General features: G+C 40.6%; 2 protein-coding genes across 8 annotated transcripts in view; both read left to right on the top strand.

Annotated features, from left to right (window-relative positions):
• LOC137274043 (beta-porphyranase A-like) overlaps positions 1 to 2,651 on the top strand; it is a 2,890-nt gene extending 239 nt beyond the window's left edge. The window contains exons 1-3 of the mRNA XM_067807012.1: positions 1 to 67; positions 657 to 789; positions 1,142 to 2,651. The exon at positions 1 to 67 is cut by the window's left edge and continues 239 nt beyond it. Of these exons, the coding sequence (XP_067663113.1) occupies positions 1 to 67; positions 657 to 789; positions 1,142 to 2,604 (1,663 nt within the window). The 3' untranslated portion in view covers positions 2,605 to 2,651. The remainder of the gene's footprint in view (positions 68 to 656; positions 790 to 1,141) is intronic.
• Positions 2,652 to 38,380: 35,729 nt separating this feature from the next.
• Positions 38,381 to 93,062, top strand: LOC137274113 (vitamin D3 receptor A-like). 7 transcript variants are annotated; one of them, XM_067807117.1, is made up of 9 exons: positions 38,381 to 38,428; positions 52,615 to 52,681; positions 71,331 to 71,483; positions 76,081 to 76,226; positions 80,226 to 80,367; positions 85,707 to 85,966; positions 89,613 to 89,841; positions 90,850 to 91,074; positions 91,199 to 93,062. In XM_067807117.1, the coding sequence occupies exons 3-9, from the start codon at positions 71,354 to 71,356 to the stop codon at positions 91,435 to 91,437; spliced, it is 1,371 nt and encodes a 456-aa protein (XP_067663218.1). In that variant the 5' UTR covers positions 38,381 to 38,428; positions 52,615 to 52,681; positions 71,331 to 71,353; the 3' UTR covers positions 91,438 to 93,062. The 7 variants fall into 7 exon arrangements, with proteins under 7 accessions (XP_067663218.1, XP_067663243.1, XP_067663251.1 ...); XM_067807150.1 differs by having other exon boundaries at positions 38,388 to 38,428; positions 71,331 to 71,502; XM_067807125.1 differs by lacking the exon at positions 38,381 to 38,428 and adding an exon at positions 45,540 to 45,593.
• Positions 93,063 to 144,179: the final 51,117 nt, after the last annotated feature.

Consider the following 144,179-nt stretch of genomic DNA (forward strand, 5'->3'; position numbering starts at 1 on the left):
TAAGGAGGTTGGAACGACGGCATCCCGATGGCTGAACAGAGATATGGCAGGGGGACTATTTGAGAAGGTGGGAGAATGTTGTATTATATCAGCACGTGGTAGCCGTATTATAATTCTTGTTTATGCTAATTTAGCTCATCAACATGTTGTTTTTGTGGGCTCTAAGCGAAAGCTCCAGTTTCGTGGGGATTGTTTGAGACAGATGTCTCATCATTTCCATTCGTATATTTCTCAAAATTTAATTTTCCCCTCTTATCAAACAAATCGGGATACTCAATAAAAGTCAGTTCCGGCCACTGACATTTTATATCATTAATGAGATAGATGGTCCCGTTACACTGTTAAACTAAAACATAAATTGCATCCATCTGCGAACGTCAAATGACCATAGGATGTGTTCCATGATTGGCCAAAGCAGCATTTTGTCGCCCTCGGTTCCTCGTCATTAATGTTGTTCATGATTTCTGAACAGCGACGTCATCATTGCACATTGAACTTTGAACAAATAGTATGCCACTTTCATCATTGACACTGATGACTTCCCCTCTACCTATTTAACACTGAACATTCAACAGAAACATTGTTACCAGTCACAATGTTTTTACATGTGGAGAGGTAAATATGAATAAGTAATACTATATTCCATTTAATCGCAGGCATCTGAACACCCGACCAAGAAGGGCTACCCTGACCCAAAGTACTTTCAGACCCATCAGAAGGAAATCTGCACCAAATACTTGGACAATATGAATGGTTATAACAATCCTGAAGTTGTCATGGAGATGAAGGGTAATTCAGTTTTTGATCGTGTTGTTAATACATTATCCAACAGGTAGATTGTATAGTTGAGAGGAATGGCTATAGAGGATTTACATAAATTCCAAAAAAGACACATAGAATATTTTGTTATCTGATGCTCACGATTAAAATGAGGAAATTACACAGAGACTGACCCTACGCACATGGGTTGGTTGCAGTGATAACACACAGACAGACAGACAGACAGACAGACAGACACACAATCACACTGGTCTCTATACCTCTCTCTCAATTCATATAAACAACTGTCAGAGAGAGGAGGGCAACAAACACTTGCATTGTGTCATTTTTTGTTGTTCTAACCCACCTGGTTTGTATGCAGGTATCACCTGGCCTCACTGGATGGACACCTCTGCACACCACGGATTCTTCCCCAACAACATCGATGCTGCAGCTGAGTTCGTCTTCCTTCTGGTCGATGCAGTCAACAAAGGAACCAAAGGACAATCACCTAAGTTCTTTGAAGTCACCAATGAACCCGACAGTCAATGGAAGAACACGAACTGGACAACCTTTATCATATTTCACCAGGCGGTTTCACAGAAAATTAAGGCAAAATACCCCTATATGAGGGTTGGTGGTCCAACGTTAACCGGAGCTTCCATTCTGTTTGACCGTTATGACTTTAGGAATTGGAAACGGTATGCCGACTTTTTGGACATGGGTCTCGACCATTTAGATTTTTTCTCGTTTCATTCCTATGCAAGTTTGGATGTAAATGGAGACTCACACCATTTCCATGGGAGTTCTGAAGCTAAGCTTTTCGGACTGTTGGATCTAGTTGAGAGCTACTCGCATAAGAAGAAAAATAAATTGTTGGACATCATTGTGAGTGAATTTGGCCTCGGTCCAGTATCAGGCCTTGATGTACAGAAACCATCCACCTTCCTTGACTGGGCATATATTTATCAACACAATGCCCAAATATTCACCTTCCTACAACGTCGGGATGTTATGAGAAAAGTGGTAGCTTTCTTGCTTTCATACACTGATCTCAAAGGGCAAGCAAGTATTAATTATAGCATTCTGGACAAGACCCAGAAGGAGAGGGACATTGCCCAAGCTTTCAAGTTCTGGAAGAATTTCTATGACACAATGACGTATTTGCGAGTAGACAGTCAATTCCATAATGCTGAGAGAAAGATTGTACCTCACGTTTTAGTTGATCAACGCAACGGCAGTCTCACCATTCTCCTACATAATTATGACCAAAGGCCAAGTCATGTGAAGCTTTCTTTCGACAAGGGTTGGTTTCACCCGACAAGTGGAAAGTCCACTTGTGAATATCTGAATGCACAGAAGAAGGCAACGTTAGCTACAAACCAGCCAATTCACGTCACTAATTCCATGGTGACCGTTCCTGCTGAGGCGAGTTGTTACTTCCTGTTCCACAAAAGCCACAGCTTCGCCCATGCTCCCACTGTGACCCAGAAAACATACTACTCCACCGACATGGTTGTCCCCATTCACAACACCGTCGTCGAAGTTAAAGTAAATATTCCGAGTATTGGCAACCTTGACTTTGTTCGTCTGAGAGTTGGTGTCAGTTTCAGCATAAAGTCTCCCCATCAGAAAGTCAAGGCAGTGGCTGTGAACTCTCACACCTTGACGTCCTTTTACACTCTGCAGACTCATAGCGGCCCTGGTGAAGACACTGTGTGGGAGGTGTTTGAGTACAACGTCCCCAGCAACCTTCTGCACCAACACAACAACGACGTCAAACTTAGCTTCTCTGAGACCGGGGGTTATGTATCAACGGTGGCAGTGATCGTTGGAAGTCACTAATTGATGTTAATGTACAAAACCCAATCGCAATGAATGTGACAGATGCATTTACGGAATGGTTTTCTTTTTCGATAACCTCAATAATTATACTCAAATGTGTCAAACGTGAAGTACAAAAATTCATTCGAACAACATCTGCTATTTTTTTAATCATAATACACGACCATATCTTACAAATCAGATCTAACATTTCTAAAACTCTTTCTACTAATAAGACCTTGTTGACTGCCATTTCTCGATAACTGTTTGTTTTGTTTGTTGTTTAACGCCACACTCTGGTCTTCTGGACCAGACAATCTAGTGAGCATCGATCAACATGGGCATCGATCTACTCAACTGGGATACGAAGACCATGTCAGCGAGCATGACCACCCGATCCCGTTAGCCTCCTCAAACCATAAGCATGGGTTACTAAAGATTAGTTCTAACCCGGCTCTTTACGGTCTTTTTCAAGTCCTTGTTGACTGACATTTCTTGATATTTTGTTTTGGGTTTGGTTTTTGTTTAACTACTCAGCAATATTTCATTTATACGGCGGCTGATTTTACCCAGATCTTCAGCTTGACGAGCGAATCTTTTACCACTGGGCTACTGCCCACAAGCACAATTGTTTGGGAAGCCTGTCCATAACGTTGTGGTAAGACAGGCAAAAGCAGCCAATCAGACACACAATCAGTCACTACAAGTGCATGTCTGTTATCTGAAACAATCAATTCATTGTTCACATATATTCTTCTCACATTGTGGCGACTGAACGCGGGACCCGTCTGTTGTAACGGCCCCAGGACCATTATCGGAGTAATTTATAGACTGACCCCCAAACCATCTCACTCCACTGCTGCCTGACCCAACCATAACCACGACCACCTCGATAGATAAGACTCTAGACATTTACCGCGACCTTGCAACATCACTTTTAAAATCGGCGACAATAAAAGACAACAGGGAAGTACTTATGTGACGGGATGACATGTCTGTGCTCCCAGTCTGTCTCACTCACTCAAGCTATATCTAAGGAGAACAACTCACTCTATCCTGAAAATAGCATCACTCACTTCTCGTTGTCCTCAGGTTGAGATGCTCCGATCTCCAGAGATGCACACTGCATAAAAATGTTAATACACATTAAATATTTATGACTTATATTTTATAAATATTATACACATTGTTCTTTGTGATTATGGTGTGTCTGTCTTGTAAAACGCGATACGAATGCATGACTCTTGATGTTCAAAGAAAGAAACACTAATTTGTATCTTCACACATAAATATCAATGTCAAACATGGAGCCTCAGCTGGAAACACTATAAACGTTATCTAAACTGCTGACATGTTCTCACGGGCCTTCAGGCCACATACGTATTAATTTTAGGAAGTGACAGAGGAAACCTTTATCTGAGTGTCCGCTCGAGGCGAAATGTATTACAAGTGTTGTCATTCATGTGTACAAGTTAAAGTAACGTTCTATGGCAATATACTTTTTAAAGAAAGAGATGTAATTGAATAACTTGTGTTTGTTAAGATTCGGCTGAGGTTATATTGAGTTGTTCCTGTCTACTGTGAAGAATAAATCAGCAACCAATGGAATTTTCCAGAAAGTTTAAGACTCAATGACAGGTCAAACACACATATCATAATATGACATTACATCATTTTCACCTTAAAGGCCTATTTTGGAAATTCACTGTTCTTGTGAACGTTATGTCATTGCTGACTTTCTTGCCATACAACTATAGCTGTTTTCTTTAAGCCTCCATTTTAATAATCATGCTGTGTATTTTGTTTTGCAACAGTATTGAAGATACTGTTATTTTGCATTCATATGTAAACCTGGTTAGGCTTAGTATATACTTGTATATGTTTGTTATTTGTTTTTGCTCTGAATTCCTCTGTATGCATTTCGTGTTAACTTAATTTGGAAGACGACAATCGGTATAGACCATATGATATATTTTGGTATTATCTCTTTGGTGGTTGACTAGAACTAATTAGAAAACGAGACGGGTAAGATGTACTCCTGACTCCCGTTGATAAAAATACTATAAAGGATAATCATACTAAAATCTCTGTTCTGCTTGTACTGTAAGTCCCTATAGTCCCTAGTACGGTGATCTACCATTGGTTGCTGGCGATCCATACCCCGTTTTACTAATGTATTGTTCTCATTAATAATATCGTTCTATGGTAACATGCTAGCTTCACTTTAATATATGTAATACAATAGTAACTTTACTGTTAATGGTTTTTAGGTTCTAATTTTACTGATCCTGTATAAATAATCATTTATTTAGCCATGATGTGGCTGAAATATTGCCGATAAGACGAAAAGTATCAACTCACTCCCTCACTCAGAATATTCATGTGCTAACATCTGTCATCCTCGAGTGAAACGTACGTTGCATTAATAGATGTTTCTCGGGCAAATGTTTCTCAGACCTGAGGACTGGGGTAGGACTTTGAATTAGGGGGTAAAATATTGTGATTTTACAAAACTGATTTTACAGCATAGGGGTGCCATGAGCACACACAAGACAAATGGGTGAACCAGTTAGATCTCGAACCACTTGGATCATATATTCATCTACATATAACGGCGACATTTCGTCATTACTCGGTGACAGTAGGAAGGATGAATGAAAAGTGTTGCTTATTGCAAATATATATCTATGTAGGATAGTTAAAGCACAGTAAACAAAACGGTTTGTAACAAGGTTGCACACAAAAAGGTTGTCGATCTTACGTTGAGATGCTAGTGAAGGTGTGTTTTTAGGTGCGTTTGGTAGATATGCTGTTTCATCAGAAAACACACTGATGGTGGTAATAACTGTCAATTTGGATCGACATTTTAATGTCATAACAAAAATATCCTTGTAAGAACAAAATTTTGCATTTAGTTTTGAAAGGCGACGTTTCTTTTACGGTTCAGTATATAGTGTTCTTGTGTGTGCAAAACGATAGCCCTCTATTTCTCTTGGAGCACAGCCAAATGCCAGAGACTAGAAAAATCGTCATTCGGAAGTCAATTCACCTCTAGCAAGACTGCCCCCTAGTATGGTGATCTACCCTCTGTTGTTGGGAATCTATGGCCTGTTTTCATATTGTACTGTCCAAATAGTGATGTTATTATTTTTTAGGTTTCCACGCTAGTTTTAATACTAACTGTGAACGTCTAGTGGTTTTACTGTCCTTCGTCGACAGCTTCTTCATAATATGCACATATATTTCTTTTTTATGTCACGCATGTTCTCGTCACAATATGGCTGCAAATGCAGATTACTGTATGTGTCGTATTTTGGTTGCCCCTGTTGTCTTTAGATATGGGTTTTCGGTAATCTTACATTAAACCATAACCATTTCTAAAGGAACTCGTCTCATTAAAAAAGGCACTCTTTCATTCAAGATTTATGGTGAGATATCATCACGAATGAAACCTATTTCGGGAATAACCTCTACATTTTCTCTTCTCATTTGCTATTGATACAATCCGTGACACGTCTTCATGGTCCCCCGCAGAGGGTACGTAAGTAAATTAAAACTCTTCACTTTTTTTAATCATAGAATATGGACGATTTTTATACATGGCTAATTTGTCTTAATTGCTAATGGCTGAATAGATTCTGTAAAACCAACTTATTTGAGAAAGGAATCTCCTACTGTATAAACCCGAAAATACACACAATGATACAACTCTTTCACTGTAATAAATGAACATTTAGGAAATTAACAATAATTGCAACGCGAATTTTGACCCAAAATGACGTATTTGTGTAACATTTTCGCTTAGCATGTTAAATACATGTAGGCGCATAGCTTGTTAAATACATGTAGACGCATAGCTTGTTAAATGCATGTAGGCGCATAGCTTGTTAAATGCATGTAGGCGCATAGCTTCTTCTTGCCATATATATTTCTATTTTATGTATCATTCATGTATGTGTGTGACTGAGTAATGTTTTACGCCACACTCAGCAGTATTCCAGCTATATGGTGGCGGTCTGTAAATAATCGAGTCTGGACCAGACAATCCAGTGATCAACAACATGAACATCGATCTGCGCAACTGGGAACCGATGACATGTGTCAACCAGGTCAGCGAGCCTGTCCACCCGATTCCATTAGTCGCTTCTTACGACAAGCTTAGTCGTCTTTTAGGGCAAGCATGGGTTGCTGAAGGCCTGTTCTACCCCGAACCTTCACGGGTCCATTCATGTATATGATAAATATATGCTGTATATATTAATGATGTAAAGATGTACCTTTTGTGCAGCAGAACGCGGCCGTTGTGTACATACAGTTTAGTTTAGGTCTGTTCTCTGAACATACCATGTGAATGTTGGACCTCCGTGCCTTTGTAGGCAGTCAATACGAATTTGCAAAAGGCACGATTAAATGGTCGATCCAGAAACTCAGATCGCCAAAGCAAATACAATGGTCTAACGACTCTTTTTCGAACTTTCGAGAGGGATTTGAATTCACATAGTACCTTACTAGTGTCATGGGTCACGTGATGAAACATACCGGATGACCGAAGCTGAGAAAGCAGAAACTGTTTTCGAGATTAAAATAAAAATGTTAAAACTTTGGCATTAGAACTTTTTTAACCCAGCCAGTTATTGCAGGTTTTCTAGGTTTTCCACTAACAGGGACCCTGTGCCTAGAGAATACACCTGATTTTCTCCGTGTAAAATATATTTGATAAACTATTTCCCATAGATAAAAACTCTTAAAGCAAATGTTTCAACAATATCTATTCGATCTTCAACTTGATTATGGATATTGGGATTTTTTCTACCACACATGATATAGATCCCTTTTAGTTTTGTTAGCTTACGAACTAATTGTCATCACTAGTATTGTCCACTCCAGACATTGACTAAACCTAGGCGTACAGTGTATTCCTTCGGGTAGCTGAAACACCCACAAACACATGAACAGAATAATGTCTGGATTCCGAATCAGAAAGGGGTTATAACATGTTTATGCATATTTACACTGTTACATCAATTTTGAATCCGGGAATCGTTAATACGTTGTAATTATTCTTGAATGAATTATTCCTGTGTAATGAATTTGTTTAGTTAGACAGCTCATACAACTGTGTCATAAATTTAGGGCCCTAACGGTTCATTTCTTAGTCTGTACAAATGTGTGTTTTTTATTGTAAAATGCCGTGTTTGTGTTGTATGGCAGAGAAACAGTGTACAGAAGGTCGGTTATTGAATACTGTCTCTCTTTCTCTCTCTCTCACACACACACACTTACACGTACACACCGCACACCCAAACACACAGCCACGCTTGCGCACGCACATACGCTCATGCATTGGCGCACAGGCACGCTCTCTAACATACATATCACTATGGTTCGATCTTTGATGCAAGCAGGTACAACTGGCATCATGAAGGAATCAACGTGACAGATCTGTACCTGTTGTAATGATGCCGAACAATAGTCATGAGAAAAGTTAAAACTGTATTAGGCCTGTTTAAACAAAACACAGTATCGCCCACACTCTCGGATTCAGTAACATAAACCTATTAAACCTATTAAACGCGAACCTATTAAAAACATTCAAAATATCTTACAATTACATATTACTGGTTATTGTCATACTGTCTAAGTTTTTTTGGGGGGTCGAACAGGCAAAAAGAAAAAGAATTCCCAATGATCATTCATATACCCAGTTTTGTGAACTTTTCAAGTAGACGTGTATGTCAAGAAAGGAAAATACATGATTATTGCAGCCCTTTATATTGTAGGTGTTCAGTCAAGGGTATCATTTCGTCACCTGTTTCTTATCATGTCGTAGAAACGTTGTAGCGTGGTCGGACAGGCTTATGAACTGAGACAGTATATTTTGCCGAATTATTGAAATACATGTTAAATTACATGTCTATGTTGTAAATTTACCCATTCTGAATTCTTGACGCATGTGTAACCTAACAACCTAAAAAACCTAACCTTGGCCATACAAGATTTCAATGGCATTGAGTCCATCTTGTGAAAGATTTCCTGTGGCAGCATAACATTCTCTTGCTAGTTATTCTTTCGAAACTGCTCCCTGGGACTGGGACAAGCTCAGAATCGGTCATTGACATCAGCTATATTGGGACAGGCGTTGGTTCAGACAATGAACAACATTCTCCAAGCTTTCTTCAATCGCTTAACTGTCGTGAATCGTCATTGCCAAACCTATGTCAAAGTCAAAGGTGGACACATACGACGAATTTGTAAACTAGCTTTGACACCACACCTTGTCAAGTGTGTCGGATTGTGATATTATCCTGTCAACAGTTAAACAGTATTTACGTCGTTATCTATTTGCATGAACATGTCATTACATCAGATAATGCACCGTTACTTTATTCTCGTAGTATACATGCTGTCACTTATAATACATGTACAGCACGCACACTACCACAGTACGTGGAGTACTGACTGTTCCCTTTATCACTTAATGCCCCAAAGTCCCCAGCATTGGGATCTACCTTCAGATGTTGGTGATTTATAGCCCGTATTTTTATATTGTATTTTTCAGTGATAAATGTTACGCCTTAATGTATGTTCTTTTACTGTCCTCTGGAACAGATAAGTTTTGATATGCACAACTCATACGATATGACTGAAATAAAGCCGATGTGACTTTACATTTTAACTCACTCACTCTTCCTTAATGATTTTGAGGAATTTCTAGCTGAATATGGTGGAATTGATATTGATTATACATCTCTGAGTGTGTACAATGAGTTGTGTTCATTTCTGTTTGCTGATGACTCCGTTCTTTTCGCTTCTATCTGTGGCTTCTATCTTGAATATGCTATGACAGACAAAACATTTCTATTTTTATTACGCAAGAAGACATTCAAGATTTAATTGAGTGAATATGGTTTTACGCTGGTATTCCAATATTCCAGCACGGCAAGAGACAACTGACAAGAAACAAGAGACATAAGAAATGGACTACACACATGGTACTCATATTGGGAATCGAACCTGGATCTTCGACGTGAGGAGCGAACGCTTAAACCACAAGGATACTCCACCGGCGCTAACAGAAAAGAAATGATCAATTTCAGTAAATACTTCCCAGAGACCAAAGTACATACAGACTTCTATTCACCTCCGCGTCTTGTAACCTTGAGTGAAATTAAGTTCAGTTTAGTTCGGTTGAGGTAAGTACACAACGTCCTAACGAGTTTTTTTTATCTGGTTATACATGTATTTACATTCCACAGTGTTGTTGATGGATGGTTTTGTTATACACGACCTTGCATGACAAGCCCTTTCAATGATTAGACGTTTAATCTTGCTATGTTGGTCTGTCCGTAAGTGAACGCGCTAGTGAGTAAGTGAGTTTAATTGTACGCCGCTTTTTAGCAATATTCAAGCAATATCACGGCGGGGAACACCAGAAAATCATTATGTGAAGTTGCCCGGCAGATGGGTAAATAAAAAAATGTAATTTCACGCCTGTGGGATAAGTACCGTCAAACGGGTGGGGTTGCAACGAGACCTGGGCGTGGTAGACCAAAATCAACGACACCACGACAGGGTTGTCTCATTACGTTAATAGCTCTACGCGATAGGTTTAAATCGGCCCCTGCCATCAATAGAGAATTCCGCACACTCACTGGAAGACGCATTTCAACCTCAACCGTTAAAAACCGACTCTATCAAGTTCGTCTGAAAGCAAGGCGGCCTTTTAAGGGTGTCACCCTTTCAGCTCACCATAAGCGCCAAAGACTGGCATGGGCTAGGCAGCATCAGGGACGGGCTATGCGCCACTGGCGTTACACCATGTTCTCTGATTCTTGACCATGATCGATATGGAGGTGCTAGTGTCATGGTGTGGGGTGGGATTACACATGACAGACCAATCAGATTTGGTCATCATTAACGGAGCCATGACTGGTCAGCGATACGTTGACCAAATATTGCGTCCTGTTGTGGCTCCATTGGCTAGAGGTATCGGCCGAAATTTTGTATTCTAAGATGATAATGCCAAACCACATCGGGCCCGAATTGTCTCCTCTTATCTCCGACAAGATGGTATCCAGACATTGGACTGGCCCTCTAAGTCCCCAGACCTGTCCCCAATTGAACATCTCTGGGACGTTCTTGGTCGAAGGGTGTACGCCAGGGACCCAGGACCCGCCAACCTGGCCAAGCTTGGTGCAGCTCTCCAAGAGGAATGGCGGGCAATACCACGGGCAACCATCCGGAAATTGATTAACAGCATGCCATCAAGGTGCCGTGAATGTGTTGCCCAACATGGTGGACACACCAGCTATTGAACTTGACGCCTAAAATTGATTTAGTGGATATTTAAAGCAGTTTCAAATTCGCTATTATTTCATTAGTTCCCTTATTTCTTGTCGGTAGTATATGTTTATATGTTATAAATAGAAAAATTAAAACGGTATTACACTATTTGTATTATTTACGTTAAACTTATTTTATGAAAAGTGTGAATAACGGTACCTTGGTAATAGTCTTTATATCAATTTATGAATAATATCGAGCTCCTTTTATTATGAGTAAGTGAGTTGCTTTAAGCAATATTCTAGCAATATCGCGGCGGGGGACACCAGAAATGGGCATCAGATATTTTACCCATGAGCCCGGATCTTCGGTGTGACAAGCGAACACTTCAACCACCGGCCTAACCCACCGTTCCTTTCTCATGAGGCACGTATCCTGTCATCGTATGCCAACATGTCATGGTATTTTAACAGCGTACATGCTGATGCTATTGATCACTGAATTGCCTGTACGATTATTTACGGACCGTCACCATACAGTTGAACTATTTTTGAGAGAAGGCTAAACTCACTTATGAAACAATATTATCAAATAATATAACATAAATAATTTGTATAGCGCACTGATTTAGGAACTGAGAGCCGCTAGGGACTATTTTTACAGAAAGCGTCACTAATGCTACGGAGTGTAGGTTGATTCAAAGAGATAGGATTAACGCCCTACTTCAAAATATCGAGTTTCTCACGGTAGACGGTAGTTCGTTCTGCAGTGTTGCTGCAATTTTTTGAAGCACCTGTCACCATATATTACAGTTCCATACATTATTAATAAACGTAAGTGAACAAGATAAAGAGGACCCTTTGTGTGAGTGTGCAATGGTAGGCGTATATTATCGTACATATTTCTTAAACAATATGAACCTACATTATTGTAGGCGCCTAAACTCAAAGTACGTTTGTCTTAAACTTTATGCATCTACATTATTCTAGGCGACTAAACTCAAATTCCATAGGCACCCGTGGCGAGCCACCTCCTCGTGGTGGGTGCTGGGTAGTATTAAAAGCTGGCCAAACCCCCGTTGTGGACCCGGGGGATATTTGGTCCACCAATGCTGTGGGTTTGCTGTGGGTTGCGACCCTATGTCGGCGGAGGAAAGGATTCTGGCGGTTGAAGGCAGTATGAACTTGCATCTGTGTTCCTGTTGCTCAACACATCGCTTTGGCCCTGACTTCACCTTGACATCGCGTCAGAAATGAAAGAGCACGGAGCGGCATTTGTCAACAGATTCACAACACGAATCAGCCCTGAAACAAAACCAACGAATATGTATCTCTTCCTTCATTCCAAAATCAGTTAGAGCAGGACATGCAGTCTCAGTGTTGATACTTATATTCCCAACCCACTGATATATTTCAAATGCCAAAAGTACGGACACGTAGTCACTTCCTGTACTAACTCGGTAACACGCGCTCATTGCAGTGAGGAAACTCATGTCACTGAGGATTGCAATTATAACATTAAAAATGCGCCAACTGCTCTGGAACACATCCATCTTTCTCTAAACAATGTCTCATCTGGACCCACCAAATGGATGATAATGAAATTAAATTCAAGCGGAATATTAGTTTTTTCTGATGCCCAGAAACTTGTTTTTCCCCCAACACAATAGACTACTTCTTATTCCACAGGTACGAGAATACCCTCTGCCGTCAGGTACGAGAATACCCTCTGCCGTCAGGTACGAGAATACCCTCTGCCGTCAGGTACGAGAATACCCTCTGCCGTCAGTCACAAAGCAAAGCAACTGTATGTGCCAAACTGACCTGACATGGGTGGATACAGAAAGGCTGAAATATGCACACCCAGCCAGTCCATCCAGACTGCTGAATTACCTGTCTAGGTTCAGTCACGGTCATCTTCTCAAGAACAATCATCGTCCTCATCATCACAGCCCATGCTAATCATCAGTCACATAATAATGAGGATAATGCTGAAACAAAATCAAATCCAGAAATGACTTACAAAAATGTCAACTAGCAGAACCTGCACAGGTTCAAATGACATTATCCAACGTTTTAATAAGTTCGGATCCTCATGGATGTGTAGGGCACATACCTTGTCGCCTTCAAGGAAATCAAGGGGTGGATCCCCATAACATCCTCCGAAGAAACAGATTCTTCATATTTCATTCAGTGGAATTGCTCGAGCCTAGCGACTAATCTTTATGAGCTTCATTCTCGAAATTTAAATTCTCGAACGCCCATGGAACATGGTCCAGAACGTTAAAGGTAAAGGTACTAAATCTAGCATCCATCACCTCAAACGTGGAAATCAGTTACTAACTGATAAATCAGATATTGCGAATGAATTGGTTGAAACTCTTGCTAAACATTCCTCCTAGGCGCCTAAACTCAAGGTACATATGTCTTAAATTTTAAGCATCTACATTATTGTAGGCGCCTAAACTCAAGGTACATGTCTTAAATTTTAAGCATCTACATTATTGTAGGCGCCTAAACTCAAGGTACATATGTCTTAAATTTTAAGCATCTACATTATTGTAGGCGCCTAAACTCAAGGTACATATGTCTTAAATTTTAAGTATCTTCATTATTGCAGACGCCTTACGCATGGCAGATATGTCTTCAACGTCATGAATCAAGGTCGTAGAAGATTACTGTAGAAACACATGTGGACAACGCCGCAGTCTGTTTCCAATTCGTCATCCAGGTTCATATGTACATCTCAAGGTCGGGGAGTAACGCCTCCTGTCTTAACTCGGATGTTCCTTTGTTGTATATTCATAATATGAATCTCTTTGAAATGCCAACGGAACAGTTTCCCTGACGTGCACCACGGGCGGTCTGCTCATACAGACATCTCAGGTTTTTAAAATCTTTATTTAATTTTAATTATTTGATCGGTGATGTAGAAGCTGTGAGTAAAAAATGAAACATACAAGTTGATGGATCACTTGTCATTTGATACCTGTGTAAGAATCTATATACATCGAAACGTCGCTCTGTATAACAGACAATGAGTTGTCATCCTAAAAGTTATATGGTTTATATTTCCTTAGCATTATGTTAAATATAAGATGTTTTATTGCATTCAGCCTAATTACAAAGAGTTACATAATGTAAATGTTATATTGTCAAGCACTGATGAGCGAACGTGTTTCGAAGTAAATCTGCCTCGTATGTTATATTTGGGATTACACTTTCTTAGTAAAGTACACCTGTGAAAGTCCGGGTTAGAACAGGTCTTCGGCAACCCATGCTTGCTATAGAAGGCGACTATTCTTGTCGTAAGAGGCGATTAATGGGACCCGGTGGTCAGACCCTTTGACTTAGTTGACTCATGTCAGTTGCGCAGATCGATGCTCATCTTGTTGATGACTGGAATATTTACAGCCTGTCGCCATATAGCCGGAATATTGTTGACTGTGGCGTGAATCTAAACTCACTCATTCACTCACTTTTTGGTTGAATCCCATCCGGGTTTCGAACCCGCACCCTCAGAGTTAGGCACCTAATCGCTTGCACACAAAGACAACCGCATAGCCAGCTCAGCCCCATATACCCCTTTGGTCATCCTTTTGCTCTCGCGTCGAATAGCGGACGACGTCCAAATTTCACCCATATCAAACCCACATCGAATAACAATTCTTGTTCGTTTTATTATAGCCACCATCAAACCCGTGTCGATAACTGGAGCGAATGGAGCAACACACCACTCTAGGCCAAACCAAATAATGGTAGCCAAATCAATTTTCTTGTCTCCTGTGCTTGATTTTAGCCTCAGTCAACCATATGTACATGCTACATTTACTCAAGTTCAGTAATCCTCCAACCCATTTTACTATTAGCAGTCGAATTATGCTTGTTTTAAATATACAAACGCACATAAAATCATGTGTCGTTTCCGATACTGAAGGAACTGAAATTAACCCCATGTCTGAGTGTAAGCATCACATTACTGATACATTTGATATAAGTAACGATAGATGACGCAGAGTGCTTGCTTGTATGTACAAAAAGCTTCCTCTCGGTGTATTTAAATAATCTCCACCACCGAAGCTTTCATTCGTCACGCTCATGCCCCACATGAACACACAATGGCTGAAGCCCATTTCTGGTTTCTCCCTCCGTGATATTACTGGAATATTGCTAAAAGCGTAAAACCAAACTAACTAACCCTCCGCAACTTTTGTACCCCTCTGTAAATGTATTCAGCGAATGCAGAATAGCGTATTCATAACTATCGCCACTGGTCAATCCAGAAGGACAAGTAACCCATTTGTAGAATAAAACACTCGTGACAGAGAAGCAGGGACCCTTTTGACAGCTGATGTTTTATTTTAGATGAGGATACTTGGCTGATATTGCTGTGACCATTCTTCGTTGTTGCTTTTCGAAAATAACACGGAAACATAACATGTCAGTCTGTCACATATTTTGTGGCGACCTTATGTGTGTTTTTTTTCGTTTCCACACTGTTCCCGTTCGCTCGTCAAGCAAGAGGACCAAGGTCCCCTTTATGGCACAACGCTGGTGTTCCACGCTGATACTGCGACAGGCGACGTAAAGCCATGCTTATCTCAAAACGTACGTAAAAGTGATGCTTACCCATTCCTTCATGCCAAAACACCTATATAGCTATTATCTTTTTATCAACACATGCAATACATTTCTCAGTTAGAGTCAGTCTAGATTCGTATATATCTCATATTGGAGTTAAAGTTATGTCGATACCTGAGCGAATGGAACAACGACTGGAAAGGAAATTTCGTTTACATATCGTCCCACACATGTACTAACAGCAAAAGAAACACAAATGTTTTGTGAAGTTTGTAAACAGAAGGCTTAAACACGAACGCTTACTTTCATGAGATTTCATTTGTTCAATATTATAACCAAATCAATTTTCTTATCGTCTGTGTTGACTATGGTTGACTTGGCAAATGGGATACGGGACCCCATTGGTCGCCTCTTACGACAAGTATGGGTTACTGGAGACCAATTCTAACCCGGCTCTTCACGGGTACCACGCGTTTGGGTTACAATGACAAGTGCCAACCAAGTCAGCGAGCCCGGCCACCCAATCACGTTGGTCGCCTCGCGCTCACTTTTCCGCTTGCTGTAGCTGTAACAATGTGACCTTGAACAACACATTTTCACACCTGAATACTTTACGTTCTTGAAATTCTAAGACTTCAACATCCTCATACACAAGCTAACCGTCATGGCAGCGGTCACCTTCAACCTGTGATAGGAAGGTGGGATAAAGAAGGGAAAGAAATGAGAAGTTGAGAGACATAAATAATTACCGCTATGGGGTATAGACTGAATTATGAAAGTCAGGGGATATGGTCTTCCAAAAAGAAAGCAAAACTGACATTCAAAGCATAAAAAGCGGAAGACATGATCCACGCTACATGTGAATCATGACATTCAGTATATTCCGCGTGGCTCAACAGCTGACTGATGAATCGCAATCTAACTCGAAAACTAATAGGCGTGAAATACTCAATGAAACGCTGATCATAATCAAAATATAATACCAATCCTGTCAGGTTTTTGCAGAATTTTTGTCTGAAAAATAGAAAAAAAAGTTGTTTAACAAACTGTCATAAAATATTGACACAGTACACTATTTGTTACGAGGGAGGATTGCTGAGAAAGGGACAGCCAGGTGTTCGGGAAGCACGTGCACAAGTGCCAGCAAAGCCTTTTATTCATTAACCTTTGCTTGTGTCGTCTCAAACCTTTCTCGCATACCTGGCTGTCCCTTTCTTTAAACTCCTCCCTCGTAACAAATAATGAACTGTGACAATATTTTGATGATAGTTTGTTTAAATAACTGTTTATTTTAGGGGCAAAAATCCTGCAAAGATACTCAGAGTTGGTGTGATGTTTTGAGTATGATCAGTGATTCACTGAGTATTTTGTGGATAGTAGTTTTCGAGTTAGACCGCAATTCATCGGTCCGCTTTTGAACCAGACTGATCATAGGGGATACAAACAGATTGTCCCGTGTGTATTACTTATACTCCACCTGTAACATGCACACAGACATGTCTGTGATCCAGGGGCTTAAATGTCAGTGTCAGTTATGACCACATCCAGCCAGGATGACAGTTTGACAGCGGGACCTTCAGCGTGATACACATTTATATGTGTACTGCTATACGACGTTGAATTATAACATTGCAGTTTTTTGGTGGTTCTTCTGTGCATCAACCAACCCTTGACATGAAGACATCTTCTACTTCAATGCTTCTATTGGTATGTGTTGTAAAGCGAATGATTTCAGAGTGAAAACAACTCAAACATACCACAGAGATGTGCTATAAAGTGAAAACAACCCAAACATACCACAGAGATGTGCTATAAAGTTAGTCTAGCAAAATTGTGTCCAGACAGTCATTACACTATTGGTACAACACGACGTCATCTTGCATGGATGCAATGTCTGACCACAGAGACTTGTGCTTGTCCACATCTTTAGAAAGTTAAATCGTGTACTGGATTAGTTTGGATTTTTTTCAAGATGGCTTCAGATAATACTTGACATTACTGGGGACTGTCGGTATTGGTGAGGCACTCAATTTCGTGAGACATACTTGAATGGACATAAACATACTCCCATTAATCGTTAGTGGACTTTAGTGGACATGCACTTCATACGTCAGTGGACATGTTGGTCATACATTAGTGGGCATGCACTTCATTCTAAGTGGACACGCACTTCACTCTAAGTGGACATGCCCTTGATACGTCAGTGGACATGTTGGTCATACATTAGTGGGCATGCACTTCATTCTAAGTGGACACGCACTTCATACGTCAGTGGACATGTTGGTCATACATTAGTGGGCATGCACTTCATTCTAAGTGGACACGCACTTCATACGTCAGTGGACATGTTGGTCATACATTAGTGGGCATGCACTTCATTCTAAGTGGACACGCACTTCATACGTCAGTGGACATGTTGGTCATACATTACTGAACATGCACTTTATACATCAGTGGACACGTACTTTACTGGGTACTGGACTTTCACTTCATACGTAAGTTTACATGAAAGCCAAGTGAGAAGAAAACAGTTGCAATATCATCTTCGTTGTTGCTGTCATCACCATCACCATCACCAAAAAAATAATAAAACTACACACTTCAGTTACAGCTGAAATATTACCGTCAATGCGTAAAGTGAGCTACAGCTGTACTGAAATACTATCCTCTCTGAATTTTACCGTGCCTCTTGAATACAGAAGAGTGACAGCCATGCATCTGTGTTGCTCCTTTGAAACGCCTCGGTTAATCAGGACACGCATTTGTTGCCTGGAGACATAAAGGGTCCCACCTTTATGTGTAGTTACATCTAACAAGATGTAGTTTTTACAGTTCCAGGGCAACGTACGAAAAAAATGCCGCCTGGAAACTGATAAGGACAAGAACACTTGGAAAAGTTGAATGTCTGATTTCTTGGAGCTAGGCCCCTTCATTTCGAGAAATATATCTATACAATTCAACATGTTTACATATCTGTTCATTGCACTGTTGCTTTGAACTTGCACACAAAGAGCGATTATGCGCTTGTGAGTTTGTGTGTGAAGGGAGTGTCCATTTGCTTTTATATTTGTTTGTACTCTATAGTGTGTGCGTTTGTGCGATTTTGTCGTCTATGCGTGTGTGTGTGTGTGTGTGTGTTTTTTTTTGTAGTGTATACGTTTGTGTGTGGAGGGAGTGTGTGTGTTTGTGTTTTAAGAGAGTGTGTGTGTTTGTGTGTGAGGGAGTGTGTGTATTTGTACGTCTGCCTCTCTGTGCTTGTGTGTGGAGGGAGTGTGTGTTTGTGTGTGAAAAGAGTATGTGTTTGCACGTGGGTCTGTGTCTGCCTGTGTGTAAACGGAGTGTGAGTGTTGTGGGGAGGTGGGAGCGTGTGTGTTTGTGTGTGGAGGGAGAGAGAGTGTTTGGGCAGTTTGTGCGTGTGTGGAAGGAGTGTGTTTGCGTGTGAAAAGTGTGTGTTTGTGTGTAGACCAAGTGTGTTTGTGCGTGTGTCTGTGTGTGGAGCGAGTGTGTGTGTATTTGTGTGTGGACCGAGTGTGTTTGTGCGTGTGTCTGTGTGTGAGTGCATGAAGTGTGTTTCTTCTTGTGTCTGTGTGTTCAGGGAGAGTGTATTTGTGTGTTTGTATGTGAAGAGAGAGCGTCTTTGTGTGTGAAGAAGTGTGTGTTTGTTTGTGAAGAGAGCGTGTGTTTGAGCAGTTTGTGCCTGTGTGAAGGCAGTATTTGTTTGTGCGTGCGTGTTGGTTCACTTTTCAAGGGTTGTAGTTGCTATTGTCCCATTATATGGTTTACTTTGCATAAAAAATACAAAGTCATTTCTGTGTGAGGTAGTATACATGTGACATTCAGTAAAACTCGTATGATGTTATTCCTAATGCAACTCTACTGTTGCTGGTTTGGCTTAGCGCTGAGGAAAAAGAGCATGGTGTTATATGAAATAGTACCTAATTGTCATTGGCACTGGTTAATATATGCTTCATCCAGTCAGGCATGATGCTATAAATAACACAACTTAACTGTTGACACCAGCTATGCCGGCCATCCAGCCCAGTATGTTATCACATACAATGTTTATCGGCGGTCCCACCAGCAGTTGGTGTACTTTGTGGTGCTTTATTTTCGCAAACGGGGCATTGCACGACACGCCACCATGCATCTGCCAGAAATTGTGCAAACTGTTTGACATTACAGTCACCTCTGCTGTGAAATACTTCATAACACTTACACACATATGGAACATTTTAGAAATAGCTGTCAGTTTTAGACAAGGCTTCCGAGTTCACACGTGGTCAATAGGCAAGGCCATTCGACGAGTTCGCCAGTATAATGCTCGGTGCAGCAAAACTCTCTGTTATAGCAGGGATGTTTTAAGACAAAGTTAGTCCGTTTGGAACGAGTCCTGGTGAGACTACACCTTTACCATACTTAGGGACATAGTTTTGTTTAATCTGGGATGAAATCCCCAAATGTAGATCCTTGAACAGCAAAGGGATGCAACTCAGTGATTAGTACTGAGACCCCATCAGCATACAAAGACACCCAATCAACCAAATCACTTAGTCCAAGAACCTTATCCATTTAGATATAACACTGGACCAAAGAATGAAGATTTTTACAGATATCAACTTCTTTATTATGAGAACACAACGTTTCGGAGTTAATGCTTACTCCTTTCACCCGATGAAGGAGTGAGCATTAACTCCCAAACGTTGTGTTCTCATAATAACGAAGTTGATATCCTTAAAAATCTTCATTCTTATGTACTTCGCTTCTAAATGCCCTTCAAAGACTTGATAGTTTGGTTTGTTTGCGAGAAACGGGATTCGGGTGGTTAAAAGTGGTTTTCGAGTGGTTTTCAACAACCCGTGCTTGTTATAAGAGGAGACGAACAGGAACGGGTGGTTAGGCTCGCTTACTTGGTTGACGTGTGTCAAAAGACCCGCGTTTGATCTTTCCCCCTTCCCCTTCCCCCTCCCCAACTATGGCTACAATGTATTCACCCCAGCGGTATTGCTGGAATATTGCTAATAGAGGCACTAACTGAGCGGCATTTCACCCCGGCTTTTCAAACTGAAGTAATCGACTATCAGAAATCACCATTGGAAGCATGTGCTTGAGTATTGTTTTGCTCAATATTCCAGTACATATCGGCGGGGGGCGCCAAAACTGGGCATCAAAACTGTGCCCATGTGGGGAATCGAACCTGGGTCTTCGACATGACGAGCGAACACTTTAACCACTGGGCTACACAGATCTGTTGTGTACAGAGGTAGTCGCCATTATAAGCAAACCTCAACCCCGGTAACCCAGGGACCCAAGATAAGACTCGATCTCACCAGTCAATGTTTGAATTGAGCCAGCATCTCCCCAGAAAGTAAACAGGCTCCAGTCTAAACAGTCTCGCAAGTTCACATTTTTACGAACCTGCCTTTCATCTCCGATTTCTTTTTTAGTCTTATAAATAGATTTCTTAGGGCCAAGGTTTGCAATGTACCTGTAAACGATGTGTTGAAAATGAAGTACAACATAGTAATTGCACCCTCCATTTCCTGCACCACAAACGAAAGGTTTTGGACATAGACGGTTCCCTTTCACAACAGTATATCCATGGAACGAACTTCGCCTTGTACGCCGTATTGTTGCAGCCTATTGCCCTTCCCGCCTTTGGAACGTCACTGAAAACCTTTAGGGGCGGTGGAAACCTATTGGTCAAATCTTTGGCTCGTCACGCCGAAGAACCGGAACCGATTCCCCACATGGGCACGATGTGTGGAGCCCACTTCTGGTGTTCCCCGATGTGATAATGCTGGAATATTGCTAAAAGTGGCTTAAAACAATACTCACTCACTCAAGAAAAGACTTTTGGCTTCCATCAGTGTATGGGTTGACCTCTTCGCTCCTGGCTGTGTTTTCAGTATTTCATATCATTAACTAAAGTAGGGGATACCCGCTCGGATTTAGTCGTGGCTATCATGTACAAACATGAATTTTCGTCCCAGCTCTGTTGTAGTGACCTAACACCATTCATAATCATAAACTACTTCCACATTACCAGTTTTGCACTGTCTCGAGCCCGCCCGTCCGCATCAAGCCAGGTTGTTCACATTGAGTGATCATCAAGTGTTAGACATGTGAGTGGGCTAGCACAATGGCTAAAGACTACACAAAGCCAAATATTTTACACTGGCTTCTATAGCAACGTTATTTTTTTTAATTACCAAAAGCCAACGTTAGTCGCCTTTTACGACAAGCATGAATTACGGAAGATACATTGTAACCCCTCTTGAAAACACGTGTGGTCAGCTGTGAAGGACATACAGATGGACCACAGAGCGTTATGCTGAAAAGTTAGCACTAAATATTAAAAAAAAATATGGTCAGTCGTAATTACTGGATCACAGCCCCGATCGAATTTTTTAGTAGTACTTGAATGTGAAAGTATGAAATGAGTATCACTTAGGAACAGTATTATAGATACAGCATTTCTACGAACCAACCCAAACAACTGGTGTGTGTTTTCCTTCGTAAGTCAGTACAGAAATATAACATAAAATATCAAGACAAATTGTTTTTTATCGGCTGTGAAAGCAGATAGCCCAAACATCGCAGATATTGACTGCCTGTACAGGTTCCACAGAGAGAAAAGACAATATAGCGATGAAATATATACAGATGCATCATTGAAAATCAATGACGCAGTAGGCGTTCTCGAAAAGGGCATGCATGTCTTGCTCGACAGGTAGTGAACCAAGTGTAAGTGTGAGTGTAAGTGCTTGTTTGTGACCTCATGCCTCATTGAGTGATACACTAGTCACATGACAGTGACCGGTGCACAATTAAGATCGGTTGTTTATTTTGTTACGTTCTTGTGCAATATGACAAACTTTATGCGGAACGAAATCGTATCTTTCTAGAACGCAAGGTTTCAATTACGATTCTTATACAGGTACCGTTGTCAAGCAGGGATGTTGCATTGTTGAGCCTGTACAGCTTTGTACAATTCTCTATGAATCTCGTTGATGACGTCATCTTGGCGAACAAGCAATCTTTAGGGTTGGTGGGGTGGCCCAGTGGTGAAAACACTGGCTCGTAGCACCGAACACTCGCATTCGATCTCCCACATGGGTACAATGTGTGAAGACCATTTTTGGTGTCCCCGGCGCTGGTATTGATTGCATATTGCTAAAATCAACTTAACACCCAACCCACTCACCGATACATCTGATTTTCTTTTAAATTCTTAGTTTTGCTTTCACGTAAAGTGGAGCCTATCGTAGTAGATCTCAGAGACTGCCTAATATCTCATTATTCAATGTGTGCAGCCCAATTCTGGTGTCTACCGCTCTGGTATTCCTGTAATATTGCGTAAGAACCAGCTCAGTCACTTCCTTTTGGCGAACACCTGGTGTCATAGCATAACACCTCTGGGCCTACATTTACGTAGTTCTGTTACCGCTAAGATTGTCGTAAGTGCCATACATTAACACAGACTCACGACTATCTTCGAAAATCTAGGCCCTGTTATCCGCTTTCAACCCAACAGAAGCTGCGCATATTCTGGTCTTGACAGTCCATGCTCTACAAGAACTAGGATCTTTGAACATGGCTAAAATTATCTATGTTGGCAAGGCAGCAGTAATCAATATGCCATCGCCATCAAGATCACCACCTTCCTACTAAATGATCACTTACACTACGTGGTTGATGTGGACTTTAACGATTGACTACCTTCACAAGCATTGACATTAGACAAGTATTGTCTGTGACACTTCATCTCTGTACATTGGCATCGACACATCGCTTGAACTGGTTCCGGCTGTTAGCCCAACAAGAGACGTGTTGATCGTGTTTGCAAAGTGGGAGTGTGGATCCATATGCATCATCTAACGCGTCTGAGTATGACTCGCTGGGATCAGGCATCGCATCACCTGGCTCTATCGTATGCGAACAGACAAACAGCCTTAACACATCTACAAATATATCTTGGGATGGTTTTAGCACAGATAATAAAATGATTTATTTTGAGACCGATGAATTGCCTAACACCAAATCGACAGACCGACTCCTGCCTCATAATTATGGACACCCGAATACAACGGTGATCATTACTTTGGTGTTACGTTTCGCCTTTCTTCGAGGGGAGACCGCTTGCTGATAGTAGCAGCCGGTAGTGAAAGTTATCTACGCTACAAATACAATGTACAGAATCTTGTACACAAAATGTGCATACAATCATATCTGGATATAAAAGACCTTCTTTCCAAAGATCAGACTTCAGGTAGTTAGCTTCTGTACTATGGCTACAAGCTACAGCTTACAGCTCTCTCTCTCTCTCTCTCTCTCTCTCTCTCTCTCTCTCTCACACACACACACACACCACACACACAGACAGACACACACACATATGTTGCATGTTTACAAGAGAGTATAGTTTTATGCCGCTTTTCCTCATGAATGTTTCTCGTGTGTATCTTCATTAGTTGGGGGATTTGCTGGCTGGTCCGCCGGTTGGCTAGTTTTTTTATTGGATGCCCAGTGTTTTGATTGGTTGTTTTGTTGGTCGCTCTTCTTTCAGTCTCTCGGTTGTTTAGCTGGTCGGCTGTTTGTTTGTAAAGAAAGTAAGGGCCCCTACTTGGTTCCGTATAAAGTATCTCGTCTAAAACATATTTTATTTGCAAATAGAAACGGAATACTGGTGCAAGTGGCGTTTACCTCAAACTGCTCGTGGGCCTTCGAAACTGTTGTACAATCAAGCCTTCACAACTGTTGTACAATCAATCCTTCACAACTGTTGTACAGTCAAGCCTTCACAACTGTTGTACAGTCAAGCCTTCACAACTGTTGCACAATCAAGCCTTCACAACTGTTGTTCCATCTCTTAAATACTTGAAGTTCGATGTGTTTCAGATCTTCAAAGAAAATGATGCTCTGATTCACAGATGACTTGGATCAATGAATAACTATAGCATGTTTTACCTGGAGTTCCAGACATGACCAGACATGAGCGAAAACTAAGCACCTCCTGAATCCAAGGGCGATATTTCAAATTTTGATCTGAACAGGCGATCATCCCCTTGCATATCGTAATACACATGTAAAGCTTCTGTTCCTTGCAAAATATCAAAAGCTATAGGTCCCCATTCAGGTGCCGAAAGACTGATTTAAAAGACAAGAGTAAAAATGAACGTTTCTCCACCTGGCAAGAGGAAGACGAACCCAGTTGGCTTGATGCAGAATGTCTGTCACAACATCACTGCTAACCAGGACATAAACAGTTATTAGCGAATTTGTGAGGCTAGCGGTGAAATAAAGGCTCGTCTCAGAGTTGTGTGTTGCTGTAGGAAACAACTTTAGCCGTAAGGCTACCTTATAGTCTGTGATTACACGATGCCATTTAGAAAGTGGTCAAATGCAACATATGTCATATTTGGGATTTCACTTTCTTGGTCGCGGTGGAAGTCGCGGTGGCTGAGCGGGCTAGGCGGCTGACTTTGTGTGCTGGCGATTAGGTGCCTGACTCTGAGGGTGCGGGTTCGAATCCCGGATGGGACTCAACCGGAAAAAGTACTAGAATTTGTACTTTACTAAGACTTTACTAAGAAAGTGAAATCCCAAATATGACATATGTTACCTTATAGTCTCATTGTCACACCGTAAATGTCACACCGTGTCTCTGAAAATCAGTCATCTGTGTCATCAGTAATACCAACTATCAGTCCTCGGGGAAGCTACCATTTAATTTATCCACGGATTTAAATTAAGATTAAATTAAAAAGTTCGAATGAATTAATATAGCGTTGCATTAAATCAACTCTCCCTCGCTCTACTGGCCGAACATTATTTTAAGCGAACGCTATGGAGTTACGTCCCTTGGAGAAGTCTTTACGTACATCCTACGTACAATTGGTGATTGAAACCAGGGCCCACTTGCACAAAGTAATCTTAGTGCTACTACTGTCTTAAGCCTATGTTCTAGAATGGGGGTTACAATCATTGTAGCGCCAAGATCGCTTTGTGAAAGTGAGCCCTTTTTGGCAAACATCGGTTTTTGATGAACGAAGATATCGTTTACATTCCAGCCCAGCCAAACGCGAGAAGCCCCAACTGATTTAACCAATCAGACAACGGCTACTGTTTAGGTTAAAAAAAAAAAAATCAAAAAAAAAAAATCGCTAGTCACTGACACTGATCCCTCAGTAAACGAAAATCCGCATAACACACACTGTCAGGTATTTCACCTGCAGTATATGCTTAGGTCTTTCTGATGACATGGTTACCATTAGCTAATATTTCCGCAAGCTGACAACCTTGATTATGGACAAAAACGCTCTTTTCTGCGACTGTCAATCGCTGTTGACAGTATTGTAGTGTGCTCAATGTGCATCACCCCATAGCGATCGTATGGAAAGTAGCATTCGGAATCGTTCGGTTACAAAACCTTTCAGGTGTAAAAGTTCAAAATGTATGTGCAGATGTCTACTGTCGCGATTTGGTAAGTTGTGTTCTCATTTTGTCAGTCTCAAAGGTTACCTGACGTGACTTCCTGCTAGGTTTTGTTAGACCAGAGACCATATTATGTGGTCTCTGGTTAGACTCAGCAGTGGAGTGTAACGAAAAGTATTCAGCCGAAATTAACGTATGGGTCACTTCAATGATAAGATGGTATAGCGGCACTCATGGAAGGGCTCTGACTTGATACTTCAAGTTACAACAGCACGACGTGATTCCATGAAATATGCCCACCATGATAATCATTGAGAATTATGTGGCGATCAGATCATCGACGTAGTCATGGTAACCATTCTTTCCGGTATTGTTTATATTCACGTTAAACAGGGTGAACGATGTCACAGTGATCTTTTTAATGCGTGAAATTTGTTTATTAAAGCGTATACAGCTTCATTGTTTTCTTCGGTATTAATTATTTGAAAGTAGTACTACATGATTGATTAATGACTTATGCTCGTTTGTATTTTACTCAAAAACAGATATGTAGCTGAACACAAACTAGTAATCTAAGATATTTAATAAAACAGTAAAAAATTACGTTGGAATTCCCTTACAGGTTTAATACGAGAATGTGTTTAGTTTTAGCAATAATCTAGCAACATCATCTTTGAGGAAACCGGCACGTGAAAATCCGGGGTAGAATAGGCCTTCAGCAACCCATGTATGCCACAACAGGCGACTATACTTGTCGGAAGAGGCGACTAACGGGAACGGGTGGTCAGGCTCACTGACTTGGTTGACACATGTCATCGGTTCCCAGTTGCGCAGATCGATGCTCATGTTGTTTATCACTAGATTGTCTGGTCCAGACACGATTATTTACAGACCGCCGCCATATAGCTGGAATATTGCTGAGTGCGGCGTAAAACTAAACTCACTCACTAACAGGACCCGCATTAATTGACGGGATTATAGGCCACCTCAGTTGGAATATTGCTGAGTGCGGCGAACGCATTAAATGCTATGATCTACACCACTGCCCCGTACGGGTATATGTACATCACCTAATGTTGAATTCCTCGAATGCTTCTCGCATTAATCACTGCTTAATCCTCATGTCGCTGCTATTATATTTCCAAGTGTAGCGAAATATGTGACCCATAGAACATTGGAGGGGAACCGTCTGCCCAAACTGAATATTAATGGCTTAAACACCTAACAAGGAAGGTATTCATACGGCATGTTTGCTCCCTTCGCGTAAAGCAATTTTGCATGTATGCATGATGAAGCGTTTAGTGTTTGGTTATGTAAGTAACCAGCTCTTTGATGAACTTATTGAAACTGTTCACACAGGATAAATAATAACAATATGCATTATATAACATAGAAGAAAAACACGGGCCTGGCACAACGCAGACATACAAACGCATTAAAGTCTGATTGTATGAAAGAATCAAGCATCTGTGAAGCCATTTATCAGTTTTTACTCCATTGTGGCAGTTTGCTCTGCATATTGTGAGACATTTATAAATTTGTATGACTATAAAGTTGCGTAAATACATAATTAATAAACCCTTGGACACATAAATGCTTATTCCAGCTGCACCTCCAAGGAGCCGTGTGACCTTGAAGAAGATACATCTACTCACAATGTCTCTTGTTTTCATTCAGTGTTACGTTATGTGATCGCAGCTGGGTTGTTGAACTGACTCAATTTACGTGTCATCTTAGAGAGAGAGGATGAAGGAGAGAGCAAGAGAAGATGAAAGAGAGCAAGCGAGGTGATGCATGGAAAATATGAGAGAGAAATACGCTCGCAAAATCAGTCACTAGCAGACACGCATGCGTGCGCAAGCGGATGTCTGCATGTGCTCCCTTATGTTTTTCTCATCTCGCCTGTTGTGTGTCCTCAGCGAAAGGCGTTGTAAACAATTTCCAGTTGATGACAATACCACATTCAAACAAAACAGATGTTTGAGACTGGGTGTGTGATGGGTAAACATTTGAGGGGCCTGTAGAGCCTTTACATTTAGCAAATCGGGCCACGTTTACCGAGACAGGAGGGCATTTTGGGACTAGACCTTAAAACTTTGAAAGGCTGGGAACGATAGCTTTACCTGGACTGCCTAACTTTGAATAGGTACAAGCTGGTATACAGTTATGATTTGGCGGTAAGAACATACAAAATGCACAGAAGTATATTTATATGCCCAAATATCCTGGAGGTACCAGATTTACACGTAACGACTTTCAGCTGATTTGAAAGTCTGACTGAAACGTAAGACCCGGTAGCAGGTCTTGCCTCTTAAATTAAGGCCTGCTATCGGGTCTTACTTTCGAAAGCAAGACCTACTACCGGAGATACTATCGTATCTGATTCAGACACCTGGCTAACATGTAGTTATTCACAAAGCGACCCTAGTGCTGGGGTGCCCTTACTTAATCACTGCTTCAATTCAAATACATAGACAGAACCAAGTCCGGATATCCCAACTCGAGGATCGATTTGTGAATATGGGCCCAACTAGTTTTCTTGTGAAATCTCACATGAATAAAAAAACTTCAACAATTCTTTATTCAGTTGAAGTTGATGGTCACAATATATCGTTTTTTGTTTCACTTTTCCGAGTTACCAGAAAAGTTTCCTTCCGCTTCAAGAGTTTGAACAGTTGGTTCGGAATCATCCTTTCTTTTTCTGTAGAAGACAGCGCATAATTGATCGGAAACTGATGCCCTTTGCTCATCTTAGACCCATTGTACACACGAATGTACACGTTTTATTGCGATGAACTAAGTTAAAGGAGTAAATTGATAACGTATAAACTGAGAAACAATTCTATTATCGGAAAGAGTTTATTATGTCACATTTCAATATTGTAAGAAAAATACATAATATTATACATACTATAAGGGTAACACTATTTTTCAGGGCATTATCATTTGCAGAAGCCTGAGGTCTTTCATTAACTGCCCAACGAAGGAGGGCAGTTGAAAAGACCGAGGGCTTCTGCAAATGATAATGCCCTGAAAAATAGCGTTACCGTTATTATAGCTAAAATGAATAGAATTTTTTATAAAAGAATAATAAAAACAGCGGCATCGGTTTAGAAGCATTTACTGCCAACAACAAAACGACGGAGGTCACTGACACACATTTTACAAATATAGCCACGTCAGAGAACAACAGAGATGACGTCACTATTGAAAGTGACGACATTCGACCTTGACCTTTGCTCATACTACCAGCCGCCATTGTTTTCAGTGATCAACAACGTTAGACTTCAAGTCGATATTTTCATTGCTGTATGTTGTCATTTCTGGCACAATCGTTATGGATGGCACAAGCAGGAAAGTGCATAATGGCACAGGCACATGTGACGAATGTGAGCCAGATATATGGTCAATAATGAACCCATTCGAGCCGTAGGTGATTGAACTTCAACAGCTGAGCTACTTATGACGTCACCTAACAACGGGCTTGATAATGGCCCGTCGTCAAGCATTTTGCGGGCGTTATCAAGTTACAGTGGACCGCTCATTTCTGATAACGTGCGGTCGTTTTCATGATAATTCTATCCATTTTAGCTATAATGGTTATTAATCTTACTGCATAAACATCTCTTAAATTGTACAGTTTAGTATTTAGTGCTATTGCATCATTCAGTCATTCTAATACATCACTTTTAAAGTTTAGTTGTTATTTTCAGTCTGCCATAACATCTTAAAAATGATATAAAATATAAGAAAGTTACTTGTTTGTTCGCAAATATGCTGTTCGGAAACACCTAAACAGCAGAGGTGAGCTGCCCACATGACTGACTGTACTTTCCGTTCCTGAATACAAGCCGCAATGTATGCAGTGCTGCCTGGAAATAATAATGAAAAAACACATGCATGGTTAGATGTAAGGCGAGACATTAGCGAGTTAGTTGCTTAAGTTGGTACCTCAAATGAATGTTCCAACATGCCACGTGACGAGATAATACGAAACGAAATTCACGTGCAGCACGTGCGGTCGTGCGCTCACTGTTGTATAATTAGAGCATGCTCTTCTATGTATCCCCCAGCGCAAAATTACGAACGTCTGTACGTTTGCGTCGCGGTCTGTCTTACTTTTACATTTCCCAGAGGTCCTTACTTTTCGAATCATGACCTCGTACTTTACCCTACACATGTTTGTTTCAGGACAAAATGTTACGTTGTCAACATACAAATACATGTGTGTAGTCATAAACACCCCAAGTTATCCTTTTTGGCATGAGGCGGGAGAAAGCGATCACGACATGAAGATTCGGGTTTATTTCCTAACAAGTTTGCACTTTGCCTTTCTCGCTGTAGATGTTGCTTACAATCTGCGTACAACCTCACTCATCTACCAACTTACTAACAACACCATAACTGAATTTAACGGAACAATCCATTTTACGACATGTCGAGAACATTTTACGGCTAAGATGACTACAACCGGCTAATTATCGGTCAAATTTCTAAAAAATGAATCGTAGTCATTAAAGTTGCATTTCTAAAAAAATCTAAAATAATATGTTTTCTGTCTTCTCATGAAAATTAATGATTCATAAGGTCAGTGACCAGAGCATATGCAGATCTCTGAAACCCACTCTAGAAAACGTGAAAGGGAGAAAGTGTCAAAAAGTCACTGAATCTGATGACAGTAACTGCTTATAAATGTGCGCAGATATAAATCAAATTCAAACAATGCAAGTAGGTGTCTGTTCTGAAGACGCGGAAAAAAGAAGCCGCATGCTGGATATGATGCTATATCGCTAAACATGAAGGTGAAATTCACCGTAGACAAATATCAAAATAAGCCCTCTTGTTATAATATTCGGTCAAGTGAGTGAGTGAGTGAGTGGGGAGCACCAGAAGAAATGTACCCATGTCTTCGGCGCGACGGTCAGACGCTTTTACCATCCGGCTACCCTACAGCCCACGCTCCCAAGATATATCTACAAAATGTTCTACACTTTTAAGGATTGTTCTGTTACCTACCAGAGAACTAAACTAGCGGCCAAAAGAAACGCCACCAAAAGAAAAACGTCTCAAAATAATTGTCAGTCTGTTTGAAAATAGCTATAAAAACATATCTCGAACACAGCATCTCTGTTCCCAGTGAACATTTGCACTTGCATGGCGTATTTTGTGAAAATAATTTATACGAATGAAACAGAGTTACTCGTATCAAATTAGGACATCAAAGCTAACAGGTTTATTTCTTTACATCATTTTAATCGATTGACAACCAGGAACATGCCTCGTTTAACTTCAGAGCAGAGGGAGAGAGCAATCAGTATGTTACAGATGGAACAGACACAAGAGCATGTGGCTAGGACCATGAGACGCTGTTCATCCACCACCGGAAGACTCGTAAAACGTTTACGACTGGCAGTACTGGAGACAGGCCACAGAATGATAGACTGAAGACTGTACCCAACATGAAGACCGGTAATTACGGGTGTTGCGCTTGACGTCACTGTGACGTCATCAAGCGCCAACAGTATTGCACATCCAGTCAGCAGACAGTGTGACCAGACCGATCGACCATTCAAGGGCATGACGTTGACGTGCCAACACCGACGTGCCAGACTGACTGTGTCACACTGGCAGCAGCGAACCTGGCGAAGAGTGAAGTTTGGTAACGAATCAAGTTTCTGCTCTTCAAGATCTGTAACCAACTGAGCACCTTTTAACAATAATCGGGACGTCGTATTCGGAAACGCCAAGTCAGCCACTGACGAGTACTGGCAGCTGCTCTGCTAAAGGAATGGCGTGGATCCCTAAACAAGACGTCAGAAGACTCAGCTACTCAGTTCGACGCCGGGTTCGGACCTGTATTGGTGCTAGAGGTGACCACTCCCGGCCTTGAACAATATGTGCTGCCCAGAAAGTTGTTAAAGCTCCCAGTTGATACATCATTGGTGATCGAATCCTGGATAATGCACCCCAGTTTCAGTCATGTGATCTTAGATCTTAGATACTGTTGCTGAATGATTGATTATTTTGCAGTAAAACATTTCATGTTACCATATTTAGCTTAAGCTTTGTTTTAGACTAGAAAACTATTTGTTGGCTTTTCTTTTGAACGCTGGTTTAATTTGTGGAATGTCAACACGTAACATATTTACTGTTACAGGATGGTCTCGAACTGAACCAGATAAAAGCCACGTGTGCACGAGTCTTATATATCTAAATGGGAAAGTGAACGCAAACGAACGCATACCAGGCCAATCAATATCCAGCCGTGGTATGGGTTCATTGGTATGGTATGATATACCGTGGTATGGGTTCATTCGCATGAAGACGTGTATAAAAGCCTTCATGCGAATGGTAGGTCTTATGTACCTATGTCTCACCTGGACAGCTGAGTAACATCACCTCATTTTAACGAATTACAGCTTTCTTTACCTAACCCTTAGTAACTCGCCTCTTTTGACGTCATAGAAAATGAAAATCAATTTCTCCCACACATAAGCAAGTCATCATCGTATCGAACGTGTACCTATTTCTTTGCCCACGCCAATACTTACCGTATTTCTTCTAGGGCGGTGGGGTGCTGTTAACAATTGTGAGTTTACTCCAGACAAGTCAGTGATCAACATCGTGAACATCGATCTATGCAATTGGGATACGATGACTTGTGTCATGTTTGTCAGTGAGGCTGACCACCCGATTCTGTGACGACAAGCATGGACTTCTGAAGGCCAGTTCAAATCCGGATCTTCAAGACCAATTCTAACCCGGATCTTATTTACTACTACTAATAATAACTAATAGCATGTTGTTCACTGTCTTGAGCAATAAAGATAAGTCATAATATATACAGACAGTGTTGTTATGAAACAGGGGTAGATTTCAACATATTTGCAAATACGCATTGGAAACATTCGGAAACACGTTTCGTATAATGTCATTATATCATGTTCGGGAACAGGCATACATGTCCATTTCTACTTGAAGTATTTATATCGTATATCATATGATATACATGTAAAAGCGGATTAATAGGTGCGAAATGTGGAAAAATAGTCATTCCAAGAATATGCTGTTTATTATACATTTATTTATAAAAAGAAAAGAAGTATTTAATGTACGTTTCCGTCCTTCTATTGTATACTTGGCGAACGCTCACATATACGTCTTACTGTCAAGCGTACCATATTCACAAGTAATTTGATAATGATCTCTAGCGTTCTCATGATGTGTTACCCATTTCAAAGAGTGAGTGTGGTTTTGCGCCTTTTTTACGCAGCATTCCACAATGTCACTGCGGGAGAAAACAGAATTGGACATTGTCACATATTGTACCCATGTCGGGAGTCGAACCCGGGTGTTCAGGGTCACGAGCGAACGTTTAAACCACTTGGCTACCCCACCACCCTCATTTCTGGCAATAATCGATATAATAGCCTATTTCCCAACTTTCGGATATAAAGACTTTATATGAAACGTTTACAAATTTCAAATAGGTATTTGCAAATATGCTGAAATCTATCGTTTCTTTCTTGAAAACATCACAGCTCAACGCCACATAATAGCATACTAGTGGTGATTATCTGAAAAATGGTGTATACTTTATGACTCGTAGCGCCTTACAAGATTTGACAACAATAGCATATTGCCGATAACAACGGGCCTATATAATCATGATATGAATACGTTTTCAGGTGTTTACTGACAGAAACCTACTTTTCACATAATCAGCTTTCCCGAAATAGCAAAACCTGCGTCATATTAATAACAAATGTAAATTAATCTTCAAAAGATATACAAACGGTGTGCAGGGTGTCTTATTTTGCAAACCCGTTGCATAATTATCAAATTTACAAATATAATCAGAGTAAAGAGACAATGGTCACGTGAGAAATGTCTGAAGTTTGTCTATTTTTAACACGGTCTGCAGTTGCGTAATGAAATTTACCCAACACCTGTTTTAAAAAGTTTCACTGCTGCTGTAAACATTGACAGATTTCTTGACACTGTGTAATGAACTTTTGTCTCAACTGCTACAGATTTCTGACAGATCTTCCGTATATCATGAATTATCTTCCACATACACCATTCATCATTAATAAACGCCCGAGGCACATTCCCATATATAGAATGGAAGACATGTTTCAAATATAATTAATTTTATTTTCATTACCAATGTTTTCATCAACATGAAGGACGATAGATTAGCCAGTCTCGGCGATCTTCAAAGATTGGTTCCACTTCACGTGAAAGCAAAACTAATAATGAAAATCAAATGAATCGATGAGTAAGTTTAGTATTGAGCAGCTCTTAGCAATATTAGTATTCAAGCAATATCACAGCGGGGGACACCAGAAACTTCACACATTGTACCCGTGTGGGGAATCGGACCAGCATCTTCGGCGTGACGCGCGAACGCTTTAACCACTAGGCTGCCCCACTGAGCCGTTCAGTGCAAAAGGATACCATGTCCTCGTTGTTGTCCAAGGCTAACAAACCGGGACCGATTCGTATGAATGGATCTTTAAGATAATATTCAGTTGCATTTTGGGAACATAAAATTGAGATATTAAGAATGTGATTGTGATCTGTCTGCTTTGTAAACGCTGTTCAAAGAAATTGTAGACAATAAAACTTTTCATATCCATTCTGGTTCAAGTAACATCTGTGACGGTGATACACCGGTACAACCTTAATGCTATTTTTTGTTCTAAATAACACACTAATGGCCAAATGTTGGTGATTTGTGCTGAATATAGATACACACGTGCTGTTTAAAATAATTTGCCGTCATTGCATGGTGTTAGACCTCCTCTGTGGAGTAGCGGTCAGAGCGTCCGCCAGGAGAACGGATGGTCGCGGGTTCGATCCACAGGCGTGTCATACCAAAGGGTATGGTACTTATTGGTCCCTGCCTGGCGCTCGGCATTACTGGGTACAACAAGGACTGGTCGGCTCGGAGTCAGTAGAATGTGTCTGAGCAGTGTATTCATGCTTAACTGTGGCATGATGTCTCAGCATTCTAAAGCCAGCTTAAGGGTTAGTACAAACAGCCATACTTACAAATGAGCGAAACAGTACGACGTTAAACCCCATCCCACCTCACCCCATCCCACCTCACGCCACCTCACTTCACCTCACCTCACCTCACAAATTATTATGCATCCAGCATGTAATGAACTTTATAAACCGTTTCGAAGAAAAAATCTTTTATTTACACACATATCTCATTCTTTCGCTAGAAGGGCTGTGTGATCGCCTCTTTGGTGAAGCGTTCTCTCGTCTCGCCTAAGACCCGGGTTCGATTCATCACATGGGTACAATGTGTGAAGGTCGTTTCTTTTGTTCTCTTCCGTGATATTGCCAGAATATTGCTAAACGCGGTGTAAAATCATATTCACTCTGTGGACCTAACATTCTGACAAGAAGGATTATTTTGTATTGTCTCCCACCGTGAATACTACCTTCATGCAATAGGTAGCACCATCCCCAGCTGGGAACTTAATTTATTCCAATTGGAATATATATTTCAGAACAAATAGCTACGTAAACGGCGTGAAAAGCAAAAAAAACAACAAAAAACAAAAACAAAACAAAACCCAAACCAACACAAAAACAAACAAAACAAACAAACAAACAAACAAACAAACCATTATCGCTCACTGATTCACCAGAAGGAATATGACAGCTTATGTCACATTGTCTTACTTCCTAAAGATTAAAATAATATAATATTTTACCCGAATTAATATCATACCATGTACATTTAGTTTAATGTATGTTAATACATTACAGAGTATAGTTATAGGTATTTAACTCACTTAAGAGTAGATAACGGCTATAATCTTAGCTGACCTGTGCATTGCTGTCGTGTGCTGAGAGATAAAGGTGAAAAAGGTAATCCTGACCAATCAGCACATATAGACATTTTGGGCATGGAGCTGGGGGCACAGAGGTACAGATACTGATTATGTACAAGACATGACATGGGCACAAGTGATACACAACGTCGTTGCTAACTGTGTGATCAGCATTTTAGAAGTTGACGCAAAACCAGGTTATGTGGATTGTCAACTTCTATGTTGCAATGAGTGCAACGTTTCGGTGCACATTTGTAGGCACTAAGACCGTTATGAAGCAAGTGCTTCTCAAAGAAAAAAAACAAAGAAGAAATTCTAGAAATTGGCGAGTCCAAAATAAAGCATACGGCATTTTATATTACACCGCCTTGTCTATTGATTAGGGCGACATATACGTGTAGAGTCTTACACCGTTTACAAGCTAAAACTGAGGTGTTGCGAAGTATAAATGAAAATGTCGTGACCAACAAACAGATTAACACACAACAGCATGTAATTGAATAACAAGTGATTATATAACTGAATTAGGTCAGATGGGGAAGTAAGAACAACACACAGCCGGGTCCATGAAGCCCAAACGTTGGAGGGATGTGTTTGTGTATGTGTGTGTGTGTTTGTCTCTCTCTCTCTGTCTCTCTGTCTCTCTCTCTCTCTCTCTCTCTCTCTGTGTGTGTGTAAGTGTGTCTGTGTGTCTGTGTGAAGCAAGTAATCGACTTCCAACACACTTTGAAATTAGAAGGTGTGGAAAGTTAAAAGTGACACCACCGCATGTCATGTAAGAGGTCAATTACAGCTCCATTACATCCCTTCACAACCCACTACTACTACTATTACTACTATTACTACTACTACTACTACTACTACTACTACTACTACTACTACTACTACTACAGTATCTCAATATAGAACCGAGGATTCAGACAATGCTTCTAAAACGGGTTGCTCGGTGTCGTTTATGGTCACATATCAAAACTATTTGCAAAAGGGATCAATCGCCGCGGGCGAGCTTTATGAATAGACATCATAAAAAGACACTTGGGTTTGTTTGTTTTTTCTGATCCGACCCTGGTATTTAGAAGGGTCCCCGACCCTTCATGTTTGTTCGTGGCTAAAATGTAAGAGTGAATGAGTGAGTGAGTTTAGTTTTACGCCGTATGTAGCAATATTCCGGCAATGTCACGGCAGGTGACACCAGAAATGGACTTCACACATTGTACCCAAGTGGGGAATCGAGCCCCAGTCTTCAGCGTGACGAGCGAACGCTTTAACCACTTGGCTATCCCACATTTTCGAAAATGTAAGGAAGAAGTTTGGTCTGTTTCAAGAATCTTTTTCCAGCTATATGATGGCGGTCTGTAAATAATCGAGTCTGGACCAGACAATTCAGTGATCAACAGCATAAGAATCGTTCTGCGCAGCTAGGAATCGATGACACGTGTCAACCAGGTCAGTGAACTTGATCACTCGATCCCGTTAGTCGTTTATTAGGACATGCATAAGATACTGAATGGATATGGTACTTAGATTTTCAAGTTTCTAAAGGCCGGTGTGTACAACAGTCAAGGTACATCATAGTTCGTCTCTTCGATGTTGGTGTGGGTGAAGTTAGTCTGACGACGGTTTTAACAATATTCCTGCAATATCGCGGCGGAGGACACCCGAAGTTGACTTAATACATTGTGCCCATGTCGGCAGTCGAACTCGGGCCTTCGGCGCGACGAGCAAACGCTTTAGTTTCACCGTCCCTCTTCGAAGAAAGCTGTGCATGTCGCGAGTGTTTCACTCCGGTAGTAAAGCCAATGAGCTGGTACTGACAAATCAAGAAACATTTCGCTCCTCTCTCTCACACTCATCACCTTTAAATAAGAACACGACCTTCGGCTTCAACTCGTGATACTCTCTCTCTCCCTCTCTCTCTTTCTATCCCCCATCTCTCTCTGTCCTTCCCTCCCCTTCTCTCTCCGCCCCCTCTCTGTGTTAGCTGTTAACACAGTTATATGGCGACGGTTGTGCCAGACGATCCAGTGATCAGCATCGTGAGCGTGACAGTGCATTTATTTATGAATTCAATATTTCATACAATTTCATTACATTTTGATACCAATATCAAAAATATTTAAATATTATTGAGATTGTGTATACATATTGATGCTTTGATATTACATGTTATGAGTGAGTGTTGGTAAAACAAATTGATGTCCTCATTTTAACTAATAATAGAATATTCCTAAAAGTCCAACCAGTAACTTTTCAGCAATTCACAGCGAGAAATATCTTCAGTCTTACTTGATGTAAACATGCATGATGAAAATGCTTTATAAAATCAAGGACAGAAACGTACTGAAATATCCAAAACTCTCCTGAAATTGTCTGAAAAATAATATCTATTGATTAGTAATGCATCTAGAAATAATCACATTTGAAAGCAGTGCGCGTTTTATTGGGGAAACTGGAACAGCAGTCACAATTAACAATTAACGTGACAATCGAATATACAAGCACCATAGAAATTACTAGCATCGCCCCCGTATCATTAGGGATAGCATCGCCTGGACAACGTATTGAATCGGGTCGACAAAACTCTATAGGACGTATCATGCAGGTGCTATTTTTAGTGAGCTTAGGTAAACAGCTAGTAGGGTTAGCACAACCTGATAACACGGACTCAGTTCTAGGGAGCAGGACTCTAATCAGGTCAGTTGACGAGCTTATTTTCGTTTATTTCTTACACATTGAATGGGATTGTTGAACATAAACCTCTACTACCACGGACACTCTACTTCCCTACAACCCACCAGGCGAGCGAATAGTACGTAACTGTATGGATGGGTGATCAAGTGGGTTGTCCTTATGTTTAAATCATGTGACTATGTCCGTCTCTCGACATGAGTTTGTGGGTCACGAAGACGCCCGCAAGGAGAGCTCCCACTTGCTTAGCTGTTCTGTTTATGGCCGTGACAAGCATTCTCTTTTGATGCGTGGTGTATAATTAGTTTGGCTGTTATTCATATCCTCCCGTGTTTCGCACTCTATGGCGTCTGAACCCAACTAAGGCGTATCAAGGCTGTATGTCAAGGCTGTGTGACAGTTATCAAGCTTGTTGTACCTCGCTCGGACACAAGGCTGTCATACCTTCCCATACTTATCACATTTAAGCAGATTTATCAACTGTACATCGTGTGATGTTTAACGTAATTATGCCTTTATTGATATTGGAAATAATTATAATCACTCGGTGCTAAAGACAGTGAATCCAGGTTCGTTCATGATAATCCCATGTCTGATTTTTAGGTTCATTTCTTGTCAAGATACAGGACGGCTTTTAACGTTCCAAAGTCCAGTTTGGTTGGAGTGATTACTTATTCTCACTACATTCTTAATGAAACAGGAAGTCCATATATGGCTCAGTGTTGCACAGGAGGAAATGCGTGTCTGTGACAGTGATTCATAAACACATCCATATGGCTTAGCTTCAATGTTACAATGGGCTCTGCTTGTAGCAGAAAATCCTTATGATTATGAAAAGAGGCCCCTCTCGTTTGTTTCTCGATAGAGTTTGTTAGTACATAATCCAGATTTGCTGTTTTGTGATCTAATATGGTATTCAGGGTCAATTATAACTCGATCACTATATATGTTTCTAATGACCGATCGCGAATGTGTTGCCAAGCACTTATTGTCATTTCTTATCCTCAGTTAAATGTCTTGCTACCCACTTGACTCTGTCTGTCCACCAGAGCAAAACCGCAAGCGAAAATATCAACCTTATTCAATACAACATAGTAAACATTCAAATCAACATCGACTTCATCCTCAAACACATTCCCTTCCCATCCACCATAGCATCACATTCACTTCCCAGCTAGCATACCAACCCTTCTCCATCACATTCCCTTCCCATCTACCATAGCAACCCTTCTCCATTCCATTCCCTTCCCATCTACCATTACAGCCCTCCTCCTTTACATTCCCTTCCCATCTACCATAGTGACCCTTCTCTGTCACATTCCCTTCCTATCCACCATAGCAACCCTTCTCCATCACATTCACTTCCCATCTACCATAGCAACCCTTCTCCATCACATTCCCTTCCCATCCACCATAGCAACCCTTCTCCATCACATTCACTTCCCATCTACCATAACAACCCTTCTCTTTCACATTCACTTCCCATCCACCATAACACAACTTCTCCATCACATTCCCCACTCATCACCATGGCAACCCTTCTCTATCACATTCCTTATCCATCACCATCGCAACCTTTCTCCATCACATTCCCTTCCTATCACCATAGCAACCCTTCTTCATCACATCCACTTCACATCAACCATCCAGTATATTCTGTTAACACCATCTACGTGAAACTATCCATTTTCAGACACACACTATTTCTCTTCCTGCCACCATAATAACGTACCTATTCTGCACAGTGACTTTAGTTATCGACTATAGTAACATGAGCCATTTACCATCACCGGGCGTGTATACAGGTTGTAATAGTGAAAACATGCACTGACAGAATGCAAAAGAAACGAAATAGGATTTAACAAGCTTAGCTATACATGCATATTCAGATGCGACATTTGTTTTTTGCACAAACGTGTAATGTGAAATACACGTAGCAGTTTTACCCACATAACGAGCATAAATTACATTTTTCCCAGCTGTCAGCGTCTATTTCATAAATGAGTCAGTTGCGGAGGGAAAAGATCCACTCCTTGATTTATACAAGGAAATAGAATATTCAAATCGCTTACGACCACAAAGACCTTTAATTTCAGGTGGCAGTACTTTGGCCTGGCCATGCTTGACAAACCCACGTCTCAGTGTTTCCGTTACGAATGTTTCAAACCTGTTTTTGAGCCCGAAGCGAATTGTGCAGAATGATGCTAGAAGAAAATCCTGCTGGTTCAAAGTTCTATGAAAAACACTGCGTTCGTGTACACAGAGTACAATAAACAAGACCGTGGGGTCACACTTCGACATCCACGGATTGTATGGGCGGGAATAATACGAAAATGTCCACGAGAAAATTAGAGTGTCCATTGAAGATGTATGGAGGGGGAGGATATGAGGACAGCTGATTTAGTGATGTAACAGTGGGGATGATACGAGGGTGTCTATTGCGTGGTCACGATGACACGTCCCGTGTCTATTGACTCTTGAGCTATATTTAGCATAGCTGTGATTTTTTATTTCGTGGAGTGTGTGAGTTAATGAGAAAGGTTTAGTTTTAAGCCGCTCTCCGCAATATTCCAGCTATATGGAAGTGGTCTATAAATGTTCGAGTCTGGACCAGACAATCCAGTGATCAACACTTCGAGCATCTACCTAAACAATCGGGAAAGATAACACATGCCAACCAGTCCCAATCCCGTTCCTTTAGTCGCCCCTTGCGACAAGCATTGACTGCTGAAGATAATTCAAACATGGATCCTCACGAGTTTTTGTGGAGGGTGATTTATGGTCTCGAACAATCTGTAACTGGAAACTGGATTGTTTCAAGCCATTGTCTAATATGTGATATATTTGTGAAAAATACCCCCACAGTGTTGTGTATACATCTGTAAAGTGTAATAAGAGTTGATTGATTGACTTCAACCTATGTGTATTTAAGACAGAGGCACCCAAGCTCAAATATATTGGTTTTCTAAACACTCAATCTTCTTAACACTTTAATCATAAGTTTTCAGGTTAACAACTTTTCATCCAAGTCAAAATATCATCTAAGTTACAATTTGATCAAAGTCAAGGTTAAGAGTTGGCAGTCAGAATATGAATATACCACTAAAGCATGGACTTTCATTCATATGTTGTTGTGTGTATTTACAACCTGCATTCATTTTCTAAAATATAATTACAGAAATATTCTTGGTGGTAATTGTCATTAGTTTTATAGTACAAATAACTGGGTTCACAATTGTCCTGGGTGGCAATTGTCCACCCGATGCTAAAACAAGCGTAATCAAATTTCAGATTTTAAAATTAACTTTTAAATTTTGATTTGCAGATTAAATGCTTTCTTTTGCTCTTTGTTATGAGGAAAAATCATGCGTAGATGGAATTGTTTTCACTAAATTAAATTTTTCAGAAATAAATCGTGATTACTGTATCTCTGGAAATAGGTGTCGTCGAGTGGTGCTGGTGGTGTATGCCCAGAGATTCGGGGTTGTTTGTTCCGTCAACATGAATGTGTGTCCAGGGGAATGAGGTGAAGGACAGCGACAGTAGAGAGTTTGACCACTGGCGTGGGTCCGACTTTGGCTTAGAGATGTAAGACAGGGGAGGGCCCCAGTTTATATAATATATTTCTTCCAAGCTGAAGTAAGTCCCAAACCTTCTAAACTTTGTTCGCTCTCCTCCAAAAAATCAGATTTAATAGAATCAACGCCCGCACATACCGACGCGTGTCTCCGATGTCCAGTGTATGATTACAAACTTGAAACGCAACCCGTCCTTTGAGATAATATAGATGGAGACCGCTGGACAATTACGGTTACTGACACAGTGTTTATCGGCACATCGTGTCACAGCATTTATTGACACAACATGTATCTACCTACAAGAAGTCTGAGCTGTCCTGCTGTGAACAATTCACACAATGTTCTCGTGGAGGGAACCCGTGAGGAAAGAACGCTTCACCTACTTGACCATCCTCTGTCCTCAAAGGGACAGTTAAAATCTCCTTCTCGCCCCCTCACCTCCCTCTCTTTCTCTGTCTCTGTCTCTGTCTCTGTCTCTGTCTCTGTCTCTGACTCTGTCTCTCTCTCTCTCTCTCTCTCTCTCTCTCTCTCACACACACACACACACACACACTCACACACAACAAAGCAATGCAAAGAGATTCCTTGGATGGGTGGCGGTGTTTGGCAACTTTACTCCTTAGAGCTTTAAGGACTTCAGGGATGCAAGCGAGACATTTCAAATGCGAGGTCCGTATATTTAGCATGATTTTTCTGAATCTTGACAATCATATTGCTGTCAAAAGAAACAGAAAATTCAATGACATAAATATATATTTTCACTGGCTTTATCCAAAAGTACCAGATCAGTTTTTGTCTTCTAAGGCTGTATATTGGCCTATTCCATAGAAGTTTAAACGACGCCCTGGACATATTCAGGGTCGTACCATGAATAGACCTCGAAGTCAAAGCCACAGGAATGGCGAAGACAGTAGTAATAACAGCGAGCCATGCCGTCATGTCTTTTAAGATATACTGTTTGTGACAAGGAAGAGCATCCACTGACAAGATTTTGGACAGTCTCTGTAAATTCATTTAACAGTCGACATTTCATGTAAATATTTTGGCGATTGTGTATAGTGTTTTATTTTTGTTTGTTTGTTTTTCGTTTAGCGCACCAATATTCCAGCTATATGGCTGTGGTTTGTAAATAATAAAGTCTGGACCAGAGTGATCAACAGCATGAGCATCAATCTGCGCACCTGGCATATGATGACATGTGTCAGCAAGCCTGACCATCCGATCCTACATGTGTTGTTGAGGACAATTGTATCTCGGATCTATACGGTTTACTTAAATTCTGGGTGTGTAAGCCTATAAATGATCCCAAGACCGTGTCATTACATCAGCTGCACTCCGCATAAACATGAAATCTGAAATCAATTGAAAACTGAGAACCAGAAGTGAATTTCAAAACTCTAACCTTTGATTAGGCCGCGGGTAACCTACCAACGGGAGTATCGGACTGTTTTGTCTCCAGTTATGAACGCTTAAGAATGGGTTCCTGAAAGTTATGTCACGACAATACTTTGACCCATATTATGTATATTGGGTTGCAATCACCTTAGCTTACTATGGATGCAATAAAAGACATTATACGGCTTGCCAGAAGTTGATAATTGAAACTTCCAGGTGAACAGCTTTCAAACACAGAACACCGTATGTAAACAATTACTACGCATCGAAAACTGTCGGTGTTTTCCGAAGTGGTATTACACACAAGTTGTGCGGACCATATTAGTAAAGAGCGCTCCAAATAATATAATACTGTGTGGTTTGCCTGCAATAGTGTACGGTCGGTAGAGGGTACGTTAATTCATTCGCACTCTTTAATATATTTTAAATATCTATATTTTTTTAAAAACATAAATGATAATGTAGATTGACAATGACAATTTTGACGAGGGCGGTTTTGTTGAAGGATTTCAACCACTATATTCTGACAGATCTTGATGAGCAACTATGGACAGATAACTTATTCTCATATCTACAGAGTTAGTTTTTGTTGGGCAGACATGGCTTTCAGGCAGGCAATCGCATAGTTATAGTATAGTTCATTCCTTTCTAGTTTCCGTTCAACATAAAACAGATTTGTTGACAACAGTTCTGTCACTAATTGTCTTAAGATAATCTTTAATGCTCTTTCTCAGCTGAACGTACATTACAGATCAGGACCGCATAATTCATCATTTCTAATTTTTTTTCTTTTAACAAAAGTCGGGTTTCTTGGAAAAAAGTTTAAGTTCAACACTAAATGTTTCTTAAGCCGCTTTTGGATGCTCGTTCGAAACTGCGATTAGATTATGGAACAAGACAGTATTCTTTATCTCTTTCCAGGTTCTTTTTATTGTCAAAAGACAATATTGTTGACAAAAGTTCAACACTAATTGTTTCATATGAAACTTTTGGATGCTCGTTCGAAACTACAAGCAGATCGTAGATAAGGAAAGGATAGGTTATCCCGTTTTATTGACAACAGGCAGGTTCAAACATGAGTTGCTGAAGGCCATTTCTAGACCAGGTCTTCAACTGTTTCATTTGTTGGTGATTAATAAGATCATAACGGTATGAACAAATGATAGTAATATTACTGTAACTAATCCAGTCCAACTATACTTGTTCCCCGTTATGTGTGGTTGCGTCATTATGGAAAGAGGTCTCATGAATCTATCATCATACTGTTACTCACCAATAAACATTTCACTTGCGATATGAGTAGATATTCCTACAAGGTTATCAGACAGCCCTACCGTGGATAATTACCGTATAGTCACCACACCTCACGTCATGTCACCCAACTATGCAGTTATCTTTGCTAGTAGGATGTGTCAAGAACCAGATCATTTAGGTTGATCAGTGTTATGGCATCGAACAGATACCGTATTTACTCATTCTACGGCCCGAACCTTCAGTTAATACTTGTTCTGGTTAGTATTGCCAATGTCCTTTTGAGTTCATGCCTTATCAAGGTGATACGGGTTGTGAATAAATTATAATTCAAATCGGCGTTAACCCATACTGAAGCACCATCAACGGTGTATTGATCCTTGAAGCATCTGTCAGCTGTTCTTTATCAAACATTTCTCAGTTCGGGTTAAATGTGTTTGTGTATGGCCTTTGACAGATGTCACGCTTGCTTGGCATATGCAAGGAAACGACCTCGATAACACTGTTTTCTGTGAAAAGTTGGCTTGTTGTAAGCATCTGTGCTAGTTATAAATAGAATTACTTCCCAGCTTGGGATTCAAATATTTACAGTATCCGTTTGACCAATTTGAATTTCTGCATGAGATAGACTCTATTTTCGACCACTGTTTCAAACTACATGTAGCATTTTTCTGAAAAATAGGTCCGAAAACGTCAGGTGTATGTTTCAAACTTGATGTTTAATTTCAAACCGGAATTCTGTGAGGAAGAAATAAACATTTCAAACCAAATATTCCTGTGACAACTTCCCCCGCTGCATTATCATTTCGATAATATACATGCATATGAATTATTGGATATACCTAAATTAGGTTATGGGATCGTTATCATTGTGACATGACAACTTTGAGAGCGACATGGCTTAATCTACTATCAGCTACACACACACCATGTCAACGCTATTGAATGTAAGTACAGTTTATAAGTAAGCAGTGGTTTTTCTACTTCATATTCGTGACAATATGTATTGAAATTAGTTACAAGGTACTTTTATCTTTTTTCATTTGTTTTGGAAGAACTGTGGAAATCTGAACGTTCTTGCATGCTGGAATGTCTAGCCCGACCTATATTTATTACTTATCTGAGTCTACAAAATGGCGCTGGCTGTGCTGGTATAAAACATTTGTGTCTGTCTGCACTTATTGTAAAACATTTGTGTCAATCTGCATTTGGTGTAAAACATTTGTGTCTGTCTGCACTTGGTGTAAAACAGGATCTACTTGGTGTAAAACACTGGCAGTGTGTACTTGGTATAAACTACTGGTTGGCTCTACTTGGTATGAATCACTGGATGGCTGGCTATGCTTGGTGTGAAACACTGGCTGGCTTTACTAGGTATAAAACACTGGCTCACTCTACTTGGTATAAAACACTGCCAGGCTCTACTTGGTATCAAACGCTGACTGGATCTACTTAGTGTGAAGCTTTGACAGGGTCTACATTAAATTGTAGTGCTGTCTGCAGTAGTATAGTATGTGTGTATGTCTGCACATGATGATGATGATGATGATGATGATACAAAGGACATAAAACATGTCACACATATGCATACTGTGATCAGAGGTTAGTGTGTGTCTGTCTGATGTGGATATTGACCCACAGATAGCATGTTCAACAACACTTGTCTGTTAACAATATCACCAGCTCACTGCGCTGTCCTGTGTACTACGAAATGGGGTAAGGTGATACCAGGTGCAACAAAGGTTACGAGGCAAAAAGTGATACATGCACGTGACGCGTGCAAATAGGATTCTGTTCATGTTTCACCATATGGGTAATGCATCAATATTTTACAGTGTAGGAACGCATCATTGACATGTTAGCCTCCTTTTGGGCTAAGGGAGAGATTTGTTGTTCTGCAATCCAAAGATTATGCTATTGTTTTATAGCCCGTCTGTAGCCCGTCATCATGCGGTGGAGTATCCCAGTGGTCAAAACGTTCGCTCGTCCCGCTGAAGGTCCGGGTTCGATTCCCCTCATAGTTACACTTTGTGAAGCCCATTTCTGGTGTCCCTCGTCATATTTCTGAGATATAATCTTACTCACTCACTCGTAACACTTGTCCTGGAGCTGTGGAGTACCCCAGTCATTAAAACGGTCTTTTGTCATGCCGAAGGTCCGGGTTCGATTCCTTCATGGATACAATGCTTGAAGCCCATTTCTGGTGTGCCCGCCGTAATATCAGGCACCTGTTCCCGTCATCCCAATTCCCCATGTCTTGAAATCTATGAATCTACACCCCTGGATTGGATTCATGTTCGCTTGGGTGAGGTTTCTAGTTTGTGTCTGTCACCTGTCTTCGTAACAGTCACTGCAAACGCCCGAAACATCCATTACCCTACATATCCCCCGGATTTAGTCAAGCTCCATGTAAGGCCGGACCATTATAATAATGTTACTGTTCACCAGTTAGAGTCACGAGAGTGTTATCAAGGACCTATTTTTATGGTGATCTGTAAATGCCTTGGGGTATAGCTTGCATAACTCCAACAGAAAACGGAAGGATTTAGCGCATAATATACCTGTCTCATATATGTCCTAAAACTGTAACTATGACAATTCATTCATGTCCGTGGGCACACGCTACCGCCTCGGAGTTCACTCTACTTGAATGCACGTGCAACGGGATTGCAACGGGTGTAAACCGGGAGTGCTGCACGTATGAGTGTGTGCAACTGATGAGCAACGCGTTTGAGTTCCGTGTCTCAAATATGTACAACGAAACACGTGTGTATCACGCATGTAACACGGAACAACTTTTCAGCAAAATGTGACAGAAACCATTGGGCTTGTCTGATTAAATTTGTATGAATTTTGAAGGATGGCAGGAAGAACTACCAGATGGTTTTGCTGGTACTTGTTTTTACTTTTGGCTTTTGTATGCAAACTACAAGGCCCGTTGTGATGGCAAATCTACCTAAGGTTTTGAAGGTCTAGGTGTTATTTCGTAGGGGCTTGGAAGTGTTTGAAGTGTCGGTGTGTGTTTCCTCCAGTGAAGCCCCGTTCTTTATTGTTGGTACACCATGCAGTGTAGTAGACCGTCGTCGTCATGCAAACGCTACAAGGGTGAACACAATCACCACAACACTGGGATACTTACTGTGATTTTAAGCCACTATGAGGTATAGGTGTATACTTGCTCTTGCCCGGTACTCCACTCAAACAGGGTCGGATACAGCTTTTCCACGAAGGGGTGGGGGGTAGGGATATCACAGTCATGGGTGAATGGGTGTGTTTTTTGAACGATATGCGGGGGCCTGTTTGCGCGCGCGCGCGTGTGTGGTCATCATCGTTTCGTTTCATCGTTTAAATGGTCATGAACCTTCAGGACAAAATGGGCTGTGATCCGCAAATAGTGTTTGGCAACCGAAGAGTTTGATTTGTTGACTTCAGAAGACCATTGAAGTGCTGGGATTAGTTTGTTTTGTTTTTCTTTTTGATGTCGCACACAGCAATGTTCCAGATATATGGCAGCAGTATGTAAATAATCTAGTCTGGACCAGACATCCCTGTCAGATACGCAATTGGCGACCGATGACATGTGTCAGCAAATCTGCCAACCCAATACCGTTCAGCATACGCTGCTGCGGACCAATTCTTTCCAGGATTTTCACGGGTGGTTAGAATTGAGGTGATTAACAGGAACGGTTGGTCAGGCTAGCTGACTTGGCTGACGCATGCCATCGTCTCGAAATTGCGTAAATCGATACACATGATGTTCATACACTGGATTGTCTGTTCCAAGGTGGATTACATAGAGGTTTTCGCCATGTAACTGGAACATTTCCAAGTGTGTTATACAAGAAACAAACACAGCTTTCTGTTCAACACAACAGCGACAAGGAAGATAAAGGCCTCAAGTTTTCCTTGTCACGGTTTTAACTCATGGTTTCGTGTTTCAATTTTCAAGTCTAATACACCCACAATATATGCGATAGTTTTTCAAATCTATTGCGAGTGTGTCCCTTGTGTACGTTCACCCGATTCATCAAGGTGACACAAAATATGTAAGCATGTATCACCTGTGACATGTGACATTTCCAGAAAAAAACGCCCGTCAGCAGATAGCTTCATTCAAAACATACTACATTCACTGTGTGAAGTTGCATATACTGTTTCCCCGACCCCACAGCATCAGTCCAATTTATTGCCGCTTGGTTGATCCCAGAATACAGTGTTTGATGCGATGCTCGTGTTTCACAGAAGCTGCTTCAGCCTTCCTTGCAACTATAACCATCGGCCCCACACCCTTTTATCGCGGATCATCTTGCTCACTGGCATTCAGCGGCTCGTATGGATTTCAAATTTAAAAAAAAATCGCATTACTTACTATGGGAACAGTACCTGCGGCCATTTACTAAGGGACCCATATCTGAACATTACCTGAGGGCATTTATTATAGGATCCATTTTGGAATAATGTTTGGGGGTGGGGGTGGGGGGGGGGGGGGGGGGTGGGGGGGAGGGGTTAGTACCTGGGGAGTTTTTACTAAAGAATCTATATGGGAACAGTACCTGGGGGACATTTACTAAAGGATCAATGTGAGAACAGAACCTGACGGTCAGTTACTAAATGTACCTACGGGTCCATTTGAGAGGAGCATCTGAGTGTTATTTGCTAAAAGATCCACTTGGGATGAATACCTCAGGGGTATTTCTTTAAAGGATCCACTTGGGATGACATACCAAGGAATCATTTGAGAGCAGTACCCTAGGGGCATTTACTAAAGAACCCAAAGAAGACCAGTATCTGTGTGGCATTTACTAAAGGATCCTATGTGAGGAACATCTAAGGGTTATTTACCGAAAGATCCACTCTGGATGACTACCTGAGGGGTATTTATTAAAGAATCCAGTTGAGATCAGTACCCGACGGGCATTTACTAAAGGATCCACACGAGGATGGTAGATTTGGAGAGATATTGGGACTAATGCCGGACTATTGTCATGACTAATTCTATTTACAGAAATAATGTCTTTCAATAAATAAATCACCACAACACAATTCCACAATTCCATGAGAAGTCAGAGAATCGCTAAACTACCATTATAACAAAAACAAAACAAAACCAAAACCAAACCCCCCCCCCAAAAAAAACAAAAAATCATTAAAAAACAAAGCAAAAAAACCCAAACAAACAAAAAAACCTCAAAAACAAACAAACAAACCCCCCAAGAACAAAACAAAACAAAACACCCCCCCCAAAAAAGCCCAAAAGCAAAACAAAAAGAAAACAAAAAATAAAAAACCCAAAACAAAACAAAACAATAAAAAAAACCAACCAAAAAACAAAACAAACATAAGAAAACCCCAACCAAACAAACGGACAAGCAAAAACAAAACAAACAAACAAACAAAAACAAACACACACACACGTTATATTACCACGATATGACCACACAAAATAATTTGTTTTCTGCCGAAGTCACGATTCTGTGAGGGACAAGTGTCAGAAAACATCAGCTTTGGGGTTCATTTTGATACAATAAAACTCCCTCCCTCTCTCTCAGTGTTCATTTTTATGTAAATTTAAGTGCTGAGAAGGCAACACACAATAAAACAAGATGGCGGTAAAAAATGGCGGCCATTTTGAATTATTAAGAAACTATGTCAATTTCTACATGCTTTAGCAATACGCATAGGTCAAAATGAAAGTGGTCCTATTGATAGCAGTAAAACTATCCATGGTTAACTTTGAGGTGTTGTCGGGCAGCAAACCAAATGTGATAAAAGTGCTCGCAGACACCCACCGCAAAAAATGGCTTGTGAAACACACACACACACACACACACACACACACACACACACACACACACACACACACACACACACACACACACACACACACACACACACACACACACACACACACACACACACACAAACACAACTGATACCATAATCTGAGAGTATTACATGTCTTTTCATGAGCCGAAGATACATACTGAAAATAGAGTAAAAACAAACTGTATTGGGGAGGCTACGAAATCCTATTTTTAGGCCTCTTTTGAGATTTTCCTCCTGAACTATAGTCATATCTGGATAGGTGATAGATTTCTGTAGCAGGTGCTTGAGTAGGAACCCCAGAGATGCTCAACCCAAAAGTCTGTCGTTCATACCACCCCAGTACAAGAACGCACTCATCCAGGAGATTACGACCTGCCCTTGGTCACAATTCACATTAAGGGTCTTTTTAGTTTCTGCGACAGACCCCTTCAAAAGAATTCGAAGCGCTGACTATGACAGAAAGACTGTAAATTCATGTACCAAGGCTTAAGTGGAACAAGGGAGAGAAAGTTTTACTGATCGCACGGTTGGTGGTAAAAATCCGACAATATCATGAGCCCATGTTTATGATCGACATGAAAAAGAGATAATATCAGGTGTTTGCGAAACATGAGCACATCCTGCTCCACAATTATCACACCATTTAAACACCTGCAACATTCTCCTGGAAAAGAAATGTACGATGTACATTAATACGGGGATTTGTTTGAGCTTAGATTTATGGCATCTTAAATCTTCGTGAGGGATTATGAGGAAAGATATAATTTCTCTTACATATTTTCAGCAATTACAATTTCAGGCCCAATAACAGATATCCACTTATTGTGCTTTATTATGATCGTCAATCAACTTGACGGTCCTTTTTAAAAGGTTTCTCAAATTAAACCTTCGTGCAAGTGAAACATACAAACAGGTATTGAAGAACAAGATAAAGACATAGTATTGTACTACTTTCTATTGTATTGTATTGGCATTGTATATCCGAAAGGACAACTACATCCTGAGAGGATGGGTTTAGTCTAGCGGTTAACGCGTTATTTTGAAGACACATGGGTAGAATGTGCGGGGCCCATTTCTTGAGCCCTTCTTCCATGATGTTGCAGGAATAGTGTTAAAAGCGATGTTAAACTAAACTCACATACTCACTTATTTCGTAGAGACACGGGTGTAAGCAGCTTCTCAATTGCCCTCATGATAGATAATTCCAAAGATCGTAATATTTGGTGTCTTAAAGGCCGGAGTGCAAACCTACAAAATCCACATTTTACCAATTTGCCTTCCATTACCCATATCTGTCCATGAGTCACAGGACTGTAACGGCTAAGGACTGGGTGCCTGGCAAAAGTCTGGCAAACCTTGGAATTTACAACTAGAATAATGCCTTTTAGTATTAAAATGCCCCACAACCCCTTGACTACGTATTTTGGTGACTAAAGAGAATTTTATATGCAATTATGAAATTTCAACACTCTCAAATACGTGTACAGTCTTATGTACGTTAATGGGACAGGGGTTCCGGGATTTGAACCTGTGATCGCTGACATAAAAGGGACACATCTTTTCACAGAAAATTGAATCTGTAACCTTTGGACACATCGTGCCCGTGAGTATGTTACTCCATATACGTTGAAAACGGAAAGTCGTATAACGAACTGACTGATATAAAGAATTGTCCCTGACATATTGCTTCATATTTCAGTCGAAATGCGAAAAAATGGTTTTATCCAGATTCGGTCATATACACGACCGCCGCCATATGTATGTATGTGTGTATGTATGTATGTATGTATGTATGTATGTATGTATGTATGTATGTATGTATGTATGTATGTATGTATGTATGTATGTTTATGTATGTATGTATGTATGTATGTATGTATGTATGTATGTATGTATGTATGTATGTATGTGCGGGAGGGCGTTGCATACGTGTGTGCGTGTGCGTCTGATTGCTTGTTTAATACTAGTATTCGCTTAAGACAATTTAAGTTCACGCCCTATTCCTCAACTCAGCTAGCGAATGTAACAGCACCCCATCATGGTCTTCACGCTCTATTCCAGAATGACAAACAAATCTTCTATGCTTTGTGAGTATGTGTTATATGTAATCATGTCTGAATGTCCTGTGTTCACATTTTGCAGACATGGTGATAGGGATCAGTGCATTACGTGTAGAACCTCTTGGTTTGGACTGAAGATGGAGAGACAGGTATGTAATCATCCTCTCAACTCTGATGTATCTTTACAGATAGCGATGTTAAAACAGTAGGCCATGGTTCACGTCTCGGGGCTGTATATATATTCTGTATTTAATTCATCTGGGTCGATGTTTCTGTTGGTTGTAAAATTTATCATAAGCTTAGCAGCACATTTATATATTCCGAGTCAGTCTCAAAAAATGTTTGTTCCGAGACACAACTGGCCATAAATGTAGCGAAAAACAAATCCATTTAAAAAAACAAACGTTGGTCTTTGTTTATACAGTGTCTCTGTACGCCCTTATAGCTGTCGTAATTCAGCATTAGCTGACTTGATATTCCGGTCCTTCGATCACTTGATTGTCTGGTTTGTTTTCAGGCCCCCGTCGTATGGCAGGAGTGAGTGAGTGAGTTAGTTCTACGCAGGTTTTAACTACATTCCAGCAACATCACGGCCGGGGACACCAGAAATTGGCTTCACATGCACATTGTACCCATGTGGAGAGTTGAACCCGGTTTTCGGCTTGCCGAGCCAACGCTTTAACCACTTGGCTATCCGACCGCCCCAAGTTAGGACATACCTTTACCAAGACATATTACGAAACATGCCCCAGGGAATAAAATGTCTGCTGCTTGGAGAGCAAAAGGTCTTTGTCCGACTGCGATTTCATAGCCCAGTGGTTGAAGTGTTCGCTCGTCACGCCAAAGACCCGGGTTCGATTCCCAGCGTGGGTATACTGTGCGAAGCCTAAACCTGGATTTTCCTGTCGTGATATTGCTGGAATATTGCTAAAAGCGTCGAAAATCAAAACTCACTCACTCTCATCCAACATGACGGATGTTCAGTAAACTACGCTTATAACGAATACACTTAACACGAACTAGCGCATATAACGAACTGTTTTTGGTTTCCCGCCACCTATTGCATAGTTTAGTAGAAATGCGAATCACGAATTACTGCTGTATCGTACTGAAATCACTAGTTCCTTTAAGTTTGCCACAAACGTAGTGTATTGCATAAATATTTTTGCCCAATACGGTAATCACACAACCACGAATCAAAGTCAGTCACACGATTAAACCGTTAATCCAGATCCAGACAGCTTGGAAAGACAATTATTTGGATTATACACATTTAAATATATATACTATTTGAGTATATGCAAATAGGAACGGGCATGGTGGGCGAGCTGGCTAAGGCGCCAGGCTAGTGACCCAGCGACGTTGAGGTTTCGGGATCGAGCCCCCCCTGTGACCGGGTGTAAAAACCTTGGAGTCAACTTTGTGTGAAGACTCTTTCAGTGTTGTCACAACCCCTAGTGTACAGTACACAACCCTGTGCACTTAAAAAAGAACCCACGAATCCGTTGGTATATGACCAGATGGTGGCCACATGAACACGTGCATACACCTAGTTGCGGGTACAGCAACGTGCAGTAAACTTGGACAAAGTACTGTGACTATGTGTCCCAGTCCACCCAGCCGTCAATTGGGTACCTCGTTAGGATGAGAGAGCCACAATAAACTCGGTGCGTCTAGTGGCAGCAAGATTTGCATACTCCCCAGGGAGTTGAGATTGACATACGATGTGCTGTTGAGATTGACATCCAGTGATCGAGGGAAAAATATCAGCGCCTTGAGCATGCACTAGTGCGTGGATATGTGTGCTATGTAAATATCCTATCTATAAATATACTATCTATCTATCTCTATCTACTCCATATGCTAGTTCGAACTGATCTTCAGCAACTCAAGCTTGTCTCCACCGTGAAGAACCGGTTTAGAATTCATCTTCATCAACCCAATCTTGTCGTAAGATGCGACTAACGGGGTCCTGTGGTCAAGCTCGCTGAGTTGATTGACAAATGTAATCCCTTCCCACTTCCATAAATCGACGATCATGGTGTTAATCACTGGATTGTCTGGCCCAGACTCGATTATTTACAGACCGACGCCATATATTGCTGAGTGCGGCGTGAAAGAACAAAACTACCAACAAACCCTTATTTCATTAACTGTAAGAGACCGACATTTAAAAAGAAATAAAGTTTATGTATGCAAATCATACGCGTAATCACTACATGTATTTTGGTAGTTCATTTAATTGCTCTCACATGTTTCAAGGTAACTATTTCCTTACCAAACCTTCGATCAATTAGTCAGCTCGCTTGTGATCAAGCACCTCCCTTATTTCTCTGCCCATTGCCCAGTTGTCCCCAGGGAGAACAGACACTTTTATCTGTTCCCTGTACGCGCTGTTTTGACGGTATGTTCATAGAAGGAAGATATGGTTCGGTCAACAATGAAACAGGGTGTTTTCCATAGTGCCGACAGAAAACTCAGGGAAAGCACATCAGTTGCTGTCCCAATCAATCGCAGTTTGTTCTTTTCACAGGTGAATCAAATTTCTGTTTATATTTTCACGATGGTCGATGTCGTTTGCGACGTACCATTATAGAACCATTTGCGGTTTAGCACGAACGTGCTTCTTGATCAGATATTCATTGATGCTGGGGTCATGTTAGCATCCTCCCCTTGGTGGTTATTCCTTCAATATGCGCTGTCGCTGACAAGAAGAACAATAATGTGTATGGAATACTCGGGCTTGAATCTGATCGACCTTCGTCTGCGGCAGTACACAGTCACAACCATGTTGCAAGATGTGTCAGATGTCTTTAAGGATGGAAATCAATCCCTCAAACCGCGTATTGGAATTTGATACTGAGTCTCAGTACGTCAAAATGGGATTCTCACTGTAGTGATTCCAGACTGGGATCCGCCTCCAGCAACAAGTGCTGGCCGTAAAGAGGCGTTTGAATGGATCGGGGAATCGGGGACCGTTGTTTGTGTGTGGGCTATTGTGACCCTACGGCATTGGCGGATCTAGGAGGATGAGGTGGTGGTGGGGTGGGTATTCCAGGGGTGTCTCAGTATATCTGTTTGGCCTTTTCAGGACACCTCCTTACTTCAATGAAACAAACAAGCAGGATTATGGTGTTAAAAACGAGGACGTGAGTGTGTGGCATGCCAAAGGGAAATAACCCTACTTGTCAGTTTGTTGGCCTTGGAGGACACCTCGAAGTGATGCAGGCTTCTGGACTCCCTTGCTTCAATGAAACATATAAGTAGGATTATGGTGCTGAGAAAGGAAAGACAATCCAAGCGACTCGGGATTCAAATTCACAATCGAAGGGTGTACGGCATACCGAAGGGAGGTAACTCTGCTGCAAACTGCCACGACTGGATCACCAACACCGGAATACCAGGGACATTCATGTGACATTTTCACGTGAATCGTTAGAATGTTTCTTTTCTTAAACTGATTGAACTTACATTACTTGCCATGAAGGAGTGATTTGTTTCCTGTTAACACATCTACTATAGTAAACCAGCCGCTTTCGTGGCACTTACTGTGAAACCGTTGTGAAATAGTTTGTATTTAAAACCCTGCGCGTCGCTCCAAATATAAAAAATCCATAATTACACGGTTAGCATGCCTGCAACATTGTGAATTACCTCCCCGTGTCTCACTCCAAAACGCAGGCTTGTTGATGAAACCTCATAGATATGTATAGACCTGCTGAATGGCTTTTTGGACGCAACAGCTACCGCTGTGTTGCAGTGTATGAACGGAACAGAGAGTTGTGCTGTCAACGTGAGGTCGTGAGACCGGCACACTCAGCACGTTGTAAACTGGATCACTGGAGGATGACGGGAGGCCGTGGATTCGCGGTGTGGTATTGACGCTAGTAACAGACAAGCTTCATCCACAAACACTTGGTGACGAAAGGAGTTTGGACAATATACCGATCATGGACTTTTTGAGGCATTTGCTTAGTGATGATGATGATTTCTTTGGTTTCGATGACTGTGGTAAGTGATAAAAGAATACTTAGTGTCTGTTTGATATTGTTTTCAAGAAAAAAAAATTATTCGCCTTTACATGTGCTTGGAACCAGTGATATAGACAGAATTGTAAAATGGACTTTGATTTTAGAGATTTTTTGTCATTATTTTTTGTCATTTTCGGTTTAATGTGCTATGATGATTGTCTTAATATATAATATCTCTCTCTCTGTGTGTGGGTGGAACACACATATACATATATTTATCATCAAAATGATATCTACTGATATATCATAATGCTGATCAGAGACGTTGCAAATAGCACCTGCTGCAACTTTTCTAATGCCACATAACAAAACATACACATACTGAGATATTACTCGAGCTCATGGATAAATATCTAAATTCTTTTCAATTCTTAAATTCGTTTAAAATGTATGCAAGGTTTACATCTGACAAAATCAGCCATACAAAATTCTGTTCAAGAAAAAGCGTTCTGATTGTCAAATTTCTTCTCTGAAAACGAGAACAATCACTATCCTTCTAAACAAGAATGTCACGACAGTTAAAAAACCGGCAGTGTTGCTCCGCGTTTGCAATTAGGCTGCACTGAAAATAGGAACACGTATTTCAATATCATCAGCGTAGATCCTTGCCACAATAACCACTTGACTTGAGAGGTAACGTTAATAATAATAATACACTGAGGACTTCCTTTTTCTGCTTGGGACCAGTCACTTCTCACTCGCAATCGCCTAAATGTGATTCTGAAAAAAATGAACTGTCGATTGTGCAAGGAATTTACAGAGACTGCCCTACACTTTGTCAGTGGATGCCCTTCCTTGCACAAACTGCATATCTTAAACGACATGATGGCATTGGTCGATGCTTCTACTACCATCTTGGCCATAACTGTGGGATTGACTCAGAAGCTGTATGTCCAGTGCGTCATGTGACATAATGCTGTCAAGCTTCTATGGAATAGGCCCATAGACAACCTGCGAAGAATTCCTGCCCACAAACCTGATCGTGCGATAAAACTAATGAATGCATTTATATCATTGCATTTTCTGTCCCTACTGACAGCAAAGTGATTTGCAAGATTCAGGAAAAGCATGCTAAGTATGCGGACCTCGCCTTTGAAATGTCTCGGTTGCACCCCAAGTACACTGTTGGGAGACTCCCTGCCGTGAGGCCCTTGGTGTGTTACCTCCTGATCTCTTGGCGCAGATCAGGAGAGTGCCCGGGGTCTCCCTTCCAGTCTCTGGGTAATGCAGAAGGCTGCAGTGCTGGGGAGTTTTCATATTCTCCGGAAAGTTCTTGGTGGGTTCGACCAGGCAGCGTTTCTTGTAAGAAAATCCATTCGCTGCCTGAGCTGCGTATAGACGGGGCAAGGCCCTGAGCTGATGATGAGCTTTATCAGCCTGACTGTGCAAGGCCTACCCGAACCCTCTCCACTGCATTTTCATCTTAACCTGTAAAACATGATAATGATAGTCCATTTATCACGAGCCTTTCTTCACGCAGAATGCGTTCTCGAAGCGCCCAAGCTATTGACGTAGACACAGTCACAATAGAAGCAGTTACGGTCGCAGTAGAGACAGTTGTGTATACAATAGTTGTTTCAGTAATAATTTTTATGGTGCTGTCTCCATATCTACATCTCCTTCGTCTTGAAGTCGTGAGGTTGCAGGTGTAAATACACGACTTCGTCTGGTTGATAATTTGTGAGACCACTTCCTTGCTGAGAAGTAGAGACCTCACTTTAAGATGGTGTATTGTATTGTTTTGGAACCTTGAATAAAAAAGGAAACCGTGAGCGCAGACTTATAACGTGCTCCGTATATTTTTGTTGCGCAAGATATCTTACGGAACTATGGATAAGATATATATGTATATACGTATAACACATATCATGCAGTGTATGAAATAAATACACAGTAAATAGGCCTGCTCAACTGCGCTTTCCAGGAAAGAACTAGACAAGATATTTGCTTAACAAAACATTTTAGAGACTTCTTGAAGGACTGATCAGAGTTGAGAGATTTGATGTCCATTGGGATGGAGTTCCAGAATTAAGGAACATACACAGAGAAGGCATTTTCATCGAGATTAGTAGACGTGGATGGGATGGAGAGTTGCTGCTTGGTTGAGGATCTGAGAGTTGTGATGGGCTGGTACAGACTAAACAGGGCCTTGAGATACCGAGGAGTCAACATTAAGTGTGTAGTACGTGAAAAGAAGACGTTTGAATGTGATACGATGCTTAACAGGAAGCCAGCGGGGTTCCCTTAGGCTGGGTGAGATGTGTTCATTTGGGCGAGCATCGGTGAGTATTCGCTCTGCTTTGTTCTGGATTCGTTGGAGGTGCGAAAGGACAGTTGATCTGGTCAAAATGGAGTTACCATAGTCTAATCTAGATTTGACAAAGGAATTCATGAGAATTTTGCAATTTTCTTGCAGATTGTTCCTATTTTGCTGAGATTGTAATTTGCAGTTTGAGCGGTTCTGAGTACTTGAGCTTTACTGGACATTAAGCAGTCCATGATAACCCCAAGGCTTTTGACACGTAATGCTGGCTGGAAAAAGACCGAATCCTCTTTTAATATTTATAGGAGGGAGGTGTCATAACTGTTTCTTTGTATCAAAAAGGAAGAGGTCTGTCTCGTCACCATTCAGTGTAAAGCAATTTGCACCCATCCATTTGTGGACAATAGTGTTCCATCGCTGTGACGGCATTTCACACATCTGTCGGTTTTATGGTCATTTACAACTGCTGATCATTAGTATATCCGTGAAACAGTAGTGAATAACTCCTGATTATATCTCCCAGAGGCTGAATATATACTGAAAACAGTACCGAACCCAAAACAGATCCTTGTTGGACGCCATGTTGAATTGATATTAATATTGATCTTGATACATGTTATATAATAATTACGGTATGGCTTAACAAATTTCACAGTGAGTACGGGGTCACATGTTTTCTTATTGACAATAAACTGACACAATGAAACACATGTGACATGTTAATGGTACACACTTTAGACAAAGGTGCCCCTTGCAGAGAGAGATTACGAGTGCGTCCGGAGGCTGCTTAAAGCAATGCTCTTCGAAATATTCCAATTAACACTAGGATTACAAATGTAGAATGCAATTTTCGTGATACGCTGCAACTAATCTATAGTTCAACATTGCCCATTAACGACTTGAAGTTCTGTACTGCAGTGTACAATATAGTTTAACATAATTAACGTAAACGTTGTATACAAGTCTAGAAATACCCCATGTACACACTGGTCAAAGTAATGCTTGTGTTGCATCATAATAAAATCAATGGTTATAGTAATAACCAGTATTACACATAACAAAACACATAAAAGAGCTCCTTACATTGAATAGAGAAGAATCACAGAATTGTGACGCGATCCATATCTTTCTTCAGTGCAAGTGATGGTTGGGACCTCCACCTGCGCTACATATATACCTCTTATCACTGAACCCAGTGATTAATCATCTCGTGCCACGCTCACAGTTTCCATTCAAAATGACCAGCTCGCATTATAAACATCAAAGATCCTTGTTTGAACTGTGTATGTCCATTGTATACACAGTGGTGGCCGGAAGGAAGATTTTCCTGTCCACAATAACCCAACAGGCTTTTCATGTTTCATTGCACTGCAGAGCAGACATAGATTTTCTATGCACTGATATGTTTTCCTAAAGCCATCACTGCATATGATAGACCAAATGTTTAGAGTGAGTATATGTTTGTACCCCAAAGATATTATATCTATACGATCGCAAACTATTATAAAAAAGTTAGACTAATCAATAATAATTTTATGTATATATTTGCTTAATTTTAGCACAACAGCAACAACCTATTAATACAAAGTGAAACTGCTATTGCATTCAAAACACACACACAACTACTACTGCTAGGCTACTACTGCTAATCTACGGCTGCTACTACTACTACTACTACTATTCTAGGCTACTACTACTACTACTACTACTACTACTACTACTACTACTACTACTACTACTACTACTACTACTACTACTAGGCTACTACTGCTAATCTACGGCTACTACTACTATTCTAGACTACTACTACTATTCTAGGCTACTACTGTTAATCTACTACTACTACTACTACTACTACTACTACTACTACTACTACTACTACTACTACTACTACTAGGCTACTACTGCTAATCTACGGCTACTACTACTATTCTAGACTACTACTACTATTCTAGGCTACTACTGATAATCTACTACTACTACTACTACTACTACTACTACTACTACTACTACTACTCTAGGCTACTACTGCTAATCTACGGCTATTACTACTACTATTCTGGGCTACTACTACTATTCTAGGCTACTACTGCAAATCTACGGCTGCTGCTACTACGACTATTCTAGGCTACTACTGCTAATCTACGGCTACTCTACTACTACTACTATTCTAGACTACTACAACTACTACTACTATTCTAGACTATTATTACTACTACTACTATTCTAGGCTACTGCTGGTAATTTACGGCTACTACTACTACTAATCTAGACTACTACTACTATTCTAGGCTACTACTGCTACTATTCTAGGCTACTACTGCTAATCAACGGCTGCTACTACTACTAAGCCTTGGCTACTACTAGTCTTCGGCTGCTACTACTAATCTAGACTACTACTACTATTCTAGACTACTACTACTACTATTCTAGGCTACTACTGCTAATCTACGGCTACTCTACTACTACTATTCTAGGCTACTGCTGGTAATTTACGGCTACTACTACTACTAATCTAGACTACTACTACTACTATCCTAGACTACTACTACTACTATTCTAGGCTACTACTGCTAATCAACGGCTGCTACTACTACTAAGCCTTGGCTACTACTAGTCTTCGGCTGCTACTACTAATCTAGACTACTACTACTATTCTAGACTACTACTACTATTCTAGGCTACTACTGCTAATCTACGGCTACTCTACTACTACTATTCTAGGCTACTGCTGGTAATTTACGGCTACTACTACTACTAATCTAGACTACTACTATTAATCTAGGCTGTTACTACTAATCTACGGCTGCTGCTACTACTACTATTCTAGGCTACTACTGCTACTCTACGGCTACTCTACTACTACTATTCTAGGCTACTACTGCTAATCAACGGCTGCTACTACTACTAAGCCTTGGCTACTACTAGTCTTCGGCTGCTACTACTAATCTAGACTACTACTACTATTCTAGACTACTACTATTACTATTCTAGGCTACTACTGCTAATCTACGGCTGCTGCTACTACTACTACTACTATTCTAGGGTACTACTGCTAATCTACGGCTGCTGCTGCTGCTGCTACTACTACTACTACTACTACTATTCTAGACTACTACTGCTAATCTACGACTGCTACTACTACTACTGCTACTATTCTTGGCTACTACTGCTAATCTACGGCTACCACTACTGCTAATCTACGGCTACTACTACTACTATTCTAAACCACTACTACTATTCTATGGTACTACTGCTAATCTACGACTGCTACTACTACTATTACTACTATTCTAGGCTACTACTGCTAATCTACGACGACTACTACTACTACTATTCTAGGCTACTACTACTACTATCCTAGACTACTACTACTACTATTCTGGGCTACTGCTAATCTACGGCTGCTACTAGTACTAAGCCTTGGCTACTGCTACTACTAGTCTTCGGCTGCTACTACTAATCTAGACTACTACTACTAATCTAGGCTATTACTACTAATCTACGGCAGCTGCTACTACTACTATTCTAGGCTACTACTACTATTCTAGACTACTATTACTAATCTACGGCTACTACTACTACTGCTGCTAATAATACCAATACGACTACTACGACAATGACAGCAAGGGCAACAAAGACGAATGTGGTAGCAGCATCGACCACAACTCCAACCGCTACCGACCCCTGAAGGTCCCGGGGTAGAATGGGCATTCAGCAACCTGTGCTTGCCATAAAAGGCGACTATGCTTGTCGTAAGAGGCGGCTAACAGGATCGGGTGGTCAGGCTTACCATCGATTCCCTTTTGCGCAGGTCGATGCTCATGTTGTTGAACACTGGATTGTCTGGTCCAGACTCGATTATTTACAGACCGCCGCCATAAAGCTGGAATGGTGCTGAGTGTTGCGTAAAATTAAACTCACTCACTCACTCACTCCAACCGCTACCACTGTTACCGTATATTACTTCCTGAACCTGATACCACTTAGGCCAGGGCGGTGGGCTAGTCTAGTAGGTACTTTTTCCAATTGATTTCATGTACAGGCAAACACATGTATGAAAATGTAACATTGGCAGGGTTTTTTTTTCCAAGTATTAAATGTAATGTGGACCCATATTGAAAAAATAAATACTCACATCCCGTTGATAAGTAAACATATCTTGACATGTCATACTGACGGACAATTTAATTTTTTGATGTTCTAACCTTGTTCTAAAATCATTTATGTTGCATCTGTAGATATAACGATTGACCGCCGAAATGATGTCATTAATGGGAATGCTGTTTTCCCTTTCATTCCCAGCATAGGGATTTTATTTTTAAATTCCAGTAACTGTTGTAACTTACTGAGTACAGCCATGATTCTATTTGTTTAAATAATTTGAAAATAAATTCCCATTCCCATAACATGTTAGTATATAAAATTGGATAAAGATCTTCACCACTTTGTCCATTTTGTGAAACAAATACTACATACCACGAACTATTTCTTTCCAAACAGATACTACTTAAGCCACAACTAGTTTAAAGAACTAGCACCACTGCAACTTGATTTCTGTAACAACTTGACTGTCTAAATAAATGCTTCTGATCCATAATTAGCTACATGCTGTTGATGCTGTTATTGGACAAGATTTCGATAATGTGCTCGTGTTTCACAAATACCTCTCTGTCTACACTATGTCTAAAGATCTCAGACTGGAACACATATTTCATTCATTTTATTACGTCTCCATACCCCCACCTCCAGCACTGGGGGGTGGGGTAACCTCGAGGTTCAAACTTTCGCCTGTCACGCCGAACACCTGTGCCTGATTCCCTACATTGGTACAATGTGGGAAGCCCATTTCTAATGTCCCCCCGACGTAATATTGCTGGAATGTTGCCAAAAGCGTCATAAAACCAAACTCACTCACTCCATGGAACCAATCCCAGTATGTCAAAGCAATCCCCTGAAGATACTATCAAGGAAGATTACTTTCAGAGATCGCCCCTTTCTTAACGATAGATTTACATTGCTTGAAGCCTCTCTCATTTTATTTGAAGGTGATTCGCCAAGGTTCTCTCGTCATTCCTGTCCTAATCACCATGGCAGTTATGCAGAATCACACAAATCTGCTGTCACCAAATACCGTGTAAAGACATCCCAGCAAAATCACTGCGGGTTTTACACCTTGCACCCATGTTGGAAATCGAACCCGGGTTTTCAGCGTGAAGAGGGGACATTTACCCACCAGGCTACCCCACCACCACACCCATATGATGTGCCTCAATTCGCTGTTCATAATGCGGAGCCCTCTTTTGCCGTTGGAGGAACGGTGGGGTGGTCACATAGATTAACCTGATTGGTCGAGTACCCGATCATGCTTGATTGTATTTGCGGGATTAGATGTACGTCAATTTGGTGTTGTCGCACTACAATAGATTAAAGTTCTTTAACAGCGGCGTTCAACCACTCATCCACTTGTTACCCCAAAGACTCGTGTTCGATTCCTCACATGGGTGCAGTATACAGGCACGTGTTTAACGGGGCGGTGGGGGTAGATTAGTGGTTAAAGCGTCCGATCATCACGCCAAAGTTCCGGGTTGGATTCCCGTCATGTGGAGAGCCCATTCTGTCTTTCCCGCCATCATATTGGTGAAATATTGCTAAAAGCGGCGTAAAACTAAACTCACTCACTCAGGCAGAGAATGATGATCATTTCAGTGAAATGTCCGACGGCTATTGCAATCATCAAATTCCTGTTTCTGTTGACTTGTCAGTTAGTTAGATCGTGTATCACTTTTATCTGTGTTTACAACTGTGGTGCACAAATGCTTACGTGCCACGACAGAATGACAGCCAGATTTCTGTCAGAGTGTGTCTGTTTTAAGGAATCTGGGGCTATTCTCTAACAATATATTTTCATTAGCTGGAGACAATGGGACGATAGCAGGTGCTCTTTAGCAAACTTCATCCGACCACACTGACGGATTGCTTCGTCAGCCTGTCACGTTTCTTAAACGATTCAGTTTATCACTAGATACTTGTCGTTCTATAGGCGAAATTGCTGACTACATTTTAGTACACTCAGTCATTAGAAAATGACCGAGGTGAAAGGGTTTGGTTTTATGAATCTCGGGATCGGTGAGACACGCCCCTATGGTGACGTTGTTTCTCTTAATTACAATTACGAAAGTGAACTCCAGAAAGGTTGGAGAATGACTGGACTGAAAAGAATAAATTTAGTTTTACGCGCACTTAGCAATATGCCACTAGACATATTGACCTAAATATTCCAGCTATATGGTGACAGTCAATAAATAATCGAGTCTGGACCAGACAATCCAATGATCAACGATCTCCGCAGTTGAGATACGATGACATATGTTAACCAAGTTAGCGAACCGGCCTCCCCGATCCCGTTAGTTGCCTCTTACCACAAGCACGGGTTACTGAAGATCAATTCCTATCCGGATCTTCATGGCTGTAGCTGAAAGTAGATATTTAGGATTGATAAAGAACGTACGATAGTATGCCCACATTTACTATCCACAGAAATAAATTCCATTTATATCAATGGATCGCTGAAAATCAGCGATGACACCAGATGTTCGCGAAAAGGGTTAGTATGCCCCACATGTTGCATCTCCCATTCACAAAATTTGTCGAAAAATGAAAGTAGTTTTTTTTCCAAACGCCCCACATCTGTACCGGCCATGGAGGCGGTTGGATAGCCCAATGGTTGAAGCGTTGACTCGTCAGGCCGAAAACCCGGGTTCGATTCTCCACACGAGTAAACTGTGTGGAGCCCATTTCTGGCTCCCCCCGCCGTGGTGTTGCTGGAATATAGCTGAAAGCTGCGTAGAACTCACTCACTCACTCCATGCGACGGTAGCCTGGAAAAAAAACAGACAATCAAGTGATCGAAGGACCCGAATATCAAGTCAGCTAATGCTGAATTACGACAGCTGTGAGTGCGTACAGAGACATTGTATAAGCAAAGAACAACGTTTGTGAAATAGCTTTGTTTCTCAACATTTATTGGTCAGGTTTTTGTGTCTCGGAACAGACATGTGTTTGTGACTGACTCGGTATATTTGAATGCACTGCTTATGATAAATCTCGGGGACTTTTTACAGCCAGCAGAGGCATGGACCCAGATGAATTGAATACAGAATATGCATACAGCCCTGAGACGTGAACCATGACCTACTGTTTTAATATCTGTCATTCGCTTTAACATGTACAGGGTATCGTGCCTACAACTCCGTCATCGGGAAAATGCTACTCTGTTCGTTGCTATGGTTGCATACAGTTATGTAATACAGGGAGTATTTTTTCTTTCAGTGAAATTTCATCTGAATGAGTTGAAAAGACATATTTTTAATCATTATCAAAAGCTCATGGAGAATACGTTTCAGTGAAGACACAAACAAGTTAAAAAACTTGGTTTCTAACTAGGTCACTCTGAGGCTCGAAAACCAGTATCCTCTGCAAGTCCCGAACAGGAACACACCCGTAACTTAACAATTATCCATACCCACATCTTACCTCTCCGTATCCTCTGCAAGTCCCCAGTTTGTCCTGGTTCTCATATCGTGACGAAAAGCATTTTGTATCATGGTTTTTAATCACCTGAATACCGTACTATAACCCCATAATTTTTACCACTGTTGGAGCATAACTAATAGGTATTCGGTATATCGTAATTTACAAACCGATGAATGTATGAGCTTTTCATACATATGGTTTCTATGCTATTTAGCCTTTTCGCTCAAAAGAATGTTTCTGTAAGATAGTTGATGGAATGGGTTTTTTTTTTCGTTATTGAAATTTTACATTTAAAATTCGGGCATGTTACAACATACCAGAGGGCTATTATGAGATTTAAAACCAAGCAACCCGAAGGACGATAGCCCCGAAGGTTTACCCTGAGGGTCAGTGCTTTAAATATACGTTAGGTATAATGTCAATATTTGGTACTTACCGTTGAAATCAACTGGGATGAGACTGGCAGACGACACCTTGCTTTGCACGCGCTACCCGTGTACGGCACATGGGATGTCCACACTGTCTTTAGAGGAACACATGGTTCATGCTGACGAACAACCTCGTTCTTCACAGCGATCCTTCGTAGCTTAGTGGTTAAAACCGCCAAGGTATATAGTTAGCGAATGGGATGCCAGTTCGAAACTAGGTATCGGCACTATATGTTAGAAGTTATCGATAATGTGATATTTTATGATCACATTCAGAGATAGCAAGTCAAAGTACTGTCAGTCTTCAAAACATGCAATAATTCAAAGTCAAGGGAGCTTTATGTTTCAATCCTGGGATCGTGTAATTATCCCTGGGATCTTACAGTTCCGTGGGCCTTATGACGTATAATGTGATAGGCAGTATAGTGGCATGACGTCACCGGAGGTTTGTACAGTTAGACAGTGCCGTCTCTTGCTATGACTTTGAGACTTGCAAAGGAAAGTCTAGTCACAGGAATGAAAGCATTGAACAAAGCTTTGCGTTACACATCATCTTCATATAACAGGACCCCATTTAAAGCCTTAAATCTCAAAGGGAGCTCCAATTCACTAGACGAGGTTTCTTCTATCATCATCACCGTCATCGTCATCTTCATTATCAATACCCTCCACTTTTATCGTTGAAGCAAAATTGTCATGCGTGTGGAATGATATGTGCTTCGTGACCTATTGTCATTATTACATATACGTGACAGACATTTTAAGAATTCGAATAGTACAATCGTCTAATATTTTTTGGTGTTCCTATGCTTGACATAAATATGCAGATTCAGCATTTTAATGCACAATATATCCTTGATTGTTCTGTGAGAAACTCTTAACTGAAGACAATGGGAAAGTACTACAAGTTTGTGGAAGTAATGGCATTTTGCTCTGTTTTATATTTCAGTCTGTTGGACATATTTCAACTACAAACTTTTCAAAACGGTTTCCCTGATTTTCACACCACTTCCATTCAATGTAGGAGTAAAGATAGGAAAGGAACGCAGTGCGCGGTTCTGTCTCTTATCCAATAAAGTGTGAAGGTAACTAACCCCATGCGCCTCTATCAGTCACACAAGACTGTCACGGAAGGTTAGAGCACTTCTATGGTCACACCCTGAGAGAGGCTAACCCAGGTGACGCTGTTTTCTGTAGGAGAAATGGTATTTATGCCAGATAGGAATGGATGTTCAAGAGAGTAAGGAGTATTTAAATTACATGTAGAGATGGGGTATTCAAGGCGGGAACGGGGTATTTAAGTGGGGGAAGGTAGAGAGGGAACTGATAGTTAAGCGGGGTAAGGGATATCTATGCATGGACAGAGGTTTTCAAGAGAGGAAGGGGTATTTAAACGATGGATGGGGTATTTTAGCGTGTGAATGGTAATTTAAACTGAGGAAAGTGTATTTAGGCGAGGGAAGAGGTATTTTAGTCAGGGAAAGGGTTATTTTAGGGTAGGGATACATATTTAAGCGAGTAAAGGGATATTTAAGGTAGGGAAGGACATTTAAGGTAAGAATGGATATTTAAGCGAGGTAAGGGCTATTTAATTGAGGGATGGGGTATTTAATGTAGAGACGGGGTATTTAATGTTAGGGAGGGAGGGAGGAGTATTTATGATAAGGATCTGTATTTAAGGTTGCGAAGCTGTATTTAAGGTAGAAGTATCCGAGTTATAGAAGGGGTATTTACGGTAGGGAAGGGGTGTTTATGGTAGGGAGGGTAATTCAGGTAAGGAAGGGTACGCACTTTAAGTACGGGAGGGGTATTTAAGGTATAGCGGGGGTATCAAAGGTAGAGAAGGGGTACTTATGGTAGGAAGGGGTTTTGACGATAGGGAATGGATATTTAAGGTGGGGAAGAGGTATTTAATTGATGTTTTAAGTTCAAACCTGTTTCCGTTGTTTTCTTTTTTATCTGCTTGTAAGCTTCGGAATTTACGTTCCTCCTCCGCTCTGCGGTCGTAATTCAAAATTATTCAACCGGTTTTTCCAGTCCAATTGTCACTTGATTGTCTTGCTTATTTACAGACCAGCGTATGGCGGCAGTACGGCTGTACGACGTCACGTAAAACATACTTCAATTTTGTGAATGGTTGGGCACGACATGCTTAAACCGGTGTTGTTCACATACTAGTAATACACAGATATCTTTCCCTTAAACGTTTTCGGGATCACCGCATCCCAGTTGATTAGATCGGTACGTATGGTGTTGATCACGGAATTGTGATTATCACCAGACCGCGGTCATATATCCGGAATATTACGGGGTAAAACTAAACTCACTCAATCGCTTAATGTCTTTGACTGGCATGATGTGGTGATCAGGGGTGGCTGTTCAATGGATGTTCAACTTACTATTCGACTTTTTGTTTAAACACCAATAATGTTGTGAAACAATCGCCGTTTTGAAGATTGTCCATATACTGTAGTTGTGCAATAAATACGCGTACAAATGCTGATCATTATTCTGACTAATCATCGCAGACACTGGATTATAGAAGTGCATTTTCTATTCTATTTAAAGTAGTTGTGCAGTAGAAAAAATTACAAATACTGATTCATTATTTTGACTGAATCGTCTACAGACTCAGTGACTGTTGTTTTCCAGTTACTGTTGATGTCAAGCGAGAGTCAATGCACATATTGTGCGCCTAACCATTTATACAATATGGCACAAAACAGCCATTATAATTTATTATTCAATTTCCACAACCTATTACTTTACACTCAAAGGAATCTGTGAACAGGCAAGGCTAGATATTCCTGACATTCAATATTGCATTGTGGTTCGAAAACAGAATCCATGAAGATCCGGGTTACAAATGATCTTCAGTAACCCATGATTGCCGTAAGAGGCGACTAACGGGATCTAAAGAGCATGCTCGCTGAGGAGTCTAACACATGTCATCGTATCCCATTCGCGTAGATTGATGTTCATCCTGTTGGTCCCTGGATTATCTGGTCCAGACTCGATTGTTTACAGACCGCCGCCATATATCTGGAATATTGCGGCATAAAAGTAAAGTCACTCTCTCACTCCATGACAGAATTACATCTTCATGCAGGGTAGCAAGACTTTGAAACAAGGCTCGCCAGTTTGTTGTAACACAGAGCCACATTTAACACTGAGAAGGACGTACTTGTCATGTGCTTGGGACTTGAAAGGCAATGAAAACAAGGGATGATTTATCATGGGATATTATTATTGTCGTCTAACGCGTCAAACATGGAAATATCTTCCCAGTGTTTAACAGAGACCCTTTTTGAAAGCTTTACGAGGTGTCGAAATTTGAAGCCCTAATGAAACGCAAGTTGTTCGGACCACTTTGAAATCTACCTTGAAACATCATGCTCGACTGCAACATAACACTTGACGGAAAGACAAGTTGCATGGACAGCAAGTATACTCTGACGCTTTCCTGAATCTGTGACAATAGAGCTATGATTTGATTTGTGATCATCTCCACTTCGAGTTATGAATACCCCATGCCCTAAGGCTATAATTTTGTCACCCGAATGATACGTAGTCGATTAATGAAATGTTTTGAAGCAATTAAACTTTATTCTTTTCTGAGATTAAATTTCCAAAAGAAAATTACTAAAGAGAAAAAAAGAGGTTTTTGAAAAAAAACCGGATCTGATGATTTTCATTTCATATTTCTTCTGTGAATATATAAAGAGGCCCTCCTTGGTTGTATCTGGATTCTGTTTCATGCTGATGACAAGAACTTTGCGGTACATTTGCTCGACCTACTTTCTGCAGATGCTGTGGAGATTTGGAATCCAGTCCTAAAGAGGTTTTAGAGTTAAATCCAAGCTTGAAAATACAGATGCACGGTTAAGGCATATTTATGTCTATGCTACGACACTGGGGTTAGATGTGGCTTTATTGGATATATCTGCCATAGCACGCTCTTTGAGCCTTACTTTTAAACGTAGTATTTTTGTAAACATTGTCATTGGAAGCAACTACATAGATTTCATCTAGGGCAGCTTTGAATGAGAGCTGGCAGGGAAATAATGGCCTCCTCAGGTATTACTTTACCCTTCTGACGTGACTAGCTCTGAAAGATGTAAAACGGGATCACCTCGTTTTGGGGGTCGTGTGCTGGCTGCTCATTGTTGTCACATGTTTGAATAAGTGACTAACGTTGTAAAGGGAGTCTGCATTTGTGAGTTTATTGGCACACTCAGCAAAAATTCACATATCTGTAGAAAATGGAATCCGGACAAGACTATCCAGTGATGAACAGCGTGAATATCGATTTACTCAATTGGGATTCGATGACATGTGACAACCAGGTCAACAAGCCCGACCACCCGATCCCGTTAGTCGAATCTTACGACAAGCTCGGGTTACTGAGGACGTCCTCAAGGGTCTACTAGAGTAAACAATTGTAAACGTCATCTGTGATTATTTGGCGTTGCGGTTGTTACTGGCATGATGGTCATGGCAAACGCAAGTAATGGTACTAACAGCAAGTTCCTATTTTTAGATGAGGAAAACATTTGGCAGTCCATGAACCACACCGAAATGACACGGGTCAGGTCAGACCAGCCCTTTGAACAGAGCACAAAATCGACCATAGAGAATCAAACTCAGAAGCAAACGTGTGACCAGACTGCAAGGATCCACTTTCCTTTCGGAGGTACCTGTAGAACCTATAGGTGGGATGGGTGACTAGCAATATCTTTTGACAATTGCTCGAGTTTGTGGTGAGCCCTTCTGTTATGCAATAACAAAACATCCATAATGTTGATAAATACTAATTATTTATATATCTTAGGAGTAATCCCCCTCGATAGGGAGCCGAGTGGTGTCAAAGCGTCCGCTCGTCACGCTGAAGACCCGGGTTCCATTCTGAAATATATATACAATGTGGAGCCTATTTCTGGTGTGCCCCTGCCATGATATTGCTGGAGTGTAGCGGCGTAAATGCATACTCACTCATCCCTTCACTCGTCAACCAGTCACTGACTGTGATGTGAATACATTAGCATATACTAAACGTATGCAGGTATTGAAATGTGAAATATGATCTCGATGAAATATATTATGATGTAAACCCGCAGCAAAGATTTATGTTTTACAAGGTCATGTGCAAATTTCTTGCATAAGAGACAAAACTAATATGAATATCTAATCCCGGTTGTGACAGGTTACATATTTCCTATCCTTCTTAGGCGTGATCCCAATTTCGGGACAGCCTGGATTTCCAATGTGATTCAGTGATTGTATCTTACCTTCACTGTGCAACGGAATCGCGTATTTTTTCTGCTTTTTTTTCCTTAAAAAAGTTATGTTCCTAGACAGGGATGGTGTGTAGCCTACTGGTTGAAGCGCTCGCTCGTAACATCATTCGTACAACGCGTGACGCCCATTTCCAGTGTTCCCCGTCCAGATATTGCTGGAATATTGCTAAAAGCGTCCCAAACTAAACTCACTCACTCACTAATCCGAAATTGTTTATTGCTTCTAATCCTGTATGTTGTGAAATAGGTGTATATGCTCTCTTTGTCTTGTCTGGATTTGTAACAAAAGTATAAAGTTCTTGAAGGACATTTAGGAGTAAGACTAACATGACAACATGGCTCGTTTTTCATCTTAATACGACGTTTCAGAGCTAATTCTTGCTCCTTAACAACGCTTTGTAGTCATTAAACTGTTCAGCACAAGGGACATCAGAACATATGTTCATGGCCTCGAGCAAGACCTCTTGAACATCCAAAATAGGTACAAGATCGGAAGCGAATGCACGACATACACTCCTCCGGTTGGGGTAGCCTAGTGGTTGAAGCGTCCGTCTTCATGCAGAAGACCCGGGTTCGATTCCCCACATTGGAACAACGTGTAAACCCCAGTTCAGTATTGACGAAATGCAACATCCTTTGATGTTAGCGTTGGAATATTCAATCATAATTGCACGTATAAGTACCATTTTAAAATCTGTATATATGGTAAACAGAACTAGATATTTGTTTACACTCCTTTGAACATGGTCCGTGAAGATCCGGGTTGGAACTTGTTTTCAGTAACCCATGCTTGTCGTAAGACGCGACACGGAATGGAATGGTCAGATTCACGGACTTGGTTGACACATGTCATAGCATTGTGATCGATGCTCATGCTGTTCATCACTGGATTGTCTGGCCCAGACTCGATTGTTTACAGATCGCAATTATAAGGCTAGAACATTGCTGAGTGCGGTACAAAACTAAACTCACTCACTCACACTGAACATGGTCTTTCGGCAGACGAGTGATGGGGCGACGACCAGTGGACTACTCAATGAATATATAACGGGTGGAGATCGATAGGATAGTCCACTCGTCACACCGAAGACCCGCGTTCGATTCCCCACATGGACACAATGTGTGAAGCCCATTTCTGGTGTCTCCGCAGTGATATTGCTGGGATATGGATAAAAGTGGCGTTCAGTCAAACTCATCACTCACTCACTATGCCGGGTTTATGGAGATACGTATTAGAAGACTAATAACAGATGACAGTATTACACAAGTATCAGAACAGGTTCTACTAAGATCTTATATTCAAATGGAAATCATGCCACGACTGAATGCTTGATCAGCGAACTTTTCAAGTGCTACACCACCAGACTTTATATCAATAATTTAACGATCGTAAATTACGTCTTCAAACTGATGAATTTGACAGTTTAATGTTAAGGTGACAAAAAACTCACATATTGATGAATGTAATCAATTAATTGATGTACACCTGACGCTCTTCTTCCTCAAGCAATGACATCGGGGTAAACGTTCCACCCTCTCAAAGCCTCTACTAAGTGATAATATTACACAATCATGAAAGAAAGTATGAATAATAACATTCAGAAAATATTCTGAACATGACTCAAGGCAAACTTAGCGCTATACCTGTCCGTAAGTGTATTCTACTTTATGGGAGAATACGGTGACCTTAGAGCAAAAAAACCCCACTTTGTACAACGGTACCCATAAATAAAAAGAATCGTCTAAACGGGATGATATGTCGTGAGTGTGACTTTATACTGATTAAAAAGGTGCCTTCATCAATGATCCATTAATGTGCTGCCCTGTGACCATTCGTGTCAGATATATTCTTTAGTAACCCGTGCTTGTCGTGAGAGGTAACTAACGGGATCGGGTGGTCAGACTCACTGACTTGGTTGACACAAGTTATCGCATTCCAGTTGCGTAGATCAATGATTGTGTTGATCACTGGATTGTCTAGTCCGGAACTGGTTGCTTACAGACCGCCGTCATGTAGCTAGAATATTACTGAGTGTGGCGGTAAACAATAAACAAACAAATAAGCATTATCATATGTTTGCTGGAATGTTCTTGGCCACCAATGGAATGACGACGACGACGACGACGACGACGACGACGACGATGATGATGATGATGATGATGATGATGTTAGTCAGGCGCTGAAGTGTACATCCAACTCACTTTGACGTATGTGCTTCTCTTGCACCTAAAGACCAACGTAAAGAATAAACATTGGTTACCGTTGCCTGCTTCACACCTCCCATTATTGTAACTACAATTGCTCACATTAGCTGCTGCCCGACCAAGGAGAGAATTTGAACCGTCCAAGTACATCCGCAAACGATTATGACTTAAAATAAAATCATTTTTAAGAACACATTTGTAAGAACTGATCCTTGGTGTGTTATGTCCATAAAATAAAAGCAAATACATGGAATGGCAGCTGTTCTTTACATAACACAAGTTAGGTCATTGTGACATTGCGCAATGCTACCCGTCTCATAGTTATTAGTCATCGGAGGCTGGCGACGGATGCATGGGTTTTGCCGAACAATGATGATGAATTTGATACTCGAATCATTGACGGTTTATCAGATTCCGTTCATGTCTAGACCTACTCCCATCTGACGAATGAGTGACTTTATTTTAACGTCGCACTCAGCAATATTCCAACCATATGGAGGCGGTCTGTAAATAATCAAGTCTGGACCAGACAATCCAGTGACTAACAGCAAGGGCGTCGATCTGCGCATTTGGGAAACGATGCCAAACAAGTCAGTGAGTCTGACAACCCGATGTCTCTTGCGGGAAGCATAGTCGCCTTTTGTGGAAAGCATGGGTTGCTGAAGACCATTTGTACCCCTGATGTTCATGGGTCGAAATCTGGCGAGAGTTTCACCTGCATTGTTTTCTCTATACAGGATGAGGGTGGATGAGTGAAGAATGCAGGAAAGTGATCCAGACAGTTAGATGAAAACCCAATACGTTATTGCAAATGGTACTGGTTAATGTTTTGTGAAACGTTATACAGAGAAATAAGGTGCTGAGATGTGTGAAAGAGTCAGTGTGGGTGGGTGTACACTGCTTATTGTAATATTCCAGCAATATGAGGGTGGGGACACCTGAAATAAGCTTCACGCATTGTACCCTAGGGAATCGAACCCGGGTATTCGGCGTGACGAGTGAACGCGTAAACCATCGTGCTATCCCACCATCTTGTTACTCTCTCTGGCCCTAAACACCCAAATAGCAAGAGAAAGAAAATAACATGAAAACATATATAACAACAAAAGACACAAAAGACAAATAACACTTTCAAGAAACAGTATCTCAAAGGTAATTCAAAGCGAAATGTCTGATCCAGACCCGATTAGTTACATACCGCCAAAATACAGCTACGTGCTGCGTAAAACTAAACTCACTCACTCACTCACTCACTCACTCACTCATAAGTGTAAAAACATGTTTTGACATTTTTGAATGTTACTCGAAACAACAAATATACAAACAAGCAGAATATTACCGAGCATGTGGTGTACGATACATAACGGTAGTAATTGTTAACACTTTACTTTGTTGACAGTCTTGCAAGACACATTACGCCGTCACTTGCCTTTCTCTTGCATTTTGTGTGTGTGTAGTAGGTTCAATATAACCTAACCATTAACAACAGTTTAACAAGTACAACATTCAGCAAACAGGAAGGTGTGCCATTTCATTCAATAATTTCCTTTCAGGTGTGTTATGCATCTAATGTGCATCCGCCCACCTATCATAAACACCATCTTCGATCAGTAGTATATGCGTACAACATGTAAGAAGAAAGTTTATGTCTAAAGTGGATGTACACGCTTTGCATAATGTCGGTATCTTTAGAATAATATATTTTAAGTGTTGTTTACCGTAACAGCTATCGACCGTGAACGCCAGTTATTTTTTTCTAGACTCTTGGCATCTGATTTTTCTTTTCAGAAACCATGATGAAAGAGGAATTCGGATGTGACATCACGTGCACCCCTGCTCAGTCTCGTGCCACTCCAATTCTTCCCCCATGTCGAGTCTGTGATGAGAATGCATCCGGGTTCCATTATGGGGTCAACACGTGCGAGGCATGCAAGGTAATGAGTGAGAAAGTTTAGTTTTATGCCGCACTGAAGAATATTCCAGGGATATGGTTCTGGTCTCAAAATAATGAGTTTGGCCCAAACAATCCAGTGATCAACAACATCGATCTACGCTTTTGCGATATGATGACACGTGTCACCCAAATCTGCGAGCCCGAGAACCCGATTCTGTTAGTCGCTTTTTGCGACAGTCATGGATTACGGACGGTCAATTCAAATCTTTGTAACTGTGTAACTTTGTCAGTGCATGTCTGGGCATGCAAGATAATGATGATCTGTATTAGGTTATGTTAACTGTGTGACTGCCGGTATTCCAGACATATGACCACGTTCTGTAAATAAGCGAGTCTGGACCAGACAATCCAGTGACTGACATCATGGGCATTAATGTACGTAATTTTGACATATTCACCAACTAAGTGAGCGAGCATGACCACCCGATCCCATCAGTTGCTATACACCTGGAAAATTGCCGAGTGCCGCGTTAGACAACCAACCAACTAACCGATCAGCCAACCACCCAATCAACCAGCCAACCTGAGCTTTCGATGACCCTGTTTCCTTTATGCGTTTGGATGCAATGGTCGGTACCTTTATCAGTGCGTGTTGTCTTCTAGAGAAAGTTTGGCATTGTATATGACAGAGGTGACGTATGTATCTGAAAACTTCATGAATGCTTCTATAAAACTGCCGAGAGGTCGGGTAGTCAGGTGGTAAAAGGGTTTGCTCGTAAAGCGCAAGACCCAGGTGCAATTCCCCACATGGCTATAATGGTAGAAGCGCATTTGTGGGGTGTTCCCAGACGTGTCATGTACTAGCGCCCATTCATCCAATGATGAAGAGCGCAACGCTAAGTTCAAAAAAGTCAGCGTTGTCTCCATGTCTCAGCAAGCGGTCAAAAGACGGGTGGCGAGGTTAAGGGAGACATTAACTGTCACCATCACATTCATGCACTGGCGCTCGTTCATATGAAAAAAACCCATTAACTCTCCACTGTTTCTAATCCTCACATACATTTAATTTGCCCTAGTCCATCCCTCAAAACTCATTCTCGCGTGACCAAGAGGTCACCAGAACAAGGGCGACTGTGTCTGTCAAATCACATTCACACAACGTGTAACGCCCCACCTTGACCTATACTTGCAGTCAGCTTGGGTCAGTCCAACTTTCAGAACTATAACTGATACACAAGACACAATGGAATTGTCCCACAACATATAGCAACTGATTTCTTGTCGTCCTATACTAGGAGTCTACTGCCAGTCTATCTTTCAAAACTACGATATACAAGACACAATGACGTTGTCCTACAACATTTGGCGACTGATTTCTTTTATACTCGCAGTCTACTTTGGGCCAGACCACCTTTCAAAACTACGATATACAAGACACAATGACGTTGTCCTACAACATTTGGCGGCTGATTTCTTCTATACTCGCAGTCTACTTTGGGCCAGACCATCTTTCAAAACTACGATATACAAGACACAATGACGTTGTCCTACAACATATGGCGGCTGATTTCTTCTATACTCGCAGTCTACTTTGGGCCAGACCACCTTTCAAAACTACGATATACAAGACACAATGACGTTGTCCTACAACATTTGGCGGCTGATTTCTTCTATACTCGCAGTCTACTTTGGGCCAGACCATCTTTCAAAACTACGATATACAAGACACAATGACGTTGTCCTACAACATATGGCGGCTGATTTCTTCTATACTCGCAGTCTACTTTGGGCCAGACCACCTTTCAAAACTACGATATACAAGACACAATGACGTTGTCCTACAACATTTGGCGGCTGATTTCTTCTATACTCGCAGTCTACTTTGGGCCAGACCATCTTTCAAATCTACGATATACAAGACACAATGACGTTGTCGGGGTCGTCTCGGTGACCACGCTGAAACGAACTGACAACATGTGTTTGCGTACACGTGAACATCCGGGCTAGAATTGAGCTTTAGCAACCTATGCATGTCTCCTCGTGAAGATACGTGTTAATATTGATCTTCAGCAACATTTGACGATCCGGAATATAATTCAGCAACCCTTAGAAGATTCGGGTTAGAATTAGTTTTCAGCAACTGGTGCATGTCTCCTCCGTGAAGATCCTGTATTATCTCGGTATTGCTGACTGTGTCCTGGGGCTGAGACCAGTGAAGATCCGGACTAGAAGTGATCTTCAGCAACCCATGCTTGGTTTAAGAGACGACTAACGGGATCGGGTCGTCGGGATCGTTGACTTGGTTGACACATGTCATCAGTTCCCAATTGTGCAGGTCGATGCTCATGCTGTTGATCACTGGAATGTCTGGTCCAGACTCGATTATTTAAAGACCGCATCGTGTCCCTCTTGCGTAGATCGATGCTGTTGATCACTGGCTTGGCTGGTCCAAACTGGTTTATTTACAGAACTCCACCATATAGCACGGATATTGCTGAGTGCGGCGTAAAACATCAAACAAACTGTACGTTTTCATGAACACCAGACTGTTTATCGCCTTTGCTGAAAATAAAAATCATTTCATAAGTCGAATACGTTACTGTTTGAAGTTTTGGGACCATCTTTTTCAACTTCACAACAATATTATGATTCGTAACTGTAATCTTACGGAGAATAAAACCAAATTATATTTAGATTTTCAATTGTTAAAAACAACTGAGTTCAATGTGTATGAATAGTTCCATCAAAAACATTATTCCTCGAAGCAAAATAATCCTTCCCTATACATCATTTCGAAGAGACATCAGTACTGAGGTTTAGTCAGAGTCGTTTTGAGTAACACGCGAGTACAGAGTGAATGAGTTTGGTTTTACGCCGCTTTTACCAATGTTACAACAATATCACGAAATGGGGGTCACACACTGTACCACGAACGAATTCGACCCCGGACCTTGGGCGTGACGAGCAAACACGTCAACTGTTATGCTACCCTATATAGCTAGTAGGGCAGCAAGCTGAGTGCTGAGCCGCCAAGGTTGCTGATCAGTGGTCGTAGCAAATATTCAAAAGCTCAAACATAATTTCTAGTTTTTAATGAATGTCGTTTTATAATATACTCCATCCTTGTATTTTAAAAGTATGCAGTATGCACGATAACAGGGTGTTCTGTTGCGCTTGCCCAGTCTTAATCACATTCCCTGTAAATCTAGAGACATTGTTCTGACATGACATCTGAAATGCCACAGTGAGCCTATTCACCGAACGTACTATTACCCAAGATGGCACCATTGTGTTTGTACTACCAGTTCAGTCAACTATGAACTTCTTGGATACTAGGGAGTGGGGTAGTCTCGAGGTTAAAGCGTCCGCTCGTCACGCCTGACCATCCAACCCCGTTAGTCGCCTGTTACGACATGGTCATTGAAGATCAATTCTAACCTGGATCATCAGGATAACATCAGTGGAGATCATGGTGACACACGTGGCTCTTCCAGCAAAGCCTGCAGCAGATTATCACTTCGTCACTCATACCACCGATGGTTGACACATTAAACGTGACCCGTACCAGGACAGTACGTGACCTAATTCATAGCCTGTCGTAAGAGACGATCAAATGGTCAGCCTATTACAGATGAACTGCTGGTCCTTCCAGAGAAATAAAACCGGGAACATCGTCATGCGCAGTGTATTCAATTATTGTTAATCTTTAAACGTTACCATGGCCAATATGATTTGATTTTACAATGGAAAAGGTTGTCATTTAAGCTGCCATTGTGACTTCATGCATGCACGCCTATGTTAAGTGAGTGTATGTTACATTGTGACGAAATTACGTTAGAATTTGACGTATTTGGTTGCGCCAGTCAACGAAAGCTGACTGCGCGGATGATTGCTCATAATATCAATCACTGCATTGTCTGATTCAATTATTTTAGAGCACCGTTACACTTTTCAAATTTACATACATTCAGGTTACAATTGATCTTCAACTGTTCATGATACAGACAGTTTTCAATAGTCATATGGATATATGTTTCAGGGTTTCTTTCGCCGGAGTATGCTACGACGAGAGAAATACAAATGCCTTGGGAATGGCAACTGCGACATAACTTTGGCGAGAAGAAATGGCTGCCCATACTGTAGATATAAGAAATGCTTGTCTGTCGGCATGTCAAAACACGGTAACTCTACCTCACTAATTCGATTTGCATCCATAACACCTCACCCCACCCCACTCTACTAAAACGTATAACAGAACACAACAAAACATTACCCCCAACACACCCGCCCCCACTCCCCTCCAATTAAAATAGAAAAGAAAATGAACGGAAAACAGAAACAAAAACCAAACAACACATCCAAACACAAAAAGCCGCCCCAAAAACAAAATAGCAAAACTAAAATTAAGTGACAAATATTGTTTGAGTGGAGTAGTGAATATAGTAAGTTTTTTTCTAATTTGTTTTACATGTTCAGATAAATTGCTGTGTAGAGGGTGATTCTTAGTAATCGTAGTTGTTGCTATGGAAGTAATAGTAATAGTAATAGTAATAGTAATAGTAATAGTAGTAGTGGTAGTGGTAGTGGTACTAGTAGTAGTGGTGTAGTAGTAGAGGTGGTAGTAGTAGTAGTGGTAGTAGTAGTGGTGTGGTAGTGGTAGTGGTAGCAGTGGTAGTGGTAGTAGTAGTGGTGTGGTAGTGGTAGTGGTAGCAGTGGTAGTGGTAGTAGTAGTGGTAGTAGTGTTAGTGGTAGTGGTAGTAGTAGTAGTACTGGTGTAGTGGTTATAGTGGTAGTAGTGGTGTAGTAGTAGTGTTAGTGTTAATGTTAGTGGTAGTGTTAGTGGTACCAGTAGTGTTAGTGTTAGTGTTAGTGTTAGTAGTAGTGGTAGCAGTAGTAGTAGTAGCAGTAGCAGTAGCAGCGGCAGCAGCAGCAGCAGCAGCAGCGGCAGCAGCAGCAGCAGCAGCAGCAGCAGTAGTAGTAGTAGTAGTAGTAGTAGTAGTAGTGATGATGGTGGTGGTGGTAACACTAGCTGCTGCAGCCCCAATATGCTAATACTAGTAACATGACAATAGATTACGAAGCATGTGTTATTCATTACGCATGACAATTTTGCTTCAACGATAAAAGTGGATCGTACTGATGATGATTACGACGACGACGACGATGATGATGATGATGATGATGATGATGATGATGATGATGTGTTGGTCCACGCGGGGACGTTTAACAAGACTAACAGTTGTTGGTATAGCGGGGATTTATCTGACCTTCGCCCTGAAAATATCTTCTGAGATGAGACCATATTTTTTCTGCACAACGGCATGAGAATGTGCGGCCCTGTCCCCTGTCTACTACTACTACCATAGGCTCCCTGCTCCCTGCCGAGTAGTAGTAGTAGTAGTAGTAGTAGTAGTAGTAGTAGTAGTAGTAGTAGTAGTAGTAGTAGTAGTAGTAGTAGTAGTAGTAGTAGTAGTAGTAGTAGTAGTAGTAGTAGTAGTAGTAGTAGTAGTTCACAATTTTGAGAGTATGATGGACAGAATTCGAAAATACACAAATATTCGTATTTTCAGAGTTTTGACAGACAGATTTCAACATTTTGTGTCGAATATAGAATCTAGGTTTATTGTTCAGTTGGGAATATAGATCGCCATTTTGTGCCATGATTTGAATGCTATTAGTTTTTAGTGCAATGAATTTTATCACATTTAAATTGTCGCTCAAAACTAGCCAGAACTTTTGGAGTTAATGTTGGTTAATCCCACATAAATAGGTATGTGTTTTGGCAGTGATGTGATGTGTTAATCTATCACTGTATGTTCCATTCTAAACAAGGTATTTTGCTGTTTTAATTGTGTTCCCTATATGATCAAACTCACTCAAACTTCCATACAAAAACTTGGTTCTACGATGTTTGCGTTTCTTTAAATTCCCGATAAATGACCAATATTGTCATTTAGATTAGTACAAAAAGAGCAAACAATTGTCAACATCTCATTTTCAAATATATCATTTTCAGTATAGATAATACCATGTAAAACGTGCACTGGAAATCAAGCAGTTTGACATCTTTCAAACAATTTATGTAAGTCATAAAAACCTGATTCCAATCGGAAGTAACGTTATCAAAAGATTCTTGCCATTTAACAACCACTTTAGGTCAATCTTCATTTGAAATCAAGGCGTCATAAGATTTCTAGAGCTTTAAATTTGCACGATTTCAGTAAATTCAAATGGCATTCAGTTATGAATAAGTAAAAATAAAAACAGGGACATTTTACTATAGAGTGTCATATTTCCCCAAAAACGTAGTAGATTCAGAAGGTCCAGATATGTACCTCTAATGCCATGCATTTTCTCCAAATTGTCCGAGGATATAAAACAATGTTGTCACACAGGTCCTTAATTGTAAAAATGCCTTTATTTGTGTTGGGTTTTTGTAATTCTCATTAAATCATAACGTTTGGGCTAGGAGTTCATAAATATTATAGGTACATGATTTTTGTTCCAAGCTATAAAACATCCTCCTAATATAGGTTAACGATGTGAGTTAATGCATGAATGTTTATTGGTGATATTGCAATGACTATGGACACTATGCCCGTTCTATATCCTTATCGGTAGCGTTAGGAAATGGTGAATGGTAAGACATTCCACTGACGCTAACTGAGTTTGCATGTCAGCAAATCGTGATTATTCCTTACGTTATCACTCAGGGGACTGCAAAAGTTACAGAAATTGTTCCTTACTTTATGTGAATATTTAGTAGGTAGAATCTCAACATTTCAACTATGCATAGACTCACTGCTCCCTGCCGCTTAATACAACTGGTTGAGGTTATGGGGCGGCGGGGTAACTTAGTGGTTAAAACGTTCGCTTGTCACGCCGAAGACCCGGGTTCGATTCCCCACTTGGGTACAATGTGTTAAGCCCAAGTCTGGTGTGCCCCGCCGTGATATTTCTAGATTATTGCTTAAAGCGGCGTAAAAACTAAACTTTTTCACCGAAGCGAGTATATGTTCGTCATATATTAGAACACATTTTAGCCACACCGATATACATGAAAACGTTAAGTGTCTGTGACAGTCGAGTCTATTTCTGCTCAGTGATTGATGCTTACTGTTGCAGCATAAATAATTGTTGAAATGAGTGACGCTTTCACATACGCCCATTTGTCTTTTACCTATTACATATGCAACACTTTAGAGCATTAATGGGGCGATTAATAAGGCGACAATGAACAGAGTGAACACAGGACCAGTCTATGAAGAATTACATCCCTTGTGACGCTAGAAACCTGTCATTGTGGGATCGAATCCCTATTGACGATTATGCTCTGGGTCTGTCTGCACCGTAGCTATGGTCTCAATTGCTTACATCCATACCCATACTGTTTATCACTGGATTGTGTGGTCCAGACTCCATTTATTTACATACCGCCGCCATATAGTTGGAATATTGCTGAGTCGGCATTAAATAAACAACTGACCTACTGATCGTACGCCTGGTCAGTGTTGTCTGAAAGATGTTAATGTCTGATACCCTCGTCACTTCAGAGGCGGTGGGGTAGCCTAGTGGTTAAAGCGTCCGCTCGTCACGCCGAAAGCCCGAGTTCGATTACGAGTGTGTAAACCCATTTCTGGTGTTGCCTTAGGGGATATTACTGCCAGTGGACTTTTGCTAAAAGCGGTGTAAAACCCAACTCACTCACTCATTACATTATATCCTCCCATATCACCTCCCATAATGCAACGTGAATACTGTTCATAGCGGCGTATTATCTTACTCAATCACTCTTAACACTTGTTGTGGGGCGGTGGGGAAGTCTAGTTGTTAAAGCGTTCATTCGTCATGCTAAAGGCCAAGCCTTGATCCCCAAATGGGTGCAATGTGTGAAGCCCAGTTTCGTCGTTCCCCGCCATGATATTGCTTGAATATTGCTAAAACCCCAACTCACACACTTGCTCTGCTTTCTTTAGTTTGCTGAAATGCTGCTGTACACACGATTGTCAACTTTAAAAAATCTTTATTGCGTCAGGTATACATATAATTCCAGGAAGTCATTCATTACACATGTAACCGACAGTTATACTATCCGATGTTGTAGAGCTGTATGAATATTCATGTTGTAGAGCTGTATGAATATTCATGTTGTAGAGCTGTATGAATATTCATGTTGTAGAGCTGTATGAATATTCATGAACCATGACATCTATCCCGGAAAAGAAATCAAACATACAACAACTATGAATCTGGATGAAAGATAGTAAATCTTGTACTTAGCACAGAACACATGACATATATAATCCTTCACATCAAGCTCTTTCAGAAACCATTTGAAGTTGGGTTTACCATATTCAGAGGAGGCTCCTTGAAACAGGCATAAATTAAAATCGTCCTTGAATCAGTGAGGGGAATGCTCTGGACAATAACTGAACACTGGTAATTTTCCTCTGAATGGCTCCTTGGGTTTTATTGTTGATAAATCCGGATGGAAGGCAAAATGGCGAATTATTTAATTGATAGTTAATGTAGAATTAACACAATGGAAATAGCCTCACTACATACACTGGCATTAAAAGAAACGCAGTTTTTGTCGAGTTATTCAACAAAAGGCATAGACATGAACGCTTACTTTTATGAGACTTCATTTTGTTCGAAACTTGTGTTTGTTCTGCTGTTGAGTATATTCTTTTATCGAAATATGGATACGGCATTGTATACACAAGCTGATTGATGAAGCATCTTTGATAGGAGTATAGGAATCAATCAATCTACCTTACAGGTAAAAGCACGGGTAAGCACTCACCTCCACCATCCCCACCCGCATCACACACACTCTTCATCTCTGATTCGTCCACTACCATGCCCATTCACATCTACTGTAGTATTTTCTACCTATTTCACACAAACTACGAGGAGTAGAAATAGTCACCTTGGCGCAGATCCGGAGACAGACTGACGCCTAGTCACAAGTATACAATTTTGATAGTAAGAAATAAACCTATTTAAATTTTATAGAAGCCCAGTGAGATTGGGAATTCCGATCAATTCAGATTTACTTCATTTAAGACTTCAGCGTTGCGGAAAGGACGAAGTATTAGGGAAAATAATGGGTTTCTCATATTAATCAGACAAAATGTCCTAGATCTCCAAAGGGATCACAGCCCTTCTGACATTCTGCGTTTTGCAGAAGGGTTCAGGTTTTTTTTGAAAATTCTTGACAGTGTTTTCTTTTCAAAAGTCCCATTTGCTGTCTGGTTGCTTGTAGAGGGGGTGAAGTCCTTGATCTGATGATAAACTAAACCAACATGACTGTGCCAGGATCACCCGAACCCATTCTCTTGGCTGCATGTAGAAGGGGTAGGGCGCTGAGCTGATCATACCTTAACTAGCCTGACTGATTGAAATCAGTAAAACAGTAAAAACACGAACACGTGAAAGAAATAAGAAAGTCCCCAAACACCCAAATCCAAAACAAAGCAGAGGTTGTGATATATATTGATATTTTTTTGCCTTTCAGCAATCAAAACAGGTCGTTACACACACAAAAAGAGAACACAAGATATTTTAGAGATCCAGAAAATTCGAGATGGAACACCTTTAGAATCCGAAGACTCGAGATTAACAGCCTCGCCTCATCCGGCACCTTGGCAACTGATAGGCGACATCAAGGAGACAGAGGCACTTATGCAGACAATACTAGACGCTCACAGCAAGTACATGCAATCAACACTGAGTCTGTCGGAGGATGATCTCGAGAAGGATCAGCAAGCATATTACGTTAGTAGTATCACAATTAGTGTAAATACAATCTGTCTCTATCTTCTCCGTCTCTGTATCTCTAACTCTCGCTATCGCTTTCTCTCTTTGTCTCTTTCTCTCACTATTTCTCTGTCGCTTTGCCTCATTCACCCTGAGCATTTCTGTGTATCACTGAAAATTGTACAATCACTAATAATTATAATAGTATATATAATAACATTGATATGCTCGTAATGGGAAGATTATGATCTAGTGAGTGAGTGCGTTTAGTTTCACATTCTGCAATATTCCAGCAATATCACTTTCATTAATATCCGATCAAAAATCAGTGTGCCGATTGCGATGTAAACTTAAACTCTCTCACTCACTCAGGTATCAGCGATGCATGCCACCAAAGCTCCCATTTAAGCGAGATGGCGAGGAACATTACCGCCTCATCCGACCTGGTACCCCTTCATTGCTAGGTGAACAATCACGTAGGAATCTCATTTCACCAGGTACCCTTTCATTGCTGTGTGAACAGAAGCAGCTTTCGAACATGTATCTAAGGAGAAACCACACCTTCTTCAGTGTTGGACAAGACACCCAAGAGCTTCTCCTCGGCTGATATGTAACCTGTGACCTGAGCTTAGGCCACGCGCCATACTCTAACTTTCTAGTTCCGGCCTAATTGGATTTGCATCGGACATAATTTCTGTCACGGATCATGCTGAAATTTTGAAATTCCATCCACATATCTACCATAAAACTGTTTTGAAGCTGACCCGTGAAGGCCCGGGGTAGAATAGGCCTTCAGCAACCCATGCTTGCTATAAAAAGTGATCATGCTTGTCGTAAGAGGCGACTAACGGGATCGGGTGGTTAGGCTCGCTGACTTGGTTGACACATGTCATCGGTTCCCAATTGCGCAGATGGATGCTCATGTTGTTGATCACTGGACTGTCTGGTCTAGACTCGATTATTTAGACCGCCGCCATATAGCTGGAATATTGCTGACTGCGGCGTAAAACTAAACTCACTCACTGCTTTAAAGCTTAACTGAAACCTTACATGTTGCAAGCTTGATAGAATGACTTTTGAGCATTATTCTTATGACGCATTTTGAAATTTTGTTAAGAACCGCATCCTCGTTTGTAAGTGAGGAGGTGAGAAATGGAAACTGTTTAACCCAAGCTGGTAGAATATTGCTCCACGTGAAGGGAAAGTTGGTTACTGGAAAGTTGAAATCATCGCTTTGCCATACCAAACTGGGGAGAAGTTTCATCACTGTGAATCTTTATGCATAGTTCTTAGTATGAAATAACCGAAGCGTCTATTTTTCTCTAATATTTCAAGTCGGTCAATAGGGAATTAGCTTTTTGGTGGCGATTGATATGAGATATCATCGAAATATCTGAAGCATAAGTTATGCCTCTTGGCCCAGTTTTCTTGCTTTACTGAGTAGAAATTCTGATTCATATGCATCACGAAACACGACTGGGGGATCACAGGCAAGTCCACTTGTTGTTTAAATTGTTTTAGGTATATTTTATATTTTTATATTTTAGGTAGATGCTATCTCACATATTTCTCAGTAAACTTCAGAGGTTCTAATCCGTTTACTAAACCTCTGATGATAGGTATGTTACTATGTCTATGGTGAGGTTTTTCAGAGGAATATAAAGGTTGGTATTCAAGCATAAAACACAACATTATGGATGCTAATTTCTTCATGAGAAGAAATTGACATCCATAACATTTTGTCTTTTATATCTATGGTGACCACGACTATGTGACTAATATACGCCACTTATCAGATGATAATATGCAGGGGAGATGTTCCTCCTGTCATAGCATGTAAGCTCTATGGAGAGGATCATCATTTATACGATAGTGTACCAGTGTTAGACGATGATAATGAATGAGTCGGTTAATGTTTATTTAAGTCACAGTATGACAAGATTATTGACAAAATAACTACAAATACATATATGTGAAAACAGTACAACAGTCTCATGATATGACACTTTCGTAGCGATGAGTGAGGTTAGTTTTACGTCGCACTCAGCAATATTCAATCTGTATGGCGGCTGTAAGTAAGTAAGTAAGTAAGTAAGTAAGTAAGTAAGTAAGTAAGTAAGTAAGTAAGTAAGTAAGTAAGTAAGTAAGTAAGTAAGTAAACGATAATGGTCACACAGACAAAGTTGCAACCATATCGCGAAAAGACCCTTACACAGTAATAAAATAGTAAACTGTGATGACACAATATTCCAGTTATATGGCAGCGGTTTCAGATATGCTTACAGATATAGAATAGGATTTACGAAATGAAGAACGTACCGGTCCATTTCGAACAAAAATAGCTTGCTTGTGGCCATAAATATAATTTTCATTACGATTGGATTTGTGAGGAGATTGAAAATAGGACCTTGGTGGTTGGAGCATATATGTAGCTCCGTAGCGCTATTACTCAGGTGATAATTCAAGGGAAATCATTATGAGAATTTAAGAGCATGATCCGACATGCAATGGTCAAATTATGTTGAAAAATGTAATTTATTATTTAACTTAATGATTGAGTGTGATTCCATATTAGCTAACATGCGATGAAACTGGACCAGTCAGTTGTGCAAAAACTGTCACATGTTGTGAAGACAAGAAGAATTATGGGGACGTCAAGCACTTTAGCTTTTGCATATATTCGGTAATAAATTTGTCCAAAGGTACAACATGGAAGGGAGACAATATATAATGCTTGATATCCTGAGATTTGTAGAAAACATCACTTGAAAGGCCATGAAATGCTGTTGATGCAAATGCATTCTGAACTAAAGTGAGACAACCGGCGGTGTTTTTCTCGAACATTTTCTTTCCTGACGTGTCTGGCAGGGCAGAAAATCTTTATCCATGAAGCCGTTTGCTTCTACGGATATTTTATCCTTGAGTTTGTTTGACTGGTTCTTCTGCACTTTGTAAATTTCTATTTCAAAACATATTTTTTTCTGTTTGTGTGTGAAAAATAGGCAGGAACAAAATCACACATAAATCTGAAGTAACCACGATGCTAGGTGTAGAGTGTCCCTGAAACTGTGTTATACCCCACACTCTGAGTCCTACGTCTATTCCACAGAAATGTTCGTTGCAATACAAGTTGAGGGTAGACATGTTTGGACCAATGGAGGCCTTGTTAGCTGAAATAGTATGACACCTCAGTGTGGTAATGTTGCGAAGTAAGCCATACATACCAAAATGTTCTTTGCGAGACCAATTGAAGGTAGAGATGTTGGACAAGTGAAAGCTTTGTCAGTTAACGGTGTGATACTTCACTGTGGTATTGATGAAACCTAAGTATATACACCTAACATATTCTTTGCAGGAACAATACAGACTGAAGGTAGATGTGTTGGACAAGTGAGGGCTTTGTCAATTGAACTGTCTGACACCTCAATGTGTTATAATAAGACGAGTATATGGATGGCAACTTCTTTTTGTTGTCTAATACGACGTTGTCGGGCTACTTCAGGTGAAGGGCGAGAAGTAGCCCAGAAACGTCGTGTTACACAATAAAAAGAAGTAATCATCCCTATATCCGTCTTATTATATTCACCAACGTCTAATTGTTTCTCAAGAACCTCAATGTGCTGTTCTGAGACCTAAGCCTATGATGTTGACGTGTTCTTTGCAGGAGCAGTACAAGTTGAAGGTGGACATGTTTGGACCAATGACCACTTTACCACGCGAGCAGTACGATGAGATTTACCAGTCAACTGGGATTGACATCGATAACCGCCAGGAAATGATGAGGGCTTTTGCTGCGTCGATGGAAGCAGGGATACGACGGTACATCAGTTTCGTCAAGGCGGTTCCAGGCTTTACGGTGTTATCTTCAGATGATCAGGCAAATCTCATTAAAGGCAAGTTTCATTCGCTTTATAGCTTTTAGCAAGGTTTGGGTGTTTGGCATTGCAATAATGACTTGTCATTGTAGAATTGTATTTTGCATTATTTCGGCTGGTACTCCTAATTGTTCTTACTTTGATGTTAAGTTGCAGTCATGTACTATGTAAAGAGGATATATTCAGAACACGTTTGGAACCTACAAGTCATATATGTCGAGAACATACTAGTCTGGCAGGGCAAGTAAACTTTATCCATGAAGATATTTGCTTCTGTGAGTTTGTTCTTAACTTTGTTTGAGTAGATCGTCTGTAAATTCTTTGTAAATTCGAACTGTATAAAATCATTCTTTCTTGTACAAGAAAGACAGGTAGAAATGGGATGGCACATTTATCTGAAGAACAGTTACGTTTACACCTCTCATGTACTGCACAAGCTCAAGAGATTGAAATATTGTGTTTCTTAATAACTGTGCTTGTTCACGTTTATGTACAATATGGTTTCTTGTGTGAGATAAATGGGTGTGATTTATTATGTTTTCTCATATTCTCGGTTGCCTTTCAAGCACTCTGTGCAAACAGCTGGTTGAACAGCCCTGATTAGACTGCTAATGGTTATGTCAGCGACTGAAATACGTGAAACGTACCCTAGAGCTTGGACAGTTGACCAATGGATTGAATAATGAGTCTTCCCTTCGAACGTGATTTTGTGTAATACTCCTGATAAATGCAGATGACCTTCATATCATCAATACCACTATGTTTTATGAATACACTACTTTGCAACTTTCTTTGTGGCTCGAATTTTTTTCCAAAATGTGGATAGGTTTTGTAGCCTTTCCTGTTCAGGTGATATGAACATACATACACAAAGGCGCTTGTGTAAAAAGTAATCATTAGAGGAGGACTGAAAAGGATTTTGTTATCAAATTCTTTTCATGAATTTGTTTGAATACTTGCTCTGATCTGTATTTCCGTGTGTTCTCCACTGGACTGACCATCTCATCCGTTCTGTTCGTATTTCAGGTGCGAGATTTGAATTCTTCTTTCTGGGCAGCTTCCGGGGATATAACAGCAAACTGAAGGTGCTCAGTACATCGTCGGGCAAGTGCCTACATCTCCACGAGATATGTAAGATATGGGATGAGGACTTCATGCTTGAAGCATTTAACTTTGCTGACTCGCTGAAAGCGCTGGCGCTCAGTGTAGAAGAGTGCGTGGTGATCAAGACATTGTGTATTCTATTCACAGGTAAGTTCAACACTTTTCATCGTGAAAGGGCAAATACATTATATCCCTGTGTTGTTCTGATTAAGTTACAGGATTCTAATTTGTCGTGGAAATATGACTTAGTAGTCGTTGTATTCATTTGCAGACCGGTGTGACTTAGCACAGCCTGAAAAGGTGGAGGAAATCCAGTGGAAAGTCGTCAGATGTCTGATCCTGCTTCTACATAAATACCATTCGAAACCGATGATAAGATTCGCGAAGATCATAGATCGTCTCACGGCTGTCAGATGCCTCACGGAGTGGAACAACAAGATAGCCAAAAGCCTGTACTTGTGGCCCGCTGTGCAGCAAAGTCCCTTGTTACTTGACATGTTGGCAACGTAACACTAAAGTGTGAGCAGTGACGTTTATGCGTTTCTACAGTGGCCTATTTCGGTGACAATAAGGTGAAGAAAAGGTGGAATATTGTGAGGTGATTCATTGCGAACATGAATCTATAGCCTCGGAACTGAACGTGTGTCAGAGCCTATTTATGTGTGCAGATTGTTCGTTGAGGTTTAACTGAGGAAAATATTTTCACAATGACTCCTTCAGTTGCTTTAATCACAATGAAAACACAGCTCAGTAATTCATGCAAACCTGATGTCATCACCGATTCTCAGGGATTCAATCAATTTCGTCTGCCAATTTTCATTTACTACAAATGGCAGTTTCGACAGATAATCGACCTAAATGACACGCCACAGTTTACGTTCTGTAATCCAGAGCATTAAGCATTAAGAACTGACCTAGTAGGTATATTCAATATTCTCAAAGTGCATCTACTCATTTCCCAAAGTTATTGGTTAAATTTCCCTTTTGTCCTTTCAGAGAACCGACATAAGATCTGTTCTATTGGAAGGTCAAATGCGACTTGTTGGTATCAAGTTATAAAATGTTTTAATTTATGTATTTCATTGTAATGTCAGGTGACTAGAAACTTGATATTATCTAGTAACCACATAGGTCCTCATACCTTGATATTAGCTCCATATCTCATGTTTCTGATACTGTTTGTAAACGCTTGACTGTTTATGACTTCGTGTCCTTACAGAGGTATTCCATCCCGTGTTCTTCAAACACTTGGGAATTGTGGGAGAGTTTGGTTTAATGTTGCTGGACGCAGTATTTCAAATCCAACTCGAGCGGTCATCTTCACCCAATTCTCTGTAGAAGCTACTATGTAGAAACTACTGTGTAGAAGCTACTATGTAGAAGCTACTATGTAGATGCTACATCTGACGTCATCAAGGTCATGGTAAAGGATGTAGACTTGATTTCTGGCGTAGTCTCTACCCGGTGAACTTCGAGAAGTGGCGCAGTAGAACATCAATCTATTATTGCTCAACAGACTGATGGTGCCAGGTGGACATTCTTTGCCTACATGATCAGGAGGTTGATCCGGAACGTTCATTATGACATAAATTTACCTGTGATGTTATTATATAAATACAACGATCATAATTGGATAAGTCTGAGGTTGGTAATATATTCATAATTGCTCAAGTACAATCAAGGGTAAATAAACAATCGGTCAAGACCTAAAATCGGTGTGAGCTAACCAAGTGAAAGGATGAGTATATAACTTATCACTTGCGTTGGTTGTGAGGTAGCTAATAGTCATATCTAGTGCCTTATGAGTGATGCAGGTTGAAACTTAAACCTGGTCAAAACAGACACAAACTTCTTTGAATAAACAATCAAAAACAGTGATTGGGTTGCCATAACTTGCGCGTGTGACTGTGTACATCCTCATTTATTCATATGTATGTGTGAGAATGAATGAGTATGCGATGTGTTAATAATTTGTAAAGTGATTTGATGGATTGGTGCCAATTAGATCAACAGACGTAAATATTTATCATATTGATTCATGCACAGAATATTATTATTTATATGTACAGTGCAGGGAAATATAATCATTAATCAGCCGACAATTCTCTATGTGATTACTTATTAAATTGAGAGAATAATATACCTGTTTGTTGTTTCTGAAAAAAACATATTGTGAGGACCAACTGCCTTCTTCGAGGATATCTTCAGTCAATGGAAGTCACCTGTCAGAAAAAAGGCGACAAAACCCTTGTCGAGTCGACTGTACAATTGTGAGTGAATGTGTGAATGTAGTTTAATGCCGCATGTCGCACTATTCCAGCTTTATGCCGACGTTCTGTACACACCATGAACACCAGTATATAATTGTGACCATGCCATGAGTGTATTATTTATTTTTCATCAGTATTGCAAATGTACGATGATTTTGTAAACAAATCGAGTATTGACCAGACAATCTAATGATCATCGCAATGCGATACGATGACAGAGCATATATTTATGAATCTCTACGAAATAGCGATGATACCAAGTGTTTGAGAAAAGGTGAACGTATCCTGCACCACCTGTGGCAACCGTCTTAAACATATTCTAGTGTAGTCAGTTGTTCACCTGAAATACATCGGGAACGAATGGTACAGGGAAAATTGCATCGGACATAATTTTTGTCACCGATGCATCAAGTTTGGAAATTCCGCTACATGTCAGCCACAAAGAGGCCTTGAATGTTGTAACCTTGATCAAACAACTCCTGAGTGCAATCACGGTCTTTGAATCCTGATAAAAAGATCACGTGGATTGTATCTCAAAATTTGTGACATAAAAACACCAAAAACTAGAGATGTTGGAATATTGCTCGGCATGAAAGACAATTGACTGTTGGAAAATTGAAATCATTCCCTTTGTCTTGCAACATCTGTAAGAGGCACTGGTCAGATGGACCAGCGAGTGATCACGTGATTACATATTATGAGAGAATAACATACTCGGTTGTTGTTTGTTGAAACCGCGGAGGACCAACTGCCTTCTTCTAGGAATGATTTAAAGTCACATTTACAAAAACGTTACCTTTGGTCAACCAGAAAAATTACACATTTGAAGATGATGACATTTGGAAGTAGTGCTGGTGTTGGCATACAACTTGTCATGACGCTACAAGTTTAGTCACGAGGATATATTGCCACTTAAGCGACGATATGATGCGAATCCCGATATATGAAAGGGTGACAATGCCATAAGTACACGATACTGAAATCAGCTATAAACACCACCTATGAAAATGTTCATAACATACATATAATACATATAGAACATATACACATGAGTATTAATTAAGCACCACCAGAAATGATTGTTGATTGTAACAAAAACGGATCAAAACAGAGAAGTCAACCAAATACACATGCAGTTAGCATGAAATTCCCGTGGTGACTCAAATGCATGTTTTTCATGCTAAGGTTCTGTCATGGTACAAGCGACTGAGGGATATAAAAGGGTGAAAAGAAGTATTCTCATGGCTTTCTTAACGACACATCATTAAATGAACAGTGCTGAAATTGAACCTTTTGGGACATGCCGAGGCGTAGGCTTTCTGAAAATACCAGATGGCAGATTAATGGTATGCATGAAGCCGGTTTGTCCTATCGCAGCACTGGGTCCAAATTGAATATCAATCACACTGTCATTAGTCGCCTTGTAGGGAAACATGCCGCCAGTGGTTACGCCAAGGATCGTCCACGATCAGGATGGTCGAGAAAGACCACTCACCATGATGATCTTGTCTTAGTTCACCTAGTGAGACGCAGGCCTATGACCAATGCCAAAGATCTCAGAGAACAATGGAGAGTGGGTATTCGTCTCTCAACCAACACTATCCGAAGGAGGCTCAGGTCTGCTGGAGTCCGTGTATGTCGTCCAAGCAGACGTCTCTTACTCACTGATAGACACAAGGCTCAACGTTTGGCGTGGTGTAATCAACGGTAAAACCACAATCTGAGGACATGGCGCAGGATCCACTGGTCCGATGAAAGCCGTTACTGATGGCCGTGATGCGTTTTATCAACAGCGGATGAGCCATGCAGCCAAACCCTTTTGCGATGACTGTAATGTTGTAGGGGTGTATCACCTATGACTGTAAGCTAAATCTTACTGCCATTCAAGGGACACTCAATTGTCAGAGATACCAACATGCTGTTGTCCTGCATCGGCAAATATATCGGCAGTGTTGCAATGATACCAGACACCTGATTATTTCAGCTAAAAGGAACTATTGTCTCCAGAGCATAGCCGACAGCATGGGTAAGCCAGCATCCCTATATCGGTTCATGGCAAACTGCTTGGAAAGGGACGAGACCAAGATACTCAGACTCCAGCAGAGGAACAGAAGGAACTGGCAAACTCATTCAACTCCTTCTTTATCTCAAAAATAGAGAAAATTCGTCATGGTCTTACTTGTAACGGCGATTTCAGTGAAGCAGTGTTTGTAGGTAGCCCCCTGTCGCATTTCAGAACATTTAGTCCCCAGGATATTGTACAACTCATTCGTTCGTCAAAACCCACTTCTTGTGACTCTGATCCAATTCCAACCAAACTTCTGATAAAGCACCTGGACCTGCTGATCTCCCCCATCACTATGATTGTTAATACAAGTCTTCAGAATGGTGTGTTCCCAAACAGTTTCAAGGGGGCGGTGGTCAGACCACTATTGAAAAAGTCTGGCCTGGATCCTCAGGACCTGAAAAACTTTCGGCCTGTCTCAAACTTGCCTTTCATATCTAAAATCATTGAGAAAGCAGTTCACTCCTGTCTCAAAGAACATCTATTAAGCCATGATCTCCTTGATTCTTTCCAGTCTGCCTACCGGCAGTACTACAGTACAGAGACAGCATTGCTCCAGGTAACAGACAAACTTCAACGTGCTACTGATGAGGGTAAGATTTCAGCTCTCGTCATGTTGGACTTATCCGCGGCTTTCGATACCGTTGACCACCCTAAACTCCTGACTAGATTGAAGCATCATTATGGACTGTGTGACCTTGTCCTTCAGTGGGTTTCCTCTTACTTGACAGACCGGCATCAATCGGTCCTTGTGGGCAGAGAGCGCTCTCCTGCTGTGGCTGTCTCCTGTGGGGTGCCCCAAGGATCGGTTCTTGGTCCGGTTCTGTTTGTACTGTACACAGGGCATGTTGGAAACATTGTCAGTGATCACGGCATGTCTCACCATGTTTATGCTGATGACACACAGCTTCTGGAATCCTTTCACCCATCAGAGTTGAATGAGTCTCTTCAACGCATCGCTGACTGTACACTAGACATAAAGTCGTGGATGACTACAAATAAGCTCAAGCTGAACGACACGAAAACCGAAGCTCTCCTTGTAGGCACAAGACAACAACTAAGCAAGGTGGAAGCTGTCATCCTCAAAGTTGCAGATGCGGATATCTGCCCATCAGATGTTGTGAGGAATCTTGGCGTTCACATTGATTCTTCTTTGACGTTCAATGCCCATGTCAACCAAGTGAGCAAAGTATGCTTCTTCCATCTCCGGTCGATCAGCAACATTCGCCAGTACTTGACTTCTGCAGCAACTCAAGCCCTGGTTCGAGCTCTGGTAACATCCAGGCTCGACTATTGTAACAGTGTTCTTTCTGGCATTAACTCCAATCTGGCTGTTAAACTGCAGAGGATACAAAACACCTCTGCCCGCATTATCAGTAGAACTTCCAAATGTGCCCACATCACTCCTATCCTGAAAGAACTCCACTGGCTACCAGTCAAAGCAAGAATTGACTTCAAAATACTCTGCCTGACATATAAATGTCTTCGTGGCTTGGCCCCTTCCTACCTGTCTAACCTGCTTCACCCATATGTACCAGCCCGCACCCTCCGTTCCAACTCTCAGAATATTCTTGTGATGCCCACCTACAGACTGAAATCTTTCGGATACCGCAGCTTCTCCTACACAGCACCAGTCCTCTGGAATGCTCTTCCATGTGATATCAAAGACTCTAAAAGTTTTGACAGTTTCAAAGCAAAACTGAAAACCCACCTTTTCTCATTATACTTCACATAATTTAACCCATCTTCATCTTTGTACATATTTCTATTTATTTCTGTAGCGCTTTGAGCATACCTAAGGGCGTGGAAAAGGCGCATTATAAATGTGCATTATTATTATTTTAATAACCACCCCCTCGCCAGTCGGCCAGTATTTATGGACGATAGTGCTAGGCCCCAAAGCTGTTATCGCATACTTGCAGAACAACGCAGTTGACAGATTACCTTGGTGTGCGAGAAGCCCTGATGTCAGTCCAATTGAGCATTTACGGGACCATCTGGTGCGTCAAGTCCAAGTAAGGGATCCACCTGTTCAAAATCAACATTAATTAGCCCAGGCTCCTCATGACGAATGGTAGATGATTCCAATGATGCGCATTCGGCGTTTGATTTCCAGCATGAGGAGGAGGGTTGCAGCAGTTATCCTTGCGAGGGGAGGATACACCAAATATTGATGTCACCATTACTGCTGGCTTAGGATTGAACAGTGAACTTTTTGTGAGGACTTGAGGACTTTGTGTAGGACCACAGACATTGTCTGTGTGACCATAGTTTTGGTTAACGTTATTGATTATTGATAACGGTTTTAGTGCCCCCATATGGCCGTCAATAAATTACAGGCGAAAGTAGCAGCAGTGTTGGTAGTTGGTCCAGTTTAGCCGGTCCAGTTAACGAAGTTATAACCATGTGTCATGATAACCATAATTTTATCATGAATGGCCAGTGTGTTGTGTTAAACACAATCTTGTAGTATGAACATGGATGGTGCTTAATTTATGCTGATGTGTATATTTTAATTCTGTAACAAAGGTAAGTCTTTTTGTCTTGACAGGTATCGCGATTTGGCAATATTTAAAGGTACACACCAATGTATCGTGGCTCATTTCAAGTATTATATCGGGATATACAACATTGTAAAACTTTGTATCGATTCACTGTATCGGCGGTCTAGGGATCGATACATCGATGAGTATCGAGTACTCGTCACACCACTATTTGGAAGTATTCCCCACATGAGTAAAGTCAAATTCTGGGAATGCTAATGTGATCCTAGACAATCAGGGAATTGGTTTCAAAGTATGTTCGTGCAAACAACTCCTTATAGTTGTGTTTATTTGCGCTGTATTTGCCGAAAAAAAACCATGATAATCATTTTAAGGAAAACAAAATCCTTGATGTAGCCTTGCCTACACATTCATGACGTGCTCGTATGACGAAAAAATGTGTTAATAAAATGTTTTTCCTTTGTAAACATATTTCGGGTCAGGGGTTGGATGAGTTGAGAAATGCTCCTGTCATTTAGGAAAAAACAGCATGGACGGAGAATGCCGGATGACTTTTTCCTGTATGTCATTGTGCTATGCCCTGTTGGCAGATGTCATATTTCTGTGAGTAGAGTATCGTGATCCCTTTGAGAGGCATGTTCCGAAGGAGGCAGCGATTGAGTTTAATGTTTAATGTGTATATGTGTATATACAAAGATTATCCAAAATGAGGAACACCAGTTGCAATATTTTTCAAAACATATTACAATACATATGACAGAGTACAACATCCATTACACGAAAGTCACGCCATTTAGTCTCCTGACCCAGTGTCAACGGAAGTTCTTTTTTGCTCATTTCATAAATGTGAAAACACATTCTCACGGCGGATGACAAAAGAGCAAAAGAGATGTTCCACACGCGTGTCCCACCCCTTCGTTGAGTCTTATGTCTTGCTTCTCGGGATGCTTAATTGTATGGATAACTTATTACTAGAAAAGGAAGCACTATTCAGTGACGTGACAGCTCATTCCATAAAATATGCATAACAGGCAAAAACTGAAACCAAATCTGGTTTAAAATACACATTTCCACCATGATGTTGAAGTGTGACTGAAGCAGATAAAAAGTGAAAGGTGCTCTTAATTAAGATTGGTTGCGTGTGAGTACATGATGACACATGGAACATACACATCCCTACATATGGAACTATAAAAGCTGGTGCCCGATCGCTCATCAGAATTCTTTGCCTTACTTTTTGGAATGGAATGTCCAGTCTGGAAATACGACCCCCCCCAGTCAACATCCGGTCGGCCATCATTAGAGTCATCGTCAGTTCTCTGGTTCATGTCTTGTGCTTCTGATGTTCCAGGCGATCTTCAGGACATTCAGCATCGTCAAGAGTATCACTGCAATGCTTTATTACTGCTGCCCACATCTTTACATCACTAATGAAGGGGGCATCATTTTCCGTTGTTCTTGGGTCTTCATTCTGCCTTTTGATGCTGACTTAGTCACGTTTTAACTCAAGGTCTTCTGGATAAGCTTCATGTAATGTTACAACACCTAATTCACTGTTATACCCCATGGACATGATTTTTTAATCAAATCCCACAAATGCAGATGTATGCGGCAATGGTACAGGAGAGCATAATTAAAATCTTTTCAATGACAGCAAGCAAACATATCACTTATTGAGTCTGCAATACAATAATTAACATCATTTCAAAGCAACAATTTAAATGAGCGCGAGACCTTTATAACATCATTCTAGTCTGACAATGCCAAGACTCAATAAAATTAACCAATGCAGACACAGTTTCAACAAGTGAAGATTCCGCACTAGACCTTATCCTCATCAACGGGATCAGGTGGTGAGCTGTTGGTTTAAACATGTCATCGTATTCCATCTACGCTGATTGCAGCTCATGCTGAAAACTACTGAATTGTCTGGTTCGATCACTTACACACCGCCGTGATATAGTTGGATTAAATGCGGCGTAAAACTTTACTAATGCTACGACCATTACCCATTTAAATCATCAGCCGTGCTTGAGCACTGTCATCACCCCCATTACATGTACAGGAAGTAGCTGCAGAACTGCCACATTCTCTGTCGGATGTAATCCTAGGAAGTCATAAACAGGTTGCAGGTCCGGTCGAAAGGTTGAAGACCTTGGTGTTTTAGAAATCTAGGCTTTTAACGCATTCTCATGGACTCTTAACTTAGCTACATGTTTTTTCAGTTTTCAGTTTCCGCTGCAGTCACAGATGAATCATGTTGGCTTCTCGCGTTTTGCAACGATATCCTGGTGTCTGTGTTGGACGTTTGAAGATAACTCTCAACCCTGGATCCAGACGTCGAAGATTCTTTTGTTCTCATCAGAAAAAATGGGGCGGTGGGGTAGTCCAGTGGTTAAGGCGTTCGTCCGTCAAGCAGACGGTTTGATTCCCCACATGGGCACATTGTGTGATTTCTGGTGTCCCCAGAAGTGATGTTGTTGGAATATTGCTGTAAGTGGCGAAAACTTAGCTCACTCACATCAGAAATATTTCGCCAATATCGTTTCCAAATTTGCACATATACACTTTTTAATATATACCAGCCATTGCAGGACTACAAAGGAAATGATCATCACGGATATTGTGTAGAACTAGCTTTAGAACATTTGAAACAGTACAGTGTTATTCAACAAGCCTTTTCTTTTGTTTTTTAGAAAGATATAAATAGAACAGGAAAATCAATTTTAAGGCAGTATGTAGGATTTGACACATTAGTTAAAAAACAGGAATTTCCAAAAAATATTGATTCATCAATGAAAAAAAAACTTTTCTTTTTATGAAAATGAGATCCTTTCATATAATGAATTCCATATAGTAAATTCACACTAGATTAATATAAAAAATAAATAATAACTCAAAAATACAGAAATATGTTACCAGGAGTACAAGGGGAACCTTGAATTATGCAGCTGTGTGTCGAAGATGAAGACAACGGTTCTCTGCCAGTCACCCTTGTCAAGAGGCTTTATGACTTTTTGTAGGACAACATTCTGAATGCAGAGGCCATGTTTGACTCCCTGCAAGTGTCTGGAAGTTACAGATGTCTCCTGTGTTAATCCCACTCGCAGAAAATGGCGCAATAAAACACGTTATGCAAAACTACCTACACAGTATCAGTGTGGAATTACTTGATCCCTGGATTAGTGTCAGCCATGACAATGACATCTATCGTAAACATGTCCTAGGTAGCGCCACTTGTTTTGAGTGTGGACAATTTATTACTCCTGACAAACACAAAAACATTTTCTCAAGGAGCGTCAAAAGTCTTGAAACTTACGATACTGAAGAAATCCTTCTAATAATTCTGCTAACAATCAGTGGAACGTAACATAGGACAGACAATTGTCTACCTTTCGTTTAATACATAAGGATCTCATGCGTCTACGTGGAAGCATGTAAGACATAAAGTAAAAGTAAAGTTATGCTCTGTATTACAGTGTCTGATTGAAGCAAGGTGTCATTTTCCTCACGTTGATCAAAGCTACAGTCTGCATGTGGGCATGGTGGCTACTTTGATTCTATGGTCCCAGTGTGACTGTCTTTAGCACTAAGATGGAGTCTTTATTTTTATACATTTGGTCAAGTAACCCAGAATTCATTTATTTTCCTGAAAGCATGTGTGGATTGATTTTTTTCGTTACAAAGAAAGTTAACGGTTATGTCTTTATCGCACTGACGCTTGTAGACATTAAATGCAAACTACATGCATGATGGCAACTTACTACCCATTACCTTCATGTTAAGTATGTTACTTTCATTGATCAGTGCTGCGTTTATTAAGTTTCCGTGAGACCCCACTTAGGAGGGTGACAAATGGAAAAACATATTACCCACTGACATTGTAAGTAATCTCTCCAACGAGACGCTGCATCGCTCACAATCGGAGAGAGTAATAAAATGACGCATCGATTAGCTAGTTTTGACTTCACGTATATGTACACATGTATTTTACGAACTGTCACTGCTTTTAAAAAATGTTTTACTCATTGAATCGTTTGCACACTCTTCCCACACATAATTAAGCATTTTTATGGCAGTTTTAGGCTTGTCAGAATATGTTTCAGTGATTTTTAAAAATCAAGTCTGAAGGGAGACGCCATTTTGTTAACATGGCATATAGTCGGTAGGGAGCTTATCAATAAAATATAATGACATTCTGTACATTTAACATGGCAATAAGAAAAATACGTAGTGGGTGGGGTCGGGGTGTGTACACACTTCATTTGCCCGAATTTAACAACAGGGGTGTTTGCGCGAGCACCCGTGCAAACCGTGTTTTCCCCACCCACCCTTGATCCGTCTATGAGTGTAATCTCTAAACTTGCCTTGTACACCGCTGCTGGCATGCCTTTGCCCGGGATCTCCTTTCAAATCATCTTGAATTTACAATACTTGTCATATGAAATTCTGGTTGAAGAGAAGGTTTAGGATCAGGGTATTGTAGATACTGTAGCTACTGTAGACGAGGTCGAGGCCATGAGGGTCATTCTTCACGAGAAATGACGTTTGAATGCCGTTTTGCTTGATGGGCAACTGTGGTGTTAATCAGGCTCTAATCCTGACTAAATAACACCATATTCATCCACTGTTTTGGAGTAGCCTCGTGGTTAAAGCTAGCCACGCCGAAAACCTGGGTTCGATTCCCCAAAGGAACATAATGTGTGGTGGTCATGGCGGTTATATTGCTGGAATATTGCTAAAAGAGGCTTGAAAATTCACTCACTCATCCATTGTTTAAGTACCATAATACTGGCAGGTATTATAAGTATTGTCTCCAATAACGCGGAAATCTGAGTTTTTCCTTGAACTACTGAAAACATTTGTTGCTGAAAACGTAACAAAATTATGTACCTTGATAAGTATATCAGTACGAGAACAAGTTACTGAATCACAAAATACAAAGGAAGATTCATAACGTGTTTGGATTTGACGTGATGTCCAATCATTAATCTTGCAGACTCCCTTTCAAAAGCGTACTGAAGCATACTAGCTTACTATTAAACACGCCAAAGTATATACTCATCACATGTGTGATGATATAAATGATCATGCACCTATTACACTTGCTGAAATAAGATTATGTAGCTATCACACATGCTGAAATAAGATTATGCACCTATCACACCTGCTGAAATAAGATTATGCACCTATCACACCTGCTGAAATAAGATTATGCACCTATAACACATGCTGAAATAAGATTATGCACCTATAACACCTGCTGAAATAAGATATGTCACATCCAAAATGCTCACTTCCTATAGGCTGTCATTGTTAATGACGATGATTTTCAGCCATTGAAGGATGCGGGGCTACTGCAAGTCCTTTTGGATACCTTTCCCTGATATTCACAGTCTGTCGTTGGATTATTTTACGCCAGTATCTTGCATAGGCTTAAAGAGGTGTTCACACGTAGGCCTGCATTTATAAGCCATTGAGTACTTACTCACCTTTTTCTGTCATACTGGGATGAATTGGTCTGTACGGGAGAAGTCGCGGATTTGCTATAATTAGAATTCCTGTGGCAGGTCGATCTTTCTTGAGAAGAAAAGGTAAAAGGTGACACGTGGCACATTTTTCAAGTCCCGCAGACATACATTCCAGTCTGACGAACACACTCTATAAAGTTTCTTCGTGTTTGAAATAAATGTTAAGTTGTTCTTTGGGGTTGGCACCAGTGTTTGCAATACTTAAATTTGTCAGTTGGCCATCACGACCTGCTGCCGCCCGCAAATGTTAAAATCTGCAGGCCTTAAATGAAATCTGCAGGCCGATTTGGTTAATGTCAAACCGATAAAAACAAAATACACTAGACTGTTCACAGTTTCACACTGTTTCTACAAGATCAATTAGCGAAGACTAACGCACAGAGAGAAATTTGTATTGTAGTAAAGACTGGTGTCGCCATTCCTCCCTGCAAGGCGATGAAATACCAGGAAGTGGAACTGTAAGTTACGTAACTTATGATTCATCATGGATGGGTCTCGAGCGTTAATGAAAATAGGAAAGCTTCTGGTAGAAAACTAGAAAAAACCCTGATAAATTACTGAAGGCCACAAGGACCTGGATATATTTGAAACAGCCGGCTTGATGCAATAAGAACCGGCGCTGGGCCCCCGAGCCGGCGATTACTTCAAACGCTAGTTAGCACTGCTTCTTTAACTTTGGGGACCATTTTGCGTAATGACTCACGTACATTTCCGCCTGAAATCAAGCATAAATTTAAGATGATTTTTTCCCCAAACTGGGTTTCGTTCTTCAAAGCGATCGTAGACTCCGATCATTTAACATTGACTTACGACAGTCGTACCTAGCGTTACGATTACTTGTATGAATTGTTTTGATGGACAGGGCCATGAGATGATGTGCAACATGACTGAACCAAACTGGTAACATCTTGGCTGTTTATAGACACAATACAAGCAAGTTTATTTCCGGGAGGATTTATTTTATCGAAGTACTTCAAGTAATATGAGCTTTTTGTTTTTGCCAAGAGACAAGGGAGACAGGGAGACAAGCCTCGTGGAGGTACTCCGAGCCAGAGGTGACGAATGACCAGTACTCAAGCACTACAAAAAGGACTGGCACGCGACGTAGCTCCTACAGATGTTTGTAACCGTCATCCTCGGAGACGTCATCAGCAGCAGGGCAACTACCACGACTTCCCACACGTGACTCAAACTCATCTTCGAATACCACATTGTCAGCTATTCCTGGGTAGAGACCAGTTTGTTATATTAGAGAACGGTACACACTCAGTTCATCCCCAAGGACCAGCTATACACCTATGTATATTTCTACCACCCTAGCTTGAGAAAAAACAAGATTTATGGATGTCAACTTCTTTATTGCGAAAAACACGACGTTTCGGAGCATATGCTTGTTCCTTCATCACCTAAGGAGCAAGCACCTGCTCCGAAATGTCGTGTTATTCACCATAAAGAAGTTGACATCTATAAATATTGCTTTTCTTATGCATTCCACTTCTAAATGGCTTAAAGATTTCATCCTAGCTTGGTAGGACTCCCTTTCTCCAATTTTACCCACCTCAAATATAAGAGGAAAATGATATTTATTTTAGAATCTGGTCATAAAGATTCAAACTGACAAGACATTCTTCAAGAGAATACCCGAAGTTCCTCGGTGTCAAACAATGTTAGTGCAACTCTAGCTACAGGTGTTTGTTTTGACTTACCCTCGTGTATGCCCCCTGTACTGAGATTTCAAAGAGCGTTACGTTGATTAATGACGGATGCTACAGGTCGGACAGGATAGTTTACGCTTTTGGCAAACACCTCGTATGAATACTACTTGATAGCGATTGAAAAAAACCATGAGCTAGTCGGAATCGTACAATCAGCTATGTTTCTGGTAGTCATTTATTATAAATGTGGGAAAGATTTTGTCACCTTGAATAGCTGTAATGTCGAGGCAGCATTTAATTGTGTTACTGTCATGGAGGTCTCTCATTCCCTTCCGTAGAAGAACACGTGTGGGGTGTGATGGAATGGGTGCCAACAACAGGAAGTGAATGAGTCAGTTACGCAAGGTCAGTTGTCTCTATCTGTGTCTGTCATTTGGATACTCTTCAATTATCCGATGTATTCATTGCGCCGCCGTTTCCTCGTTTGTCTCCACCCAAACGGCAATCGCACCCAATCTGAATAGGTCTGATTTAGTTGTTGCACCACCTCTCCGTAAGTCGCTCGTGTTCTTTTACGGAATATGTCTTAAAATGGAAGTATTATTCAAGGCGCTCGGGGGTACACAGACATGATCACACCCGTGAAGGTCCTGGGTAGAATGGGCCTTAAGCAACCAATGCTTGCCATAAAAGGCGACTCTGCTTAAGAGGCGACTAACGGGATCGGGTGGTCAGGCTTACTTGGTTATCTCATGTCATCGATTCCCAGCTGCGCAGATCGATGCTCATGCTGGCTTGAATGGTCCAAACTCGATTATTTACAAACCACCTCCTTATAGCTGGAATACTGCTGAGTGCGGCGTAAAACTGAACTCACTCACTTCCATTATGTAGCCTCAGTTGAATGACCAAAGATAGTGTTATTTCTATTAACATAACATTTACACAAATTTACTGAAAGGCAAAAGAAACGTTGCTGGAGATTGTGTAGACATCCAGTGGCTTCTTGTCGTTGGTCTCTCATTAACTAGCCATTGCTGTTGGTTCAGAAAACAAGTGAACGATTGCCATTTAAGCCGGAAATTTATGCCTGAATGCATGCGTAAAGCACATGCATTACGTTCCAGTTTGCTTTTGTGTGAACTCTGCCCTTTCCACAAGCATAAATATTTCTCAATCTCAATCTCAAACAGTAATTGGCGTTGTTGGGCAAAACAGGCTGCACGACCACGATTCCTGTTTTCCTCAATCTTGACTTTCGCTGCATATTAATAAACAAGTGTCATAGCACTATTTGAACCTAAACATCATTTCCAATATTACGACGTTTCTTCTCCCTATAAGTATATTATTTATTATACCTAATATTTACACGAAGCACCTTTTCCCAGGCTATTACAAGGTTAATGACCACCCACTATTCCTATGATCAGAGTGTGTACTTGATGCAAGCGGGATATCACCGGAAACCTCTTAAGCCTACGTATTTTTAGATTATTCATTCTTGAAATTTCAAGGTAAAAAGTGAAAATTCTAAATGAATTTAATGAAAAAAACAAAACAAAACGAAAACAAAACAAAAAAGCACACACATGCAGCACATAAATAACACATATTAAATGCGTGAGGGTTAATTTTGTATCTTCAAATTGCTTGCGTAAACTGGTCACAAAAACCTAAAACGCCTTTACATTAAGAGCGGGATATATTCCATGTCCTGTAGAGACACATCTCATAAACATAATTGATATACATTAAATGGAAGATAAAGTTCAGGTAGCTGGCATTACACTTACAGGTACATTGGCGTTGAATGACGCCACTTAACTTTATCGTAGACAGGGCACTATATACAGGCCCTCATCCTTTGTCACACAAAACAAGAAAGCAGCATTATGACTCTCCCCCGCCGTGGGGCACGGCAGAGTTATGTTTGGTCATATAGCAATGAATCATATTGACGCAACTGTTAACCAACAAGAGACACTTAAAACTGTAAAAAGGATTTAATGGCGTTACGTCATCAGAAAAATACTCAACCTTGACAACGTTCGTGTAACTGGTTTCTAAGAAAAATTGCCCCGATTATAGAGAGTATGACCTGAATAACGTGACATGGATCAAGGACTATTACTCTCTACAAGTGAATAACCTGGGCCAATTTTTCAACTTTGAGTGGAGAAATATACAGAAACGCAAAAGAAACGTCACATTAAAAGAGATATCTTGAAGCGCACTCTTTAATTCACTGTCATCAACAATCAAGTTGCTTAGGATTAGGTTTGAGGATTGCATCTTGCCTTTATTTACCGGAGGTATTGTCTTAGTAATTTCGCCGCGATGCAATTCCCCTTCTTAATATTCAAAGGGATTACATTTGAACGTTTTGTCAAAATGTATTAATTCGGATGCGAGGGGCCTTCGCTAGATTTTGCAGACGACACAAGAAAGATAAATTAGAGTTACCTCCCTTTCATTTGCATGATTTGAAAACATCCGTAATTTCGGTGCATCACGCGTGATTCAATGTTATTCGAGATAAAGAGGTACCACAACGAAGCACCGAATGGGTTGCCATTGGCAGCGCCGGGTACGTTGCAGTGTACCTCGCTTGTACGTTGAAAATAAGAAATAGAAGAGCGCTTAGCCAATCACAAAACGACATTTATGTGTGAGGTAAGATAAATGTTCATGCAGTTTCTGAGACATTAATCCTCATTTCGCACGCAGTTAGAAGCAATTAGCTAAGGCCATAATTCAGTAAAAGATTCTAAGACTCTGATTTTAGTAAAATATCAAATAATTACCCACAATAAAATTCTGTTAAAGTTCCGCTATCACTAGAACGGTTTTTGAGAATACATGTCTTGGAGTTGAAAAAAACCAAGTGAGGACACTATAAATAAAAATATCCACTAATTGTAAAGCTTGGCTTGTAAGATCAGTGTATAGAATTAATGTTATCTTACAAATACCTTTTTTGCGCAGCGGATTTAAGGACGGTAAAACGGACCTACGGAGAGGTTCCGTTCCTATGCCCTTTATACTACTAATTAAACAAAAGTATGTTCTAAAATGATATAATCATCTATATAAAACACAATATTACATGACAAGATATAGTTTAAGGCCTTAATTGTTTATTCACTTAAAAGATATCCCAGTCAAGAGGCACATTCTTGGCATTATTTTGATTCTTTGAGCGCAAAGGGTGCAAATGGAAGATTCTGACTTTTCAATTCTAACCTGAATCTTCAGGGCCCAGTATAGTGAAATCACTGCAGGAGATTATAAGTGGTGTTACCGGAGGAGGTGTTCTTAAGGGATGCTCTTGGTGGTTCATCATAACAATATCGTTTGGCCAGTGGGAAAACATATATATTTTTCAATACTATGCATGAAAAATGATTGTACGCGAAGCCAGATGTGATATACAGTCGAATCCGTTTATCCGGACGTTTTGGTTTCACTCGAAAATAGTCCGGATAGCGAGACGTCCAGTTAACTGGATCAAACAAGCAAAATATGAAAATTAAGTGAAAGCAAGAAAATTTCATGTACGTATATCAATAAATCAACAATATTACACACTGTGAGCATCGTCTTTGCTACAGGAGTCATTATATATGTATATCACTACAATATCCCTCAAGTATTTGCTTGAAAAGAAAATAATTTCAGTTGTCAAATTACATTGCTTATCTTGTACATCTATATCCCAGAAGACAAAAGTTTGGAAAGAAATGCAATCCTTAAGCCTTCAAGGGGTCATTACATGCTACCCTTTTAACGAACATGCTCAGTCAGGATAAAAGTTTAGTGAATATTATAGTTGTTAATATGATCCGCATACGACAGTTTGAACTGCGCATAAGTTCGAAACGTGACCAGCGAACATCCTTTACGAATATGCTCAAATTGTCAAACTCATACACTCGAGTCTGTTCCTGGCAGACGTTTCTTGCTGTTTTGCTCATTCTATTTACAAAACCTGCTGCCCATAGAAAAACGAAACCAGGTGCCATCTGGAGGACAGGAATAAGACATTGAGAGAAGAAGCAGGCATCAGCTTCCTTTCGTGCTGGCCAGTCAGTGCCGTATTGACTGCGAGATTAAGCAAGAATAAATATATTTTACACGAACATAATATTGTAGATAAAAATTCTGTATGAATCAATATCAGTATCAGCATGCAACTCCGTAAAGCAAATGACTCATTTCAAGCTTTTCAATTTGATGCAATGACATTTTCTGTTTGTAAATAATAATGTAAGGAATGAGTTTTATAAACTCAAATCAGTTAAGCTTTGTACTTTTAATGTTATGCAGACCTGGTCTCGTCGCTATGTGGCTGAAATAATGCCCATTTGACGTAGAAATCAGCTCAACACAACTCAACACAACACAGCACGTATAGTCCGTTTGGATGAAACCGGACCGATGAATTGCAATCTAACTTAAGAACTAATAAACATAACACACTCAATTAAACGCTGATCATAATCAAAACATCATAGCAAGTCTGTGAGGTTTTTGTAGAATTTGTTGTTTGATGTTGAAAATGTTGTTTAACAAAATATCATTAAAATATTGACGCAGTTCACTGTTTGTTGCGAGGGAGGTGCGCAGAGAAAGGGACAGCCAGGTGTTCGAGCATGTGCACAAATGCCGGCAAGGCTATTTATTCATTAACCTGTGCTTTGCCGTCTCCATCCTTTCTCGCACACCTGCCTGTCCCTTTCTCTACACTCCAACCTCGAAGCAAATTGTGAACTGTGCCGATATTTCAATGATAAATCGATAAACAACTTTTTCATTTTTAGGACAAAAATTATGTAAAAACCTCACAGAGTTGATATGATATTTTCACTATGATCAGCGTTTCATTGGTTATTGCAAATCATCGGTCCGATTTTGAGCCAGACGGACTACAGATATGTAGATCATAATGATGAAGAGTAATTTTATAAACTGGCGAATGAGTATTTGCATACTGTAAATGAAATTGTATTTTGGGACAGATGGTCAGATCTATCTTGCTGCGTCTCTCTAACACTATATTTCTGTGTTGTACTTCACAGTATTGTCCTCCAGTCGTTGCTGTAATTATAAATGGGTCCACGTTGGGTGAAGCGGTCGGAAAATCAAACAAAGTTTAGGGCATAATGGCCAACCATAGTCAGAAATGAGCATGATACGGCAGGGGTCCAAGTGGCTCGGTAACTGACTGAATGGAACTCAGTGATTGCTCCGAGAGGCGTAGCTCCACTGAAGCCAATACGTAACTGCAAATTCAACTGCAGTATTCAGGCGTATTTGTGTGTTTGACGTGAGATTTGTCAGTTTTGTCGAGAGAGCGTGACGTGAGTAATCAAACCGTGTCAGAAGCCAAAGGCGTGAGCGTTGGCAGGTATGCACGAACACCTATGGGGACGGGCAATATCTTCTTGCAAAACATGGGACACCTCTTTCCCCACATTCCAACACTTGAAAAGTCTGAGAGTATTAGAACTGAGCTGGTGTTACCTTCAAGATTAATTAAAGCCGTAACGTCTGTCTTACAATTTTCGTCACACGCTGTGACCTTCGGTTACTTGATTTTTTTTTGAAAAAGAAAACGGGACAAAAACCTCGTCCGTAAAAGTTCTGCGCTATGTGTTCTGGTGAAGGGAACGGCTCTTCCATGTACATATCATTGGCAATTGAACAGACTTCAAGTAGCCAATGCCATGTAGTGAGGGAGTGAGTATAGTTTTACGCCGCGTTTATCAATATTCCAGCAGTATCAGGGGACACCAGAAATGGTCTTCACGCATTCTAGCCATATAGGGAATTGACACTTTTGCTCATTACGCCGAAGACCCGGGTTCGAAGCCAACTATTAAACAAGACCAAGGCATTTGCCTTGCCAGTGCGCATTCCACTGTGCCATATTAATCACTTACTTCGTCTTGCATTGTTATCTTGTACATTGTGTATCACTTCGAAATGCCGTTCAAAGACTCAATATTACCCTGGTTTCCTTAAATGGAGTATATCATACACGCTATTACATAACCTTTGAGCTCCTTATTACTATTAAACCAGTGAAGATCCGAGTTAGAAATGATCTTCAGTACCCCATGCTTGTCGCAACAGGCGACTAACGGGATCGAGTGGTCATGCTCGTTGATTTGGTTGCCACATGTCAACGCATCTCAGTTCCGTAGATCGATGCTAATCCCAGCATCGATGTAAACCACTGGATTATCTGGTCCACACTCAAGTATTTAAAGTCCGTCGCCATATCGCCGGAATTTTTCTGAAAGCGGCGTGAAACCCAGTTCACTCACTCATCTTGTGACTAGTCATTCTTTGGATATTAACTGACCCGTGAAGGTCCGGGGTAGAATAGGCCTTCAGAAACTCATGCGTGCCATATAAGGCGACTATGCTCTAAAACTAAACTCACTCACTGGACAGTAACTGGAAAGTACTCACGTCATAGTTACCCAAGCGAATGTTGAGGTATATTACAACAACAACAACGTGATTAACGTGGCGTACAACCCAGCTTTAATTTGACACGGATGATTACATACCACCGAAGATGACAAAGGCAGAATGTTATAATGAGTTCATTCTCTTTTGATCATGATCAACATTTGATTGGCATCGTTTTCACTATGTGGGTATTCCAAATACAACTTCAGCTGTTCAACTTTTTTGTTGATCGTAAAATAACAGCATCGATTACCTAATACACTATCGTCTTACGTAAACATAGAGCATATGCACTGTAGCATATTGTAGCTAAGGGTTTAGGAAGCTGCATCTTGCATGAAGATGAAGTTGTCTTCGGTGGTTACGTTTTGTAATCTTTTGTCATTGGGTTACTGTTTGGATAATCTGCTGGAGGGTCAAGTGACCCTGGCAGTGAATACACACACGTCGCATGTATTTGTCTGTGTGTGTAAGGACACGGCACGTTGTTCTGCTGGTAACTGGGGCGCCCTCCTTGCGGAGTGTCGGCAGAAAGCGGAAAACGTCTCTACTGAAATCGTTGGACAAGAGGTATAGTATGTGTTTGGTTTGGTTGTTGTTTGTGCCCAGCTATATGGCAGTATTCTGTATATAATCGAGTCAGACAATCCACTGATCAACAACATGAGCAACGATCTACGCCACTAGATACGATGAAATGTGTCATTGTTTACTGAAGACCATACAGGTGGAATATTGCTGAATGTGACTTCAAACAACATCAAACAGAACAACCTCTTCCAGCATAGAGTCTTTGAGTCCATGCACAAAATTTCCCTTGCGTTTGACATGTCAAAGCAATTTCGGTCAATGTTTAATTCTTCTGCAGTTACCATGGCGATACGTCTTACTTTCTGAAGAAGATCTAGTGTTTTGCATGTTGTATATGATTTTCTTCAGACTTCCTTGAGTGACATTTAGAAGCTCCTATGATGAACAGGAACGATTTTTTAAATGGATAGACAAGTTCTTTATTGCAATAGGTGCGACGTTTCGGTGTAGATACTGACACTTACTAGATAACGGTGCTGACATATCTGCACCGAAAGTCGCACGCATTGCAATAAAGAAGTTGTCTACACAATAAAAAAGCTGTTCGCCTTTCTTAATCAAGACTTGAACACGTGCAGTTACCAAATTAGTGTATGATATCAGGGAGCCTATATAGAGGTGTTGCAAAGTATCCTTGATGATATGTATGCCCGACGTGTAGTCTAGCATTGGGAAACGTTCAGAATTAATGAAGTTCATTTGACTTTTTTTCAGACTACAAAAGCCCCAGCTGCCAAATCGGGTAAGTTACTGATAGAACTTGTATAAGTACTCAGTGCTTTCCATCCCGTCGTCTGCAAGGGACGCAAGTCTGTAAAAAACAGTGTGTAGTTTTTTCTTAAAGTGACAGGAGAAAAATGACTGACACACAAACAATGTTGTTTAATCTGCTAAAATACGTCAGGATATTAGCTACAATTGGAGACTAGACTTTCCCCAAAACAAAGTTCGTTTGGAGTAAAAGGATGCATAGCTATTTCATAAGATAATATGAACTGATCGCTGATGACCTCAGGTGTTGGCGAAAAAGGTAAACACCCGCCATCCACAAAAATGGCTTCAGATGGAAGTATTATTTACGCCGCTCAGGAGTACTCTAACATGATCACACCGGTGAAGGTTCGGGGTAGAATAAGGCCTCGGCAACCCATTCTTGCCTTAAAAGCTGACTATGCTTGTCGTTAGAGGCGACTAACGGGATCGGGTGGTCAGGCTCGCTGACTTGGTTGACACATGTCATCGGTTCCCAGTTGTGCAGATCGATGCTCATGTTTTTGATCACTGGATTGTCTGGTCCAGACTCGACTATTTACAGACCACCGCCATATAGCTGTTATATTGCTGAGTGTGGCGTAAAACTAAGCTCATTCACTCATTCCCTTACTGACATGATCAAATCAGACAAGTGATCGATGATTCTATCGTTATGGTGTGCGGTCATGTTAAGCAACGCTGGGCACGGACAGTCCTTGGATGGGTGGCCTTGTTCGGTAGCATGACTCCTGAGTGATTCTCCTTGCAGTGCAGTCCACAACTAAACACATGTGACACACGTGGTCTCACTTGAATGAATTACCTGCGGTCACCCACCAGCGAATGGGAGGCTGGTAGGATAAGTCATATGACTCACTGGCAGTTCAGGTGATGCGATACGAATCCCGATACAAGGACGGCGATACGATGATACGATACGAATCCCGAAACAAGGACGGCGATACCATGATACGATACGAATCCCGATACAAGGACGGTGATACGATGATACGATACGAATCCCGATACAAGGACGGCGACACCATGATACGATACGAATCCCGATACAAGGACGGCGATACGATGATACGATGATACGATACGAATCCCGATACAAGGGCGGCGATACGATGATATGATACGAATCCCGATACAAGGACGGCGATACGATGATACGATACGAATCCAGATACAAGGACGGCGATACGATGATACGATACGAATCCCGATACAAGGACGGCGATACGATGATACGATACGAATCCCGATACAAGGACGGCGATACGATGATACGATACGAATCCAGATACAAGGGCGGCGATACGATGATACGATACGAATCCCGATACAAGGATGGCGATACGATACGTATAAGGATGCTGAAACATTTAATTCTAACAATAATCTCTATAAAACGACTATAAAAACTACTTAAAGTATTTCGTCAAATTCCGCCAAGGGTGTTCAGTGTTCATTCGGAATTGAGATAACTAAGTTTTTGCAGAGACTTTATAAATGTTGATAAAAAAGTGTACGGTTGGCTCAGTTCCTGGCACAAAAATTTCAAAGTTCTGAAAGCAAACAAAAGAAGCATGCATATATTTTAAACATCAAACAAAAGTAAGTCTTTCTTGAAAGATATTGCAATTTGGCAATTTGGAAAGTGAAACATCGATATATCGTGGCCCATTTGAAGTATGGTATCGGGATTCACATGATGCGTCTGTTATCATCCATTGCGGTGAGAGATTACATCAGAAATAGAGAGCGACTCATTCTTGATCCCATCGTTCCTTTAGCATTGGAGGATAGTTTGTGTTTTATAGTAGGTAGTACACATCTTGTACACGTACAGTTATACCGTACAAGTAAATGTGATCGATCACTTTCACTAGACAGGACAGCAGGACAACAGATTCAGAGTCAAATCACCAGCAGACATACTGCGAAGGAAACGCTGAATTCAGTAGGTCCAATATTGGCAAGTTCACACCCCAGATTATCCCGCTCTTCAGGTGTATATTCACATAACGTGATGATGTGAGACAAGGGATCTGAAAAGAAGGTACCATAGTGTTTGCACAGACACTCCTTAAACTTTAACAGTTTGTAAACGGCTACAAGTTTCATAAAATGCCTGACAGAATGTCTAAGGTTCGATTCTTCTGCATGGCTACCCATCCCAAACATACGTCTGTACGCGTTAGTTTCGGCAATCCTTGAATACACCTGATTATAATCAGTCTGGTGCATCGGAGTTCAGTTTTTGTCCGTGTGGACTAGGGCTCATAACTGTCTGGTGCCCTGGGCATGGTTACTGCTTCAACGGGTGCCAGACGGGTTTGAGGACTGACAAGCCTGGGACTAAATCCAGCTGCAGACCTGATAATGTACATTGGCTCTCATTGCCGTATTGCATGGACGGGCCCAGAAGGGGAGTGCAGGGGTGCGCATCCCTCTTTTGTCCTGAAAGTTTATTGCATGGCGTACACTCATGAAAATGAAGTGTGCACCCCACCCTTTCTCAAAAAACTGTATCCGCCCCTGTCGTACTGGCATTCACTGTTCTCTCTGTTGACGACACATTAGCCGCTAGGGTTATTCCTACGTGCATCACAGTGACAATACATGGTGTTGTACTTCCATAAAGCGCGAGACCAGGGCCGCACTTGGGAACGTTATGATCAAATGTTGTCATCTTAAGTCTCCGGTTTCACTTCATCTTTATTGATCTTTATCTACAGTTTGCTTGATGGGATACCTATATCCCAGGGTCGAATTTTCATTTGAAAAGACAATATTTTCCATGTACCAAGCTGACCGATAAAGACCCGTGATGGTACCGGAGTAGAATAGGCCTTCAGCAACCCATGCTTGCCATAAAAGGCGACTATGCTTGTCGTAAGAGGCGACTAACGGGATCGGGTGGTCAGGCTCGCTGACTTGATTGACACATATCATCGGTTCCCAATTGATCACTGGATTGCCTGGTCCAGACTCGATTATTTACAGACCGCCGACTTATAGCTCGAATATAGCTGAGTGCGGCGTAAAACTAAACTCACTCACTGACCGAAGAAAGATATAATTTTTACAGCCAGTTGGCCAATGCCGAATTCTTGTCAATAAAGGCATAGTGACGTGATTGAATCATCGAAAAAGGATGAACACCTTCCCACGGTGCATAATAAGGTCAGCATATCTTAGTTGCATGCTCAGGTTAACGCAGGATTTTAAAGACAATCTGCTGTCTTTTACAATGTCGGCTCTCCAGACTGCTAGATAAACGAGTCATATGCGCCCACAACCGATCCCTTAGAGTATTTGGTGTGCTGAACATTTAGCGTGTATGCGAGTCACGTATCATGTATACAGGGTATATTGAAGATATGGGTTAGAACTGATCTTCAGTACACCCATACTTGTCACTGTATCCCAGTTGCGTAAATCGATGTTCATGCTGTTGATCCCTGGGTTGTCTGGTCCAGACTCGATTATTTACAGACAGCCGTCATATAGCTAGAATATTGCTGAATGCGGCGTTAAACAACATACCAGCCAATAGTCAGAAATGTAACGGGGTATGTGCTGAATATGGTGATAAGTGGCTTAACCCTTCAATGTGGGTATTAAGTACCAAACTCAGTGTCCCGTGGAGACTCTGGTTAAAACCTCTTCAACTACTGGCTTGGGTGATCAGGCTCACTGACTGACCAATGCATGTCATCGTATCTTATTTGCACAGATCGATTCTCATGATATTCTCATGATATGATACGAGTATTTACAGACAACAACATACAAAAAACAAGCAAAAACCCCAATGCCATAATGTTCGAGATCATGTTTGTTGACAGAATCATGAAACCACTAAAGAGTTGAAATTGAACACAAAATAAATTTAACACTAACCTTCAATGTATACCGAATCGTTCCGCATATTGATTTAAATTTGCATAATCATCGACACGCATTTACGCATGGTAAAATATGTATGACTGTTACAAAGCCGGCTATGTTTTTGCATTGGTAGCTTATCGATCTTTCAAGCACCCATTAGAACTGACATATGAAACCTAGTTAACTATCACATCGTTGTTCTGACATCGAGCTGGCGGACACATTGTAGTGTCAAATGCACACAGCTTTTGAAATGATAGGTCATAAAAACGACGATGTGCTTCAAATGCTTGATACAATGTTGTCTTTCAATGCAAAGCTCCAAACGGTGAAATGAATCAAATACACGCAATGTGCAAATCATGAGAAAGGTGTTACAACACAAAATATATTACATATTTGACGAACAGTATTTAAGTAATCTAAAAAATATTTTGTTTAAAAAATGGCGTTTTGAACTTACGGATACTCATAACAAATACTGAATGATATATTAGAGGCACACACGCACGCACATATAATTAAACACAGCCACACACAAACACACGCAGACACACACAGACACAGACAGACAGACACACACACACACACACACACACACTGTACAATAGTACATAACAAATAGTTTCTGAAATAATTATACGATTGATAATTACATTATACATATACATACATTATACATATATATGTTAAAGTCAGATTGTGAAATCAGTCATCACGTCTTTATGTGCTGGAGTTTGCGAAGTGTGGCTGCTCTGGACACAGCAACAGCAAGTGTGAAACAAACAGGTCCAAATACTTCAACTTTGAATGTAATCAAACTAAGTTCAAAAATTTAAAATCTAAATTCAAGAAACATGTGGAGACACATATGATTTAAACGCAGACATAAGTGACCTGTATTCAACATGCATGCACGTGCCACGTTCCGTGACGTCAGTGGTTTCGTACTTGAGACGAAAGAGAAACAGAGCAAATGAATGCCACAGAATACTGTCACTTTGGAAAGGTCAACCCCTGCCCCTGCGATCGTTCAAAAAATTAAACGCCTATTGAAACGTATAGCATGGCAAGACTTACGTCTGCAAAACGTCATGAAGCCACTGGGATGGTCTGTAGAGGAATGTCTTAACGACAAGTGGCTGCACATTTCCATTGCCACCGGAACACCACTTCTGCACTGGTGAGACGCTACCAGAACACAAATGACGTCATCGATCGGCCAAGTTCTGGACGTCCACGTACGCGTTTAACAACGCCAAGACAGGACAAGATAAGGGTGACCTATTCTCGCCACTGGTTTTAGACTGCAGTGGTGATTGTCTGGACCATCCCAGGACATCGCAGTATTCACCGCAACACAGTTCGAAAACGTTTACGTCACGATGTCCCGCCATACGACCTATCCTGACACAACGTCATCGACAAGCTCGCCGAATGTTGTGCCGAAATCATGTCCACGGACCCTTGTTTTAGTGGAGAAATGTTGTTTTTACAGATGAGTCCAGGTTTAACATTTCCCACAGTGATGGGCGTCAACGTGCCCATCAACGCATGGGAGAGCGTTATGCACAGGTCTGTGTCTTGGAGAGGAATCGCTTTGGTGGTAATGGTTCTGTGATGATTTGGGATGGAATAACAGCACGCCAAAGAACTCCTTTGGTGATTGTTCAACTGATGTGGGCTACAGGGATCACTTTCGTCGACCTGTGGCAATTTTTTTTCTGCAACGTCATGGCCCTGGGTTAACATTCAAACAGGGCAATGCCCGCCCTCATGCGGCAAGGGTTGTTATGGATTTCGTGCAACAACACAACGTTGACTTACTGCCCTGGCCGGATCGCCGGATCTCTCCCCAGTAGAGCATATTTGGGACGAGATGGATCGACGTTTACGCCGTCTTTCTCATCCGCCAGATAACGTCCTTGACCTTGCAACAGAACTTCTGGAAATCTGGTGTGACATCCCACAAGCCTTCCTTGCACGTTTCCTAGCTTCTATGCGTCGTCGATGCACTGCTGTTCTCAATGCCGATGGTGGACATATCCGTTACTGAGCTTGTGACATGGTCGTTTGCCCTTGGCACTGTTGTGGACTCTTACGTCATTGTGACTGACTTTTCAGTTGAAATTCTTTCGACTTGTTATAGTCTCATAATCCCCCCATTAAAATATTATATGTACCTTTGACATTGTTATCGTACTTATCAACTGGGATACTATTTTGGCAATGCACAGTTTCTTTATGTGGCTAGTATATGTCAGTTTCATGATATCTTCAAATAAACGACCACCCCAATTTGTATTATTAAAGAATTTAATAGTTCATATTATGATCCGTATAAATAAATACTGAATGTCGGAGTGGTCCATAACATTTATCAAAGTTTGATTATATACAGACTCCCGTGTGTCCATAAGCCTTTAATGTATATCCCATACAATTTCCAATAATTCTCCATCGCCGAAATAAAAAAAAACATCTTCAAAATTTTAAATCAATTCCATTTTTCGAACCCACACAAAATTGTCTGGACGGTCGAAATATGCATGGTGTCGGAAAGCGCTCGTAAAATCTTCAAATCCTCAACACATCTTCAACAATAAACAAAAAGCAAAATCTCGTATCTTACCGGAACCTATATTTTGATCACTCGGAGTATTACATTGGGAGTATGCGCTTGTTTGAATTAAGTAATACAGTCTTCATGGTTTGTGTCATACCACAATAAGTACGAGTGGAAGAACAGTGGGAATATATTTAAGTTGCTCTTTTCGGGGTAACGCAGGGCGTTTACTTTGTTTGTCTATCGATCTGTTTGACGCTACACTCAGCAATGTTCCAGCTTTATATGGGGACGGTCAGTAAATGATCGATTTTGAACCGTAGAATCCGGTGATCAAATGGTCTTGACTCATTGTACCTTTAAAGGGAAGGGAATCCGGAGGCAAGGCCTTGTACTAATTCCTGTTTTAGGGTAGATATATAGAGTGTTTCATTGCTACACTGTACACAGTACACCATGTGGGGAATGGACATGCGAACGCTTTAACCATTAGGCTACCCTACTACAGATCATACCATAATTATGATGTGAATCTAAACGACTATCTGTAGGTATATATATATACGTAGTGGTGTGTGTTCAATGTGCATAGAAATCAGGTCACAAATCATGAATGGGTGATCGTGTAAGGCAGCTTGACACCTGAGATTTTCTAGGCCTTCAGTCCTGCCCCACACCAAACACACGTGACACATGTAGTCTCATCTTAGGCAAGTGAGCTGGCTAAAAATAATTGCCTCTGTTCAGCCAGCAGAAAATGGGTACCCGATGGAATGCCATTACATTATTAACCATCTTGCGCCAAACAAGCAGTTTGGGTTATCCGGGGTAATAGTAGAGCGTGGAAATCCTTAAAAGGCGAGTTATAAATATTCTCATAATCATTATTACTATGATGTCATTTTAGGAATCAGCAGCTGTGATGGACGCCCGAACGGAGACTATGCATCAAGTTTTTCCTGTACGGAGTATATCACCTGTGCTAATGAAATCATGTTTCGTCGCGAGTGCTTTAAAGGCACTGGTTGGGACGACACAATCAAGGCATGCGTCTATCTGCCGATCCCCAACTGTCCTTAAAGGCCCGAAGATTCCATGTTAGATTTAAGTGGTTAAAACAGAACTATTTTAGCAACAGGCATCCTAGTTGAGGGAATCGCTTTGGGATGACTTAGGTATCTTTGTGCCATACATCAAAGTGCTCTGATTAAATCTGAAACTGACCTGGGTGTAATGGTCTTTGGACCTCTAATGACACAAGGACTTCTGTCTGAAACGGTCGTATATGCAGAACCATGTGTTGAACGAGGCGGCCATTATACAGCAGTCAGGGGAGATCACTCTGGTGGCATGTTTGACGTTGATGTTACATGTTGTCAGTTGTATATATTCATTGTGAACCTCTGTTAACTGTGATATTAACAGCATTCCATCACAATGAGTACTGGGTAAACAGAATGCTCCCACAGCCACAGCCTTAACGGGTCCTCTTTGACTTTGCTCTTCAGAACCAGACAGAAACGTACCGACAGTAAGGTGTCCATTATACTGATTGTGACAATGACTTTTGGCCAATGGCCCAACGTTAACCAGCAGTATTTATTTTAACATATTTGTATGCCACAGGCGTATTATTCCAATCGTCAGTAAAGGCATTGTTTCAAGAACGAAGAATGATGTAGGTTGTTTCCAGGTCGTCTGCATGAAGACTCGCAGATGTTGAGCGATACAGGTGCTGTCACAGAGGTTGCAGTTGATGATTGTCTGGTTTGGGTGTGTCGATTCCCGTCCCTCCGTCCTGTTACGGTCCATTTGGGTTCAGATGAGAACAATGAATGTTTAAAATAACTCGAAATAGGGATAACTGCACAAAATATGAATAAGACACATGGTCCTGAAACCCCTGTACCCAACTGTCATGTAAACATTGATCGATTCTTTACACCGAGGGATGACAAAAGGGTGGTGGAATAGCGCCAGGAGTTTCCTGACGGGACTGTGTACCTGAAGTTGTACCTGAAGTGTGTGCCGGCGCTGTTCCATCAGCCGTTTGTCATCCCTCGATGAACAATGCCACGTTATAGTTTCTTATACAACAATTTCTGTGACCGATCACAAAACGTCAGATTTCAGATCCAGAGGCGTCAGGGGCACATGTCTAATGTATACATGTCGTGTGCATTTGTCTCCACTTTGAGTTATTTAATCATTGGTGCTTCTCATTTGAACCCAAACGGACTGGACGTGTTTTTCGAGACCAGATGTGTCACGTGAGACGGGGAAGAGGGCGAAGATGAGACAGACTCATCTGTGTTCCTCCAGGTTTGACAATAGGCAGCTATGTACATGTATAGGTTGCAGTCATTTTAGCAGGAGCTGCTCGAGCTTCCTCCTCAGAGAACCTTTGTATGTCCTCCTTGCACCCTTGTGTCACAACGGTTAGAGGACAGTTCTCCAAACTGGACTTGGTTTGGTAACATTGTTTTCAGTGTAAAGTTCCTGTTAATCTTTTGACAATTTTTCAATTTGTATTGTTTTATGTTGATTATTTTCTACACGTGTTACGACAATTAGGTCCAGATTAACTCTCCTTGTCAATCGAAGTAATCGCATCCTGTTTTGTCCTGATTACGCAAAGCCATTTAGAAAGTGGTCAAATGTAACACACATGTACGTAATATGTGGGATACTTTCTCAGTAAAGAACAGTTTCCAACCCTCACAGTCTGAGACCGAGGTGACCCAGCATGCTAGACATCTGACTTTTATTGCTGGTTCGAATCCCGAATGTGACTCAACCCAACGAAAGTACTAGAATGTGTCCTTTACTAGGAAAGCGTTATCCCAGATAAAATTTAAGTTGACAATTTGCCATTATGTTGTGTCTTAAAGAAATCGCCTTCAGTTCTGAGTGTAGTGAATGTGAGCAATATGTGACGTTCAAAGACCACGAACACGGAGTATGTAAGGTACGTCATGTCCCAATTTCTATGATTTCACTGGGTGAAGGATTAGTCTTGTGGTTCATGTTTCGCTTTTTATGCAGGATTGCGGAAGTGACGCCGGCGGCGGGTGCATTATATGAAGGTCATAACTCGTGTAATATCGCTAGAATATTGCTATGCTTCCAGAGATTCTTCCATATTAATTGCACTTACACGTAGCGTGTCTGGGCAGCTCGCTCCCTCCCTCACCCGCTCACCGACTCCTTCACTGACGTCTTCTCTGAGTCCTTCACTGACCCCTTCACTGACTGACTGCAGTGGTATATGGCAACTGTGGACGCTACCCTGTATACGTCATTATTAACGTGAAATGTATTTGAGTCTGGATAAGAAGTTTAACATGTAACACCGTCTTCCCCAACTGGCTTACAACACGCTATTGCATGGGGTCCTCATGTGCTTGTGTTACTTGTTCTCTCTTGGTTTTGATCATCGATTTACGACCAGTACGATTGACAGTTGGGGCCAGGACTGAATGTCTACCTTAAGTGACAGCTCACGTTACGCCTCCTATGTTTAACACAGAACCTGAAAACTGTAAACTGTTTATTAGCTAAGAATATTGGAAACTAAGTTGTACTACTTTGGCATGGTCTCACAAACCTAATGATCAATGGAGGTAGAACACAGGATTTAGAAACGTTTTACGATTGTGCCGTTTCTGTTACATTTATGTGGTTTAAATTTTTTAAGTTACTACGAATGAAAAATCTTGGCGAACAGCATTGTCATGTTATAACGCTAATGTAGCTAAAAAATGAAACAATTTAGTCTGATCTTGCATTGTATGTACATCACGCATTGAAACTTAGGAATTGTATTATATGATTATGTTTCTAACAACATACCGAATGCAAATATCCATGTTTAAAACAACTGGTCTTGAAATTTATGATTATAACAGAATTTATACGTTTACAAATAGTCAAACTGTAATAAGGATGTGTTTATAAGCCAATGGCCTTTCATGCAATAAACGCTTTGACTTCGATGTTGTTTACACAATATAACGTTTATCATGCAACATATGTCATATTTGGGATTTCACTTTCTTGGACCTGCTGGTTGGCTTGTGGTGGGGATTAGGAAGTCGCGGTGGCTGAGTGGGCTAGGCCGCTGACTTTGTGTGCTGGCGATTAGGTGCCTGACTCTGAGAGTGCGGGTTCGAATCCCGAGTGGGACTCAAGCAAAAATTTATTAGAAGTTGTACTTTACTAAGAAAGTGAAATCCCAAATATGACATATGGTGCATTTGATGTTGTTGTTGGACACGACAAAATAAAAGTGAAATAAAATAATATACACTGATATTTGGACTTTAACCAACCACCAGCGTCAGAGGCGACTAACTTGATCGAGTGGACAGGCTCACTACATACATTTGTATAACGTCGATATACAAAACAAATGCTCAAAATGCTCTCGATCACCGGATGTCCATTACAACGGCACATCATTGTTGTTGCAGCGATCATTCAATCCACGTCTGAAACGAATATTGATTACCATTAGGCATCAAGGGAACACTACCTGTTTGCAGTGCTCATGTATTTATTCTCATATTTCATCCCATAGCGCTATTCAAAGCTGGTGATGAAACTTGAAAATATTTAAAGACCACTGGTATATTCATGTGACCTTTTATTTGTTTCTGTCAGTATATAGTATAAGGGTAACGCTATTCTTCAGGGCATTATCATTTGCAGAAGCCTGAGGTCTTTCATTAACTGCCTGACGAAGGGGGTGTAACTATACACCCAATCAGATTAAATTAATAGAATTTTTAATAAAAGAATAATAAAAACAGCGGCATCGGTTTAGAAGCATTTACTGCCAACAACAAAACGACGGAGGTCACTGACACACATTTTACAAATATAGTCACGTCATAGAACAACAGAGATGTCGTCACTATTGAAAGTGACGACATTCGACCTTGACCTTTGCTCATACTACCAGCCGCCATTGTTTTCAGTGATCAACAACGTTAGACTTCAAGTCGATATTTTCATCGCTGTATGTTGTCATTTATGGCACAATCGTTATGGATGGCAAAAGCAGGAAAGTGCATAATGGCACAGGCACACGTGACGAATGTGAGCCAGATATATGGTCAATAATGAACCCAAGTTCGTTCGAGCCGTAGGTGATTGAACTTCAACAGCTGAGCTACGTCACCTAACAACGGGCTTGATAATGGCCCGTCGTCAAGCATTTTGCGGGCGTTATCAAGTTACAGTGGACCGCTCATTTCTGATAACGTGCGGTCGTTTTCATGATAATTCTATCCATTTTAGCTATAATATATAACAGTAGAGATTGTCAGAGACATGACAAACTTCGTCAAAGTATGACCAGCTATAGTGTGTTTGACTCAAAGCTGGCCAATATATTGCAATCTAACTCGAAAACTAATAATCATTTAATACTCAATGAAACGCTGATCATAATGTAAACATCAGACCATCTCTTTGAATTTTTGCAGACTTTAAGCCCTAAATTTAAAAAAAAGGTGTTTAACTCATTCACACCGAGAGACGCACATGCGTCACAAATTAATTAACTCCTAGCAGCGAGAGCTGCACAACAGAAGGCACCTCTTATTACAACGATGAAATCTTTTTCTACGTCTGTTATAAAACACAGTGCGTTGGTAGTTCAAAACAATTCTTAGACACCGACAGAAGTAATGTCATATACGATTACAGGTAAGCCACACAGCGGTATTTCAAGCATTTTCGTTCAAGCTACTGAAAGTTTCAGGCTGATTTGAATTGTCGCTTTTCTATGCAATTTACATGCACATTGTGTAAAACATTTGTATTTGATTTCTATAATTATCAAATTCGGTGTAATTATGACGTGTATGAATGAACTCAATCTCTTTTGACCCATCGTCAATGACAGGTGGATAGTACATCAGTTACGATATCGACAGTCATGCATACAATCATCCAGTCAGATTACGGTAAAAAGATAACTGAACATTTCTCTCGGCCTTGAAATAACAGTCTCCGACATAAAGCATGTGTCGTTACGTCTTTGTTGAAAGGTTTGTTCCGTGAAGAGTGTAAAATAAACAGATGCGCTGTTATATTAAGCAATGTGCTTCATGGAGTCTCGCCCCTCTCTGTAATGTATATGTAATACTCATCTTCATAAATATTACGTGGAATTCAACTACAAGTTTATACAATACAATAAATAATTCAGTGCAGTGTCGCTTCGTGAATTCTGTAATACGTGTCCTTTAGTTTGGATAGTCATTTGTATCAAGGTCAAGGTTATATTTTCATGAACAGCGAACCATTATGTTTTATGTACTAGTTGTGTGCGTAAATTGTATATGAAACTATAAAGTATCTCTAATCAGCAGTTGGATTTCAATCGCTCTCTTTTACTTATCGAAAAACACTAACATGGGTTTTCGTTCTCTGAGGACAAAATGTCTGTCTAGTCGTACTTGTCTAAGGTGTATATTTCATACATCGTTACCGGTATGTAAGCTGCATAACGACGAATGGTGCGGATTTAGGTTTACAGTACACAAACTGTTACACAATGGTTTGAGTTGATAAAGTCGAAAACCAGCATATTGACTGGTCAACGATATAGCCAAGAACCAATCTCTATGCAAGCTACTGAGTGACCAAACGTGTTCTTCAGAAACTTCGACCACGCCCCATCACCTGCCCGTTCCTCTGTGACAGGTATCTCATGATACGATTGGTAAGTGATAACAAATGACCAGCCACTATTTTGAATAGATACTAAACGTTTTATTCGGGACATTTGATGACACCCTATCACTCCATTCTTCGTTTTATGTCTTTACAAGGAATATGTAGTATACATTTTTTATGTGTATGTTCATATTACCACATATGTTTTCTGCAGTAAATCTAGATGAAACGAAGTGCCAAGCTATACAAGTGCTCCACGTTAGTCAAAGACTAGATACTTTCCTTAAAATAATCCATTTATACTGGACATTTATCGGCAAAAACGCTAATTTCATTAAAGGATTATAAGGCATGTAAGGAAATTCTTCTTTATATGTCTAAGTCGTTGTCATAGAAATGACAGAGAGATTTTGTTTATGTATGACTCATCCCTAACATACAAAGAAGAATACATATGTTGAATAAATAATAACGTATAGGCCGTCAAAGGTCTAAAAGAGAAATTTGCAATAAAATTACATAAAATGTTGGAATGCATGCTATGTATTCACATCTGCTTTTCATTTCACATGAAGTCCGATTTCGCTGGTGTTTTTGTCAACTTTATAGGTTGAATTGTGTTACGGTTAAGAATTTACCGAGACAACAATTTAAGAACAATCCATATCATGACTAACAACATCAGTTCGACCAGGCACATCAGGAAATAAATGAGAGAACTCATAAATCAAGTCTGACATCTGAACTTCCTGATCAGGGGATAAATGTGATAGTTTCTCATCAAGGTGAGCTAACACATCAGAATTTCTCAACTTTGGTGAAACATTATCACTAAGATCATCAAACTTCACATTGTTAACACAATCGGACCACATCAAAGAAAACCCTAATCATCAAATAGAGTGGTCTGACATCACAATCCTAGCCAACAACCAAACGGACTTCACCAAACGCAAACTCACCGAAGCCATTCACATCAAACGCCACAAGTCCATCATCAACCGTGACAAAGGATACTTCATTCCATCTGCTTATGATGCACTCCTCTGCCAAGCCCAATCAATTGTATAAACATCTCATCCTCGTTCACTGTAACCCCCCTTTATTTGTACATGTCTGGCTTCCATTCACTATCCTTTGTCTACTACTGGCTTCTCCAGCTTTCTGTTTCTCCAATCATGGCATTATGTTTCCCTGGTTGTCAATTGTTTTTTCTTTGTATACTATGTTATCCCATTGTTTTTATTAGTACATTATGCATCATTCCTACTTGACAACGGTACAAGAATTTGCACCAAAACGTCGCAATCACTGCAACGGAGTCTTGGAAGAAATGCCTTTTGACATTGAACGAGTCACTGCACAAGAAGGAAAACTACTCAGGAATTCTTCCTCCAACTTTTCAGTACTAACCGAACTCTCCGGCAAAACAGTGACAGTTGGATCAGCGCTAACTTTAACCCCCATACGATCATTACCGATCAACAAATCGACACCCGGAACTGGGACAGAGTCAAGAACTCCAAATTGTCAAATTGACAAAATGGAGAGGAGCAGAAGAATTGCCACCTATACCCTGAAGCAAAACATCTGAGTTAGCTGAAGGCTCATCAGAAAAAGGCACAATATCCTTCAAAATGAGAGACTGAGCTCCAGTATCCCTCAAGATAATAACGGGCTGTGGGGTGGAATTATCTCCCATAAGTGACACAGAACCCTTATACACAAAGGGCCAAAAACTCCTTCCGAACTACAGAATCTGGAGACTTACCCTCACAGACAAAACTCTCCTTAGAACCACCTGGAAAGAAAGACTTAGGTGCGATGGACACAAAAGCATTTGGGGAACCTGTAGCCTGATTTTTAAACTGGAGTTTGTAACATGGCGTTTGACACCAAATGACCTGGCTTCTTTCAATACGCACAAACAGGATCAGAACCACTGGTAGTCTTAGGTTTAGACTGAAAAGTATGTGACTGCTTGCCACTAGAATTTGAACCTGTTCTAACACCACTGTAACCAGCATGTCATGAAGTCTTAACCGGGGAAAAGCCCTTTTGGCCAGAAAACTTTGTATTACCCAGAGACTTTAAAGAACTCTTGTGAGTCAAACAATAATCATCTGCCAACATTGCTGCCTTATGTAAGTCATCAACCTTTTGTTCATCCAAATAAATCTTAAGGTCAGCATGAACACTCTGCTTGAAATCTTCCATCAACACTAACTGTCTCAAACCATCAAAATCTGTGACCTCCTTAGGCTCACACCACCTACCAAACAATGTTTCTTTTTCTCTAGCAAACTCTACAAAAGTCTCATTATTGTCCCTTTTGTGAGCATTTCTGAATTTCTGACGAAAGGCCTCAGGTACCAACTCATAAACTTTCAAAATTGTACTTTTGACAAGATCATAGTCTGAGCTTTGATGTACTGACAAAGCTGAATAAGCATCCTGAGCTTTATCCTTCAGAACAGTTTGCAACAGCATAGTCCATGACTCCCTAGGCCACTGGAGATTTTCAGCAACTTTCTCAAAATCTAGAAAATATTTGTCAACTTCTTTCTCATTAAAAGGGGGTACAAGCCTAGCATGCCTTGCAATATCAAATGATGAAGAATCTGAGGTCTGAGAAGTGTTTTCAAGTTTTTTCAAAGCAATTTCTTTGTCAATTTGCAATTTCTTCAATTCTAAATCCTTTCTGTCTCTTTCCCTTTCCTTCTCCATCTCAAACAGTATTTCCATCCTTTTCAATTCTTCTTGCTTTCTATTTTCGTCCTTTTGAATTTGTAATTGAATCTCAAGTATCTTTATTTCCAATTGATCTGAACCTTCCTCTGGCACCATTTCCAAAACATCATCTTCAAACATTCCTTCATCAATATCGCGATTCAACACAATTTTCAAAATTTGAAATTTCCTCATAGCAGGTTTGGCATCACGTTTGAGATGTGAAGAAATTTGCAATAAATCTGATTTTCTCAACTGACTAATTGTCTCAGAGTCAGGGGACAATACAAACTTCTCAAGTTCAAACACCATTTTGTTGGTTCCACAATTAACTTGTGCCAAATTGCAGAAATTTGGAATATATTTCACAAATGGTCTCAAATGTCAAATGACGAGCCCCCAATTTTGTTACGGTTAAGAATTTACCGTGACAACAATTTATGAAATCCCCTTGTAAACCAGCAAAACAGAACAAAGACAAGTTGTTTACGTTCAAATTATGTTATTGCTATGTAACGAGAGCAAGGTAGACAAAATGACAAGTCAATATAACAATGCAGATTTCAAGTACAATTCAAGAGAGATAAAATCTAAGTCAATGGGTCACAAAATACAATATAGTAAACTCGCCAAAGTCTTGGTGTGAGAGAGAATCAACTATGGCAGAATGTCAAAACAGTGATCGGTGCGACAGCAGATGATGTAGATTCAGGCGTTGACGGGATTCGATTATCAAGCGTGGCAGAGATGTAACTGGGTGTGAGTGTGAGTGTCACCCTCTGCACGGCAACCAGCCCTTATATATATTTACAAAGCCATTTCCCGAAAGTTCGGGCACAAACGAATATCGTCAACACTGTAGAATGGTCTCGAAACAGTATCCCAGAAGTGAACATCGAAAACTAGGAGCGGATAAATTCCGGAATGCCAGAATGCTAAAAGTGTTGACCAGCTATTAAAACAAAATATGACCCATCATTTTCAACATTCAAAACACTAAATGTTGTGGCCCGATGATAATTATTACTGAATTAATAACAAAGATATACAGAAAATACACACTCGTAACACTTGGCATTTTTTATGATTAATTTTTATAATTTCAACAAGTGCATACCGAAAGGTGTCAGAATCTTGCAAAGTTGTGTTTTACGTTGCACGTGACCTTTAAGTGGCATTTTAAAAAGTTGGTATGATGAGGATAAAGACTTTTATGGATAGACAACATCTAGATCTTTCTTGCAGTGAATGCGACGTTTCTGTGTAGATTCAATCAGAAATCAAGGATATTACATCCCTACGGCTCACGATCAACTAATCAAACCTAATCAAGAATAACCCACCCTTGCCCACTGGCTTCGTCATCTTACGTCACAACAAGCCTCATGTCAACTCACTATAAATCAACCTCCCTCTCCTGCATAAACTCACATACCCACCACGTATATATTTCTCCTTTGCTGGATAACGGTGTTAGAATCTACACCGACACGTCGCATCCAGTGCAAGAAAAAAGGTGTCTATCCTTTGAAGAACCACTAATTTTGTCGGCACTTGTTCTTCAACCCCTGGCTGGATATTGCTGGAATATTGCTGGAATAATGCTAAAAAGAGCTTAAAACCATACTCACTCACTAAGTCCCTGAATGTCTAGATTTCTTCAACTCTGGATTCTCCTCACTGGGGTAGTATTCAGTTTTGAAAAAATGTTTCATTCTTAAAGAATTACATGTATTAAGATATGAAGGTCTAACAGTAACCTTCCTTCTATCGCCTATTGTATCCCACGCGTGGGTTTACAAAGGGTGAATTCAATACTTATAACTGGATGTATAAGTATAGGATTCATGGATAATTCAGACGAAAAGGGCAAATTAATGAGTGAAAGATACGCATAACCTCCTCAGCATACGAGTCCGATTTAGTTTACATGCTTGAACCAAACCTGTCAAAATGTTGTTTCTGTCCAACAAATCAGTCTTAAAATCTCGAATAGTGCTGATTGTCGATTGTCGAATTTTCGTGAATGATTTCCTTTAATATTTATAAACCAGGGGCACGATTTATTCGGGGCACGATTTGTTTAAAAGCTAGCCCTTAGACAGCTTACTGCCACAGCTTTCCAGGTTCAAATAAAAAATAATACAGATTTAGGGCTACTGTAGATTACGCGATGACCCTAAACCGGCACAGGAAAACATCTAACGTGCATTAACTCAACCCACAGTGTCATTTATTTTCTGTCGTCAGCAGTGAGAATGGTGAATCAAAATTGTTGATTGAAAGAAAAACTGTTTCAACTAGAAAGGAAAGTAGTAATACCATGTCATTTGTTAAGTATTTCTCCTTTTATTCCATTTGGTATTCTACTCCTCAATATTTATTTTGTGGAGAGAAATATCCGAGTTAAAATACTTATTTGGTGTCCTGATGGTGTCCTCTCAAGGGACTCTGTAAAGAGCTCTGATCTGAAATTCTAAGATGCTTCGGCGAAAGATCAAAGGCGCCGACAATACTTTATCAGACGATAATGTGCACGTTTTGCATTACGTCACAATGTTTTGACGTCACTGCGCCATTCCAGTCTGCCCCCTCGTAATCGAACTTTATTGCATTACGACACAATGTAACCGACGCCACGATGGATGTCAGTCGCCATCACCTCGTGCAGCCTCCCACAGTAAACTGCTTCGTCGCATCCCGTTTCTTGGTTTGCAGTTGCACCACACAGCCAACATCACTGTGGAAACATTACGTTTATGTTTTCCGACGGATAAAATGTCTCAAAGTTAAACTCAAAATCTTACAGAGACGCGGTAATGTTGGCAATGTTTACATTCCCATAATGCAATCGTGGAATGTCGTTTGACTTGTCAGCTTCCTCTGAATGTACTGATCTAAACTTTCGTTGGTAGTAGAAATGAGGCGGTCATATTGCCTTGTATGGTTTAAGAGAATCACGGATGTGATTAAAATGATCTAGAGAAGATATTTAAACCGAACATAAACCATCACCAAACTGTTTTCAAACATCATTTTTTGTTCTAGTAACCTTTGTCTTAACGTAGGGGGCTGACACGTCAAAAGAACAGCGCGTCAGTTAGCCCTGTGCGTGGATTCTTAATTTAGGTCACAGACACCATCGTTTGTTTTCTGCTGTAGATTAATCGAAATTAGGCTTAGAAGTGATTGAATACGGCATCTTAGAAAAGAAATACAGTTCGCTCTACCGAGTCCGAGTGCTTTAACGTTATAATAGGTCAGGGCGAAAGTGTGCATTATTACACTATACATGGTGGTAGAACGAACTGTATTTCTTAATTAGATAACGTTAAGCAACGGCGTGGGCGGAGAGTTTTTGGATTGGTGACCAAGTTTGGCAGCTTGATTCCCGAGAGTTTCTGTAGATACCAGTAGACTCACCCTAGGCATGTGAGTTTGTTCAAACTTGGCTCTGTTCACCCAGCAGAAAATGGGTACCCAGTGGGATAGGTCAAGCGACTATAACCTTCTAGTACCTATCAGGAAGCAGTGCTGTGCTAGTCATTGTTATTACTATGAGCATGCTTGGTGTGGAGTTTAGATATATAAATGGATACATTATTACATTATTATTATGACCGACAGATTCATGAGTACAGCCATCCAGCTGTTTATGAACAGACCCTTCACCTTCTCACGTGACTATCTGTTCATTGCTGGTTTCGTGTAGACGTTGACGGTATGCATATATCATGTCATGAATTGTATCAGACATGGCACCACTTGGGAAGAGTGGCATTCCAACCTTCCAAGTGAAATGTAAGAAGAGAAGAATTGACGAAGACATAGCATAAACTTAAAAGGAATCAATTCTAGTACTTCCGCCATTCTACTGTACAGGATCCACTTGCTATGGAACTTGAATATGGCTACGAGCAATATTTATTCGATAATATACGTGATGTCACCATGTTGTATTTCGGGTTACACCTTCTCAGTAAAGTACATAATTTAGCACTACTACTGGGCTTTGTCCTGTCCCGAATTCAAGCCCACCCTCGAGCCAGGCACCTAATCGCCAGCTCACGACGTACACTATTCATCCATTCACAATGGTGTTGCATTTGTTGTGAAAGGCAGGTTCCCTTATTTAGTCATTAAATTATGCATGCTATATTTTCTTTGAGAATTTAACATTCAACCACTAGATATTACTTGACTGTTTAATACTTTAGCGGGAAAACATTGCCAGAGCCTTGATTTTGACAGTAACAAAAAGACATTCTGATTTATTTGTGGTGTCGACCCGTTCTTATATATGATAACTTCAATGGATTTACACAGGATAACGCTACAATCTTACAACGATCACCCTCCTTCACCGATTTACACTCCAAAGAAATTTAAGTAACATTTTGTTCAATTCCTTCAGGAAATGGCCACGAGGGTTACTAAAAGTCAGAAATTGATAATTCAATTTTGAAATGAGTGAAGCCTTGATGACAGCAATTCTACTAAAGGTATTCTTTTGAGTTTTCTGTTTATTATTGATTGAATTTCAAAAGCCTATTGTCAAAGTACGTTTGCACCATGGCGCTTACATATTGTTGAGAAATAACTATTTGAGTCTAAAATATTGTGGACTCCACTCAATGTTTTGACCGGGGAAATACCTCGCAAGACGATTCTTCCTGACGCCTTTGCGATTCGTCATAATTAATTGTAAGACTGACTTAAGAACAAACATGTTCAAAACATAACAGCACTTTGCCTACGCTCAGTACGTGATACTCGGCATGAAAGGTACAAATCTACAGTTAAGAGTGCACAGGATAGCCGGATGCTTTACATAGAAGATTAAATTGTAAAGTCTTCACGATGGCATTACAAAAAATACAGTTTAAAGATTCGTTAAATTGGAACACATTGGTGTTTTTAACATAATGGTTTTGAGAATAGTGTATGTTTTCCGATGATTTTTGAAGAAAGGACAAATAAATGAAATCCATCACCAACATCACACATTGACATGAAAAGTTTGTAGTTGTAGCTTCAAATGGTTCTCGTTGAACGCCTAGTATACACTCTGTGTCATCTGCCCATTGGAAGTCCTTAGGTGTTCAAAATCCAGAATGTCTACACACATGAAGAAAATAGACGTCCAACAGAAGGCTAAGAAGACAATGTGCTGTTCATAATTCCATTAGCAGACTTATCAGTTCACAAATTGTGGTCCCGGTAAGCAGAGGCAATATACAGCATTCAATGACCAGCTTAATTCATTCACAAGTTACCGGAACCTTTATAGAGCCGACTTGAGCTCGGAAGTACAAGATGTCGAACCGGATGCTTTTCCCAAATGTGTAAATTCAAGGTAGCACATCTCCATGATCTGTGTCACTTTGAAGTCACCGAGCCAAATTTTAGGATTGGCGCGGTACCTGTCGGTGTATTTTCCATTAGTAACAGATACAGTGACCTGAAACAAAAATAGGGGCGAGGAACGTAAAAGGTTTCATGAGACGTACATGAATAGTACATGAGGTCACCTTCCCAGTGGGGCTAGTGACCCAAAAATGTCACCGGCCCTTCAGACACCTTACTAGCCAGAATAAATCATGATAATTTAAAAACAATAAAACAGCGCATATGAGGACAGTTCGAGTATTCATTTCACAAATTAATTGTTTCAGTCTATTAACCCTGAGGCTCCGACCTTGATGGGACACTCTCTAAGAAGAGCCATACATTTTTAAAGACAAAGTCATCAATATCAGTCGCGATGGAAAAATACTCTCCATGAATATGTCTACTAGTAACGATAATGCCAAATGTCGTGGCGTGTATATAGCAAAGTGGAAGGAGAGCATTCAAAGGTCCTGCTCCAAAAAGGGGCACTACTACCAAGTTCAACTGAAGCCAAACTTGTTGCCATGGAATCGCAAAATATATTTTGATCAGAATTCCAAAACTACCAAAAACGCACCAGTTCACCACTAGATATACGTATGTACGAAATTTGGTGTAGAAAAAGTGAATGGTTTACAGGTTCTGCTCCAGAAAAGAACACGACCACTAATTTGAATCAAACTTGTTTCCATGGAAACGCCAAACATTGTTTTGTTCAGAATTCCAAAGCCACCGAAAAGCACCAAAACACCACCACACTTATTTGTCTGCCAGCTTTGGTGAAGAAATATTGAACGGTTTTTAAGATCCGCTCCCGGAAACGCAAATGTGCACGGACGCACGGACGGAGTCCATTTGATACCCCTTGCAAACACGTTGCGGGGCATAATTATCTTCATATTAAATTATCTTCGGCCATCATTGGAAGAATCCTCCACATAATAATTGCCTGCATGTGCGATTCTGCCATCATTATCATAGCAGCTGTCACAGTCAGACCCTTGCGCTGTTGGGAATCACCATCCTCTGTCTTACATGCTTGTACATCTAACTGCTCACCATCTCTGACTTCATCAGATTTCTGGGGTTGGGTTCTCTAGTGGTGAATCACAGGAGTAATACCAGTGACGTTACTGCTTACCACTTAGTTATTGGTAATAACGTGCATTTAATTGTTTGTTAATGTTTATGAGGACGATGTTGTCGTTCCAATTAGCAAGTCAGGATTCAGAAAACATAATCAGCTCCTACATTATCACTAGCCACGCGGTCCAGCTTCACTTTTGCCAGGCCCGAGCAAAAGTAAGTTATCATTTTACTAGCGGGCAGGCAATTATTTCGAACACTGGTTGCAACCGCTATCTTTCTTGATATTGGCAAGCTCAGTTGTAACCGTGGCATAGGTGACTGGCGACAGTAAAAGTGCGCAGCCAGCAAAGGGAGGTAATATAATTATCGAGACTGGCTGTAGATGCATCCAGGATATAGTGGACACTAATCGGAATGTATACCCTGGAGACAACGACGATGCTTAATATGTTTGATGATCCCTAACGGTTATGCGCAGTATATTATGGCTGAAACTACCTCAGGATAAACAACCTGTCTTAACTGCTCCGCTTAGTTGTGCCAGGATCCTATGAATATGATTCTTGGAGCATCACCACGACCTCAAAGTTGACCCGACAACAGCTTTAGGTGAGGACTTACAGTGTCCAGATTCCATGCCCATGAAGGGATTACTCCTGTTTTAACGATTTTCACCATCATGTTCCTGAGCTTTCCAAAACACTTGGCATGGAACTGAAAAGAATTGAAACAGCCTGTTGAAGAATTAACAGACATATTACGATGTACATGATATTCACTTCCAGGCAACTAGACGAATACATCAATGTTTTATTCTATTTTTATCGGCTGAAAGTGTGTTTTGGGCATAGTACACTATCCTTACAACACGGCTTACAATACTTCAGTTCTATGCAGATGATAATTTCATCAGCATGGAACTTTCATCTGCGCAGTTGATGCTTAAATTTTAGCATTGCGTAGAAGTATAATGCATTTATTAATCGTTTAAAAATAAAGAAATGGGCGGATTTGAACGAAAACACACGCAAAACCAATGTTTCATGCTCATAACAGATCCGATTATCAACGTAAATCATATTGATCGATGATCGTTCACTCAGTATCGATCAGTTAGCGATAAATATGGGAGAACTGACAGAAATGAACATATTTTACAATACTAGTGAGTGGCGACATGTTTTGCATGGGTTACTGATAAAACAGTGTCCTGAACAGCATCAACAAATAGAAAAAAACCCAATATCTTCAGACTGTATAGCTTAAAATCATAGGGTTGGCCATGCCACCGTTTCAGGAGTGTGTAAGACTGCTGTCTGTAAATTTTCCTGTTTTGACGAAATATTTAAAAACAATAGTTGATACACAGCAACCAAGTGAGGGAATCGGTCAAACCAATCCTGTTAGTTGTCTCTTATAATAAGCATAGGCATGCACACTGGAACGTCGCTGTGAGTTTGCACAGTAGTGAAAGCGTTCGCTCGTTGCGTCTGTCCGGGGTTCGATTCCCCACTTGAGTAGAATGCTGGAAGCTCATTTCTGGAGTGTCCCGCTGTGATATTAGTGGAATATTGCTGAAAGCGGAGGAAAATCCAACTCACTCCCTCATTCCCTGGAACTTGGAATATTACAGGGGACATCGAGCATGTAATGTGTTTATCACACATAAATCAAACCATCGCCAACTCTGCCTCATTTACCTTAAAATGACCTACAGATCCCTTTTTGAAAGTAAAACCGTTCTTCTGCAGTTGCTGGGTGATCGTAGCCACGGTCCCATTCAGAATAAGATAGATGTTACACGAAGTTCCCGCTCCATTCAACCGTCCCGTCACCACATCCACCGTGTACGACACCATTCTCCCTGTGCAACACAGCACACAATCACATTTCATCGGCGAACGGGTACCCGGTAGACGTCATACGGGCATAACCCTCCCTGGCAGCTTCAGAAATAGATTTAACTTGCTTCTCGTCCTTTTGCTATCGAAAACCAATCTTTTGGGACGAATCGTCAATATATCCCCAAACAACAAACATCACATAACACAATGGCTGTCTTATCATCATTCATCTTTGAGAGATACCTTTGTTCACAGAGCAGTGAGGGGTATCCGGGAAAATGGGACGTAGCATGGGTATAAATATCCGGGGGAATTCTAGGGCTAGGAAGTGAGTGAATTTAGTTTTACGCCGCACACAGCTATTTTCCAGCTATATGGCGGCGGTCTGTAAGTAATCGTGTGTGGACCAGAAAATCCAGTGATCAACAGCATGAGCATTATTCTACAAAATTGGGATAAGATGACATGTGTCAGTCAGGTCAACCGATCCTCTAAGTCGCCTTTTCCGACAGGCATAGGTTACGAAAGATTAATTCAAACCGGACCTTCACGGATTGTAGGAAAATATTTTTTATTTTGCAATCGCTGTATATTGCGGTTCAAGTTGAGTTCTAAACGACCGATTTAAGGAAAAAATCAATAACAAAACAACAACAACAACAACAACAACAAAAATAAATGAATAAATAAATAAATTAATTAAAAAAGCCAAAACCAAATACCAACCGACCCATACAATGACGCGGAAGCACTATGTAAAACCAGTACCTCTTTTCTTTGATATTATATCCACGAATACACAGCTTCTTTCTGAAGATGGGCAAATATAAGACGTGATTGTTCACATTTTACCCTTTATATTACAAGTACAAATTCTTATAAGCTTTTGGGTCGAGTCATGTTGGGTTGAATACAGGATTCGAACCTACACCCTAGGAGTCAGGCGCCTAAACAGAATCAGTTGACTAGCCAACTCAGCTACCTCGGTAAGGGTGTGGGTTCGACTCAGTCGAGCAAACGCACTCCTATATGTACTTTTCTGAGAAACCGGGATCCAGATGTAGCATGTGTTATTATATTCATAGTGGTGAAACGGTCAAGTGGACCTGGGTCATTTTGTCTCATTTGGCTAACACAAGAAACGCATGGATGATTAAAATAAACTGAAAGGGCAGGAACTCTATATCAAACAGCGACATGAACGTTACATTAGTATACATAATTGTGTTTATTGATAAAGGGGATTGGATAGGTTACCTTTGCACTTTGAACTTTGGCCTTTGTTTTCTCTGTCTTTTCGGGTCGCTGTAAAAGTAAGATACTTTGTTACGGTTTCTCCTGGCCAGGCTTGTGACACGTATCGTTTTCACAAATCTGTTAGTTTATGAAATGAATTTTGCCGTGAATCAGGTATAATGTCAGAGTTATAGACTCTTTCTGTTGCCTTCAAATTGGTTCGCACATGGGTACAATGTGTGAAGCCCATTTCTGGTGTCCCCCACCGTGATATATCTGGAATTTTGCTAAAAGTGGCGTAAAACTATGCTCACTTACTCATTCAAAGCTGGGACATTGCATTACTGATCGGTACCCAGTGCGTGTTTTACCGACATTGAGGACGACCAGAGATAGTTCACGGGAGATCTCGCTGTATGGCATTCCGAAGCATTCGAGGATCCTAGATTCGTGTTTTATCATTCAAAACAGAATTCATTATGCCATGTACACCGGTAGTAGTGAGTGAGTGAGTTAATACTTAACGTCACATTGGCAATATTTCAGCCATATCGTGACGAGAACATTTTGATACTGAAATGAAATATGTATACAGTATAACATCCTGTCGTCAAAGGACAGTAAAACCACTAGAGCATCACATTTACAATTAAAACTAGTGTGGAGAGTTAAAACAATTACCACTATTCGGACAATACAACATAAAATACGGGCTGTAGATCGCCAACAACTGAAGGTAGATCACCATACTAGGGACCATGGGGACTTACATTACTTTTGCTACCTGCATGGACCCCAGATGGATTTACACCATCCCCTCAGCCGTTGGCGATTATACTGAAAGTTAGCCATTATTAAAAACAACAAATATACTACAATTAAAAGTTTGGTCGTACTAAATTTACATAGAATGTTTTGGACTTACGTACCCTCTCAGGAGGACAATAATTTTACAATACTTCAACCCCCCTCGAGGGCACAGCCACTAACAATCTCAGTTATTAATCTAGACTACCAATAATAAAATATTTATCTATTTACAATTCTGATAACAAATCTAATTCTTTTAAGAAGGCAATAATTAAATGAGAGCTGGTATGAGTAAAAAGATCAATCATAGTTCGTGAGTTAAAATACTGATCCCTTGTGATGGAATACTCTACACAGTCAAGCAGGATATGCTTGACTGTGATTCTTTCATCACAAGGGATGCAGAACGGAGGATCCTCACCTTTCAAAAGGTATTCATGAGTATATCGTGTATGGCCAATACGACATCGCAGCAAAATGACCTCTTCAAATCTGGACTGACAACCCAAGTGGGTATACCCAATATATGGTTTAATTCCATGTAATTTATTTACACCCACTTGGGTGTCCCACTTCTTCTGCGTCAGATCACGGATATAAGATCTAATGGTAGCTTTGTAATCAGTGTAGGGAATAAGAAGTGGTGTCACAGATTTGTTGAGTGCTGCCTTAGCAGCAAGATCGGCCATTGCGTTACCGGAAATGCCTACGTGACTGGGTAACCAACAAAAGACGATGTCGCATTGGCCAGTAGCAAGATTATTATACAATTCAATAATATCAATTAAAGGTGGATGTTTACAAGATAGGTTTTCAATAGCCTGAAGGCAAGAAAGAGAATCTGAATAAATTATATATTGTTTATGTTTAGTGTGTCTTTGAATATATTTGAGAGCCGATAATATGGCGTTTGCTTCTGCTGTAAAAATAGAGCTGTTATATGGTAATCTAGAAGATATTGTTCTGGATCCAATGACAGTGGCGCAAGCCACTGCACCACCGTCCTTGGACCCATCTGTAAATAAAGCTTTATAATTGCTATATTTATGTTTTAATTGATTATATTCTTGTTTGTATTGTAATTCATTAGTTTCTGATTTTTTAAATGTGGCTAGTGTTAGGTCGACTTGTGGCCTAACTAACTGCCAAGGAGGAGAAGAAAGAAGACGGGAAGGTGCTATATTGTCCAGCTCAATGCCGGCAGCAGAAATAAACGATTTAATTCTGTGGCCTAAAGGCGGAACAAGAGAAGTTTTTCTGTTGTACCGTTCCTCAAAAAGGGGATTAAAGATGCAGTTATAGGCAGGGTTTGACTGATTGGAATGTAGTTTTGTCACGTACTGTAAGGCTAATTTTATACGGCGTTGATCAAGGGATGGCTCATCAGCCTCGACGAAGAGGCTCTCAATGGGTGACGTTCGAAAGGAGCCAAGACAAAGTCTTAGACCTTGATGATGGACTGAATCTAAAAGTTTAAGGTTACTTTTGCAGGCTCCACCATATACAATTGAGCCATAGTCAAGTTTAGAGCGGACAAGTGATCTATATAAGTGAAGGAGAGTAGTCTGATCCCCTCCCCACTTTGAATTGGATGCAACTTTTAACAAATCGAGCGCCTTGAGGCATTTAGCTTTAAGAGATTTAATATGTGGCAGAAATGTTAAATGGGAATCAAAAATTAAGCCCAAGAACTTGGCCTCCTTTACCACCTTGATGGGAGAGCCATTTAAGGTTAGCTCTGGGTCCTTATGAGGTTTATATTTTCTACAGAAGTGTATACAATTAGTTTTGGATTTAGAAAATTTAAATCCGTTTTCAAGACACCAGTTATTTATTTTATTTAAACACAACTGTAATTGCCGTTCAATGGTATGCATATTTTTACCACGACAAGAGATATTAAAATCATCCACGAATAATGATCCATCAATTGAATCATTTAAAACCTTTGATAAACTGTTGATCTTAATACTAAATAATGTGACAGACAAAATACTGCCTTGAGGGACACCCTGATCCTGATTGTAATGATCAGACAGGGTAGAACCCACTCGGACTTGAAATTGCCTGTCTTGTAAAAACTGTGATATAAAAAGAGGTAAACGACCTCTCAAACCAAAATCATGTAAATCCTTTAAAATGCCATGCTTCCACGTGGTATCATAAGCTTTCTCGAGATCAAAGAAAAACTGATACAGCATGTTGTTTATTTACTATAGCATTTTTCACAAAGGATTCTAAACGTACCAAATGATCAATGGTACTGCGATTTTTCCTGAAACCACATTGAATATTTGTAATAAGGTTGTTGGTTTCAAGATACCATGTTAATCTATTATTTACCATTCGCTCCATGGTTTTACATACACAACTCGTTAAGGAGATTGGTCTGTAATTAGAGGGATCAGTATGATCTCGACCAGGCTTTGGTATTGGGACTACAATGGCATTACGCCAGGAAGTTGGAAAATTGCCTGTAGTCCAGATATTATCAAATATATTAAGCAGCGTTTCCAAACATGTTTTGGGCAAATGCTTCAGGAGCTGATAATGGATACCATCAGCCCCTGTAGCTGTATCATGAGCCTGTTCAAGGGCGGTATAGAGCTCATGCAGTGAAAATAATTCATTATAATCTTCACCATTGTCCGAGTTAAAATTGATTGTTTTCTTCTCCAGTTGTTTCTGGTGCTTTTGAAATTCAGGGACATAATTGGATGAAGATGAGTGCCTGGCGAGAGTTTCACCAAGCTTATTGGCAATGTCAGCTTTATCCGTTAATAAATTATCACCATCCTTTAAATGTTGAACGGTAGATTTGGAACCTTTGCCCTTTATTCTTTGTATCATATTCCACACCTTTGAAATAGGTATGCGTGAATTGATCTTGGAAACATATTTTCTCCAAGACTGACGTTTATTCTGCTTAAATGTGCGTCGAGCCTTGACATTTAAAATTTTAACTTTATCTAAATTGTGAACAGTAGGGTGTCGGCGAAAATAGTCTTCTGCTTTCTTCCTACTTTTCCTGGCCTGTTTACATTCGTTATCAAACCATGGCTTACGAATGTGTGGATTTACAGAGGACTTAGGAATAGTATCATCAGCAATTTGTTTAAGTGTCTCCGAAAATGACTGGATTGCATCATGAACGTCCATGAAAAATTCTGGTTTTAACTAGTCTGAAATAAAGGCCAGTTAGCTTTAGAAAAATTCCATCTTGACGTCGAGAGATCATCAGTTGGATTTATAGCAGTGATTACTGTCGGAAAATGGTCACTACCACACAGGTCACCGCGGACTGACCATGAAAATTCATTAAGTATGGTTGGATCTGTGATTGACAAATCTAGTACTGAATGTGTACCCGTTGCTGGATGTAGATATGTGTTCGAACCGTCGTTAAATATGCACAAGTCATTATTAGAAACAAAATCTTCAAGAATTTTACCTTTATTGTTCGTATCGTTGCTTCCCTACAGAGGATTATGACCGTTGAGATCTCCCGTTATAACACAGGGTTCAGGCAATTGGGAATATAAATCCTGAAGTTCTGATAGCTGAAGAGTCGGGGATGGTGGTATGTACAAGGAACAGTGTGATCGTGACGTGTAAGGTTAGTCGGACAGCAACAGCCTGAAGTTTAGTTGTAAGAGGAACAGGGCTGTGAATGATACCCTGTCTCACCAAAATGGTGTTTTGACCCGGAGGTGAAAAACAGTGATACGAGTTGTACTGACGCATTTCAAACTTATCATCACGTTTATGAAATGTTTCCTGTAGACTAAATGCTGATGGGTTTAAATCTTGAGTTAATAATTGGACTTCGTGAAAATTATTCCTAAGCCCTCTGCAATTCCACTGTACTACATTTGTAGCGTTACTCATGGCGGTTCTATTGGAGACCTCTCACGTGTACGAGAGGAGGGTGTACCGTTATTTCGGTTTTGTGAAGATGGCGTATCATCCATCTCCAAAGGCTCAAACAAATTGTGAACCTCTACAGGAGTATCAGCAGGAGATTTCTTTGATCTACGATTTAGACGTTTTCTTTGCGATTTTGACATTTCACCTTTTGACGTTTCAACATCTATAGCTGTTTGAACAACTTCACCTGATACATGACTAATAGTCTGAGAGGCAGACGCTGTAAAAAAGCCCTGACTGCCAGAAGTACTATTCACATGAACAGGTTTCTCAGAAGCCATCCAGGTCAAATCCGTTTGACACGAAGTAGAGACTGTTTCTGGTCGTCGTGAGACTGCAGCAGAGTATGTCACAGTGGGAGAGGGATTATGTTGATTCTGGCTAAGGACTTTATTTTTAGCCTCCATGAAGGAAATATTTGTTTCATACTTTAATTTAAGTATCCTAGATTGCATTTGCCATTCAGGACAACATTTAGAAGAGGAAAGATGACTGCTTCCACAATTGGCACATTTAATATCATTGCTGCAGTCAGAGTCCTGATGATGTTCACTACAACGATGACAACGAGGAGTGTTTCGACAGGACTTGGACCCGTGTCCAAACTTCTGACAGGAATAGCAGCGGAGTGGAGTGGGGATATACACCTCCACTCCGATATTGAAATAGCCGGCTTTGATTGACTTTGGCAGAGTGCACGATGAAAAGGTAAACATGTAAGTGTGGCCAGGTACAATGCTACCATCCTGCTTCTTAACAGGAAAGCGTTTGACGGAAGTTACATTCTGATCCTTAAGTTCAGCCACTATTTCATCCTCGGACATGTCCGTCAGACAATGGGCTCTGTCCCTAACAATGCCTCTACTTGAGTTCAGAGTTCTATGAGCTGAGACAGCAACATTGACGTTGGCAAATTGATGTTGTTGCAATAAATTTATGGATTGCTGTCGTCGCGCACACTCAACAAGAAGTGTACCTCCTCTGAGACGTGAAACGTTCTTAACCTCTCCACAAGTAGATTGTATTGTCTTTGATACTAGAAATGGATTGATCTTAAGTGGTTCACCGTTGGTAGATTCGATAACTATGAATCTTGGCCAAGGTTCTTGGTGTGTTGGACCTGAAACATCTTCATTGCAAGAAAGATGATCAGCCTCTAAACGTCTTTTTTGTCGTTTCTCGTGGAACCAGAAAGGGTGATTGACATGGTGATGATAATA

This window comes from Haliotis asinina, chromosome 1, assembly GCF_037392515.1.
Source record: "Haliotis asinina isolate JCU_RB_2024 chromosome 1, JCU_Hal_asi_v2, whole genome shotgun sequence".
In the NCBI taxonomy this organism is placed as follows: Eukaryota; Metazoa; Mollusca; class Gastropoda; order Lepetellida; family Haliotidae; genus Haliotis; species Haliotis asinina.

Excerpts from the sequence above, each read along its gene's own strand:
- LOC137274113 (XM_067807166.1), top strand. The coding sequence starts at position 56,483 with ATGGACTTTTTGAGGCATTTGCTTAGTGATGATGATGATTTCTTTGGT. Across the intron at positions 56,544-71,330 it reads CTTTGGTTTCGATGACTGTG|ATGAGGAAAACATTTGGCAG; the intron begins GTAAGTGATAAA and ends TCCTATTTTTAG. Across the intron at positions 89,842-90,849 it reads TCAGGCAAATCTCATTAAAG|GTGCGAGATTTGAATTCTTC; the intron begins GCAAGTTTCATT and ends TTCGTATTTCAG.